Source organism: Haliotis asinina, chromosome 7 (assembly GCF_037392515.1).
Source record: "Haliotis asinina isolate JCU_RB_2024 chromosome 7, JCU_Hal_asi_v2, whole genome shotgun sequence".
Taxonomy (NCBI): Eukaryota; Metazoa; Mollusca; class Gastropoda; order Lepetellida; family Haliotidae; genus Haliotis; species Haliotis asinina.
In genome coordinates, this window is record NC_090286.1 from 9,132,666 (window position 1) to 9,241,171 (window position 108,506).

The following is a 108,506-nucleotide window of genomic DNA, read 5'->3' on the forward strand; positions in this document are numbered from 1 at the left end:
TGCCCACCCGTATCTTTACCCAAAGTCCACTATTTGGTCACTAGGGTTTTCAGTTGACTCTAGACAATGTCCAAATTCGGGTCTTGCCGTAACCTCAAGATGCTTTGTGTTTTGTACAAGACTGGACACAGGTCCCTGCCACAAATATGCAATCTGTCTAAATAAATTGCCCTGGTAATCCCGTCCTCCTTCAATAGACTTGGAACAGACTGCCGTCTTTGTTCGCTCGTTAAGGTAATTTTTTCTGTCTTTTTTGTGATGTGATAAAAATGTCTATTCTTTGCCCAGAAACAATCAAAGATGTCTCGCATATCGATCCAAGTTATTTCAGTGTTCTATTTTTGTCATTAACTAGTTTATATCGACCGGATACCGGCTGATCACCTCCGTTTGTCCTTTACGAATGAGTTCGGTACATCTCCCCGAATAGTCATCAGGTTCAGGTAGTGAGTGGATAAATGTGGTTTTACGCCGCTTTTAGCAATATTCAACGACGGGGACACAAGAAACGGGCTTCACACATTGCACACATGCGGGGACTGAAACATTTCCTTCCTTCAGCGGGACAAACTGGCACCTTAACCATTAGGGCACCCCGTCGCCCCGCAGGAAGTGAGTGAGGGCCAATGAGGGTTTATTGTTCAATTAATCCATTGCAGGGTTTCAGACTTCCTGAGACGTTGTATATATATATATATATATAAATATATATATATATATATATATATATATATATACACACACACACACACACACACACACACACACACACACACACACACACACACATACATACATACATACATACACACACACACACACACACACACACACACACACACACATATATATATATATGTGTGTGTGCGTGTGTGTGTGTGTGAGTGTGTGTGTGAGTGAGTTTAGTTTTAGGCCGCACTCTGCTATATGGCGGCGGTGTGTAGATATTCGACTCTGGACCAAACAATCCAGTGATCTACACCATGAGCATCAATCGCATCAATTGTGATAAGGAGACATGTTTCAGCCAGGTCAGCGACCCCGTTAGTCGCCTCTTACGACAAGCATGGTTCTTAAACGAGATCATCAAGAGTCCAATACTTAACCAGTTTCGATTCGATACACGAAACACTTAAACATATTGAGGAAAGTGTAAGATAAAATTGCAACCACCTGTTCAGATTTTTCTGTAGTAAATATGCGGCAAGTACAGGCCACCACTTTTAAGTCACTGCCTGTTGCAGTGAGACGCCAGAGAAACGTACCTAGGGAACCAGACGGTACTCCTGTCCTTGACCTTGCACGCCGTGATTGTTAACTTTCTAGATTGTTGGTAATTGTTCCATTCCTGTCAATGAAAGCCAAAGATTGAACGTATTGACCGCTGGACGTTGGCTTCTGACAGATGGTGATACGTCAGTGGACTGATCGTGCGTTGCAGATGTCGTATCACGAGTTCACATCGAAACAATGAATGAAATCATATATAATCTGCAGAATTTACAGCCAGAAGTTTCCAGAATTGTGAATTGATCTTCCATAAAAAGCTCAAAATGAGCTTTTAATTACATACTAGTACTAATACTCGTGTAGCCTCAATATTCAGCTCATATGCTCACAGGTGCTTTCTTTTATCCTTCGATCATTGGATGTCAGTCCCAACCGCAGCATATATTTTCAACCTCAACTCCCTGGGGAACATACTACTTACTTTTGCAGGCATAAGGCACACCACGTCAAGGTGGCTTTCCCACCCTTACAAGGTATGTTACAATTCAGGCTTACATGGATTGAACAACCCTTGTTTGTAGACAAACGTGCCTAAGGGGATTGGTTGGTCAGACACACTGAGGTGGTTCAAGCAGGGCACTTAAGATCCATGTGCGTAGTCTAATGCTTTTCGTGTCAATCACTGGATTGTGTGGTCGAGATACGATTATCTTTATACTGCAGATCTCAAACAGTCAACAGTTTTGCTGATTGTGTTAAACAACAAGAACAGCAGCAGCAACAACAAAACAAACAAACATGTGACATGCAAATGCTACAATATGCATTAATAAACTGCAGTGAGACATATAATCAAAAACAAATCGTGTATTTTTATTAGGCAAGTCAATGGACCAATGTATTGAGGCGATGATGAATATATAAACCCTTTTCACATTCGTCAGAAATCTCTGCCACAGTGAGTTATGAGTGATTATGTCATGAGCAGATGTTAGTTTCAGCGGTATTTCAACAGTATTTCAGCAGTATCACAGCAGTATTTCAGCAGTGTTTCAGCTCTACAAATCGTGCTTATTTTGTCCTTGAAGGTTGTGGCGCATTTACTTCAGATTTTCCATTTTGGGGGGTAACAATATATAAAGCCAAACAACATTGGGATCGTGAGGTTGGAACATAGCAATTTCCTTGAGGTTCACAGATAATGTGTAGAAAACGGAAGCATAAAAAGTTGCATTTATATCATTGTCATAGTCAGGCTATTGTGAAATGATCACAATATCACTTTCAAGAACATGTAAAGGCAGGGAAGGGGTATTTTACGCACGATTCCCATGATTCATGGAAAGTTGGTTGGTTGGAAACATTATATTAGCTTAGAGATGTCTTTCGATTTATAGGGACAGTTTCTTTGGTGCTTTGGTGCTGTTTCCTCTTGAAGCCAAATCAACCATCCCGTGTCAGCAGCTTGTCTTGTCAAACAATCATTTTCACTGCAATGTAAAAAAGGGCTTCAATACAGACGTATGAATAATGATGAAAATTGAATAAAATTACTGGGTTTTTTAGGTTTGTGTTTTTGAGTACTGAATGGACATTCGGACTATGCAACGGAAAGTGATTCCCTTCCACAAACTGACCAGGAGAAAATGCACCAGGGGAAAAGTATGACATCTTCACAGACTCTGCTTCTGTCAAAACCTGGAAACAAAGTTAGACCAATGGCCTCATTAATCATTATTTCATCTCATTTACTAGTTCAATATTCGACAACAATCTCTCAGGAAAATACGTTCACTCAGCGCCTGTTGAGAAATGTACCAAATGTTTTGTGGACCAATTGCTTTGCCTCTGCATGTGTTTGTGTCCTTTAAGAGCGCGGGATCACGATTTAGCCACCTTCTGCTAACAATTTGTATCAACACTATTTCTCATTGATAAACATACGCGGGCGAAGTAGAATTCTTGTGGTGAAAATGGACAGACATTATCATGCAAATGATTCAATTCGTCTTTTTTCAAGGATGGACATTGTTGACATAAAATTGAAAACAACAGCTTACCCAAATGATCAAACAATGTAAGTTACTATATATAAGGTTGAGTGTACACGTCAAAGCTGTGTAGGAGTATGGGCGTCAAGGATGACGTGATACCAGTATCTACTTTATCAGCACTCCCCCATTACAAATATCACCCGATAACAAAGAGGTCGACGAATCTACAGCATGAAGGTACGTACGCCATTCCACCGTATCCTCACAATCGTATTAAGAGAATATTTAACAGAAATATATGTTAATTCCGTGTTCAGCGTAGCATTATCGCACTACGCTTCAATCGTAAAATTATACATTTGACCATTTGCTTCATCGTGTATTGTGACAATGTATCTTACCTGATTAGGGCTGACATAATACCTATAAATACATTAATAACGTTGTTATATATGTGCACAGTTATTTAATTCATACCTAGCCATTTTGATGTAACATATCATCAGAAACTCAAGAATAATGGTGCCTGAAATACTATTTAGAAAACTCTTCGCGTAAACATGTAAACAAATATACATTTAAATGTATGTATGTATGTATGTATGTATGTATGTATGTATGTGTGTGTGTGTGTGTGCGTGCGTGCATGCGTGCGTGCGTGCGTGTGTGTGTGAATTATGAATTATGAACTATGCATTCATACACATAGCTTGTCGATACGCTTCACGGCTGAGTGTCTCATTTTTTTAAAAAAATAAGTTACCCACTGGGAAATCGAACATTGATCTTCGACGAGGGAAGCAAACACTTTAGCTTCTAGGCTAATCACCAAACCTAAAGGAAAATGTATCACTAGTGCATCACTAGTGGACAATTAAACACAGATCTGACATGAACTTATCATGTTGACGGGGGACCTTTGCCCTGACCGAGAATGTTGTCTGTGAACTCGAGTGGGAAGATTTATGTTGTCAGCACGTAATACGCAACTCACTCACTCACTCACTCTTCCAGTGATACGCTGTACGCCATTGTATAAATTCATTCATTCATTCATTCATTCATTCAATTCATTCATCATATTGTTTAATTAATAATCATTCAGTCATCTTATTTCATTTCATTATATTATATTTTGTAGTTTAGCTTGGTTGTTTTTCCCACTCATTCAGCACAATTCCAACTATTTGATGTCGTTTTCTACATAATCGTGTCACGTGAGTGACATCATCAGCATCGACTTGTGCAATAACAAGCAGCTCAGCGAGCCACCCATAGTCATCTATGGGCTACAAATATACATCAGCCACACACAATATGTACAACGAAACAAACATCTGGATATCCCTTATGTATTATGTATTTTCAATTTTGATCATGTATTCCAGTGATTTTAGGGGAACAATTGACTGGCCTTTGTGTGCGTTTATTAATGGGCACTACGGGTAGGCAAATGAATGCGTTTTACGCCACGCTCAACAATATTCCAGCTACCGGTACATGACGGTGGTTTGTGAAAATCGAGTCTAGGCCAGACAGACCTGTGATCAACAGCATGAACGTCAGTCTCCGCAACTGGAATACACTGACATGAGTCAACCATGTCAGCGAATCTGACCATCAAATCCAGTCAGTCGTCTCTTACGACAAGAATTGGTTACTGAAAATCAGTTCTAACCCGGATCTTCACGGGCACAGATAGGAAGGTCCTATAAGGTAGAGCTTATAATAGTTGCACAGGTTTATGCTATAGACTAATATAGACCATGAAAGGCCTGTGGTTTCTGTCTACTCAGTTCATTCTTGTTCTTTCGTTGGTTTTGCAGGTGATATTTCTCTGGCTATGTCTGCTGTTGGCGAACACCGGCACGGCTCAGGTGTGCCAAAACGTCTCAGGCCCAACAGTCGGCCCTAACGGTGAGCATCATACGGGTAATATATATCGGGTTGAGATATGATAACCTCATTGCTTGTTGAGGTCAGTTTTAAGATAAGATAGCACTGCGTGGGTCTATAATTTCGAATGACTGGAGCACATCTAGTAGAGCAGATAATGGAATAAGCGTCCACTTTGTGGTACAAGCAAGAAAATTTGCATACATATTCACCTAGGTAAACTGCAAAATTAACGCCGACCACTCAACATTCAAGGAAGGCCGCCATGTTTTTTTTAAAATCGTAAAAGGTTCATTAACGGGGTGGACGAGAATGGGGCATATACGTTGATGGTAATTATTACAAAAATATTTACAAATTATCGTATACGTGTACATGTGTCTAAAACATGAATAGGGACAGGTAAGATTAAGTTCTCAGTGACAGGTGTCCGCCTTGTCTAATTCGCTGCGCAGTGTTATGCCCCTTTGGCAGACTAGATACTTATCCTCACTGATTCAATTCCGGGTTCGCTCCGATTGTATTTCGGGGTTTCCAGCATGGTACCTCTGCGTGTGAGTTTCCCCTTTACAGATTGGAAAACGTCTGAGACCTATATAACGCCGGGTTTTCCGTCTCATAAAGTCAACCATGCCGTATATAACAGTATAATACTGTTCAAAGTATCGTTTGACTCACTTGGCATCACAAATCTAGATTGTATGACTGTTATATCTCTACAACATGACACCGAAACGCCACAAATTAGCATCATGACGTTGCAACATGATTTAACAATACCATTCATCTCACAGGGGCTTGTATTTCTGAAAATAACACGTCCTGGCTCCAACAAGCCTACACTAATATCCATATACATATAAAGAAGGAAAGGGATGTAACGCCAAGTTGTCAAACACCCTACTCTCGATAATGGGCGAATTCTGGGTGAAAGATTGTGGAATATATAACTGCGATTCTTACAAAAAAAGACAGATACATTCCCTTTCGAATAAATCCAAAATGATCAAAATCGGTGCACAGTGTAACTTTACTCGGGAAAAGAACACTTTTCATTTGTACGCCAAAAGCCTGCCTACGAAAATCCTCGCCCCCCCCCCCCCCCCCCGGCGAAGAAATACTATGAAGTACTATGCAGATCGGAGAAAAACATAACCTTATCGAAATCGCTAGATATTCTGTTTATTTCTAGAACCTCTCTAATGAACTAGGCTATTTTTTTATCTGCAATACACGACTATATTGGGAAATTAGCGATATCGAGTGATCGAGTCCACCATGTTTGTCCTTCACCCTAAATAGGCGAACACGATTCCACGAACACGATATATCGAGCCACGAAATAAAAATAATACCGGGGTTTTATTTTCTTTGACCAATCAGAGAGCAGCTGGTCCTTGGTTTATCTTACCTCACACATAAATGTCGTTTCCTGAATGACATTTCAATGTACCCCTCTGCCAATGGCAACTCATTCGGTACTTCATGGTGGTACTTCTTTATCTCGAATAACATTGAATTACGCATGAAGCGAGCAAATTACCGATGTTTTGCGAATGCAAATCGATGGAAGGGAGATAAGTCTAAATCATTTTTTTTCTTGTGTCGTCTGCAAAATCGAGAGATGGCTGCTAAAAGATTTGCCTCGCATTCCAATAAATAAATTTTGACAAGACGTTCAAATTTAGTTCCTGAATATTAAGAAGGGGAATTACACCGCGGGGACCTTACTCAGACAATACCTGTGAGAAAAACAGTGAGATGTAAGGTTCGAATCGTTCGATTCACACAGGTTTCGAACAGTTCAAAACATCGAGCTGTTCGGTAAGATAAATACGTTGTTGGGCTCAGGGAACATAAACAAACATCGAGGCTACATCAGCCCATGCCCACTTGTGACCAGCGCAAAACTTATATATATATAGTGACACCATGCCAATTCCACGCCCCGATACTTTAACATAACACAACGAAACAAAGCCATGACTGCAGTTGAACATTGCTGAGTGAAGAAAGAAACAAGCAAACTTCACAGAACATCACCCCAGCGATATAACATGACACCACAGCCTTACAATTTAACAAAAATATACCACTTCAACCATTTGTTGTTTTAACCTCACGGGATTTACTCGATACTGTTTCCCTGCAATCTTTATCGTAAGAATACGGACAGGAAATAAACGCACTGTGTTTGGAAATTAGATGAATGTAAGACCGAATTGATAGTGTCTAAATTTCATTTCAAGCCGAACGCAACATTAAGCAACTTTTGAGAGAAGCATCCGAGAGCAGGCTGATCTCACTTTGGAGCTTTTTCCGCTTGACCTAAGCTACTCTACGTATATATTGCCCGGTAGGTCAAGTAGTACAAACGACAGGTCGAGTTAACTTCATTAAATAGGGGAGCAGAGAATGTTAATCGGCGACATTGTCTCAGCTGTTCGTACATGTTGACGATCAACTGACAGCGGTGCACCCCTTCACAATTATAGACCCAACCAGTTGTGACATGGGCACGCAATGCATTAATATTCACTTGATCTTGTCAATTGCTTGGGGAAATCAAAGGTGCACTTCTTCACAGTAATAAACCCAACCAGTTGTAACAGGGTCATGCTATGCTTTAGTATACACTTGATCAGACCAAAACAGCGATCTTGTCAGTCGCTCGAGTAAACCAAAAATGGCGTCAGCGTTAGCGCTGGCTTCGATGTAAAATGGCTTCTGCGCATGTCCGTAGCGTAAACTTCCGGGCACGAGTAAAGTCAACACTAGCTCTGAATATCACAGTCCTCCAGGTTGTGCCCTGACCATTATGCACTTTTTCCTTTAACAGTGTCTGTAACTTCTTCCAGATCCCCGACTTCCAAAAGCGCTACCTCCATCCTTCCAAGTCACCATCGAGGGCGCTCTTATTGAAAAGAGCTCTAGCGTGGTTGCTGAGGAATATTTCGACCTGGCATCACAGCGATCCGCCATGAAGATCACACAAGACGGACAGGTCGAGTGGATCTATATAAATATGAATACCAATGAGAGCTACCATATTTCCAGTAAGCACTTGTTTTGTTTGTTGTTTAACGCCACACTCAGCACCATACCAGCTATATGGTGGCGGTCTGTAAATAATTCATTCTGGACCAGACAATCCACGGATCAACAGCACGGACATCGATTTATTGGGATATGATGACATGTGTACATTAAGCGTACATTGTATCCGCTGTTTCTTTGGAAATAACATAAAATGACCACTACTTTGCACAAGACAAATGTCGTTCTTAATTAACCACAAGTGTTTTCTGCTTTCGATGTTGCTTATTCATCGTGTACCTTGACTCATAAAAGTAAATGTGAATTTATATAATGCGCTTTTTTCCCAAGAACAAAAGGCACATGCTCAAAGCGCTATCATGAGGCTTGCATGTGTGTCTAAATCGGTTCCAAATTTTCTGAATTAGTCTTGTTTTCTTCTGTAGATGCTTCTCTTTTGGTTTACTAGATAACAACTGTACCGTCCACAACCAAGCTTTGGATAGTGATGATGCCTTCATCGGTGGTCGGATGTCAAGCAGCAAAATGCCTCATACATACTCAACAAGTTCTGTACTGAAGTTTGCTCAAAAGTACGGAGAGGTATGATCAATGACCATATTTTGGTTCTCAATTTATGCCTCTATTTTGTTTATTTGCTAGTTTGTTGTATACGTCCGTACTCATCAATGTTTCAGTTATCACTGCGGTTTGTCAGTAATCGAGTCTCAGATAGTGGTCGACGTCATGAGCTCCGAACGTGCAATGCTAGCCAGTGTTTGATTCTGAAATTCTACGGAGGTTCACTTTTTATAAAACATGTTTACATGTTATTCCAGTCAGACAGTTGGCATTGTCTTTGTCTGTGTTTATATACATTTTTAAAAAAATGAAGATGACATCTGACGTTTCTCACATCCCGGTCAGTACTAGTCTTCAGGAACGGATGTTTGTGGTAGGAGACGATTTACGGGATTGGATGTCAGTCTCGCAGACTATTTTGACACATGTCATCGTATCAGAAATGTGTAGATGTTTATGGTGTTGATCACTGGATTGACTGGTCAGAACGCCTCCAGAACTGCGGCGCTAAACAACTACCAAACAAAATCTTATAACATGAAAGGTCAACTCAATATTGACATTCCATAATAACTATGTTCAAAGTTTGGTTGTTGGTTGTTTTGATGTTGAACGCCGCAATCAGCAATATTCCAGCTATATGGCTGGATATATAATCAAGTCTGATCCAGACAATCCAGTGATTAACACAGGGTATCGATCTACGTGATCAATTCGAATACACACAAGAAAGGGACTGTATGTGAATTTGTATTCTCAAGGTTTACAAGGGGCAGACTAGGATTAGAGGTGTCCTGTGTGATCACTGGCAGTCCTGCATGTATTGGAGCTCTCTCGGCGTCAACTTCACCGTCGACTACTACTTCTCAGGTATTTACGATGTGGACAACTTCGATAAACTCGACTCTTATAGTAAAAAAACCCACTTTACCGGGAATTACTTGGTGGAGTGTCCATACACGTGCATGTGTAAAAGATATAGTAGTAGTTGAAATTTTGCAACATTACCAACTGTGGGTACTGAGTGAATGAGTGCGTGAGTGGATTTAGCAATTAAGGAATGAATTACGGAAGGACGGAAGAAATATTCAAATACCGAATGACAGACCAAATGCTGAAATCTATAGAAATAGAAATTATGACTTTCTGTTCTAGTTTTATTTTTTTTCAAAGCGGTAATTTATATCGATCATAAATATGATAGACATGACACTTTTTTGTAAAAATGCATTGACTCATGTAGCAAGAATGTTTTACTAAACTGTGCAACATATAATTATTCAATGGTATAGCTTCCAGCAAATAACAAGAAAACCAAAATACATTTAAAAGCACCCTCTAGAACATATCATTCTATACAGGTGTTCTGAATATTCGTATTTCTTCGGAAATTCAGGCTGTTAAATGTTCTCCTTCAAACAAGTGCATCCAGGTACATTGTATATAAATTGCAACTATATATATTTTAGCCATCTCTTGGACAAGTGCGGACAACACAAACCAAATTCCAGTGAGGGCTGAGGTCCAGGGTTATTCCTCCCTGCTTGGTCCAGGTCCAGGGTCAAGCTTCCATCATATATATGATTATATTGGTTTTAAAAGTCCAGTTGTGGACCCAACAAATTTGGAGGTAAACATACAAATATTCCTTTCACAAAGATTATTGTTTAATAAAACAATTTCAATCATTTTTCAGTTACATGACCGTCATTGCCATTATGCCATGGGTTTTGCCAAAGACATAGTACGTAGTGGAGGAGGTAATAGTGGAGGAGAAAATTGCAGTATTGCTGGTAGACGCAGCAGTAGTAATAGTAGCAGCAGCAGCAGCAATGGTAGTAGCAGTAGTAGGAACGGTACTAGTAGTACTAGTAGCAGCTGTAGCAGTACTAGTAGTAGCTGTAGTAGTACAAGTAGTAGCTGTGGTAGTAGTAGCGGCAGTAGCAGCACTAGTAGTAACAGTAGTAGTAGCAGCAGTAGTAGTAGCAGTAGTAGTAGTAGCAATGGTTGTATTAGTAGCAGCAGTAGTAGTAGCAGTAGTAGTAGTAGCAATGGTAGTAGTAGTGGTTGTAGTAGTAAAAGTGGTAGTAGTTGTAGCAGTAGTAGTAGTAGTAGAAGTAGTAGCAGTAGTAGTAGCAATGATGGTTGTAGTAGTAATAATGGTACTATACGTCTTATACAAAAATAAAAGAAATATGAAGACGTAGTCTCATACCCTCCTTACTTTATATATGAATGTAAATATAATAAATAAACAGGAAAAGAAACGCAAGTTTCGTGAAGATGAAGTCTCATAAAAAGTAAGGGTTCATGTTTATATCTTCTATTTCAAAACTTGACAAAAGCCGAAATTGCGTTTCTTTTGCTGTCTAGTATACTTCGATGATTATGTTTATGAGTGTGTCTGATTTAGTAGCAGGAGTGGTGGAAGTTGAAGAAACAGCAGTCCTTTTCCATTGTTCTTGGTATAGTTCTATATCACGGTAATGATTTTTATCTAGACCCAAAAAGGTATCGCATGTCCTGGTCGGAAACATACCCGAGCGATGCCGAAGCTGAAGCAACATTACCAATATAGGGAGGAGATAGTAGATCAGGATCTGGAAAGGATTGTCAATGCTGATGTGAGTAAATGTACATCCAATACTATGCAAACCGTGTAAATATAATGTCCACAAACAGAGCGGGAACATCCGAATTGTTCTTCAGCAACACATGCTTGTCGTACAGGGCGACTAACGGGATCGGGCGGTCAGGGTCGCTGACTTGGTTGACATATGTCATCGGTTCCCACTTATCGATGTACATGCTGTTGATCACTGGATTGTCTTGTCCACACCAGCATATTTACAGACCGCGGCCATATCGCTGTAATATTGCTGAGTGCGGCTCATTCAAGAGTTAATACCTTTCTTAAGTTAATCTATATTCACTCACTCATGCCGAAACCAGAAACGCAAACACAGCAAACCGGGTTACTATCGTAGGATTCTGACACACCAAAGGCGGGTAACTCTGTTTCGTCTAGATCTTGCCTTATACAAATGTGTCACCTTTGATCTCTATCACTGACTCATAATGATGCCCTATCTTACGTCATTTTCTCAGGTATGGTACGACTACAACTACAAACTCCTTCGTTTCGACCTCCGTCCCACGGCACTCACATACCCGTTCTACAGCTACGATGCCGTCACCGAGATACACGATTACAACACAGGTACAACGGTACAACGGTACAAAGAGCAGGACAGAGTTAGGTTGGGGAATATAGCAGCGTGCATACAGTTATCACAGATCCTGACACTATCACAGGACACAACTTCGATGCAGACAGGGAAATAGGAAGCAAGGCACAGGTCGAAATGAAAGACGTGACGTTGATAGGAAATAGGAAGCAAGGCACAGGTCGAAATGAAAGACGTGACGTTGATAAAACATAATTTTCATTTCAAGCCGTTTCGACTGTTTGTTTTAATGGGTTCTACGGCGGGGGTAACAATGACTCTCTTAAGGTAGTCAAATGCCTCGTCATCTAATTAGTGACGCACATGAATGGATTAACGAGATTCCCACTGTCGCTATCGGCAATATTTTATGGGTTCATAATATACCGAACAACAAAAGAAAAGCAACTGTGTTGTCAAGTTCATTTTAATTTTTTTAAAAATAGAAGACGTACACATGAACGTTAATGTCTGCAAAAACTTGACTTTCTTTTGCTGTTCCGTATATTTGCATATTTATTTTTATTTTGAAGCAGGTAGTTACATTCTTGTATTGTTTCAGGGGTTGCCTACATTATTGACAAGTCCTTCCTCAACTGTACGATGGTCCCAATTGAGAATGGGACGTGGGACGCTACCACGAATGTCTCCCGCGCACATCAAGCCCTTGGTATGAAGGGCCCAGAACAGCTCTTTGACTTCACCCCGTCATTTGCCTACTCTGGGCAGGTATGACTTCTTTTCGTGAGATTTAGAGGGTGGTAATTGTATGATGAAGAGGAACCATTTAGTTTATGGACAAACAAGTTCAAGACATTCTGTGTAGGTGCTAACGCAGTTTTCAAGCATTTGGTACACGTTGTTGACAGGACTATTATATGCATGAGGCATATTTGAGTTTTTCGACGAAAGACGTTTGTGTACAACGTGATGATATTAGTATTAGCTGTGAGCATTATATACATTGCAAAAGCAAATGCTTTCATTCATTAATCACATATTTTTATACCTTATTCTTATCTCATATCCTTGTGGTTTTTGTCACGTTTGAACAATTGGCAAGATATTGTCTTCTCTCCGCATCAAAATCGATTTTTAAGTGTAATCGTAAATATTTCTTGGAGGAGCATGAGTTATTCGTGTTATCATATGTCATAAATAAGGCGCAAGGCAAAGCCAGCTATAAACCAGTCTGCACGGAAGACTGACTCTGTTTCTCATGATGATCTGAATTGTGAGTTTTGATTCGTGTATGTTCACGTACGTCAGAGGGCGAATCGGACTAACCTTAAACACAAATGCATTATGGGTGCAAAGGAATGCCGGTAACTTTGTGACACAGATTTAATATATCTGTAATGATAACGCGAAATACTTAAACGGATACATAAACATATATAACATAACATACATCCGAGGAGCCATTTAACGACGAAAGAGAAGGTGTTCATAAAGGAGCACAAAATAATATCAAGACATCTATCTTGTATATGTGTAACAACAGAACGTAGCCATTTTGTATAACCAGTTCACTTCGAAATTCCTTCAAAGGCATGGAAATGAAATTGATTTGAAGGGCGTGAGCATGTCACGTATTTGTATGAACATCAATCAAATGTCATCCTGACAAATGTTGGGGCGATGGATCAGTTTGGGTGGGGTAGCCAGCACCGTGCTTAATATAAGCGAACCCACTGCACATTGTGCAACGACGGGTCATTGTAGACTACAGGGTGGACATACTGACAACCTATTTTGTCCCGTTTGTGTCAATGGCGTTTTGTCTGTTTTGATTTGTTCTTTTTTAATTAAATTATGTAATTAGTTCGCATATTTGTTGCATTGATAACCGACTGTGATATTTACCAGCGTACTGTTCGTGGAATTACGTGCGACGTCTTCACCAACGTACGCACGGACTTCGGCGATTACGGACTGATGGGAATGACAGTAACCTTGGAAGTATATTTCATGGCGGTAAGTAATATGACGGACATTTGGATTTGTTTGTTGTTTTCACGCCACGATCTGTAGTATTCCAGGTATATGACGGCGGCATGTAATTATTATCGAGTCTGAATCAGACATGCTAGTGATTGATACCATGAGCATCATTCTAGAATTCGATGCTAAGATTAACTTCGGTGCATTAACCAAGTCAGCAACGCTGACCACCCGAATGTTGCATACGTCAAGCATAAGATTCCGAAAATGTTCACAGGGGCATGGGGTAACGGTATAACAATTAGGAGATAAACATCATGCATTTGGAACCGACGGCGTCAAAATGAGCCGGAAGTTTCAAATGAAATATTCTCGTGCTTCAAATACTCAATAACACAAGGAAATTGGCCCACATATGATGTTTATCGACACTGTAAACAAAAAAGTAAACCAAAGGGTTCTACTGTCTGCACTCGTTTAAATTGAGTACGGGTACAGCAGTGAAATGTCATCAGCTGGCCGTTTCAGCTGGTTTCCATGATAGCTTCTGGAGTTTCTCATTTGTGACGTCATTCTAACTTTACGTCACAGTATGATTTGAATGACGTCACCACTGTTGATGACACAACAAAACAATTTTTGCGATGTTTCTACGTGTCAATACGCAATGAATAGTCTTGCAGTTTCCCGGAATCTAACACTATTTGATCATGCGTTTCAACCAATCAGATAACAGAACACAGAAACTTTTGGTTTCCAATCAGCTTTGAATCATGGTTATGATGCTTTCCGTGAATGTTTTAACAGAATGTCAATAAAGACACGGCACAGAAATTAAAAAATATATATTCTGATATTTTCGACGAGGGTTTAAGATTTAAACCGTTAACAAACCGTAAACAAAACAGAAGTCGTTATACATATTCTAACAGCACTTTCAAGAAGAATACAAACTGAGAAAAAGTGTAATTAACTATACTGGACAAGATACGTTAGGGAATTTGGTTTTTTTTATGACTGATATTTTATCAGTATGTCAGTGAATAAATACATCATTATTCATAATTTCAAAATTTACAAACATCCCTAACAATTTTCGGCCAATATATTTGATAACCAAAGGTATTTATGCCTTTGAAATGTCGCCAGAATAACTGGACCAGCGACAACACCGTGGGCAACAACCAAGACAGCGTGGACACTCCGGTTCGACTTGAAATCTCGGCGGTGGGTAAAAATGGTCTTAATTCGTAATTTTGTGCGACCTTTGCACTCATTTCATACATTGCAAAGTGTGTTGAGATAGATCAAAATACGGGCGTTGTATTCGTTTTACAGCTGCAGTAATATATAATATGACACATTGTCAAAAGGTTATTGCAACATCACCAAGCAGAGCTGCACCCCCTAGAATAGACCGCAAGGGTTTTCAAGAACGTGTTGACATCAATACAAAAACGTTTCTTATTAAGTACCCCTGTGTTTTTGCAGGGACGGGCCTCCAACAAGTGCCTAAAACATGACATTTTCTGACCTGTATGATCCTTTGACTCTTACAAAACGACAAACTGATTTAATTCCATGTTTATTCTATAATGAAAAAAGCTCATTTCCATACAAAACTGTGCCTGTACAAGTATGGCCCTGGAAAGTTTAATGTTGAATTTAATGGTGAATGTGAACATTCAAAATGTCATTTTGCCTGTCTTACACGATTCAAGTCAATACCGGGTGTAACCTCCAAATGACTATGACAGCCAGCACTCTCATCCTCATACCCCCTGTTAGCCTCCTGATCCTCTGAAGGGGTAGTCTACGTCATTCCACGTGTAAGGAGCTTCTATTTGGGCCAGGTTCTGTAAGGAGGATGCCTTCGTTTACCATGACGACCAAACATCTCCCAGATATACATCAAAGGGGTTAAGGTCGGGGGTTATTCAATGTTAAGATATTTTAGAGGGTGCTGAACAAAGTTCTTGTATATTTATGTTTTATTATCAGGCATTGTCTGTCATTTCTATTATGTTCCAAAAACTTCAAAAAGATCATGGTATTACCCTTGCTTGCAATCGGCAATTTTGGGATGAACCTAGCTTTGGCCGAATCCGAGCCTATGTTACACGTCTACAACAAGCATTCCTGTTAAATACGTCAGAGTGACTCAGTAGGCCTGCACTCGTAGAAGTAGCCACAAGTAAAGATGTGCATGACGTCGCTGTTTAAGTGCATCCATCTTCAACTCGACAATAAGCCAAGCTATTTTTCCCACCACTCGTCCATGATGGCCTTTCAACATTTATCATGCTGACACGCGGTGTAAGTCTCGTGAGGAGCTACTTCCTATACAAAGTTGATTTTCGGGCCATGGCCTACATTTCTCAAAGACCTAAAAAAAGTCGTACTTGTAGATCTATTGTCCGTCATTATCCGTCAAGAATTGTGGCAAACCAATGAAACCGCGCCTTGTAAAATGCACTTCGAACCCTGAAAATGGCGACACTGTTGAACTTTGAAACTTCGCTAAAAACTGCAAAAGCACAATTTAAACTAACGTTTGAGCTAAAGGATCAGCGGCTTCCAACACTGAAACATTTATAAAGGGAATGACGAAACTGATATTTTGCCCACAGAATATGGAATATTATAGGTACCATGTTTGGAAATTCAGAGTTATCTTTCTTGGTAACAGTACTTGATTATTTTCAAGTACATGTCCGTTTGCGCATAGACAGCGCCCAGTCGTTATATGGCCACTGGAGGGGTACGAGACGCCATCCGGGTGGCCGGAACGACACGATAAATTACGAATGGACTGCCTTTGAGCACAACAACTTGCCATATGATATGCGAGATCAGGCCCATGTTACTTCCTGTCCTAGCTTTCCCGTGACAAGCGTATATTCAAGAACCATTTCTGGTTCCGAATCTTTACTAGACCGGACCAAGTGCAAAGCCTTACGTTGTCACAGCTGTGGACAGTCGCAATGTTTGGCTAATTTGTGGATTGTTAGATTGGAAGTTTGTTAATCCTGCAAGGATTATCGGTCCTATACTGTGATTTGACAACGAGACAACATTCAAACACTGCAATTTATCTTGTTTTTCTAGCAAGGATTCTTTGCGTCGTATGATTTCTACAACTTTGATCAAGAAAATCCCGTTTTGAGCCGCTTTGATATCTCAAAATGCTACCTAGACCAAGATAAGATCAACTTCGAGATAACTTTTCCTGGTAAGTACTTTAGGTATGGGGTTGCGCAGCATAGAGAATATAACAAGTCTTCTTACATGTGAGCGAAGCGAGAATAGATTGGCAACGTACTTTCCTCGCTTCGATTCTAAACATGTTTTACATGCCAAAATGAAATATCGCCATCTTCAAAGGTACAGTTCCATTTCCTCACTTGGCTGTGTTCTCACATTTCTTACCCCATGTTTAGTAATTACTCCCGTGAAATATGTTTTATTCAACATTTCAAGCGCCACTCGTGGTATTCAGATCGTTCTTCGCCTCCATTACCCCTGCCAGCTTCCGGTTGAACGGAGTGATGGAACAAGAAGTAAGCAGAAATTAAACAGAAATACCACATTGCCTATTTTTATCATGAACCTGTTGGAGTTTATTTGTCGTATCTGTCGTCGCTATTGTTAGAATTTTCGTAACTTTTATTCTACATAAAAACACTTCAGGCGTAATGGGTGAATGAAGCAGGGGAGGTAACTGTACATATTCCGTCTAGAATAATACCCTCCTGTTCCTTCACTCCGTTGACTCGGAAGCTGGAGGGGGAAATGGAGGCGAAGAACGGTCTGGTACACCACCAGTTGCGCTTAAAATGTTGAATAAAAAATATTTCACATGAGTAATTGTTCAGCATGGTGTTTGAAACGTGAGAGTACAACCCAGTGAAGAAATGAGTGTATACCTTTGATGGTGGTAATGTTTTATTTTGACATGAAAAATATTTTTAGAATCGAAGCGAGGAACGTACGTTGCCAACCTTTGCTCGCTTCGCTCGCATGTAAGAAGCCTTGCCATTTTCTCTATGCTGCGCAACCCATTTGCGCTACAGTTAGCCTGTGCTTAAAACCACAATCAGAAACATTAAACCATCTGTAGCTTCTTGTTTTAAACAAGATGGGACAGTGCTCACGATTTCTCGACCCTGGGATATCAAACTTCGACGTTGTCTCTGTTGTTAGACATTTGGCAATGGACTGACAAATATGCGACCCTTCACATTAATAGACCCAACCAGTTGTTAAACAGTCACGCAGTGCATTCGTATTCACCTCGATCAGGTCAAAGTGAACAAGCTATAGAGAGCCATATGCACATGACACAGAAGAATAGTACTGGACTCCCATTATGCGATAACGGACAGGGTTTATACCACAATGACAGACGGTGCTGAAGTTCTTCCACCTTTTCTTCATCCACAGGTGACTATAACGACTTCCTACTGAACTATCCGTCCATTCTGGAAGAACTTGCGGTGGTGGTCCTCGCTCAGACAGGAGGTCTGTCACCTATCCGAATACAGAGCCTGTCAGTGCACTGGGACATGAAGAACGCCTACCTCGTCGGAACCATTCTCGATAAGGCCCCGGATCTGGGTAACGTCATAGGATCTGTTTTCCAAAGCGATCTTAATTCTAAGACGATCTCTTTGGAACTCTAACATTGACTCGAAGAGCCAAGGTCGCTTTGTAAATCTGGGTCCGCTTTGACAAAGCGACTGGGTGCTATTGCTGGCATAATCAAGCGTCAAGATAGTCCCAGCACTAAATCACTTTGTGAAAATGGCCCAGGTTTCCTTGCTATTCTATGATGGAACATGGGATATAATTGATGATTTGGTTTCATTTGGTTTACTTATTTGCCATATGTCGCTCTTAATGTACGAAAAGTGTTCAAATTTTCTAGCAATACCTGAACGTTACCAGACCACAGAATAATTCACTAACTCAAAATATCAGCGTAGAATAAAAGCAAAAGTTTACAAAAGCAGTGTGCGAAATTTACGCAGGTGTGTGATCTCTGGCTGGTGATCTCATGACAGTGAGCCTGATCACTCAGTCCCGTTAGTCACTTCTTGCTAGCACATGTCAACGAGGACCAGTTTTTCGGGAATGCTTAGGCATAAGAACATGATTGGTACCAAAAGAACAAGGTTTTGTTATCGGTTCTGATGGCAGTAATGCCACCGATCATGTAAAACAAACAACTCTAATATGTTGCAGGCTTTTATCATGTACATATAGCTGAAACACCGGATCCTGACACTTCTAAGGGACATCATTTTAAAATTCACTTCATGATGACTTAAAGTGTCCCTTTAATAGATCAATATTCACTTAATCACGAAGACTATGCTTGACAACGATTCCTTATACAATATTACAAGATACAAGTTGGAATTCTTGAAGTTGAAAGTTGAAGTCAACGTGCGATGTTGATTCCGAATTTTGCCAGCCAGTTCGGCTGGCAATGACTGAAAGTTACTAGCACACAAAACAACGCACTATTGAATGTACAAACTAAGCAAAATATTCATTACAAAAATAGATCAGAACAAGATATTGTCGGCACATAAGCTGGTAATATAAGGAACATTTTTATAAGACCATATTCTGACATGAAGTGAAAGTCTATTATAACTTGACAAGTGGGAGAGAGTAATATATTTCCAAAATAACACCATGGAAAGTCACCAGCTTGTTGGGCCACTGGCTGAAAATGGACTGCCCCGACAGGATTTTTATCAATCACAGGCTAGTGGGCTAGTGGCTATTTGGCACACTGATTTTAGTTGCTCACACATGGTGTCGATTGTTCAGTCAGGTACCGGCGATGGCCAAATCAGGTGGCAAACTTCAAGGACGACGCCACTGTACCAAACGTCGGCGACCCCGTCAACTGTTCTATCGTGTGCAACAACCAGCAAGCTACTTGTAACAGCTTCGACGTCTGCCCAGCGCGGAAGACATGCGCTCTGAGTTTGAATTATACCTCTGATGGAAAGGTGCTTCAAAGCAGCGACACCTGTGATCACTATTCGCGTAAGTGAAAGTATAATTTGACATGTAAATATACTGAACAGCAAAAGAAACGTAGGTTCCAAAAAAGATGAAATCTCATGAAAGCAAACGTTCGTGTTTTGTCTTCTCTTTCAAAAATTGACGAAAGGCAGCTGCGTCTCTTTTTTCTGTTCAGTATAGAAGCATTGTCTGATATTAATGTTTTAAGGTCTCCACTTGCTTATATATACTAGGGACGTAACCTGTGCAAACAAAAAATTTAAATCTAAATTTATCAAACCTGTGTAGACACATAAAGATTTAAACTCAGAGAATGGTGACATGTATCCAACATGCATGCACGTGCCACGTTCCGTAACGTCAATGGTTTCGTCCTTGAGACGTGCACTACGTTGTTGCACGTGCATTCCGGGAAAGAGAAACAGAGCAAATGAATGCCACACAATACTGCTACTTTGGAAAGCTCAACCGCTGCCCTTGCGATCGTTCAAAAAATTAAACGGCTATTGAAACGCATTGCCTGCCAAGGCTAACGTCTCCACACGGACATGAGACCATTCGGACGGTCCGTGAGGGAACGTCTCAAGTTTTGCACGTTACCAATACACAAATGACGTCATCGATCGGCCATTTTCTGGACGTCCACGTGTAACAACGCCAAGACAGGACAGATGGAAAAAGGTGAACTATCTTCCCCACAGGTTTCAGACTGCAGTGATAACTGTCCGGACCATATTCACCTCCAACACAGTTCGACAACGTTTACGTCATCACGTGATCAGACCACGACGTCCCGCCATACGACCTATCCAGACAAAACGTCATCCACACGCTCGCCATATGTGGTGCCGAAATCATGTCCTCAGACCCTTATTTTGGTGAAGAAATGTTGTTTTTACAGATGAGCTCAGGTTTACAATGTCCAATTGTGATGGACGTCAACGTGCCTACTGACGCGTGGGAGAACGTAATTCACAGACCTGTGTCTTGGAGAGGAACCACTTTGGTAGTGGCTATGGTTCCGTGATGATTTGGGGTAGCACGCCAAGGAAATCCTTTGGTGATTGTTCAGGGCAGCCTAACTGGCGTGGGCTACGGGGATCAGATTCTTTGACCTGTGGCAATTCCTTTTCAACAACGTCATGTCCCTGGGTTAACATTCCAACAGGACAATGCCCGCCCTCATAAGGCAAGGGTTGCTATAGATTTCTTGCAACACCACAACGTTGATTTACTGCCTTGACCTGCAAATTCACCGGATCTTTCCCCGAGAGAGCGTGTTTGGGACGAGATGGGTCGACGTCTACGCCGTCTTCCTTATCTGCCAGATGACATCCTTGACCTTGAAACAGAACTTGAGAGAATTTGGTGTGAATTCCACAAGCCTTTCTTGCACGTTTGATAGGCTCTATGCGTCGTCGATGCACTGCTGTTCTCGTGGTCGTTTGACACATGTCCGCTTGTGGACTCTTGACGTCTCACGACTTGTTATGGTCTCATGATCCCTCCATTGAAGTTTATATGTACTTTTGACATTGTTATCGTACTTATCAACTGGGATAATATTTTGACAATGCACAGTTTCTTTATGTGTCTAGTATAGATCAGTTTTGTTCCGGTTCGCGTGTATGGAGGGATTGAGACCAAGGCCCCGGTCCGATTCCTTGCACAATAATAACAAGTTCACTTATATAGCTTTGAAATCTTTAAACAGTTTTTAAGCACACAACATAACGGAGAGTATTACTTTTTGTTTGGGTTCAAATAAGAACGTTGAATGATTAAATTACTCGAAGTAGGGATAACTGAACAAAACGTAAATAAGATACATGGTCCTAAAACCTTTGTACCCAACTGTATCTGAATTACCACGTTTTGTGATCGATCATGGACGATCACGGAAAGAGTTGTTGAAGAAACGATCATGTGCTCTTTTCTCATTTCACACCGAGGGGTGACAAACGCCTGGTGGAACGGCGCTGACTTTATCTGCAACCAGTTGAGATGACCCTTTTAGTCAGGAAACACCCGGCACTGTTCCACCAGCCGTTTGTCATCCCTCGATCAGGAGCGATGATCGTTTTCCTGTACAAATCTTTCCGTGATCGATCATAAGACGTCAGATTTCAGATTCGGTTGTTTACAAATGTTTCAAGACCACTTGTCTCAGTTATATTTTGCAATGCAGAAAGCTGCATTGTTCTGGAGTCGACGTATTCTCTTGTAAGTTCTTTGTGAATTCGACTAGACAACGTTTCCAGGAGAAGACCCATTTCCTGTCTGAGCTGCGTGTAGAGGGGACACAGGCGCTCAGCTTATGATAAGGATTACCAACCTAGCTCTACCAGGGTCACCGGGACCATCTGCTGCATGTTTCATCTTAATTTGTAAACTATGACTACTTTTAAATAGATGGTTATTGTATTTGTGTCCAGGTGTTTTGACGGGAGCAGTGGACCATGAGACACCTTTAGCTATGGCGTACAATCTCATAGCTACCGCAGTCACTGGAGGGAAGTTTGTTATACCAGTGCAGCTTCCATCTGTTGGCATCGTGAGTACACATATACTTAAACTCATTTAACAATGTCACGTCACGTGGTTATCTAGTCCATCAGGCACTACTTTGCAGTAGTGCTGGTATTGGCATACAGCCTGCGATACAATGCATCACGATACCATACCTTTAGTCGCAACGATATTGCCTAAGTATTGTGCACTGAAGCTGAAATATGATACGAATCCCAATATAAGGGTGCTGATACAATACGTATTACTATGCTGAAAGTTTTCATTCTAAAGCTAACCATTAAACAGCTTAAAATAAAAACAGGGCCATTTTGAAATATTCCACCAGCGGTTTTCAATGTTCATTAGGAAATGAGATAATTAAGTTTATAGGTTGGTTGACTTTGCGAATGTTAATAAAATGCCAGCGCTATGTTTGACACAGTTTCTGACGCAAGATGATTCTCCGAAGCATGTCATGCTATCACAAGTATCACAATATCGATGCTCACTATCTTTGTCTTTTCCAAACCATCGTCACATAGCTGGAATATTGTTGATTGGTCGACTACTCACCCATTCACTCACTCACTCCATGCAAATGACCTCAAATCGTAGGCTTACTTTTCTTAGGGTTGTTTTAATACCTTCTTTCATGCAATCTCACTATTTATGCTCATTGAAAGGAGTAACGAGTTTGACAATTTTGTCTTTAAATTTCCAGAATAAGAAGTTTACAGCCACAAGCATACGTCAGATAAGTTACAGTGCAACAACACCGGGTGAGAATTCTTTATATCGTACAACATACATTTGTCAATAAGGAGCTCTTGCCTTATTATACTTTGTACGGAATCGTTGCATTACTGACAGGATCAAGTATGTCTCATTCTTCAGTATAGCCCCCTGATTTCTTTTTGATTGCATGCAAGGATATCTGATTCTGTATAATTCCAATTATGTTATTGATAGTATCAAGTACATCTCATTCTTTGGTATTCTAATTATGTGATTGATAGCGTCAAGCATCTCACATTCTTTAATATCTCAATTATTCTGTTTATAGTGTCAAGTATATGCAATATTATTCTATTGATAGTGTCAAGTATATCACATTCTGTGGTATTTCAATCATATCATTAATAGTATGCAAGGATCTATGATAGTATTACAGCATCAAGTATGCATCATTCTCTAGTATTTCTTGCATACTTTTTCTAAAGCTGAATTTTTGTTGTACATAAGACAAAGGGCCTACAGTGGATTTGCACCATTTGTGTCATATGTTGTTGACATGACAGTTCCAACACGTTGATGGAATGTTGCTCACGGAGAGTATTGTAAACGTTTGGTAAATTTGTCATTGTCTCTGAACTCACAGTCAAAGCTTGCTGTTTAGTGTTCTGGCGAGTTAACTCTTGTGGTTAAAGTGTTCGGTCGTCACGCCGAAGATCCGATTCCAGTTCTCCACATGGGTACAAGGCATGTCTGGTGTCCTCCGCCGTGATATTGCTGGAATGTCGTTAAAGCGGCTTAAAATAATATTCACTCACATCTGGTTTTCTAGGGGCGACGCAAAGCTCAACTCCTGGCCAGCAGACATCAAATCCTGGACAACAGACGTCCAAGCCAAACCCTGGCCAACAGACGTGCAAGCCAAATCCTGGACAACAGACGTCCACGCCAAATCCTAGTCAACAGACGCCCAAGCCAAATCCTGGACAACAGACGTCCACGCCAAATCCTAGTCAACAGACACCCAAGCCAAATCCTGGACAACAGACGTCCACGCCAAATCCTAGTCAACAGACACCCAAGCCAAATCCTGGACAACAGACGACCAAGCCAAATCCTGGACAACAGACGACCAAGTCAAACCCTGGCCAGCAGATGTCCACGCCAAATCCTAGTCAACAGACACCCAAGCCAAATCCTGGACAACAGACGTCCACGCCAAATCCTAGTCAACAGACACCCAAGCCAAATCCTGATCAACAGACGTCCACGCCAAATCCTGTACAACAGACGTCCACGCCAAATCCTGGCCAACAGACACCCAAACCAAATCCTGGCCAACAGACACCCAAGCCAAATCCTAGTCAACAGACGTCCACGACCAACAAGCCAAAGCCTGGCCAACAGACGCCCAAGCCAAACCTTGGACAACAGACACCAAAACAAGGAACAGGTAAACATGATAGCATTTGGCTTTTCAGAATGGCATGTAATTAGCCATACACATCACATATACGCATGCCCCTTACAACTAATGACGTTGGTCCATTAGTAATACATTCAGTGTTTAATAGATGACAACTGGAACATGGTACGACTCGCCACCAAAACATCTTTAATCGCCATATACAGTGGATGCTGTCTAAACCGGCACTCATCGGGTCTGGAGAAATAATTCATTTTTGACAACGTGCCGGTCTGGAGAGCCGATGATCAATGTAATAGCCACAAACGGGACTGAAAGTTTATGCCGTTGTTGACATTTTACTTGCATGGACAGATGCCGGTTTTGACAGCTTCCATTGCATTGTCATATAACCAGTATTTCGAAATATTCAGGATGGCTACAGGTATTCCTGATAGTATTATCGAAATTTACTATTTGTTGACGCAGTAATCACATTGTCGAGAATAATGTAACTTCTAGAAAAGTAAGTCAAATAGCATTTGTGTCGATATAATCAACGTCTTGAAATAGCCCAAAGGCCCAAAATAAGTTGTCAAACATTATGGAGACAACAAATAAAACAATAATGAGAGTAACTGAGTGAATATGTGTGATTAAACACCTCTTTGAACAGTGTTCCGTTATGTGATGTGCTTAATGAGGGAGGGAAACCCGAAGTGTGCTGGGGGTACTACTCTGGGGAAGCATGTGTTATGGTGCAGACAAACAAGAACCAAGAACAAGAAAGATAATCACGAAACGCGATTGAATTTGATAGTCTAAGGGACCAAAATATGCACAGCAAAACGGGCGACGCCTACGACGGCTTGACCTTCTCTGGTCCCGCCTTCATCAGAGCATTGAGGTATTTTATACTGCAGGTCTGTAAACCCAGTATTAATCAAGATGTTGTGTTTGTAAGTAGCTTCTATGTTTCTTTATCCTAAAAAACAGGAAACAACCCGACAAAAGCACCAGTCAGTTGCGGCGACGTCGCATCTCCACAGAAGTCGTCGAGCGACGCAGGTATTACATCTACAACGACGTCACTATTTGTGAAAGTTTTATAAAAAGTTAAATGGGTGGAAGAAATGGCTCGTTCTGTCAACTTGGGATCACAAGTTACATGACATAAGATCACACCACTTGAAACACTAATGGATCATAGTATAGTATATTTTGTCATATTGCGCATCCAGTAAGATCGTAACTCCAATGACATACCACACGGATCACATACACTCTTCAGAAAAGAAACGCAAAATAAAATTCGAAAATGATACTTAAACTTTTGTACACATATGTAAAGTCAAACATTTTTTAGGGTTGCACATTGTTTCTTTGAACAGTTTTATCAATCAGGATTGTCATGATGTGCGTGGATGTCATGCAGCACGAATATCAGGCACAACGCAAAGCATGATTACAGCATATAACTATAAAAGACCCAAATGAATTTCACAATTTCATCCACGATTTATGCAAATATTGTACACGAAAATGGGGCGTCTCAACGCTGCTGATCGAAATCTGGCAATTGAACGATAGTAAATCAAAGGTGGCAAGGATCTTCAACGTTCATCCAAATTCGACAAATGACCGTCCAAGATCAGAAAGACTAAGACTCACCACACCTGCCCAAGTTCGGTACATCTACGTGACCGCCATCGTACCGCCCGGGACATAGCACAAGAACCGAAGAGTGTCCGATCAGACAATCAGGAACCGTTTCCGAGAAGTAGTAATACCGTTGACTACCTGGCCTATTCCAACATCAAGACCCTCCCCTGTCCCTCAAGATCCCCTGATCTAAACCCAATCGAACACCTTTGGAATCAGGCCGATGTAACACCTGACATATCACATAGGACAACATAACACATGACACATCACATAACTTGACATCACACATGACACATCACAAAGGACGCGATCACACTTGGCACATCACAAACAATGACGTTACACATGACACATCACAAACAATGACGTTACACATGACATATCACAAACAATGACGTTACACATGACATATCACAAACAATGACGTTACACATGACATATCACAAACAATGACGTTACACATGACATATCATGTATGGATCAGATCACACATGACGCATTGCAAAGTGAGACGTCACACATATCACGTAGGACGGCATCGCACTTGAAACATTACAAACGATGACACCACACACGACACATCATATAGACTCGTATCATTAAAAGGTCACATCACGTATCGCATATAGCAAAGGATCACATCACAGGCCTTCATCTCATGTGTCCGCAACATTCGTCCTTTAAGTCAGAAATAACCACATTGCATATCCCCCTTGCATGTTTGTCATGATCACATGACACATAATGCAGGGTCACATGGCACATGGTTACTTAACACTGATCTAGATCACCAAGGATCACAACACATAGGATCACATCAGAGACTATAACACCACACCCATCGATATGATACAGTTCTACATCACACAGACAGAATCGCATGATATAGGATCACATCACACACAGGGGCACATGATCTCATCAAAAACACATTTCAAAATGTAACAGGATCATATAACAACAGAGTCACATATAACACCGGATCACATTACACAGGTCCAATAGATTCTGATGAAGATTACACAGAAACACACATCGCTCTTGAAAACACTTATACTCATTTTCAGTTTGATTGAAAAATTATGGGAGATATTTCGGAGTCAGGCAAAGTTGTTCTGATAATTATAAATGTTTTGAGAGTGCGTCACCGTTTGCCCTTCCGTATGACCTTAGCTATTTCTACAGAATTTCCCAGTCAATGTTTTGAAAGATGATAGGTGTGTGACGTGAAATCTGTACACAAAAGAACTCGGCTAGAAACAAAAGCCAACAACTGCGTGATGTAAGATTACTGTCGAAATTTATATATAGTCTACAGTAGTTTTTGATAAAAGTCAATTTATAGAATGACATCCCATGCACGTGTATGGGGTTAATGCGTTGTTCACGTCAATCAATGCGTTGTGTTTAGGGGTGGTGATATAGATCAATCGTGGTGTGTTCATAAGATTCTGTCTTGGTATTGAACAAGTTTATTAACATTTATACATATATCTCCTATCCAGATTGAGAGTTTAAGTCAATCTATATTTCAAAGACTATACAAAGAAGTGTGTGGACTTTGGCATATGGTATATTTCATTTCCAGTCATCTTATAGCGTCTTCTTTCTTGCAGGGACAATCGCTGGCGTCGCTATAGGCATGTTTGCACTCGGCGTCATCACTTGCATAGGCGTTACGATCTTTATTCAGCGACGACGGCCGAAATTGGAAAGCCTTCAAGTTTCTTTTGCCAACAAAAGCTACGAGGAGTGAAAATTGAAAGTTTTGGAGAAAGTCTAGTGCGGACATTTGTTGTTGCGTTTCTTCTTAATGTCTGTATGAATCTAAACATTGACATTGAAATGTGAGTTTTTCATCTTGTTTTGTTACAAATTATATTTTCTTGACTGTTTCCTGTAGCAATTACCAGTTGTTAATTGTTCAGATTAATGAGTTTTTTTCAAAACCCTAGATAAGACAGAGAGAACGTAAATTGTAAACCAAAAGTCACCGTGTCCTGTAGTCTGAGTGACTGGACAACATCATCGAATGGTATTCGATTCCCGGAAATTGCAAAGCTATTCGCTGTCACGTAGGAATATCGCACACAATTGTTTTGTTGCGTCACCAGCCTTTGTGACGTCATTCAAATAATATTTTAAGTAACGTCGGAATTACGTCACAAAGTGAGCAACTCCAGATGTTACGACAGGAAGCAGCTGAAGTGGCCAGCTGATGACACTTCACAGCTGTATCCGTACTCGATGTAAATGATAACTGACAGTAAAACCCATTTGGGCCTTTTGGTTTACGTTTGTGTTTATAGTGTCGATAAACATGATGTGTTGGTAGACACCGTCGGTTCCAAATGAATTCCGCTGCTTCAAGTACTCAGTAACCCCCGGAAATTGGCCAGCGTATCATGTTTACCTCCTAATTAAACTGTGCTAGTTGTTAAATGGACAAACGACGTATTTCGACAGTCGTTTACGGGTAAACGAATAATTTTGCTTGACAACCAATTTGCGATTCAAATGTTACCCTGAGGATTCAAATACACGGGTAATAAATATATGGGTTATCGTTCCACGTAACACGTGAAGGTCCCTGGGGTAGAATAGGACTTCAGCAACCCATACTTGCTATAAAAGGCAACTATGCTTGTTGTAAGAGGCGACTAAAGGGATCGAGTGGTCAGGTTCGCTGACATGGTTGCCAATTGCGCTCGATGCTGATGTTGGTGATCACTGGATTGTCTGGTCCGGGCTTGATTATTTACAGACCGCCACCATATAGCTGAAATATTGCTGAGTGCGGCGTAAACCTATACTCACTCACTCACTCATTATCGTTCCACGTGGCAACCCATTTTCTCTTGCCAGTGCTGAAAAAACCCAGATGATTCTCGTCATGTAGTAACCTCTTTTAATGTTCGCTTAACAAATAACATTTGTTCAAACTTCATAAACGGCCACGTATGGTGAAGTCAAGATTCGGGATAAAGGGAGGTAACCCTGAACTGACATAATGAATCAATCAATGACGGGACTCACAATGCTCACGAATACATATTTCATGGTGTAACCTCTGAAATTATGGAATGTTTTTCGAAATAATCTATTCTCTGTTACGAATGGAGAGATCGCACAACAATTTAAATACTATTTATATATATACATGTGTATATAATAATATATAAGCTATTCTCACTACATACTCATAACATCACACATACATGTACAAATATACATGTGCAAATTATTGGTTCAATAAAACATAATATTCTACAAGTGTGGGTTCTTATTTCGCAAATAGTACTGCATTTAATGCATGAGTACATTTGTTTTGTATAGTTTACAATCTCACAAAAGGACAGCGATAGAGACGTGAAATTGCTTTAGCACTGAACGTCATTCCTTTGTTTTGGAGGTCAATGTTATGCCAGTCGGAGATAAGTTCACACGAAGTTATAAACTTCAGTTCTAATTTTGGGAGTTAGGGTTAAGCCCATTTAGTTTCTTTTGTGAAACAAGGCGTCGACTCAAAGCTATTATTCCATCTGTGGATATTGACCAAAAAAAACACACATGCATACACACAGGTGGACGTATGTACTCATACAGGTATTGGCATTCAACATGCGATACGATACATCACGATACTAAAAGTATAGCCACGAAGATATATTGCCAAAGTATTGTGTACTGAAGCAGCGATACGATACGAATTCCGATATAACGGTACCGATACGATACGCATCATGATAATAAGAGTTTGATACACCTGCATTTTACGGATCCCTGCCTTCAGCAATTAACCTTAATCCAACCCCAACCCCAACCCCAACCCCAACCCCAACCCCAGCCCCAGCCCCAACCCCAACCCCAACCCCAAGTGCAGTCTATAGTGCAGTCGTCAAATTCCGCCAGCATTCTGCATGGTTCATTCGGAAATGAAATATTGTGTTTATACCCGGACTCTCTGAATACTAAAAAAATGAGCGATATGTTTGACACGTTCCTGACGTAAGAATTTCCGGGAAACTTATGAAGGGAAAATAAGCATTCAAATATCGTCAAACAAGAGTATTTTTTGTTCCACGGTAATGACAGATATCGCGATATTGGAAGTAAAACGTGTATTTATCATGATCCCTTTGTATTATGGTATCGGGACATACGACAATGTTAACGTATCGATTCACTGTATCGGCAACCTATGGATCGTTGCATCGATACGTATCGATGAATCGGCACGTGACTACGGTGGCCAACATCACTAGGGTATAACTACAACAACAACAACAAAACAACACACACAATAACACATACACACGTAAACATACATAATGACACACTAGTTTACACACGTTTACCTCCTCCACGTACTGTGTTGAAGGGGTATCGCCTCAGTTTCTTATCACGGAACCTATTCAAGCAACCCGTGAAGATCCGAGTTATAACTGATCTTCATTACTCCATGCTTGTCGAGTGAGGCGACGAACGACATCGGGTGGTCAGACACGCTGAGTTGGTTGACATACCATCTTATCCCATTTGCTTAGATCGATCTTCTTCTTTTTGATTACTGGATTGTCTGTTCCAGAGGCGATTATTTAAAGACCGGCACCATATTACGAGAATATTACTGAGTGCGGCGTAAAACTAAACTCACTCCCTCTCATCTAAAACAACAAATCCTTCCAATGCTTACCATACCCTTGCTACTCATTAAGTCAGAATAATTAATAAGGAAAAGCCTTATCCGGAACTCAAAAAATCCAATTATATACCATACATAGATCCATGTTTAAGGGGTGTGTGGATGGGGAACATAGTATATCAGTATTGTTCGCAAGTAGGGCGATAGAAAAGGTTTCAGATTTATCGGAAGCGCTCTTGAAATCGCCAGAATCGTCAAATGATGTTGTTTCACTTGGGGAAATATCCGAGGCACTGCGGTTCGTCATATTGCCATACCATCACAGTGTTCCGATTGCACGTTACCCATTCTGGTTGTGTCAGCCTTCAAATAGTTAACGGGTAGTATTCAGATGTTTTACATCATTCTCGATCAGCATTGCAGGTGGCTCAGACTATCAGCCACTGGTTTGCCGGGATCTGATGCTTACATTTGGATATGGTGGTGAGGCGGCGTGACAACGGGTTTATCGTCGTGTTTATGATTACTGCACTTAATTAGCAGTACGGACATCACACTCACAGGTCATACTGACGCCGTATTAACCATTGAATATCGAGCTCAGGAGCTAACCATTTTGTCTCTTGGGGCATTACGTGGCTAGATGATCGAACCACCGACCAATCGCTCTCCGAAGCATGCTGTATCCTCTATCTCTGATAATTCGTAACAATAATTAGATAATCATTCCTAAGTTAAGGCGCAAGCCTCGGGTTATTTGGAGTTACGTCCCTTGGTCGCACCAGAATCCTATTACTGATCTGAATATCTGTTTCACCATTCTTTGTTTCAAGTATTATACCTATGTGAGTTCCCTTGAAAGGGTAAACATCAAAAGCTGGTATCTCTTCTATTTACCACCCGGGGTTGGGTAGTCAAGTGGTAAAAGCATTTGTTCGTCACGCTGAAAACCCTGTTTCGATTCCCCACATGGGTGCAAAGTGTGAAGCCCATTTCGGGTGTCCCTCGTCATGATATTGCTGGAATATTGCTAAAAGCAGAGTATTCACTGGATACAGTGAAGCAGTGAATATTCAATCACTCTGTTGTCCACACAGTGTCTGGGAAACTTCAACAGAGGTGAAATTGTGTTCAGAGAGGAGTCAAACCTTAATGACTCAGTCACTTAATCCTTATGATACCAAAGTGCAGTGCCTGCAGATCGTGGTGTTTGCAACATAAAGTCATGCATACAAACTGAATAAATACATCTTAAAATCTAACGTCTCCACCAAAAGGAACTTGTATTACAAAACAGAGTAAAGTCAATGCACGAGAGAGATACAATATAACGTCACCCAGTGTATATTGATCACGGAAACATACTCCTCTCTTTCGGGACACGTGGAGATCAGGGTCATAACTGATCTTCTGTAAATCATATTCGTCCTCAGATTCGTACATTTCAATATTTGTTTTACCATTTTTTCGTTTTTAAAAATGACAACAACAAAAATAAAGCAATTGGCCCGTAGCTCAGGAGAATGCTTAATCATAAATATTTTGAAATTCCATGTCTAATGTAGGTGTATCTCTGCAGACAGACACGGTTCAAGAACTGAAACTGTCCATGAAATTGAAGCCTGATCATATTTAATAATGTACCTTTCAGGGAACATAAACAAACATTTAGGGTACCTCGAGCCACGCCCCCTCGCACCCAGGGAACAACTTGTAAGTATACATGAACAATATTTTCGAAGCTCTCTCAGCTCTAAGACAGTAGTGACTATCATGCAATAACGTTAACCTACAATTACCTTAGCTCTAGGAGAGCTTTGAAAATGTGGGCCCTGGATGGTAAAAATGGTTTGTTTGCTGTGGCGTAATTCCGCCATCACCAGTTTACACCTTTCCAAATTTGAATTGGTAACTGTCACCGTACACTGATGAATAAACCTTCAAACATTTCAACTCACGTGTTTACTGTAATTCACCAAAATTTGCAGTCAAACTGCGGCCACAATCGCTTCACCAGAATCACAATGAAGGGTGTCAAGCATATTACCACATGTGCTCCCAACGTCAATGTGGGCATATTTAGACTCATTACATCTCATGCATCCAAGGTCGATGGTAATGTATATTTTCCGGTTCCCTGTAAGGAGCTGCAATTGCCTTGTCACCAAAATATTTCCAGTGCGGTAGTGCTCCAGTTGCACATTAGATAAACTGAAATTTATCTTAATATCATGAGCAGTAAATTAATATTTTCCAAAATAAATTATTTATCAAATGTAACGATTTACTCTTCATATATAGTCAATATAAAACCATAACCGCAAAGCCACTAGACAGTACTTCCAGAAGCATTAGGGTTTCGTAAAGAAGGACCATGGTTTAATACTGAGAACAAAATATATAAACAAACTGAAACGAAAATAAAATCAATAAAATGACTTGATGGGGGTGTGGGTTTGTGGGGCAATAGTCTTGAGACATTTCCAAATTCGCGGGTCTTTAGATATTTGCTGATTTGCAAGTCCAGCAGTCTGCAGACATTTGTACGAGTAGACCTACTGGTCCAATTGGCTTCAGTTTGTTGCACATCTGCGGGTCAAGTGCATGAGGTTAATCACTGGTGACCTCACCACTCGTGACATCATGCATATACGTACATATTAATGAGTTATTGTGCATGTTTAATTATCCACCGGAAGTCTGATGACGATACGCTTCCGGTCACGTGACCTCAACCTCCTCAATGAGGCTCTGAACTTATTAAACTTACTCTACTATTCTCAACCTTCATATTTAAGGGGATACTGTGTTCTAGTTCCATGCACATTCTCGTTCTCGCAACCTTTGACAAATCAAATTGTGATCGATCTATGGTTGCTTGGTGCAGCGGGATTAAGTTCAGACAAGGTTATATGGTATTATTACGAAGGTCAAGTATCTTCACAAATTTGCATACCCGCGACTCCGATTGGCTTCAGACATTTGCACACTTTCCATAATTGTTTAGTTCTAAGGAAATGAAACACAATATGGACGGCGAATGAATATCTCCACAAATCGGGATATGACTGGTCCAGCAAATACTGTAATTTGACGTTCAGAGTAGCGCCCCTTTGCTGTACCAAAATGCGAAGTCATTGGTTGGAATCAAGCGATCCATGGATTTATAATTAGAACAAAACTCGTTACCCTTGCTTTGTGAAACATCAACTATACAACCTCAATACCCCTGTGAGCAATCTTTTCAGAGCAAACGTCAGAAGCAAACTACTGTAAATCCCAATCATCAAACTTTCATCATGAAAATCTCGTAGCAAGAAGTCCTCTGCTTTCCAGACATAGACTGACCCAGACATAGACCCATGTTTGCCATAAAAGGCCATTATGAGGCCGTAAGAGGCGACTAAAGGGATCGGGTGGTCAGGCTCGCAGATCGATGCTCATGTCGTTGATCACTGGATTTTCTGGTCCAGACTCGATTATTTTCAGACCGCCGCCGTATAACTTGAATATTGCAAAGTGAAGCGTAAAACGAAACTCATTCACTCACTCCAGACATAGACCTGTAATGTCAGTACTGGTTTCTGTGTATTAAGAAAATCCAATAAAGTAGATCATATAAATCACGGAATATTTCCAGTGCCGTTATATACTTGTCTCGGAGCGAGTCTGTATGTTGCAGAGAAATGTGCACTTCAAATACAAACTGTGTCACGTGGTGTAACGCGTTGTTTGTCATCATTTCCGGAAACACTTTCCACTCCATATCCTCAATATCAATTTTTAAAACATCGATTGTAGTCTGAAAGATGAAAAGAAAAATGATTATCTATGTGTCTTTTTGGAAAAGTATAATGATATTTTGGTAAGACGAAAAGAGTTGAATTTGGGTTAAATCGGCTTATACAGTACTGCAATTGCGCCACATCCTGTCAGCTTAATTTGGAGTGGAAGTCTAACGTGATGCCAGTTTCAGGCGTTTACCATTTTGGTGAAACCTAGAGGGAACAAAGATTCGGTGCTAACAAGGCTAGATGCAAAATTCGAACCCACGTTCATACGTTCCTTGAACCAAGGGACGTAACTATGTCATGGAATACATCTGCAATAAATCATTCTCGACATAATGTCAATGTTCATCATGTTGTTAGATTATTATTATAAGCGATGCGAAGCCTGTACCCTACACCCAACCCTCTCCCAGCTACCGACTCTCATTCAGTCACTTGGTCACACAGCGATGGGGGTAGCCTAGAGGTGGAGGCGTTCGCTCGTTCTGGTTTAATTCCCCACATGGGTACAATGTTTAAAGTCAGTTTCTGGTAAACCCGGTCGTGTCTCACTCATTCACTCCGTACTTGAAATTGATTATTTTTAGCGTGTATAATGCTGTGATCAGCGTAAAACAAACAAACAAACGGTAGAATAAGTAACATAAGACAATTTGGATACCTGTTTGTGTCGAAGAGACTCTCGTATACAGTTGAGGGTTTTCACTGCCCTTTTCCTCTCTGATCTCCCGTTATAGTCGGACATTCCCGGGGAATGAAGCATCATGCCTTTGCTGCACTGATGGTCTACTTTGCCCATATAAATATATATATATAGAGAGAGAGAGAGGGAGGGAGGGAGGGAGAGAGATGCTGTGGAGGTGCATCAGATCTGCTTCCCAAATTCCCAGTTTGTCTCTGGGAAAATATTAGAAGAAATGTCAAACGTTATCATGTAATTCATTTTTCAACCACTCATTCGTCAATGGGTATTCATAATATTTACAGCATTTGGGGTTGACATCAGAAATGTACATAAGTTTAAGTGAAGAAGGTGTGATTCCTAAATTTGCAGTTTGTTAAGAGACTTATTTGAGTTTGTTGAAATGATCAGATCGGGGAGTCAATGTCAGTAACGGGCATGTCCTCCCTGTGCATCGATGCATGCTTGAACATGACATTTAACAGAGTTAATCAATCGTCGAATAACGTTGTTTCCAATACCCTGACCCTCCACTATCAATGCATTTACCAAGTCATGACGATTTGCAGGTGGTGGATTACGTGAACGAATTTGTCTGTCTAGGTGATCCCGCAAGTGTTCAATCGGCGAGAGGTCTGGGGATCGAACTGGCCATGGCAGAACATTTACGTTGTTATGCTGGAGAAGGTCCTGTACAATCCTGGCTGTATGGGGCCTGGCGTTATCTTGCTGAAAGATGACACGCCGATGTTGCTGTAAGATGGGCAGCACAAGAGGACACAAAACTGCTAATGTAACGCTGTCTACCAGCTGTGTCGTCAAATCTCTGCATATGCCACCCCAAACCATAACAGTTCCGTCACTAAAAGGAATCGTCCCTTCAATGCAGCAGTGTGTTGTTCTCTCACATCGACAATGGTAGAGCCGAACCCGACCATCTGCACGGAATAACTGAAAACGACTTTCATCAGTAAACAGAATTCGTTGCCAATTCCGGTTCAACCAATGTTGCACAGTGCGATGTCATTGTTGATACTGGAAGTATAAAGTTTAATGCTACTCAAATTGTGATACGTAAATTTATTTATCGTTCATCCATTCGTATTTACACATTCTGAGACAAATGTGTCTTGCAATGTATTTACTGTCAGTTGGAGATGTAACGGTGTGATGAGGTCGTGACACCATACACAATCGCTCACCGTTGTCATGGAACCGAAAAAGTATCGAGTTATCGGAGGTTTGAGACATCCGGCCAGGGAATATCAACATGGGCAGTTATGCGTTTGTTGTTACGTTTTCCTTCGTGACATTTGGAGACTTTAAAGTCAGATGTTTTGTCTGCTTCTAGACGATAAAAGAGACCCGTTTCATCAACACTTTAGATATCGTCTTTGCCATACGATTGAAGCAGTACCCAGCTGCTAAGACAGTCCGCCACTCTGTCATAGCATAGAAATTTGTGTAGTCATTTTCTGCTTCTAATCAGTTTACACTGCCGCATTTCTTGAATTCAGGCCGCACTGTGTAAACCTGTTGAAACAACCGCAGTTCAGAGGGATACGTGCCCATGACAGGTAGTTGAATATGAAATTTCGTTTCAAATATCGAGTCAAAAAGGTAGTTTTACTTTTTGTTTTGTTTTCGCTCACCTATGTAAAATCTGCACAAATGTAATTTATTATTGAAAGGTGCATCCTGATATGCATGCATGCGTCAAGTGCTTGTGACAAAAGTTTGTACGACACCTTACATGCAAAAACCTTCTTTCTTTCTTTTGACTAATTCTTGTATTTACCATCCTACAACATTAATTTCTGCGTAACGTGTAATTTCCGTGACGTCATCAGATTGTGGGCACATAAATATATCGTGCACATGCCTATGTTACGTCATACAGGGAACAGTCCTTAATGCACGTGACACTGGCAAGCTGACCTTCGAACTAACCTTTGCGTTTTGTTTATGACTAATGTGCAGTTTGGTTGCAGGCTTTATCGGCATACCGAAATAGCAGTTATTCCTGTGTTAAGTTCAGTGGTATCTTATATTTTGAAAATAAATATTTCAAGCCAGTGGAATGCGACTGTGATGGGAGTCGGTGAAAATGAGCCTTGTGGGTAAAACGAGTATTCACAATTATCAGCCGATTGACTTTACTTGCCATTTTATTTTAGGAATACTGATGTTTCGAATCAAACCCGGGTCTTCGGCGTGACGAACAAAGGCTGCAGCCACTACGCTACCCCACCGCATCCATACACGTACATAATTACATAATTAAGTACTTAATTAAACACACTCATTTAAGGGGGTATTTAAATTCTTTAGCTTATATCTGAGTGTGTGCTATAAAAGTGCAAAATATTGGTCTCGTGTTTGCACACCGATTGTGCCACTATGTGTGATAAGGTGAGTATAGTTTTAGGCCGTCTTTAGCAATGTCAGGACTGGGGAAACCAGAAACTGGCTTCACACTTGCTGTCCATGTTGAGAATCGAACCCGGGTTTTCATCCCCATCCCATGCAACTATGCAATACAGAGAAGGTATCCAATACAGTCTGTCACCTATTTATGCTCACATTTAGGCAAGGGATTTCATTCTCCTGGCTAATAGCGCCGTATTAATTACTGTAACCAACAGATGTGTTTACAAAAGATCTACATCGATTGATCCTTCAGTTTTGTCTCTTTTCATGCCCATAAAACATTATTGATATCATTTCGAATATTGAAATGTTTGAAGGTCATGGATAACCAATCATTAACTGTTTTAAGGGAGTATACAACTGTTAAAAGTCTTTCATTATTATACTAGATATGTGTATAGCGCCGATATCCACTTCACCAGTTCAACTGCTCAAGGCACTATGTTTTTCTCCACAGCATCGGATGTCCATCACAACGACACATTGTATTTTCAATCTCAACTCCCTGGGGATCATACAACTCATGCAGCCAATTAGGCGCACCGAGATAATGTGGCTTTCCCATCCTTACGAGGTACCCATTTACGGCTGGGTGGTCTGGGTCACATAGTCACAGTACTTTGTTCATGTTAACTGCACGTTGCTGTACCCGCAACTAGTTGTTTGCTCGTATGACCACCATCTGCTCATCTGCCAACGGATTTGGGTTCTTTTAAGTGCACAGGGTTGTGTACTGCACACTAGGGGTTGTGGCAACACAGTAAGAGTCTGCATCTTGCCGACTTTATTGCATGGAAATATAATGTAGGAAAACGAAAACCTTATGCTTAATCGCCCAGTTTCTTGTCATAGTGCCACTTGTGGAAGTATTTAGTGTTTTTATAATCGTTTGTACAGTGTACAGTTTCCAATGCATAGCATGTCTCAACAGTATGTATCTTTGAAAATATCCATAGATCTTTATGTTATTCACAAGAATGTTACGCATTTCAACTCAGGCGTTAGACGTCATGTTTCTAACTGGACAAGACCATGTCGTTTAGTCAGTGTGCTGCTATAGGGGTATTTGTATGTCGATATTTTCCGGACGTCTCTCTGAAAGGAGACTCAAATAGTGCATATACATGTACACGTTCGTACAATCACTAAACGGCACCCTGGAAAAGACGAATCCGTAACCACACCCTTTTGAATTATGGGTTAATTATTAATGTCTTCAAGAAGTGCGCCAACAGCGAGAAGCCACAATGGCATATCACACACATACCAAGTATCTGGGGCGTCTTTCACGAAGCAACATTTACTAAGCTTAACCCAACTCCCAGTCTATAATATTGGGCGTATGTTACCTCAGTAACCCACGATCACCTTAGAGTTCTGTGAAAGGAACCCTAAACTCATGACTCTGCCCACCCGTATCTTTACCCAAAGTCCACTATTTGGTCACTAGGATGTTCAGTTGTCTCGCAATGTCCAAATTCGTGTTTTGCTGTAACTCTAAGACGTTTTGTGTTTTGTACAATACTTGTCACAGGTCCCTGCCAATCTATCTTAATATATTGCCCTGGTAATTTGTCCTGTAATACACTTGGAGCAGACTGTGGTCTTTCCTCGCTCGCCGAGGTAATTTTTTGTTATGCGATAAAAATGTCTATTCTTTGCCCAGAAACAATCAAAGATGTCTCGCATATCGTCCCAAGTTATTCTATTTTTGTCATTAACTAGTATATATCGACCGGATACCGGCTGATCACCTCAGTTTGTCCTTTATGAATGAGTTCGGTACAGCTCTTCGAATGGTCATCTGGTTCAGGTAGTGAGTGAGTAAATGTGGTTTTACGCCGCTTTTAGTAATATTCAACGACAGGGACACAAGAAACGGGCTTCACACATTGCACGCATGTGGGGTATGGAACCAGGATCTTCAGCGTGAAGCGCGGATGCTTTAACCCCGTCGCCCAGCAGGAAGTGAGGGCGGTTATAGTAACGTTTTCACGAATTGTGCGTTTTTTTCTCGTTTTTGTTTGCTGATAAATGCGAGTGAGTTTATTTTTATGCCGGAGTCCTCTATATTTCAGCTAATTGGCGGTGGTGTGTAACATTAGACTCTGCACCAAACAATCCGGTGATCACCAGTATGAGCATCATTCCCCGCAATTCTGAATCAGATACAAAGACATGTTTCGGCCAGGTCAGCGAAAGCCAAAGATTGAACGTACTGACCGCTGGACGTTGGCTTCTGCCCGATCCCCGCATGGTTATACGCCCGTGGACGGATCGTGCGTTGCAGATGTCGTATCACGAGTTCATATTGAAACTATGAATGAAATCATTTATAATCTACAGAAGTTACAGCCAGAAGTTTCCATAATTATGAATTGACCTCCCATAAAAATCAGCTATACATACTAGTACTAATGCTCGCGTAGCGTCAATATCCTGCTCAGCTTCGCAGGTGTTTTCTTTTATCCCTTTATCATTGGATGTCAATCTCAACGGTGTTTTAATAGACCCTTTAACAACCTTTGCTTGTAGATAAACGTGGCTGACGGGATTGGTTGGTCAGACACGCTGAGGTGGTTCAAGCATTCCACTTAAGATGCATCTGCGTAGTTCTAAGCTTGTCATGTCAATCACTGGATTGTATGGTCGAGATACGATTATCTATATACTGCAGATCTCAAAGTCAAAAGTATTGTTGACTGTGTTAAACAACAAGAACAACAGCAGCAACAACAAAACAAACATATAATCAAACAAATCATGTATTTTTATAAGGCAAGTCAATGGATCAATACATTGAGGCGCTGACAAATATTAACCCTTTTCACATTCATAAGAAATCTCTGCCAAAGTGACTCCGGTGTACAATTGTGATCAAATCATGAGCAGATGTTACAGTATTACAGCTCTACAAATCGTGCGTATTTTGTACTTGAAGTTTGTGACGCATTTACTGCAGATTTTCCATTTTGGGGGGTAACAAGATATAAAGTCAAACAACATTGAGATCGAGAGGCTGGAATATATGAATTTGCTTGAGGTTCACAGATAAAAAATGAAACATAAAAAGCTGCATTTATAGCATTGACATTGTGAGGCTATTCTTAAAAGTTTTGAAATGATTAGAATCTCACTTTCCAAAACACGGAAAGTGAAGTAAGAGGCATTTCACGCACGTTTCCCATGATTCATGGAAAGTTGGTTGATAGGAAACATCATATTGGCTTAGAGATGTCTTTCGATTTTGAGAGACAGTTTCTTTCGTGCTCTTTTCATCTTAAAACCAAAATGAACCACTCTGTGCCTGGAGCTTTTCATTTTGTCCATTACAATTTTTAAAAAAGAACTTCACTAAAGACGTATGAAAAATGCTGAAAATTGAGTTAAAGGCCTCATTAATCAATATTTCATCTCATTTAAGTTCAATATTCGACAGCAACAATCTCTCAGAAAAATAGGTTCACTGCGCGCCTGTTGAGAAATGTACCAAGTATTTTACAGACCATTTGCTTTGCCTCTGCATGTGTTTGTGTCCTTTACCAGCGCGGGGTCACGATTTAGCCACTTTCTGCTAACAATTTCTAGTTGATAAACATACGCGGGCGAAGTAGAAATCTTATGGTGAAAATGGACAGACATTATCTTTTTTCAGAGATGGACATTATTGACATAAAATTGGCAACAACAGTTTACCCAAATGACCAAACAATGTAATGTTACTATGTGTAAGGTTGAGTGTACACGTTGCGGGCGTCAAGGATAACATGATACACGCATCTGCTTTATCAGCACTCCGCCAGTACAGATATCACCAGATAACAAAGAGGTCGATGAATCTACAGCATGAAGGTACGTACGCCATTTCACTGTATCCTCACAATCGTATTAACATAAATAACAGAAATTTTATGTTAATACCGTGTTCATTGTAGCATTTCCGCACTACGCTTCAATCGTAAAATTATACATTTGACCATCATCATATATTGTGACAATGTATCTTACCTGATTAGGGCTGATATAATATCGATATATACATTAATAACTTTGTTATATATGTACTAAGTTATTTAATTCATACCTAGCCATTTTGATGTAACTTATCGTCAGAAACTCAAATATGATGGTGCCTGAAATATCATTTTATTATTTTATACAAATATACATTTACATGTATGTATGTATGTATGTATGTATGTATGTATGTATGTTTGTATGTATGTATGTATGTATGTATGTATGTATGTATGTATGTATGTATGTATGTATGTATGTATGTATGCGTGTGTATCTGTCTGTATGTATGTTTGTGTGCATGAATGCACACATGTGTGTATCGAGGTTGAATTATAGCTGTTAATTAACATATTTTGGGTGTGAATTATGAACTATCCATTCATACACATAGCATGTTGTTATGCTTCACGGGTCAATGTCTGAATTTTTTTAAAAAAAAGAATTACTCATTGGGGAATCGAACCCTGGTCTTCGAACCCTATAGGAAAATGTACCACTAGTGCATCACTAGTGGACAATTAAACACAGATCTGATATGAACTTATCATGTTGATAGGGGACCTTTGCTCTGACCGAGAATGTTGTCCCTGAACTCGTGTGGGAATGGGAAGACGATTTGAGGGACTCAATCACTCTTCCAATGAAATACGCTTTACGCCAGTTTATAAATATTTTTTCTTTCATTCATTCATTCATTCATCATATTGTTTATTTAATTAGTCATTCAGTCATCTTATTTCATTTCATTATATTTTAGATCTTAATTCATAGGATTTCTATATATTTCATTATATTATAGGTTTTAATTTATATGATGTATTTTATAATATATATTTCACTTTTGTGTAGTTTACCTTGGCGCAGGGGGTAGGGGTGTCTGATGTTGTTGAGTGTTTTTTCCAACGACTCATTCAGCAAATTCCAACTATATGATGCCTTTTTCTACATAATCGTATCTCGTGATTGACATTATAAGCATCGGCCTGCGCGATAGTGATCAGGCCAGCGAGCCACCTATAGTCATCTTTTACGTTAAGCATGGGTTGGTTATAGTTATTTAAATCCCGTTCTTCATGGCTTGGTATCATTGTAGGGACAGTATGATTACTGAAATAAATCCTTTATGAGTTAAATCCTTTTTCAGAGAAATCCTTTATTCTGTGAGTCCAGTTTTGAGTTTTGCTGCAAACGTACATCAACCACACACAATATGTACGACGAAACAAACATCTGTATATCTCTTATGGGGATTGTATGATGTATTTTCAATTTTGATCACGTATTCCAGTGATCATAGGGGAACAATTAGCTGGCATTTGCATGTGTTTATTAATAGGTGCTACAGGTAGACAGGTGAGTGATTGAATGAGTTTTACTCCACACTCAACAATATTCCACATATACGGTGTTCTGTAAAAAGTCGATCCTGTATTACACAGTCCTGTGATCAACAGCATGAGCATCAATCTCAGCAACTGGGATACGTTGACATGTGTCAGTCCCTGTCAGCAAGACCACCCAATGCCGTTAGTCACCTCTTACGGCGAACATGGGTTACTGGTCATCAATAACAGTCTAATATAGACTAGATGTATTATGATCATGAAAGGGCTATTATTTCTATCCACGTGAATATCAGTTCATTATTTTTGGTATTTCCAGGTGTTACTATTTCTCGGGCTATGTCTGCTGTCGGCGAACACCGGCACGGCTCAGGTGTGCCAGAATGTCTCAGGCCCAACAGTCGGCCCTAACGGTGAGCATCATACGGGTAATATATATCGGGTTGAGATATGATAACCTCATTGCTTGTTGAGGTCAATTCTAAGATAAGATAGCACTGTGTGTTTCTGTAGTTTCGAATGACTGGAGCACATCTAGTAGGACAGATAATGGAATAATCATTCACTTTGATGTACAACAAAATTTGCATACTACGTATTCACTTTGGTAAACTGTAAAATTAACGTCGACCACTCAAATTTCAAAGATGGCCGCTATTATTTTTTTCAAAATTCGTAGAAGGTTCAATAGCGGCGTGGATGAGAATGGGGCATATAAGTTGATGGTAATTATTAAAAACATGTTAACAAACTATCGTATACGTGTACATGTGTCTGAAACATGAATAGGGATAGGCGGGATTGCATTCTCAGTGACGGGTGCCCGTCTTTGTCTAAGGCGCCGCAATTCGATGCGCAGAGTTAGGCGTATTTGGCATACTAGATACCAATCCTCGTTGATTCAATTCCCGGTTCGCTCCGATTGTATTTCTGGGTGTTCAGTATGGTATCTCTGCTTGTGAGTTTCCTCTTTACAGAATGGAAAACGTCTAAGACCTTTATGACTTCGGGTTTTCCGCCTCATAAAGCCGACCATGCCGTATAGAGAGGATACTAAACTACCTTCCGTGTAATACAATTTTTATTAAATAAGGTAATGATTTGGTGTCAGACAAGCGAAAGCGAGTTTGACCTCAAGTCTTTAACGAGTTTAACGAAAATGGTATTTCACGGAAGAGAGTTTAGTATTCTGTTTATTACTTGCCAAAATAAATTGACTAAAACAGTGGCGAAATTGCCCACAGTGTGAGGACTCGCTGCTCTCCGCGAGTCAAGCAAGGTATAGTCAAAATGCGACAGCGACATTAGCGATGTGACGTCACAACTTTGAACCATTTTGACGTCATGCGTCAAGTGATGTTACACTAGTGTAATATTGCCGTAAAAATATTACACTGCAGTATCCTACACGGGTGAGTAATAAATAACAATATAACACAGTTCAAAGTAGGGTATAACTCACTTGGCATCACAAAACTAGATTATATGTCATATCTCTACAATATGACATAAGCGCCACAACATAGCTTCATAACGTTGCAACCTGATTTAACAATATATAACACCATTTATCTCACCTCACAGGTAAATATCGTTTCCTGATTGACATTTCAATGCACCATGCTGCCAATGGCAACTCACTCGGTACTTCGTGGTGGTACTTTTTTATGTCGAATGACATTGAATCATGTATGATGCACGGAAATCACCGATGTTTTCGAATGCAAATCGATGAAAGGGAGATAACTCTAAATCTTGTTTTTCTTGTGTGGAGCGATGGCTGCGAAATGATTTGCGTCGGATTCCAACTAAAAAATGTTGACAAAACGTTCAGATTTGGTCCCTGTGAATATTAAGAAGGGGAAGTACACCGCGGCGACTTTACTAAGACAACACCTCCGGAAAAAACACCAAGATGCAAGATTAGAATCTTTCGATTCACACAAGTTTCAAACAATTCAAAACATCGAGGTGCGCGGTAAGATAAATACATTGCTGGGCTCAGGGAACATTAACAAACATCGAGGCTACATCAACCCATCTCCCCGCGTGAGCAGCGCACGACTTATATACTCTTCCAAAAAGTAGGGGATATTCGTTTTTTTTTATTTACGATTAAAAATATTTAGGAGATTTACTGGAATCAATCAATGTTGATGTGATATTATTGAATGTTTTGAGAGTGCATCACGATTTGAACTTCCTAACAACCATGGTTATTTGAAATGAAGTCGGTTTTGAAAGATGATTGGTGTATGGCATGTATACGATTTTCATTTTATAACAAACGACTAGAAACACTAACAAATGTGAGATGCAAGATGTGTGTCAAAATTAATGTTCTAAGTGATTTCTCGACCTTCTTGAAAAAAAACCCGTCAAAATCAAGAATATGACACCCCTTACATGTGTATAGAGCTACTGCGTTGTGCACGTGCATATCATGCGTTGTGTTTAGGGGTGGTAATAGAGGGTAATGGTGGTGCGTTCATAAGATGTCTGTCCTTGAAACGTTTGTTAACGTTTACACTTCCTATCTAAATTGAAAGTTCATTATCCCCTACTCTTTTGAAAAAGTATATATAGTGACGCCACGCCCCGATACTTTAACATGACACAACGAGACAAATGTAAAGACATGACAGCAGCAGAAAAGTGCTGAGTGAAGAAAGAAAGAAACTTCACAGAACGTCACCTCAGCGATGTATCATAACACAACACCCTATCTAATTAACATAACGGTACGCTCATGACTTTACAAGAAAATAACATTTGTTGTTTTAATCTGACGGAATTAGTTCTATACAGTTTCCTTTCATGCTTCATGGTTTATCGTAAGAATACAATTAGGATATAAACGTACTGTGTTTGGAAATTAGATGTATGTAAGACCGAAATAATAAGTCTCTAAATTCAATCTGAAGCCGAACGCAGAGCAGTAAGCGGCAGTAAGCGACAGTAAGCGGCAGTAAGCGACAGTAAGCGGCAGTAAGCGACGCATGCAGCGCGTTTGATATTTAAGAGAAGCACCCGAGAACGGACTGATCTCACAAAGGAGCTTTTTCAGGTTGACCTGAGCAACTCTACGTATGCATTACCCAGCAGGTCAATTAGTACAAACGACATTAAATAGGGGAGCAGAGAATGTTAAACGGCGATCGGCTGTTCGGACATGTTGACATGATGCACTTTGTGCTTTAACACCGTCTGTAACTTCTTCCAGATCCCCGACTTCCAAAAGCGCTACCTCCATCCTTCCAAGTCACCATCGAGGGCGCTCTTATTGAAATGAACTCTAGCGTGGTTGCTGAGGAATATTTCGACCTGAATTCACAGCGATCCGCCATGAGGATCACACAAAACGGACAGATCGAGTGGATCTATATAAATATGAATACCAATGAGAGCTACCATATTTCCAGTAAGCATTTGGAACTATTAAACTGCGAGTGTTTTGTTTGCTTTTTGTTTAACGCCACACTCAGCACTATTTCAGCTATATGGTGGCGGTCTGTAAGTAATTCATTCTTGACAATCCACGGATCAACAGCATGGATATCGATTTTTTGGGATACGATGACATGTGTCAAAGAAGAAATTAAGCGTACTTGGTATCAGGTGTTTCCTTGGAAATATCATAAAATGACCACTACTTCGAACGCCACAAATGTCGTTCTTTATTAACCAGAAGTGTTTTCTGCTTTCGATTGCATATGATCATGTTGCTAAATCATCGTGTACCTTGACTCATGAAAATAAATATGAATGTATATAAGCATACACAAAAGTTAAGCGTCCCCAACTATTGTTGTGATCTGCTCCTTTGGATGCTCAATGGTATCTACCATAACGAGATCTATGCCTGTCATTGACATCATTGGTTTGATTATGTTTGGCATAAACGGTGATGACGCTGTGATGACGACCCATTTGCCTTGCAACGGCCCTGCATGACATGCCAGCATATTTCATGCCCGTCACCTGCCATTACTCAGCGGCAGTTAACTTTCTCCTCACTATGACTGATTTTTTTTACTCTAAAGTGGAAGGAGAATCTCACAACCGACCGGTGAAACCAAGTGTGTGAAACTTGATTTTCAAGATTCAGATGATAGGGAAATGGAGTTGGACGTACAGAACGTCTTCCTTGTCATATCTTTACAATCGTAGGTTCAAGAATCTATGGAAGGCTAAATCAGTCATAAATATTTATAGTGTGTATTTCTAATCTTCAGTGGTGAAATCACGACACTATGAAAATTGTACCGCTTAACTTTTGTGCATGTGTACATAATGTGCTTTATTCCATGTACAAGGCCCGTGCTCAAAGCACTATTATGAGGTCTGCATGTGTGTCTAAATCGGTTCTAAAGTTTCTAAATGAATCTTGTTTTCTTCTGTTGATGTTTCTCTTTTGGTTTACTAGATAACAACTGTACCGTCCACAACCAAGCTTTGGATAATGATGATGCCTTCATCGGTGGTCGAATGTCAAACAGCAAAATGCATACATACTCAACAAGTTCTGTACTGAAGTTTGCTCAAAAGTACGGAGAGGTATGATCAATGACCATATTTTGGTTCTCAATTTATGCCTTTATTTTGTTTATTTGCTAGTTTGTTGTATACGTCCGTACTCATCAATGTTTCAGCTGTCACTGCGGTCTGTCATCGAGTCTCAGATAGTGGTCGACGTCATGAGCACCGACCGTGCAATGCTAGCCAGTGTTTGATTCTGAAATTCTACGGAGGTCCACTTTTTATAAAACTTGTTTACATGTTATTCCTGTCAGACAGTTGGCATTGTCTTTGTCTATGTTGATATACATTTTTAAAAAATGAAGATGACGTCTGACGTTTCTCACATCCAGGTTAGAACTAGTCTTCAGCAACTGATGTGAGTGGTAAGAGGCGAATAACGGGATTGGATGGTCAGTCTCGCAGATTATTTTGGCACACATCATCGTATCAGAAATGCGTAGTTGTTTATGGTATTGATCACTTGATTAACTGGTCCAGGCTAGAATTTTTACAGACCGGCTCCAGACCTGCGGCGTTAAACAACTAGCAAACAAAATCTTATAATACGAAAGATCAACTCAATATTGTCCATCCATCAAATGTTCAATGTTTTGTTTATAAATCAAATAATAATCAAAGGGTTGGTTGTTGGTTGTTTTCATGTTGAACGCCGCAGTCAGCAATATTGCAGCTATATGGCAGCGGTCTGTCAATAATCAAGTCTGAACCAGACAGTCCAGTGATTAACACCATGGGTATCGATCTCTTCGATCGATTCGAATACACACAAGAAAGGGCCTGTATGTGAATTTGTTTCCGTAAGGTTTACAAGGGGCAGACTACAATTAGAGGTGTCCTGTGCGACCATTGGCAGTCCTGCATGTATTGGAGCTCTTTCGGCGTCAACTTCACCGTCGACTACTACTTTTCAGGTATCTGTGTCGCGAACAACCTCGATAAACTGGGTACTGAGTGAATGAGTGCATTTAACAGTTAAGAAATGCAGTAATGAAGAAAGGAAGAAAGGAAGAAACGTATTCATGCATATGTAAACGATATACCAGTAGTTGAAATTTTATAATAGGACCAACTGTGGGTACTGAATGAATGAGTGTGTGAGCGCATTTATCAATTCAAGAATTAATGACGGAAGGAAGGAAGAAATATTCAAATACCGAATGACAGTGCCGCTTGACCAAATGCTAAAATCTATGAAATAGAAATTGTGACTTTCTATTCTAGATTTATTTTCAAAACGATAATTTATATCTACCATAAAAAGGGATATCATTCACCGACTTCGTCCAATGAGAATTCGAAGACAAGTCAATTTAAAATGCATTTATTGATAACCAATGATACCTGGTCTACCCAGCATTAAAGTGGACTGACCCAATGACAAAGGAGTGAGTGAGCTAGGTTCCGCGCTGCTTGTAGCCATATTTCAGCCAGAGACACCAAAGATAGCCTTGACAAATTGTATCACTCTGGGGACTAGAACCCGGGTCTTCGGCGTAACGAGCGAACGCTAACAACTAAGCAAGGGCGATGAACCTTTAAATACTTTGCTTACAAGTGCTTAAATATAATATTCAGCTTGACGAAAATGAAGTACATTTACTGTTGATAGACCATTAAAGATAACTGTTGACGAATCTGAAATTATTAGCATAATTATATAATAGGATTTTTTACATTTGAATCAAACACAAACACAATTTTAAATACACACAGTGGCCTAATTTTACAAACTCACGAAACACACTATCAACAAAAGTATTTAGAAAGCAACAATGTTTTAGCAAAGATGCATTAGTACAGCTGCAAGCAAAAATAATTAAAAACACAAATACATTTGAAAAAACACCACCTAAAACAGATTATTCTATACACGTCTTCTGACCATTCATATTTCTTCGGAAATTCAGGCTGCGAAATTTTATATTTCATAGAAGTGCATCCAGGTACATTGTATACATTATGCAGCTGTATTTTGTTCTAGCCATCTCTTGGACAAGTGCGGACAACACCATGCAAATTCCAGTGAGGGCTGAGGTCCAGGGTTATGCCTCCCTGCTTGGTCCAGGTCCAGGGTCAAGCTTCCATCATATATATGATTATATTGGTTTTAAAAGTTACGTTGTGGACATGACAAATTTGGAGGTAAACACATAAAACATTCCATTTACAAAAATAATTTTTGAGCAAATCATTTTCAGTTACATGACCATTATTGCCATTATAATGCATTGCCCAGTTCCAGAGACATAGTACAGATATTTAGTGGAGGAGGTAACATTGGAGGTAAAATAGCAGTATCGGTGGTAGCAGTAATGGTAGCAGCAGTAGCAGCTGTAGTAGTTGTAGTAGTAGTAGTGGTAGCAGCAGCACTATTAGTAGTGGTGGTGATGGTAATAGTAGTAGTAGTAGTAGTAGTAGTAGCAGTAGTAGCAGTAGCAGCAACAATAGTAGTGGTAGTAGTAGTAGCAGTAGTAGCAGTAGCAGCAACAATAGTAGTGGTAGTAGTAGTGGTGGTGGTAGCAGCACTATTAGTAGTGGTGGTGATGGTAATAGTAGTAGTAGTAGTAGTAGCAGTAGTAGCAGTAGCAGCACCAATAGTAGTAGTAGCAGTAGTAGCAGTAGCAGCAACAATAGTAGTGGTAGTAGTAGTGGTGGTGGTAGCAGTAGTAGCAGTAGTAGTAGTAGTAGCAGTAGTAGTAGCAGCAGTAGTAGCAGTAGTAGTAGTAGTAGCAGTAGTAGTAGCAGCAACAGTAGTAGTAGTAGTAGTAGTAGTAGCAGTAGTAGTAGTAGTAGTAGCAGTAGCAGCAACAGTAGTAGTAGTAGCAGTAGTAGTAGTAGTAGCAGCAACAGTAGTAGCAGTAGTAGTAGTAGTAGTAGCAGCAGCAGCAGCAGCAGCAGCAGTAGTAGTAGTAGTAGTAGTAGTAGTAGTAGTAGTAGTAGTAGTAGTAGTAGTAGTAGTAGTAGTAGTAGTAGTAGTAGTAGTAGTAGCAGTAGTAGCAGTAGTAGCAGTAGCAGCAACAATAGTAGTGGTAGTAGTGGTGGTGGTAGCAGCAGCAGTAGTAGTAGCAGCAGCAGAGCATAATGTGCAGCAGAGAGCGGCTAGATGGTCCTGGCACACTCAGGCTGTTAAGGTTCATCATCAGCTCAGTTTCCTTGTCGCGCCTCTAAAAGCCCAGACATCGAATAGGACTTTTCTGAATCGAACTATACTGACATTATTTATAATATACAATGCAAAACATAAACAAATATGAAAAATATTGTCATACCTGTCTTACTTTACACATGCATGTAAATATGCTGAACAGGAAAAGAAACGCAAGTTTCGAAAAAATGTAATCTCATGAATGTAATCTCAAGAATGTAATCTCATGAATGTAATCTCATGAATGTAATCTCATGTTTATGTCTTTCATTTGAAAACTTGACGAAAACCAGAGTGGCGTTTCCTTTACTGTCCAGTATACTTAGATTTTATATGATTTGGTAGCAGGAGTAGTAGAAGCTGAAGAAGCAGAGGTTGGGTTGGCCTTTTTTTTATTGTTCTTGGTTTTGTTCTTTATCATCGTAATAAATTTATCTAGACCCCAAAAGGTGTCGCATGCCCTGGTCGGAAGCAAACACGAGCGATGCCGAAGCTGAAGCAACATTACCAATATAGGGAGGAGATAGTAGATCAGGATCTGAACGAAGTCGTCAATGCTGATGTGAGTAAATGTACATGCAATGCAATGCAAACCGTGTAAATATAATGTCAACGAACATCCCGGGAACATCTGGTACTGAACTGGCCTTCACCAAACCATGCTTGTCATACAGGGCGCCTAACAGGATCGGGTGGTCAGGCTCATGGTTGACCCATGTCATCGGTTCCTAGTTGCATGGGTCGATGTTCATGCTGTTGGCCACTGGATTGTCATGCCCACACTAGAATATTTACAGACCGCGGCCATATAGCTGTAATATTTTTGAGTGCGGCTTTAAACGACAATCAATCAATCAAGATAGCGTCAGTTCATGTTCACCTATTCATGCTGAGGAAACCAGAAACAAAAGCACAGCAAACCGGGTTACGGGACCACTATCGTTAGATTCTGGCACACCAAAGGCGGGTAACTCTGTAAGACGATTCGTCTCCCATTAGACAAATGTGTCACCTTTGATCTCTCTTACTGACTCATAATTATGCCCTGTCTTACGTCATTTTCTCAGGTGTGGTACGACTACAACTACAAACTCCTCCGTTTCGACACCCGTCCCACGGCACTCACATACCCGTACTACAGCTATGACGCCGTCACCGAGATACACGATTACAACACAGGTACAACGGTACAATGGTACAACGGTACAATCTGCAAGAGCAGGACAGAGTTAGGTTGGGGAATATCACAGGGCACATACAAATTATCACAGATCCTGACTATTTCTTATCAAAGGACACAACTTCGATGCAAACAGGGAAATAAGAAACAAGGCACAGGTCGAAATGAAAGACGTGACGTTCATAACACATAATGCATTTTAACTGGTTTTGCAATGGTTTGTACGGCGGGATTAACAATGACTCTTAGTGACAGATATGAATGGATCAACGAGATTCCAACTATCCCTGTCGGCAATATGTTATGGGTTCATAATATACTGACAACAAAAGAAGCGCAGTTCTGTTGTTGTCAAGTTCTTTTTTTCGTTTTTTTTTTTTTTTTTTTTTTGCTTTGATGCGGTTTAATGTTATCAAACCTTGACTTTTTTTGCAGTTCAGTATATTTGCAAATATATTTTGAAGCAGGCAGTTAATTAATTTTGTTATATTGTTTCAGGGGTTGCCTACATTATTGACAAGTCCTTCCTCAACTGTACGATGGTTCCAATTGAGAATGGGACGTGGGACGCTACCATGAATGTCTCCCGCTCACATCAAGCCCTTGGTATGAAGAGCCCAGAACAGCTCTTTGACTTGACCCCGGCATTTGCCTACTCAGGGCAGGTATGACTTCTTTTCGTGCGATTGAGAAGCTGGCAATGGTATGATAGAGAGGAACAATTTAGTTTATGGACAAACACGTTCAAGACAATTCTGTGTAAGTGCTAACGTCCTTTTAAGCATTTGGTACACAATGTGGACAGGACGAATATATACATGGGGCATATTTGAGTTTTTCATGGAAAGACGTTGATGTACAGCGTGATGATATTAGCATTATATACACTGCAAAAGCAAATTCTTCAATTGTTACGGTTAAGAATTTACCGGGACAAACGATGTAAGAAATCCCTTTGTGAAGCAGCAAAACAGAACAAAGACAAGTCATAAACGTTCAAATTATGCATTATTATGCAACGGGAGCAAGGTATACAAAGTCACAAGTCAGTTTCACAAAACAGATTTCAAATACAATACAAGTGAGAGAAAATCAATGGGTCACAAGATATAATTTATCAAACTCACCAAAGTCTTGGTATGAGAGAGAATCAGCTATGTAGAATATAAACACAGCGATCGGCGTGACACCAGATCATGTCAGGCGTTGATTGGTTTTGATGATCAAGCGTGACAGTGATGTATCCTCCTGTTAATATGAATGAGTGTTTGTGAGTGTCGCCCTCAACACGACAACCAGCCTTTATATATATTCTCAGTCATTTCACACTCGTAACACAATTCATTAATCACATATTCTTTTAACTTCTGGTTTTATCATGTTTGAGCAATTGGCAAGATATTTTCTTCTCTCTGCATCAATATCGATTTTAAAGTGAAATCGTAAATATTTCTTGGAGGAGCATGAGCAATTCGTGTTATCATATGTCATAAATAAGGCGCAAGGCAAAGCCAGCTATAAACCAGTCTGTACGGAAGACTGACTTTGTTTCCCATGATCATCTGAATTGTGAGTTTTAATTCGTGTATGTTCACGTACGTCAGCAGGCGAATCGGACTAACCTTAAACACAAATGCATTATGCGTACAAAGGAATGCCGGTAACTTGTGATTTAATATATCTGTAACGATAACGCAATACACTCTAACAGTTACATATATGTAACACAATATACATCTGAAGAGCCGTTTAACGGCGAAAGATAACGTGTTTATAAAGGAGTACAAATGTCAAGACATCTATCTTGTATATGTGTAACGACAACAGAGCGTCGCGATTTTTTTATTCCAACTAATTCACGTCGAAATTCCCTCAAAGACGGGAAAATGAAATTGATTTGAAGGGCGTGAGCATGTCACGTATAGAAATGAACATCAATCTATTGCCCGCCTGACAAATTGTGGGGCGATGGATCAGTTTGGGTAGGGGAGCCAACACTATGCATAAGTGAACCCACTGCACATTGTGCAACGTCGGGTCATTGTAGGCCACAGGGTGGACATACTGACAACCTATTTTGTCCCGTTTGTGTCAATCGCGTTTTGTCTGTTTTTTGTAAATAGTTCACATATTTGTTGCATTGATAACCGTCTGTGATATCTACAAGCGAACTGTTCGTGGAATCATGTGCGACGTCTTCACCAACGTACGCACGGACTTCGGCGACGACGGACTGATGGGTATGCCAGTAACCTTCGAAATATATTTCATGTCGGTAAGTAATGTGACGTACATGTGGATTTGTTTGTTGTTTTTACGCCATAATCGGCAGTATTCCAGGTATATGAAGACGGTCTGTAATTTAGTATCGTGTCTGAATCAGACACGCCAGTGATTGTTACCATGAGCATCATTCTAGGATTCGATACTAAGATTAACCTTGGTGCATTAACCAGGTCAGCAAAGCTAACCATCCGATCTTGCATACGTCAGGCTTAAGATTCTGAGAATGTTCACAGGGGTATGGGGTAACGGTATAACAATCATATTTGAATCATGGTGATAGTGATTGCATGAATATTTTACAAGAATGTCAAGAAAGACAAAGTATAGACAGTTCAGAAATATATATTCTGTTGTTTTCGACTAGGGTTGAAGATTTAAACAGTTAACAAACCGTAAACAAACAGACATCGTTGTACATATTCTAATAATAATTACAAGAAGAATACAAACTGAGAAAATGCAAAATTAGCAAAAACATTCTCGACAAAATAAGTTAGGGATATTGGTATTTTTATGACTGATATTTTATCAGTCTGTCAGTGAATAAATACATCATTATTCATAATTTGAAAATTTACAAATATCCCCAACTATTTTTGTACACTACATTTACTAACCGATGGTACTATGTCTTTGAAATGTCACCAGAATGACTGGATTAGCGACAACGACGTAGGAAACAACGAAGACAGCGTGGACACTCCGGTTCGACTTGAAATCTCGGCGGTGGGTAAAAATAGCATTAATTCGTAAGTTAGTGAGACTTTTGCACTCATTCGATGCATTCAAAGTGCGTTGAGATTTCGGGTTTGTTTTTTTTTCTCGGGGGAGGGGGGGGGGGGGGGGTTGCATTCGTTTTACAAACAGTCACAATGTTACGGCAGCAGAGTTGCACCCTCTAGAATATACCACAAGCTAATATGCTCAACTTTGTTTTCACCATGTCGGTGAACTATTAAGTTTTCAGGAATGTGTTGGAACTTTTATAATGAAGCACCCCCTATGTTTTGCAGTGATAGGTGTCCACCAAGTACCTAAAACGTGAGATTGTCTGACCGGTATGATATTTTGACTTTTGCAAAGCGACAAACTGATTTAATTCCGTTCATTTTATGATGAAAAAAGCTCATTTTCAATACAAAACTACGCCTGTACAAGTATGGATGGCCCTGGAATGTTTATTGTTTAATTTATTGGTGAATGTGAACATTCAAAATGTCAATTTGCCTGTCTTACGTCATTCAAATCAATACCGGATGTAACCTCCATATGACCATGACAGCCAGCACTCTCATCCTCATACCCCCTGTTAGCCTCCTGATCCTCTGAAGGGGGTAGTTTACGTCATGCCATTCCTCCTGTAAGGAGCTTCTATTTGGGCCAGGTTCTGTAAGGAGGATGCCTTTGTTGACCACGACGACCAAACATCTCCCAGATATACCTCAAAGGTTTTATGTCGGGGGTCATTCAATGTTAAGCGTTTAGTAAGTTTAGTTTTTACGCCGCTCTCAGCAATATACCAGCCACATGGCGGTCAGTGTTAAGATATGTTAGGGGGTGCTCAACAGTGTTCTTGCATATTTATGTTTTATTCTTACCAGGCATTTTCTGTCATTTCTATTATATTCCAAAACAATTCAAAAAGATCTTGGTATTACCCTTGCTTGCAATCGGCAATTTGGGGATGAACCTAACTTTGGCCGGATCCGAGTCTATCTTACTCGGTTACAACAAGCAGTCCTGTTGAATACGTCAGGGTGGCCCAGTAGACCTGCACTCGAAGAAGTAGCCACAAGCAAAGATGTGCATGACGTCGCTGTTTAAGTGCATCCATCTTAAACTCGACAATAAGCCAAGCTATTTTTCTCACCACTCGTCCATGATGGCCTTTCAACAATTATCATGCTGACACGTGGTGTTATAACGGACGCTTAGGACCTGTAAGCCTCGTGAGGAGCTACTTCCTATACAAAGCTGGTTTTCGGCTCTCTTTCATTCTCGCCTCTCTCCTCGACCTACAAAAAGAAGCGTACCTCTATTGTCCGTCATTATCCGTTGAGAAATGTGGCAAACCAATGAAATTGCGCGTAGTAAAACGCATTTCGAACCCTGAAAATGGCGGCACCGTTGAACTTTGAAACTTCGCTAAAAACTATGCAAAGCACAATTAAAACTTAAATTTTGATCTAAAGCATCATCAGCTTTCTACACTGAAACATTTTTACAAAGGAAATTACAAAATTAATGTTTTGCCGACAGAATATAGAATACTTAGAATATAGGTACCATGTTTGGAAATTCAGAGTTATCTTTCTTGTTAAAAATACTAGACTATTTTCATATCGATGTCCATTTGCGCTTAGACAGCGCCCAGTCGTAACATGGCCACTGTATGTTTACGAGACGTCATCCGTCTTGCACGACACGATTAGTTACGAATGGGATGCCTTTGTGCACAACAGATTGCCATATAATATGGGAGACAGGACCCAGCTTATTTCCTGTGACAAGCGCATATTCAAGAACCAGTTCTGGTTCCGAATTGCGAGACCGAAATCTTCACTAGACCGGACCAAGTGTGCAGCCTTACGGTGTCACAGCTGTCGACTCGTAATGCTTGGCTATGTTATGGATTGCGAGATCGAATGTTTGTTAATCCTGGATTATCGGTCCTATACTATCGATTGACAACTATGAGACCATTCGAAAAGGTATGAAACGTTGTTCGTCACCGATAGCAGTAAGGTCTTTCGAAGTGTCGTAACTTACTATGGGGCCCTTTACCTTGGACATGCCAAACTTCCTGACTATGATATTAAAAGAAAGCATAAGGAACCATATATCTATACAACATTCAAATATTGCATTTTATCTTGTTTCTATAGAGTGGATACACCTTGTCGTATGATTTCTACAACTTTGATCAAGAAAACCCCGTTTTGAGCCGCTTCGATATCTCAAAATGCTACTTAGATCAAGATAAGATCAACTTCGAGATAACTTTCCCTGGTAAGTACTTTAGGTATTTGCACTTAAAACATTTCCAAGAACGATTTTACCCTTGGTTTTATTTTGCAAATACAACTGCTTTGTTCTGCGTTTTTGTGCAATGTAAATGTTCTTGTTTTGTGTGTGTGAATAGAGATATCTACCTTCCTCTGTGCAGTGTAGAAGTATCTACGTAAACTAAGTTTTTGAAATATTTATGTCGTTGTTTACTCATAAACACATACATCATTTCGAAATGTCTTCATTTTTGTTCAAGATAATTCCCGAATGTAAGTGACTCTCTACGTCATGTATTAATTCAAAGATGAGTCCTTTTATTTTTTTTATTTTCAAGACTTGGCCGATAACCGGTTGAAAAAGACGTTGTATATTTCTCGTATGTTTCATGATTCATGACTGAACCTGAGTTGCAATATGATATTCTATTGATGATTTGAAAACAAGTAAGTAAAAAATGCATTGTTTGATAGATTGATTGATTGATAGATAGATTGATTGATTGATTCTCGAACACTGGACGTCGCTCACTCAGTCTCTATGTGTGGGGAATCAGTAAAGGGTCACGAGTGTGTAGACAAATAGCAGAAAGTTTGTGTTAAGGTTCTGACCCGTGAAATTCCGGCTTAAAATTGGCCTTCAGCAACCCATGCGTGTACTAAGAGGCGAATAACATCATATACAGAAATTTATACACTCAAGGCCTGCAAAGTTGTTTTTGCGCACCCACTACAGCTTGTTCAACTTGACATGATCTACTCTACATATGCATGGCGCGAACGGCAGGTCGAGTTAACCCAATCAAATAGGGGAGCAGAGAAACTTAGTAACGTTGCGTTCGTGCGAAGCATGGATACATGATGGGTTCCTTAAGAAACATGTCCCGGAAAACAACACTTCTGAAAAAAAATTCATGTTAATTGAACTGTTTGTAAAGTCATATGCTATCTATTTTGGTTTACGAACTTTTGCAACATAGAAACCTCACTCGTCATGTTACTTTCACAATCGGTTCACTTTCGCTATTACACAATCTCGGAATGCATTAGTATTCACTTGATCAGGTCAAGCTGAAGAAGTTGTAGAGATTCAGATGCACACATGGCACAAACGAATAGGACTGGACAGCCATTGTGTTACAACGGACAGGGTTTATACCACAATGACAGGCGGTTCTGAAGTTGTTCCTCGTTTAATTCATCCACAGGTAACTATAACGACTTCCTACTGAAATACCCGACCATTCTGGAAGAACTTGCGGTGGTGGTCCTCGCTCAGACAGGAGGTCTGTCACCTGTCCGAATACAGAGCCTGTCAGTGCACTGGGACACGAAGAACGCCTACCTCGTCGGAACCATTCTCAATAAGGCCCCGGATCTAGGTAACGTCATACGATCCTTTCTCCAAAACGATCTTAATGCTAAGACGATCTCTGTGGAACTCTAACATTGACTCGAAGAGCCATGGCCGCTTTGTAAATCTGGGTCCGCTTTGACAAAGAGACTGGGTGTTATGGCTGGCTTAAGTAAGCGTCACGATGGTCCCAGCACTAACTCGCTTTGTGAAAATGGCCCAGGGTTCCTTGCTGTTCTATGATGGAACATGGGATATAATTGATGATTTGGTTTCATTTGGTTTACTTGACATATTTGCCATATGTCGCACTTAATGTATGAAAAGTGATCATTGTCCACTCGCTGGTCCTTTTGTCTGGTGGGAAATTGTGAAAAGTTAACTTTCTTTCCTTTTCTTTCACTAGCCCGACATTTGAATGTACAAAGTAGGGAAATATTGTATAAACGTAAAATATCATTATTTATAAGCCATAATCTTGCATGATTAAAGGTGGATTATATCTGAACGACTCGGAATGAGTGACATATTTCAAAAATGACCCCAGGGAAATTCACTAGCCAGTCGGGCTAGTCGGGCAAGTGAAGATTTACTGTCCCAACTGGATTTTTATCAACCACACACTAGCGGGCCAGTGGCTATTTCGCATACTGGTTTTAGTTGCTCACACATGGTGTTTACTATTCAGTCAGGTACCGGAGATGGCCAAATCAGGTGGCAAACTTCAAGGACGACGCCACTGTACCAAACGTCGGCGACCCCGTCAACTGTGCTGTTGTGTGCAACAGCCAGCAAGCTACTTGTAACAGCTTCGACATCTGCCCAGCGCGGAAGACATGCGCTCTGAGTTTGAATTATACCTCTGATGGAAAGGTGCTTCAAAGCAGCGACACCTGTGATCACTATTCGCGTAAGTGAAAATATGCTTTGACATGTAAATTCACTGAACAGCAAAAGAACCGCACGTTTAAAAAATGATATCTCATGAAGGTAAGCGTTCGTGTTTATGTTTTCTACTTAAAAGGAAATGACGAAAGACAGTTGCGTTTCTTTTTTCTGTTCAGTATAGAAACATTGTCTGATAGTAATGTTTTAAGGCCTCCACTTGCTTATATATACTAGGCACATAAAGAAACTGTGCACACAAAAATTTCAAATTTATCAAACCTGTGTAGACACGTAAGAATTTAAACTCAGAGATTGGTGACATGTACCCAACATGCATGCACGTGCCGCATTCCGTGCCGTCAATGGTTTCGTCCTTGAGACGTGCACTACGTTGTTGAAAGTGCATTCCGGGAAAGAGAAACAGAGCAAATGAATACCACTCAGTACTGTCACTTTGGAAAGCTCAACCGCTGCCCTTGCGACCATTGAACGGACATTGAAACGCATAGCATGCCGAGGCTAACGTCTGCACAACGTCATGGGTCCACTGGGATGGTCCGTGGGGGAATGTCTCAACGACAAGTGGCTGCACATTTTCACTGCCACCGGAACAGCACTTCTGCACTGGTGAGACACTACCAGAACACAAATGACGTCATCGATAGGCCAGGTTCTGGACGTCCACGTGCAACAACGCCAAGGCAAGACAGATGGGTAAGGGTGACCCATCTTAGCCACAAGTTTCAGACTACAGTGATGACTGCCCGGACCATCCCAGGACTTCGCCATATTCAACCCAACACAGTTCGACAACGTTTACGTCAGCATGGGATCAGACCAAGACGTCCCGCCATACGACCCATCCTAACACAACGTCATCGACAAGCTCTCCGAATGTGGTGCTGAAATCATGTCCGCAGACCTTTGTTTTGGTGGAGAAATGTTGTTTTTACAGATGTGCCCAGGTTTAACATCTCACATAGTGATGGACGTCAACGTGCCTGTAGACGCGTGGGAGAACGTAATGCGTCTTGGAGAGGAATCGCTTTGGTGGTGGTGGTGGCGGTGGTTCCGTGATGATTTGGTGATTGTTCAGGGCAACTTAACTGGTGTGGGCTACAGGGATCAGATTCTTCGACCTATGGCAGCTCCTCTTCAACAACGACATGGCCCTGGGTTAACATTCCAACAGGACAATGCCTGCCCTCATACGGCAAGGGTTGCTATGGATTTCTTGCAACACCACAACGTTGACTTACTGCCTTGGCCTGCAAATTCACCGGATCTCTCCCAGATAGAGCGTGTTTGGGACGAGATGGGTCGACGTCTACGCCGTCTTCCTCATCCGCCCGATAACGCCCTTGACCTTGCAACAGAAGTTGAGAGAATTTGACGTGAATTCCACAAACCTTCCTTGCACGTTTGATAGGCTCTATGCGTCGTCGATGCACTGCTGTTCTCGTGGTCGTTTGACACATGTCCGCTTGTGGACTCTTGACGTCTCACGACTTGTTCTGGCCTCCATTAAAGTTTATATGTACTTTTGACATTGTTATCGTACTTATCAACTGGGATAATATTTTGACAATGCACAGTTTCTTTATGTGGCTAGTATAAATCAGTCTTGTTGCGGTTCGCTTGTATGAAGAGGGATTGAGACCAAGAGACAGGCATTTATATCTGGGCAGCCCAGTGGTTAACGCGTCGTCTCAGCACTCGAAAGGCAGGGGTTCGATTCCTTACACAATAATAACAAGTTCACTTATATAGCTTTGAAATCTTTAAACAGTTTTTAAGCACACAACATAATGGACAGTATTACTTTTCGTTTGGGTTCAAATAAGAACGATGAATGTTTAAATAACTCGAAGTAGGGATAAGTGCACAAAACATAAATAAGACGCATGGTCCTGAAACCTTTGTACCCAACAGGATCTGAATTAACACGTCTTGTGATCGATCACGGACGATCACGGAAAGAGTTGTTGAAGAAACGATCATGTCCTGTTTTCACGTTTCACACCGAGGGATGACAAACGCCTGGTGGAACGGCGCCGACCTTATCTGCAACCAGTGGAGATGACCCTTCCAGTCAGGAAACATCCGGCACTGTTCCACCAGCCGTTTGTCATCCCTCGATCAGGAGCGATGATCGTTTTCTTGAACAAATCTTTCCGTGATCGATCATAAGACGTCAGATTTCAGATTTGGTTCTCGACAAATGTTTCAAGACCACTTGTCTTAGTTATATATTGCAATGCACAAGACTGCAGTGTTGGTGAGTCGACGTGTTCTCTTGTAAGTTCTTCAACTAGATAACTAGAAGTCCCATTCGCTGTCTGAGCTGCTTGTAGAGGGTACAAAGGCGCTGAGCTTAATAATATGATGAGCATTACCAGCCTGGCTGTGCCAGGATCACCGGGACCATCTGCTGCATGTTTCATCTTAATTTGTAAACTATGAATACTTTTAAATAGATGGTTATTGTATTTGTGTCCAGGTGTTTTGACGGGAGCAGTGGACCATGAGACACCTTTAGCTATGGCGTACAATCTCATAGCTACCGCAGTCACTGGAGGGAAGTTTGTTATACCAGTGCAGCTTCCATCTGTTGGTATCGTGAGTACACATATACTTAAACTCATTTAACAATGTCACGTCACGTGGTTATCTAGTCCATCAGCCACTACTTTGCAGTAGTGCTTGTATTGGCGTACAACCTGCGATACGATACATCACGATACTAAACCTTTAGTCACAACGATATTGCCAAAGCATTATGCACTGAAGCTGAAATATGATACGAATCCAGATATAAGGGTGGCGATACAATACGTATCACGATACTGAAAGTTTTCATTCTAAAGCTAACTATTATACAGCTTAAAATAGAAACAGGAGCATTTTGAAATATTCCACCAGCGTTTTTCAATGTTCACTCGGAAATGAGATAATTAAGTTTATAGGCTGACTTTGCGAATGTTAATAAATGCGATCGCTATATTTGACACAGTTCCTGCTCCTTATGTCAATCACTTTTTCGTTTAGAAAAGACTTTGTCTTTTCCAAACCATCGTCACATAGCTGGATTATTGTTCACTCACTCACTCCTTGCAATGGCCTCAAATCATGAGCTTACTTGTTCCTAGGGTTGGTTTAATAGCTTCTTTCATGCCATCTCCCTATTTATGCACATTGAAAGGAGTAACGAGTTTGACAATTTTGTCTTTAAAATTTCAGAATAAGACGTTCACAGCCACAAGCATACGTCAGATAAGTTACAGCGCAACAACACCGGGTGAGAAATCTTTATACTATACAACATACATCTGTACTTTGTATCGAATCATTATGTTACTGACTGTATCAAGTATCTCATTCTGTAATATCCCAATAACGTTATTGATTGCATACAAGGATATCTGATTCTGTAGGATTCCAATTATGTTATTGTTAGTGTCAAGTGTATCTCATTCTTTGGTATTCCAATTATGTGATTGATAGTGTCAGGTATATACTATTATCTGGTGTTCTCATTATTCTATTGATAGTGTCAAGTATATCACATTCTGTGGTATATTTATCATATCATTAATAGTATGCAAGTACGTCCCATTCTATGATAGTATGATAGCATCACGTATGCATCATTCTCTAGTATTTCTTGCATACTTTTTATAAATCTGAAGTTTTGTTGTACTGAAGACAAAGGGCCTACGGTGGATTTGCACTATTTGTGTCATACGTTTTCGACATAACATTGCCAATACGTTGATGGAATTTTCCTAGCAGAGGGTATTGAAAACGTTTGGAAAATCTGTCATTATCTCTGTGTTCTGGCCTTATGGTTAAAGTGTTCTCTCGTCACGCCGAAGATCCGGTTTCAATGTTCCACATGCATGGGTACAAAGTTTGAAGCCCATGTCTGGTGTCCTCCGCCGTGATATAGCTGGATTATTGCTCAAACCGGCGCAAAACCATATTCACTCACATGTGGTTTTCCAGGGCCGACGCAAAACCCAAATCCTGGACAACAGACGCCCAAGCGAAACCCTGGGCAACAGACGCCCAAGCCAAACCCTGGCCAGCAAACGCCCAAGCCAAATCCTGGACAACAGACGGCCAAGCCAAATCCTGGCCAACAGACGCCCAAGCCAAATCCTGGTCAACAGACGCCCAAACCAAATCCTGGCCAACAGACACCCAAACCAAATCCCGGACAACAGACGCCAAAACAAGGAACAGGTAAACATAGGATTTAGCTTTTCCCGATGACATGTAATTAACCATACGTATGACGTATATGCATGTTCCATACAATTAATTATGCTGGTCCTTAAGTAATATATTCAGAGTTTAAAAGATGACATTTGGAACATGATAGGAAACGCCACCAAAACATATTTAATCGTGATATGCATGTATTGTCATATAACCAGTATTTCGAAATATTCAGGATGACGACAGGTATTCCTGATAGTATTTTGGAAATTTACTATTTGTTGACGCTGTATTCACGTTGTCAAAAATAATGTAAATTCTTGTCAGGTAAGTCAAATAGACATAATCAGTGTCTCGAGATAGCCCATTTGTGGGAAATAGGTTGTCGAACAAAATGGAGAATAAAGTGAGTGAATAAGTGATTGTTTAAGTGAGTAAACACCTCCTTGAAAGTTTTCCGTTTATCTGACGGTGGGAGTGCTTAATGAGGGAGGGAAACCTCAAATGTTAGGGGTAGGCATTTACTACTTTGAGGAAGACTGTTTTATGATGCAGACAAACAAGAACCAAGAACAAGAAAGATAATCACGAAAGGCGATTGAGTTTGATAGTCTAAGGGACCACAATATGTGGCTTTGCCACGTCTGGTCCCGCCTTCGTCAGAACATTCAGGTATTCAATGCTGTAGCTCTCAGACTGTAAACCCAGTATTAATCATTATGTTGTGTTTGTAAATAGCTTTCTTTATCCCCCAAAACAGGAAACAACCCGACAAAAGCACCAACCAGCTGCGGCGACGTCGCATCGCCACAGAAGTCGTCGAGCGACGCAGGTAATACGCCTACAACGACGTCAGTATTTGTGAAAGTTTTATAAAAAGTTAAATGGGTGGAAAAAGTGGCTTACCGACTCGTTCTGTTAACTTGGTATCCCAAGTTACATGACATAAGATTACACCACTTGAAACACCATGGTGTATTCTGTCATATTACACACCAAGTAAGATCGTAACACCAATGACATATCACACGGATCACATCACATACACTCGTAGAAAAAGAAACGCAAAATAAAATTCAAAATGATTCTTAAAATTTTGTACACATATGTAACCTCAAACAATTTTTTATGGTTGCACATTGTTTCTTTGAACGATTTTATAAATCAGGGTTGTCCTGATGTGCGTGGATGTGATGCAACACGAATGTCAGGCACAATGATTGTTTTTAACGTGCAAATCATGAGTACAGCATGTGACTATAAAAGACCCAAATGAATCTCACAATTTCATCCACGATCTTTGCAAATACTGTACACGAAAATGGGGCACCTCAACGCAGCCGATCGAAATCAGGCAAGTGGACGATTGGCGAATCAAAGAGTGAGGTGGCACGGATCTTCAACGTTCATCCCAGCACAATAACTCGATTGTGGGATCGATTTCGTCAAACAAATTCGACAAATGACCATCCAAGATCAGGAAGACCTAGAATCACTACACCTGCCCAAGATCGGTACATCCGGGCAACCCACCAACGTGACCACCATTGTAAAGTCCGGGACACAGCACAAGAACCATTTGGAGACCGAAAAGTGTCCAATCAGACAATCAGGAACCGTCTCCGAAAAGCAGCAATACGTGTCAAACGTCCAAACGTTGCCCCCTCCTCGACACGACTACATCGACGTCGACAAGTGAGATGATGTAACACGGTGCTACCATGGAACCTGGCAAAGTGGAAGCGCATATGTTTTAACGATAAATCCCGTTATCTCCTTAGGCGACGTGATCGCAGAGACCGTGTCCACAGACGGCGTCATGAACGTTTTGCTTCCAGCTGCACCAGACAGGTGGACAGATTCGGTGGTGGGGTGTTATGGCGTGGGTAAAGATCTCATACACCAGCAGATCGGAACTTGTGCTTGTCCAAAGCAATCTGACGGCCATTGATACACCGAAAAGAGTATCCGTCCGCACATCCTTCATCTTGTTGATCGTCAACGACCGCTCTTCCAACAGGACAACGCCAGGCATTACACAGCATGTGCCACCGTGGACTACCTGGCCAATAACAACATCAATACCCTCCCCTGGCCCTCCAGATCCCCGGAACACCCAATCGAACACCTTTGGGTTTAGATCAATGGACAGGTACGTCGACGTCGTAATCCACCCCAGAATCTTCAACAGTTGTTCCACTGGAGAAGGATTCCGGAACCACACATCCAGGTGTCGGGCAGTGGTAGCAGCTGGAGGTGGTCATACGAGGTAATGACTTCAACACCACGTGATGGACAGCACTAATGACTGTTATTCATAAAATATGGACAAGATAGCAATGCATTACTCCATAAAATTTCATTCATGTATCTTTGTTTTCCGCTGATCTACACGTCCTTGAATAGCACCAACTTGTCATTGATATTTGGGTATTGCGTTTCTTTTTGTAAGAGTGTATGATCATATCACAGCTCACATACGATGGCATCACACATCACAAAGGATGACATCACACAGGACATATCACATAGGGTGACGTAACACATGACACATTCCATATCACATAGGACGAGATCAGACATGACACATCACAAAGGACGAGATCAGACATGACACATCACAAACAATGACGTTACACATGGCACATCAGGTAGGGCGAGATCACACATGCCATGTCACACAGGATTAAACCACACATGACGCATTGACACAAGTGTGACTTCACACATATCACATAGGACGAGATCAGACATGACACATCACAAAGGACGAGATCAGACATGACACATCACAAACAATGACGTTACACATGGCACATCAGGTAGGGCGAGATCACACATGCCATGTCACACAGGATTAAACCACACATGACGCATTGACACAAGTGTGACTTCACACATATCACCTTGGACGACATCACACATGACACATTACAAAGGATGACACCACACATGACACATCATATAGACTCGCATCATTAAAACGTCACACCAGGTATCGCATATAGCAAAGGATCACATCCCAGGCCTTCATCACATATGACCACAACATTCGCCCTTTACATCAGATGGACCACATTGCATATCCTCTTTGCATGCGTGCTACGATCACATGACACATAATGCGGGGGTCACATGACACATGGTTACTTAACACTGATCTAGATCACCAAGGATCACAACACATAGGATCACATCAGAGACTATAACACCACACCCATCGATATGATACAGTTCTACATCACAGAATCGCATGACAAAGGACCACATCAAAGATCACATCACACACAGGGACACATGACTCACATCAAAACACACATTTCAAAATCTAAAGGATCACATAACAGGGTCACATAAAAACCGGATCACATTACACAGGTCCAATAAATACGGATGTAGGTCACACAGAAACACACATCACTCTTAAAAACAATTGTACTCATTTTAATTTGATTGAAAAAATATGGGAGATATTTCGGAATCAGTCAATGTTGATATGATAATTACGAATGTTTTGAGAGAGCATCACCGTTTGTCCTTCCGTATGACCTTAGCTATTTCTACAGAATTTCCCAGTCACTGTTTTGAAAGATGATTGGTGTGTGACGTGAAATCTGTACACAAAAGAACCCGGCTGGAAACAAACACCAGCGACTGAGTGATTGCGAGATGATTGTCGAAATTGATAGTCTACAGTAATTTTTGAAAATGTCAATTTATAGAATGACATCCCATGTACATGTATCAGGCTATTGCGTTGTGGACGACCATCAGTGCGTTGTGTTTAGGGAATGGTGATAAAGAGAAATGGTGGTGTGTTCATGGGATGTCTGCCTTGGTGTTGAAAAAAAAATTATTAACGATTATACCTCCTATCCAAAGTGCAGGCCCATCTATATTTCAAAGACTATACAAAGAAGTGTGTGGACTTTGGCATATCGTATATTTCGTTTCCAACCATCTTTTAGCGTCTTCTTCCTTGCAGGGACAATCGCTGGCGTCGCTTTAGCCATGTTGGCAGTCGGCGTCATCATTGGTGTCGGAGTGATGATCTTTATTCAGCGACGACGACCGACAGGGCAAAACCTTCAAGTTGCTTTTGTCAACAAAAATTACGAGGAGTGAAAACTGAAAGTTTTGCAGAAAGTCGAGCGTGGACATTTGTTCTTTCGTTTCTGTTTCAGTGTCTGTATGAATCTTAGCACTGACGTTGAAATGTGAGTTCTCCATTGTGTTTTGTTACAAATTATCTATTCTGGACTATTTCCTGTAGCAATTACAATTGTTAAGTGTTCAGTTTTATTTTTTCAAAACCGTAGATAAAACAGAGAACGTAAATTGTAAACCAAAAGTCACCATGTTCTGTAATCTGACAGGCTGAAAATCATCAAATGGTATTCGATTGCCGGAAATTGCAAAACTATTCGCTGACACGTAGGAATATCGCACACAATTGTTTTGTTGCGTCACCAGCCTTTGTGACGTCATTCAAATAATATTTTAAGTAACGTCGGAATTACGTCACAAAGTGAGCAATTCCAGATGTTACGACGGGAAGCAGCTGAAGTGGCCAGCTGATAACACTTCACAGCTGTATCCGTACTCGATGCAAATGATAACTGACGGTAAAACCCATTTGGGCCTTTTGGTTTACTTTTGTGTTTACGATGTCGATAAACATGATGTGTTGGTTGACACCGTCGGTTCCAAATGAATTCCACTGCTTCAATAACTCAATAACCCTCGGAAATTGTCCAATGTATAGTGTTTATACCTCCTAATTAAACTGTCCCAGTTGCTGAATGGACAAACGACGTATTTCGAAAGTCGGTTACGGGTAAATAAATAATGTTCTTCGACAGCCAATATGTGGTTCAAATATCAGGTCACGTGACCGGCCTTACCCGGAGGATTTAAATACACGTATATGGCTTTTAATTCGACTTCGTAATCCACTTGGCAGTGTTAAAAAAAGCCGAGATGATTCTCGTGATGTAGTAACCCCTTTCAAAATTTATGCAACAAACTTCATAAACGGCAACGTATGGTAAAGTAAAAAAAAAAAACTCATTGAGAAGAGACTTTTTAAAAGAAAATGTCTTTCTTTTCGTAATGTCGGAGAATTACTGGTTTATGTGGGGATATGGGCAGAGATTCGGGATAAAGGGAGGTAACCCTAAACTGACATAATGGATCAACCGATGACAGGGGTACTTAATGCTCACCAATTCATATATCATGATGTAACCTCACAAGTTATGAAATATTTGGTTCATATCTTTCGAAATGGCACTAATATGCATGTACTAATTATTGGTTCAGTAAAACATAATATTCTACAACTGTTGGTTGTTTTTTCGCATGAATAGTATTGCATTTAATGTAAAATGTATGTACATTTGATTTGTATATTTTTCAATGTCACAAAAGGACAGCGACAGAGGCTTGAAACTGCTTTAAAACCGATCGTCAGTTTTAAAACTTAAGAGCGACATTCCTTTGTTTTGGGGGTGAGCATTATGTCAGTTCTCAACCAATATATTTAACAGGATAGTTTGTTCTAGCTCCATGCGCTCTCTCAACCTTTGCCAGTTCAAGCTATGATCGATCTATGGTTGCTTGCTGCAGCGGGAGTAAGTTCAGACGAGGTTATAAACTTCAGTTCTAAATTTTCGGATTGGGGTTTAGCCCACCTAGGTTTTTTTTGTGTGTGAAACGATGCTCTGTGATTTTTCTATCTGCGAATATTGAAAGAATATCTTGTTTTACGTACTACGATCATGCTATTCACACAAACACACATATGCATACACACAGGTGCACGTATGTACTCATACAGGTATTGGCATTCAACATGCGATACGATACATCACGAAACTAAAAGTATAGCCACGAAGATATATTGCCAAAGTATTATGTACTGAAGCAGCGATACGATACGAATCCCGATATAACGGGACTGATACGATACGCATCATGATACTAAAAGCTTGTTACACCTGCATTTTACGGATCCCTGCCTTCAGCAATTAACCCGAACCTAATCATAACCCTAACCGTAACTTACGGGGACCCGTAATGTGCAGTCTATAGTGCAGTCGTCAAATTCCGTCAGCATTTTGCATGGTTCATTCGGAAATGAAATAGTAAGTTTATACCCAGACTCTCTGAATACAAAAATATGAGGGATATGTTTGACACGTTCCTGACGTAAGAATTTCCGAGAAACTTATGAAGGGAAAATAAGTATTCAAATATATAGATCATCAAACAAGAGTAATTTTTTCTTGACAGATATCGCGAAATCAATTCACGGTATCGGCAACCCATGGATCGTTGCATCGATACGTATCGATGAATCGGCACGTGACTACCGGTTACATCACTAGCATACAACATCAACACACGCAATAACACACGAACACATGTCACAGCTGATTAGGGCGCCAAGAATCACATGAATCGTTGTAGGGGCGTGAGGTGTGGTTTATTCAGATGTTACATATCTGTCAGTCCTGGAATGACATAACATTCTTATTAAATTTGCACAATACATAATGTTTGGCATAGGCAGCACAAGCCGTTTGTCTCAAATTCTGTAATCTAACAATCGCACGTGTAAGTTATACAACATTATAACTGAGCAAGGGAAATAATCACATGACACATTGATTGTGCTATCAAGGGAAATAATCACATGACACATTGATTGTGCTATCAAGGGAAATAATCACATGACACATTGGTTGTGCTATCAAGGGAAATAATCACATGACACATTGGTTGTGCTATCAAGGGAAATCATTCATTGTCCAGTAACACAGTTTGCTCAAAGAACTGTTAAACTTAGCGATATGTACACATACATTGACAGGCAATAAATATTTGGTAACCCTCCGTGAGTACTAGAAAGGTATACATAAAAATAGCCATATATGGACAAATGAGAATACATCTTACCCATTTGTGGAATAGAGCCTCATATTTGATCCTGATGCGCTGGACCATGTATTCACTTGAGACCTGCCAAGTGTAAACATCATTCATCATTGTGACAACAGTCACATTCATCATCACTGACGACCTCCATTCACACAATGCATGCACATACACAGGGAAAGCTGAGCACAAGGGATGCAGATAGAAACCATTCAGTAACATGAAAACGCTTTCATCAGTATCTCTGCTCTCCACTCACAAAAACAAACAATAAACCCGTTGCACACATATACATCTAGACAACTGGGAACCATGGTTGTGAAACAATGGAAAAATACTTAAAATATTATTTGATTTTACACAAGAGCTATAATACGACATGAATTTTGGACTTAAACATAAATTATCAACTTTATCTAGTTTACAACATTACCATAGGTAACAAATTTTTCCATTTAACATTTATAATGCAATTAATTAATGAAGTTATAAAAGCATCCAATACACTTGAGCTAAACATCGTTTAAAGCATTAAACTGACCTGTTTGATGTAAACTATATGCCTGGGGACCTTGTTCCTTTTTGCTATACTGTGCTATGCTGAAGTATTGTTAGATGAGTGCCCAGATTGGTGCATAAGAATTATGGGAATTTTTAAATTAGCCAATTGGGAGCTATAGATTATGATCAGGTGATAAACAATATTCCAAAGTGAGACAATACTCTTGATTCAGCAGTTTTCTGAACCACAAATGCAATAAGAACGTTTCAAATTAATGAAATGCATCTGATATACTTACCTTACTAAATGTCAATATTATTGACATATGCATAAAACCAGAGACTTTAGAACACTACCACCAACTTTCAATATTTTTAGTGACATTGTTATGAATATATATAACATTTTTATTCCTATTTTCCTTGTAAAGAATAAAACACTGTAACACCAAAAAGGCCAATTTATATAAGATAGGAATAAAATAGTTAAGAACAATCAAACCAAACTGATTTATGAAAAACGTGAAAATATCACTGCTACACATACACACATAAACATACATAATGTCACATTAGTTTGCACACGTTTACCTCCTTGACATACTGGGTGTGTTGAAGGGGTATCACCTCAGTTTCTTAACATGGAGCCTTTTCAAGCAAACCGTGAATTCATCTTCATTACCCCATGCTTGTCGAAAGAGCCGACGAACGAGATCGGGTGGTCAGACACGCTGACTTGGTGGACACGCCATCTTGTCCCATTTGCCTAGATCGATCTTCATGCTATTGATCACTGGATAGTCTGGTCCAGACACGATTATTTTTAGAGACCATATAACTATGATATTGCTGGGCGCATAGTAAAACTGAGCTCACTCCCTCTCATCTAAAACAACAAATCTTTCTCAAGCTTACCATACCCTTGCTACACATTAACTCAGAATAATAAATAAGGAAAATCCTTACCTGAAACACAAAAATTCCAATTATATACCATATATAGATCCATAATCAACCTCAGATAAGACTGATAATTCATAACAATAATAAGCATATCATTCCTAGGTTAAGGCGCATGCCTGGAGTTATAGGAGTTACGTCCCTTGGTCGCACCAGAATCCTACTACTGATCTGAATATCTGTTTCACCATTCTCTGTTTCAAGTATTATACCCATGTGTGTTCCACCGAAAGGGTAAACATCTAAACCTGGTATCTCTTCTATTTACCACCCGGGGTGGGTTAGCCAAGTGGTAAAAGCTTTTGTTCATCACGCCGAAAACCCGGTTTCGATTTCCCACATGTGTACAAAGTGTGAAGCCCATTTCGGGTGTTCCTCGCCGTGATATTGCTGGAATATTGCTAAAAGCAGAGTAAAACAATACTCACTCACTCACTCTGTTGTCCACGCAGTATCTGACAAACTTCAATAGAGGTGAAATTGTGTTCAGAGAGGAGTTACACCTTAATGACTACTCACTTAATTCTCAGGATGTCAATCAAAGTGCCTGCAGATCGTTTCGACTGCAACAAAGCCTCGAACAAACACTCACGCATACACACTGAATAAATAAATCTTAAAAACTACTTTCTCCACCAAAAGGAACTTTTATTACGAAACAAAGTTAGCGTATGAGAGCGACACTATATAACGTCACCCACTGTATATTGCTCGAGTGAAGAGATCACGGAAACATATTGCTTTATTTTGGAACCCGTGGAGATCCGGGTTAGAATTGATCTTCAGTAAATCATGTTCGTCCTGAGATTCGTAAATTTAAATGTTTGTTTTACCATTTTTATCCTTTCTAAAAATGACAAAACAATAAAGCAATTGGCCCGTACATTAGGAGCATGCTCAGTCATAAATATCTTGAAATTCCAAGTCTAATGTAGGTGTATCTCTGCAGACTGACATGGTTCAAGAACTGAAACTGTCCATGAAATTGAAGCCTGATCATATTTAATAATGTACCCTTCGGGTTAAGGGATACATACATCGAGGGTACTTCATCCCATGCCCCCTCGAGACCAGTGAACAACTTGTAGTATACATGACCAATATTTGCTAAGCTCTCTTAGGTCTAAGACAGTCGTAATTATCATGGATTGACATTAACCTACGATTACCTTAGCTCTAAGAGAGCTTTGAAAATATGGGGTTTGGTGAAAATGCTGTGATGTAATTACACCGTCACCAGTTTACACCTTTCTAAAGGTGAATTGGTAACTTTGGCGTCCACTCATTCTGCCTACAGCTTAAAACAACTCAAGTCATGGTCTGTTGGTCACAACTGTGAAGGCAGAACGAGAAAGTGATAGATACTGCTTGACCCTACCTCCCCAGAGGAAAAATTGGAATAGTCTGATTTTTTGGTGCACTCACTCACTCACTCACTCACTCACTCACTCACTCACTCACTCACTCACTCACTCACTCACTCACTCACTCACTCACTCACTCACTCACTCACTCACTCACTCACTCACTCACTGCTCCCTCTGGATCAGGTTCAGGATGCTTTGGTTGAAACCTTCGATGAAAGACCCGACATCCTCGTACGACTACGTCACGAATACCTGGGTGGACGATGATGCCTTGTTCCATGTGGAACCAACATGATAATGCCGGTCCCCGCACCAATAATTACTTGGAGGCATGGCACTCTAGATTGAGCAGGTCCCTTGGCAAGTCCCACCCATACCTATTCGAGCTTATTAGCAAGTTGAAGGACATTGAATCAACAGACAGAAGAAAATTCAACTGGATCGTGATGGTACACCGAATGGCAGAAAACGAGTTTATCGTGAACTTGATTCTCGTATGCAGAGACTACATCAAGGTCAAAGGACAAAGCTGCAGTTTTCAGATGCGCCCGCGCCATCTTTGGAATTTGAAATTGTAGACTGATGATGATGTTATTACAAGTATAATAGTGATAATAGTGACAGGCAAACATGAGAAAAATGTGTTATATCTGTTATACAAATGTCTCTATATCATATTTATCATGTTATGTACTATAAATAAAATATGAATAAAATCAGTATTGTGTTATGTTATTTTCTTTGGCAATGCAATTTCTAAGTTAGGGGTTGCCTGATTTTTCTCATTCTGCCTACGCTTTTATTATGTCTGTAGGCAAAATGAGACGTGGGCAGAATGAGTATAAACCGTAACTGTCACCGTACACTGATGAATACCTTCAAACATTCAAACATTTCAACTCACATGTTTACCATAATTTACCATAATTTACCATAATTTACCAAAATTTGCAGTCAAACTGTGGCCACAATCGCTTCACCAGAACCACAATGAAGCTTGTCAAGCATATTACCACAAAGGCCCCCAACGTAAGTGTGGCCATATTTAGACTCATTACATCCTATGCATCCAAGGTCGATGTATATTTTCCGGTTCCCTGCAAGGAGCTGCCATTGCCAAAATATTTCCAGTGCAGTATTGTTCCCATTGCACATAAGATGCGTTGAAACTTATCTGAATATCATGAGCAGTTAATTAAAATTTTACATAATAAATTAATTATTAAATTAACGATTTACTGTTCATATATGGAGTCAATATAAAACCATAACCGAAAAACCTACTAGAGAGTACATCTCTTAATGGTTTAATACTGAGAAAAAATACGTAAAAATAAACTAAAACGAAAAACATATATGAATAAAATCATTAAAATGACCGGATGGGATGTGGCTGACTAAATTCCCACACTTAACATAAGCAGCTGTGTAAGATCAAAGAATCAAACACCTACAGTAGGTGGGCGGGGGAGGAGAGGGAGGAGGAGTGTGAAAGTGTGCACGAAACGGCTTTGCGGTGTGCTGACACGGGTTTGGGGTTTTGGGTGGGGGGGGTTGCGGTAGGGTCGGGGGTTGTAGGGCAGTTGTCTGGAGACATTTCCAAATTTTAGGTCTTTAGATATTAATTGATTTGCAAGTCCAGCAGCCTCCAGACATTTGTAGACCTACTGGTCCAATTGGCTTCAGTTTGTTGCACATTCGCGGTTCAGGTATCTCCAGGTATTTGCATACCTGCGGCTCCGATTGGCTTCGGACATTTGCACACTGCAGTCGTCCGTACATAATTGTTTTGTTTTGAAGAATTGAAACACAATATGGACGGCGAATGAATATCTCCACAAATCGGGATATGACTGGCCCAGCTAACACTGCCGTTTGACGTTCAGAGTAGCGCCCCATTGCCGTACCAAAATCCGAAGTCATTGGTTGGAATCAAGTGATCCATGAATTTATAATTAGAACACAACTCGTTACCCTTGTTGGTCCTTTTCGTGAAACAATGTACAGCCGCAATACCTGAGCAATCTTGTGAGCAATCTTTTAGAAATATCACGGGGTGAGTGGGATGCAAACACAACCACAAATGAAATCAACCTATTGCTAATCACACTCAGCAAACTTTCATCATGAAAATCTCGTGGCAAGAAGTCCTCTGCTTTCCTGACATCGACTTGTAATGGCAGTACTGGTTTCTGTGTGTCAAGAAAATCCGATAACCAAGATCATATAAATCACGGAATATTTCCAGTGCCGTTATATACTTGTCTGGGGGCGAGTCTGTATGTTGCAGAGAAATGTGCACCTCAAATACAAACTGTGTCACGTTATGTAACGCGTTGTTTGTCATCATTTCCGGAAACACTTTCCACTCCATATCCTCAATATCAATTTTTAAAACATCGATTGTAGTCTGAAAAATAAAAGGAAAAATGATTATGGATGTGTCTTTTTCGTAAAGTATAATGCTATTTTGTTACGACAAAAAGGTTGAATTTGGGTTAAATCGGTTTATGCAGTATTCGAATACGCCACATCCTGTCAGCTTAATCTTTAATGGAAGTCTAACGTGGTGCAGGTTTCAGGCGTATACCATTTTGGTGAAACCTAGAAGGAACAAAGATTCGGTGCTTACAAAACCAGACCCAAAATTAGAACGGACCAAGATTCGAACCCACGTTCATATGTTCCTTCAACAAAGGGACGTAACTATGTAATGGAATACATCTGCGATAAATCATACTCGACATTGTCAATGTTCATCATATTGTTAGATTACTGTTATAAGCGATGTCATACAGCGATGGGGTAGCCTAGAGGTTAAAGTGTTCGCTCGTCCTGCCGAAGACTCAGGTTCAATTCCCCACATGGCTAAAATGTGTGAAGTCAATTTCACTCACTCACTCATTCACTATCTCACTCACACCATATTTGAAACTGATTATTTTTAGCTTGTATAATACTGGGATCGGCGTAAAACAAACACACAAACAAACAAATGGTAGAATAAGTGTCATAAGACATTTCTGATACCTGTGTGTGGCCGAGAGACTCTCGTATACAGTTGAGGGTTTTCATCGGCCATTTCCTCTCTGATCTCCCATTGTAGTCGGAAATTCCCAGAGAATGAAACATTATCCCTTTGCTACGCTGGTGATCTGTTTTGCCCATACTGAGAATAAAATTTCACGTCGTTATTAGTTATCCAAATTATAGGCATATCCGAGAGAGAGGGGGGAGAGAGACAGAAAGAGAGACACAGAGAAAGAAAGAGACAGGGAGAAAGAGAGACACAGAGAGAGAGAGAGGGAGAGAGAGAGAGAGATGCTGTGGACATGAAACAGATCCTGCTTCCCACCACCACTTCTATGGGTGCACCTGTCCACAAGTCGTACATACCATAAATCGGTATTACGCTTAAACCTTTTTCAAGGTTTCACAAACGATTGGGATAAACGTCTAAAAGCGGTGAAGGGACCTGATTAAATAAAATTTATCTTGAGCGCACGAGATAGTATGTTTAGCGCACAAGTTAATACCTTGAGCGCGCAAGTTAACACCTTGAGCGCACAAGCTAGTATCTTGAGCACACTGGTTAGTAGAGAGTTAACTTTTGAGAGTTAGTATTTTGAGAGAACCAGTTAACACCCTCAGCGCACAAGTTAAAATCTATGAGACCATGCATAGCATGCAAATTTATTACGAATATTGATAAGGTGTATGTAAATATTCATCTATTTATTGCTTAGCAATGCTATTCTTTGAAACTGATTTTACAACTTTTTTGCATTTTCAGATAAAGCAGGTCGAGCTATTTGTAGTGCCGTAATAAGAATTAAACATAAATTTGTAGTGCCGTAAAAGGAATTAAACATAAACATGATTAGGAATTCATTGCGGTCATGAATAGTAGTTTTACTTACTTCTAATATTGGTACGAATAGTTATAAACACAAGCGAAAAGATTTAATCACTTGTATTGTGCTTGGGCGTATGTATGTATGTATGTATGTATGTATGTATGTATGTATGTATGTATGTATGTATGTATGTATGTATGTATGTATGTATGTATGTATGTATGTATGCATGCATAGTGTTACATGACCATAACAATGTAAACATTGAGTGTTACACTATATAATAAAACCGATGTCTGGTTAATGGAAGTCGACCTCTTTTAGGGAACTATATTCTGTAGTCTGGGTTTCAGTAACTGTTTCCTAACGTGCATACAATGACAGTTTAACTCTGTACAATATCATGTAACACCGTCCTGATTTACTTGATCCATTAGTATGTGCACGTATAGCACACATATCGACTATATTTCTTACTAAAGTACCACTTTCAACACCATCTGGGTCTAAGACTCTTAGCAACGACCGTGCAGTATCCTGTTTCTCGTTTAAACCAGACTGGATACTTTTTTATGCATCCAAGGATGACCATGTTGTCAGCAATAAAGTCTGAGAGTAAATCTGGTATCTTGTGCGAAAGCGGGACAAGCACCTCAGAATACCATACTGACAATACTGTATTATGATTTTTGACAAGAAGATGTGTTACATCTTTGTATTGGAACCATAGGCTTGAATAAACTCGCATCTCTGCTCCTACATTGCTTCAACATGAACTGCTTATTCAGCAGGGTATCTCAAGATGGGAAGTTGAGCGCTCAACATCTTGACTTGTGCGTTCAAGATAACTAACTTGTGCGCCCAATAAAATAAGTTAACTTGAGCGCTCAGTATATTAATTTGTGCACTCGCCATACTAACTCGTGCACTCAAGATAAATTATATTTCATCAGGTCCCTTCAGCGCTTCCGTATCTTAGATCAATTGCATCTGAATATAAATAACTGTGTGTGTGTATCCACAATCATTTCTTGTTCTTTGTTTCTTTGCTGATCCATTCTCTTTACAGAATATTCATCCAGCTCAAAGTACTTTTGAAAAAGTTCATGCATAAAAATGCCAACTCGCCAAAACATCAACACAGTATGTATTTTATAAACCACTAGCTTTTACGGTAACGAATGATGACGACGAATGTGTTTCTGCTGATGACGTCACATTTTTTTTCATTAAAACTGATTTTCGCAGGAAACAGTACACTTTCACATAACTCGTGCTCAAATTGTTGTGTGTTTAGTTTTTGTGATATGTCTGTGTAATCTGGAAATAAAATTCAGTTAAAATATTCAAAACATTGGAATCCGAAATTTGGTAGTTTCTTTTGGCCGTCAGTTTATTTTACAGACCACTAGTTTATACGGTAACGAATGATGGCAAGTAAATATTACCGCCACCTGCAGCTCTTACCTCGGATCAAATGAATGAACTTGACATCCGTATTCTTGTTCCATTGCATCGTCGAAACTGAAGTCATTGTTGATGCTGGAAGTATAAAATTTAATGCTACTCAAATTGTGATACGTAAATTTGTTAATTGTTCATCCATTCGTATTTACCCATTCTGAGGCAAATGTGTGTTGCAATGTATGCACTGTCACTTGGAGGTGTAACGGTATGATGAAGTCGTGACACCATATACAGTCGAGCACCGTTGTCATGGAAACAAAAATAGATATCGAGTTATCCGAACTTTGAGACAGGGCATATGGACATAGACAGTTACGCGTTTTTTCTTACGTTTTCCTTCGTGACATTGATTTGTCTGCTCTAGACGATAAAACTTTAGATATCTTCTTTGTCATACGATTGAAGCAGTACTTGGTTGCTATGGCAGTCCGCTACTCTTTCATAGCATAAGTATTAAAATCGTCATTTTCATCTCCTAATCAGTTTACACTGCCGCATCTCTTGGATTCAGGCCGCACTGTGTAAACCTGTTGAGACAACCTCAGTTCAGAGTGATACGTGCCCATGACAGGTAGGTGAATGTCAATTTTCGTTTCAAATATCGAGTTAAAAGGATAGTTTTACTTCATGTATTGTTTTCGCTCACCTATGTAATATCTGCACAAATGTAATTTATTATTGAAAGGTGCACCCTAATATGCATGGATGCATGCGTCAAGTGCTTACGATCCCTTACATGCAAAAATCTTTTTTTTGACTAACTCGTGTATTTACCATCCTACAAATTAAATTAAATTAAATTCTGCGTAACGTGTAATTTCCCGTGGCATCATCAAATTGTGAGTACCCAAAGATATTGTGCACATGGTCCTACCACGTCATACAGGAAACAGTCCTTAATTCACGTGACACTGGCAAACTGACCCTGGTACCAATCTTTGCGTTTTGTTTACGGACCAATGTGCAGCTTGGTATTGCAATTGAATGGAGCAATTAGGTTTTAAGATGTTTTTCTTTATTCCTGTGTTAAGTTCAACGTTATCTTGGATCATGAAAATAAATGTTTCAAGCAAGTGGAATGCAACTGTAATGGGAGTCGGTGGAAATGAGCCTTGTGGTAAAATGAGTATTCACAATTATCAGCCGAGTGATTTTTTTTGCCATTTTATTTTAGGAATACTGATGGGACAGTGTTGTCTTGTTTTTTAAATTGCACTATATGATAAATCTTTTAAGAAGGCTTCAATGTTTAATCGTGGGGGTCGTCGTGGTTATGCCAGAAAACTGGGATCATGTATTAACGCCCTGTGAGTAGGTGAGTTTAGTTTTACGCAGTACTATTCCAGCTTTGTGGCGGCGGTCTGGACCAGACAATCAAGTGATGAAGAGCATAAACATCCATCTACGCAACTGGGATGCGATGACATGTGTCAGCAAAGTCAACGAACCTGACCACACGATCTTGTTAGTTACGACAAGCAAGGGCTACTGATGACCAGTTCTAACCCGGATCGTACTGATGTAAAGTAATGACTTAATTTAAAGGTCACATGCAACCAAAAAATCAAACATAATTAAAACACATTTATCACTTATTCATGACATATACTATACATTGCTGCTTTTAAAAAAACAAATAAACACAATTATAAGCGTACAATCGCGGTTCAAAAGTGCAATATTTTGTACTTGGGCTTACTTCCCCCGAAACGAAGCCCTCGGGAGACCGAACCCAGTCATAGCGGGTGGATATGCATTTAAGTGTAACGACGGCTTCCGATTGGCTGTTTCATTTGCTGATATGCTGAGGGTTCATTGTGTGTACAGAAAGATGATCTGTTTGATGGGCATTTTAGAAGTATGGCCAGTCACAAGAAAGTAAGATTCTTTATGGATAACAACTTCTTTTTGTGTACTTGATGCGTCGTTTCAGTATGGATTCATATACTGTTGTCAAACAAAATCATATACACGAAAAGAAGTCGTTATCCATGAAGAATGTATATAGAGATGTTGGGTTTGGAAAATACATGTTCTCTGAATTTGCGCTCGATCCAATAAAATTCATCTCAGTAGAGATGGTGAACTACTGGAATCTGTCATTCGTCCAAGTACAAAGCAGGACTTGAAACTGACCAGTTTCCGTCAGATCCAGTCATCCGAAAAAAAATAATGTAGTTTGTTTGCAACCCACAGACATAAAACGTCATGTGTATCACACGCGCCTAATTACATAATGTGGCAGACACGGGACTCGAGTGCACGAGTCATAAATCCACTTATTTTCTTTATGTCGTATAGTCTGATAGGTGTTAAGTTCAAATTGCACGTGGTCAATGATTGAAGCTGTGTATTGCATGTTGTCTTTAGCAGGCAGGCAGACAGACATGCAGGTGTCAATAAACCAGACATTGAGCTTTCTCTGTGACAGAGACTGCTTACCAAATTCAACAAGTTGTTTTACGTAACGAGTAGATTAATTACTTGTTTGTGTACGCAACCAAGATTAGACTACTGCTCACGACCTCAGACGCTGGGCATGCATACTGTTTCATGCTCCACGAACCTAATCACTGCGCATGCGTTATGGACGCAGCGCAGCACAGCAGTTGAAACCAGTTTTCGCGGGCTTTTTTTTCATCGCGTTTTTTTTTTCAACTTTATAGGTTGAATTGGCATTTTTTATGATTTGTTTCGGTAAGTGCATACCGAAAGGTACCAGAATCTGCAAAGTTGTGTTTTACATTGCATGTGACCTTTAACTAATTATGTGTGTAGTCTTGTAATGATTGAGTAACCAGATAACAACATTACATCGTGTCCTCACCCAAAGGAATAGACCAAGCACGGTTTCTTTGGTCTGACGAGGGGGTCGTTACAAATTTCCCAGCCGCCATCTTGTTGCAGCCCCATTCTCTTCATGTCCCCACACGCTACCTGGATGTTTTCCACGTAACTGCAAGGTGAAGGTTACGTGTGAAAAGGCATCGTGCAAAACGTATGTTCAAGATGCTCATGACGGATGTTTTCAACGTTACGACAAAAAGACCTTTTGACGTTGATAAATCCAGGTCAAGGTAATATATTATGCAACACAAACCTGAAGCTCTCCGTATGGTCAAGGTCATATCACATACACAAGGTCTTCACAAGGTCAAACACTTGCCCAAAGTCCCCATCCTAATGTTTATACCAAAATGAATAAGATCATAAATGATAAAGGTCAAGGTTACGGTAATATAAAACAGTATTCACGATCACCTTGTTTGATCCCACATGGGATTACCTTCCGCATTAAGCTGATAGGCCGCTTCAGGACAGGGATGCTGCACTCACTCACTCACTCACTCACTCACTCACTCACTCACTCACTCACTCACTCACTCACTCACTCACTCACTCACTCACTCACTCACTCACTCACTCACTCACTCACTCACTCACTGTTTCGCCTTTTAACATTTTACCTGTGGTATATTTCAGTTAGTTGACCTGGATCAAGCTTTCGTATCTCGGATCGTGCTGGTGGCACATGACCTCGCCGACACTCCGCCTCAGGGATAATTGGTTTATCCGCGAAAGCATTACCCTGTAAAGATAATCAATCGGTAGATATCAGTTCCTTACCACATCATGGCTTCTATCCCTCAAGATGAGAGATTAGTGGGAAAAGAGTAACTTTTAGTATTACGCTGCATTTCGGCAATATTCCAGCAATATCACGGCAGGGGGAACATCAGAAATGGGCTATACACATTGTATCCATATGAAGAATCAAACCCGGGTCTGTGGCGTGACGAGTGAACGTTTCAACTACTGGACAACCCCACAATCGGAAGAAAAGAAATAGGAATTTCAGATTTATATCCGCGATGCATCCCTGATAATTAATTTGGTATCATTTATAAAGCAGGATAAAATAATCATTGTTTTCAACGCATAGTATTATAATTTTAACAATGCTTGTTAATTATTGCGTAAGTAGTATTAAACAATTTATCTAAAAGTAGCAATCGATCGACGTGACTGGTCTTGTATCAGTCTTTTAATTTACATACTACTGTCTAATAGCTGTAATATTGCTTCGTAAACAAGCTGGAATAAATTCACATATTGACCTAGTGTATTATTGTATTTCTTTTTGTTTCTTGTTTAAGGCCGCACAACATTTTGACTATATAGCAGCGGCATGAGTATGGACCAAACAAACCAGTGATTGACATGGTCAAGCAAGCCAAGGAGTTTGACCACCAGATCCCGTTAATCGCCTTTTACAAAATACTGTTTCGTCATGAAGCATGATCGCTGATGCCAGTTTTAACATGAGTCAAACTTCTGTACTTAACAGGTAAGATCAACACGCACTGTCACCCACTGTACCTTTTCGAACTTGTGACTTTGACAGTTCTCTTCGTAGATAATTGGCACCAGCTGGTCGCCCTGGAACAAGATAGGTCAGTGGTTATCATTCGTGAAAAGATTTACCGCATAAAGATTTACCGCATTTTCTCATTATTAGCTTTCCCCATATTCGGGGTTATAGCTAAGACGGAACCACAGCAGAACGGCACCAAAATCGTTTGGTGAAAACGGTACCAAATTGGCGAAAACGGCTACTGATTAATGGGCTAAACCGTCACCATATATTGACTTTATTATTATGTTGACTGTATTGTTTAATTGTTTGTAGTGTTTAGGTGTATATTTCAAGTTATCAAGCATTCTTTTGGGTTGTTTGGTGGTCCTGAAAAGGACCGTTGAGATAGAGTTTTTTTTAACTCAATGGATGGGCCCATGAATTGCCGCATACAACACAGTGGTGAGACATTGTGATGAATGATGTGTATCGGGTAGACGTTATTGGATTGTGAACTTTGGATAAATATTTAGTGTTTCGTAAATAGACTTTGTGAAATAAACATAAATATTAGGTAAGTAGACGTTATTGGATTGTGAACTTTGGATGAACAATGATATGATCACTTTAGTGTTTCGTAAATAGACGTCTACTTACCTAATATATATGTTTTTATTTCACAAAGTCGAAACACTAAATGTTTATCCAAAGTTCACAATACAATAAAGTCATCATACCAATGTTCATCCTTTTTAAAAAATTGTATATGGTGACGTTTTCGCCATAACATTTGTAGCCGTTTTCGCCGAGGAAGGTTCCGTTCCGTCCAAACGGTGACGTTTTCGCCATAAGCCGTTTTGCTGTGGTGACGTTTTGGCCTGCACCCTCCATATTCTCCCGAATACAAACTTTATGGGAAACAGCTTTCCTCATGTCCTACAATGTAGAAAATAGCTTTCCACATACCGTAATGAACACAATATTTCTAGAAAACGGCTTTCCCGATATTCTCACGAACATGATGAGAATGACAACAACATTCCCCATATCCTCACGAATGCAATAGTTATGGTAATCAACATTTCAAACATTCTCAGGAATTTATTACCAACAGCTTTCCCATATGCGCACGAGCACTACATAATGTCATAAATCCAATACAAAGAGAAAGAAAATAACCACACATTTTCCAGAACACCATCTTTGTTTAACCAAACAAACGACCTACGACCTACTTTATGATGTTTTCAGGGTTGATATCCTCTGATATAACATCAACCAAACATACCAAAGAGTGCATAACACACCTAGGATCCGAAAGCCGTAGTGCCTCTGTGGCTACAAGAGTATTATCCCCAGGGAGTTGAGATTGATAATATGACACGATTGAGGGCAAAATACCACCGCCTTGAGCATGTACTAGTTGCGTGGATATGTGCACTATAAATATACTATAATAGTAGTCATATTGACCAGATGTAGGCTTTAAAACGAAACATCTGTCACATCAAGCTCGTACCTTGCATATAATACCACATGAAATCCATAACATAACATGTTTCATATATCTATGAAAAAAGGGGCTACCTTATACGCATAGTCATTCATTTCAATAAAATCAGTTATAAACCTACAAAGCAGTGCCTCAGTTATCACTAATTAATTTCGCCCGAAAATACCCACCCAACTGTCTGTCGGTCATTTCGATAAGTCGTAATAAATCAGTATTTCTTTACGCGCCGTGATGTTACACTATTCAAAGATTCAAAGCGGCGTTCAGTTCAGTCACTCTTCTTTGTTTACACGTACCGTGTGTTATCAATATTTTCGGCAAGGCAGAGAATGCAATTCGAATACATGACGACACTAAGGAATGGATAAAATGCTGTCTTTTAGCTGATTTTCTGTTTAATATGTCTCAAATGGCGGCTATATAAAATAACATTCCCGTCATACACACGTGTGGTTTCACTACGTGTGCATGTATTCGATTGTCAATTTAGCTATTTAAACATGCACGAAAATTACCACAAAAACGTACTAACATGAAGGTGTTTACTCACCTGAAAATATTCTCCAATTTCTTCATGAAATACGATAATTCCAACAAATATGAACGAGGCGATACCAAATCCAACAGCCGAACGCTTCATCGTAGACAGCGTGCTCCGTGAACACAAGGCCATAAACTGATTTGTGTCTCTGTTAATTAACACAATGCAGCTTTTGTTGCCGAGTCGACAGGATGTGCATGTCAAACCACAAGAGGCGGACAAAAGACAAGCGACTATTCCCTCCTAGGGAAGAGCTAATGACTAGCAAGATGGCGCTTGTTCAAGCACAAGGGTCTTGAACAATCCCGTTTCGCCCTGCTTGTTTTCATAATTGAAATGTCATACAATGGTGAAAAGTTTTGTTGCTGTTTCATGGCAGCCGTAATCTCTTTGTAGTTGTCATATACGCGCCAGTGAGTACAAAGGACTGTATTGATAACTGTGCAGGAAATCCATGCATTTCGTCTGCCTGTTCACAACGGTCCATCAGCCTGTCTGGTTTTATGGACGTGTGTTTGTCTCTTCTGGGGATGTCAGTTAATGCGGAGATGTTCAGTGGTGAAAAGTACCCAAACTCATCTTTAGAATGTTGTTGCTTGTTTGAGTGACTTTTTAGAAGCCGAGACGTGCAGTATAGAACCAATTTTATGGATAAAAGTTTCTTTCTCTCTTTCTTGAGAGGGACGTTTCGATAGAGAGTCGTGTACCCTTGTCAAGCAGGCGTGATACGTGAAGATTGAGGATACACTGAATGTAAATAAGGAAGTTGATATCCGTAAAATGTGTTTGATATTAAAATATTGAGCTGAAAAAAAGTTCTTGCCACACATCTAACGAACAATTCTGAAAACGTTGAAATATCGGAAACACAATTGAAACTCAAGATCCTGTGTGCTTAAGGTAATTATAAACAACTGCAATTTGCCTGTAACCCATGTTTATAAGATGCGAACAACGGGATCGGGTGGTCAGACTCGCTGATTTAGTCGACACGTCTTCGCATACCGATTGCGCCAATAGATGTTTACGTCAATCGCGTAAATCGCCCTTAGAGAGCAAATAACTACAACTAGCCACTCACAACTTCATCTGCAACAAATCATCTTTAGTTTTGGAGCCTACAGATAGGGAATCAATACTCCAAAACGCAACCTAACCTATTTAGTTGTATTATAAGGGATGACACTTCGGGAAAGTAATTAAACCGCCCTTTCAACTATGTGTATCGTCTAATAACAATGACCAGGACCAATGCCTTCGGGACACACATGTCGTGGGTGAGTAACAGCCGGCGGGCAGAGCAGATACACTGACAGCTGGCGCCCATAAAGAACCTCGAAATATCGCGATTATTGATTATGCAAATCCGTCACTAGATCACCCGATTTCATGCCCGTGCATCCAGTGAAACTGCTACAAGTCTTATTTATATAGATCCTTGGTTGGCATTTTAGATGATGCCATTTGATGAGCTTAGAGAATGCTCTGGGTTGATGAAAAAGAAGATAAAAACAGAAAAGTGCTGCAGACGTTGCCACTGTCTATCTCCTCACTTGCCGTCGACAGTGGTCCTCCCGCGTTTTTGCTCATGTCGTTCTGTCTTGAGCTGTATTCAATTATGTCGTCTGGTACATGTTTGTACATTTTGTTTTGATGTATTATGTTGTACTGGCAGACTCCGTGGACGATATTTTTAATGTGATTTCTGTCTTTTTTTGTTTCAGTTTTTGTTCTGTAACTGGGCTGATAGCTTGCTGTTTAGTATTGACATGTACTTCCTTACCAGTTCCACTGTCAACTGAACTTAGCAGCTGTCGAAATACTTCTTTCTGCTCCGAGGTTTAGGCGATAAAACTATGTCATTTTGACAAACGACAGGATGTAACGCTTACTTGTTTACGTCTGGGAATTGTGGGAAGTATTTGGGGGAATCCCCGAATATAACGAAAACAATAATATTAGGCCGATCGCCTAACGATTCAAAGTTGGTCTGTACAAGTCTGAGTATAACAATATTTCCCATAATTTCTTATTGGTTTATGTCAATAATATGTAAATGTTTCTGTACATGTGTTTCATGCGTTGTTTAACAAAACCTTCAATTCGCTCACTCTTTTTCTAAACTAAGCCATCCCGAGTTACCCCCCTTTATGGTCGTTCAGGAAAAATCACGGCGAAACGTTTGGCATCTTATCCTGCCGAAGATTGAATGTTGTTTTGTTTCAAAAGATCACGGGACACTTCAGTAGATAGAAATAAATTACCTGAACCAAAACCAGCTATCGTTTACACCTAATTTGTCTGATTTGAAGAGGTCATTATCCGACGGTGTCTCATTGGCTAAACGCACGATTATAATACTAAAAGGTGAGGGTCTTACATTTTTTATCCCTTGTGATGACAGTACCACGTTCAAACATGTCCTGTTTGATTGTGTTGATTATTGCGTCAAAATATTTCAGTGTTAAGACTCGTTTAATTACTGAGTTTAAAATGAAACTGATTAATAAATTTTGATTGACAGAATTTGTAGATAGATATTCTTTTAATAATTGGAAGTTTAAATCAGTGACTTAGATTGTTAATTACTGTACCCTCACGGAGGTAACGTATTGTAAAATGATTGTCTTCAAATTTACCAACTTTTCAAGGTAGTATGTTTTGTCATTTTCAATTATTGCTAAAACTTTACAACAAACGCCAGCGGCTGGAGGGATGATGTAAATCCAGCTATGGTCCATGCAGGTAGGAGTGAGTGAGTTTAGTTTTACGCCGCGCTTAGCAATATTCCAGCTATGTGGCGGCGGTCTGTAAATAATCGAGCCGGGACCAGACAATCCAGTGATCGACAACATGAGCACCGATCTGCGCAATTAAGTACCGATGACATGTGTCAACCAAGTCAGCGAGCCTGACTACCCGATCCCGTTAATCGCCTCTTACGACAAGCATAGTCGCCTTTTATGGCAAGCATGGGTTGCCTATTCTACCCTGAGACCTTCACGGGTCCCATGTAAGTAGGAAGGGTACCGCCATGGCCTCTAGTATGGTGATCTACGTTCAGTTGTTGGCAATCTATAGCCCGTGTCTTATATTGTATTGTCGTCTTTAATTTTACATGCTAGTTTTATTTTTCATACCTGTGATACTCTAGAATACTGCTCACAAAAAGTAGGGGATAATGAAAAGTAAAGACAAATAAAATCAAATAATCACCGCTTGGAAACTATATATGTTCCACTGTAGGTGAGTGAGTCTATGAACTGTTTTCAAGAAATGAAATTTGGTAATGATGCGTATGACCTTTGTGGACATTGTCAAGTTCATAAGGGGTGGTAACCCAAATGTCACTGTCCGCCTAACAGCAGGTAGGCACACCATTAGCAGCCAGACAAGCTTGACACCGACGTCTCTTACTCCTAATGAGTCGACCAATGTCAGGTTGGGGAATCCTGTGCCATTCTTCTTGAAGTGCCACGCCCAGTTGCGCCAAGTCTTGACATGGGGGATGACTCCTGCACTCAGTCCGAGCATATCCCACACATGCTCAATAGGGGAGAGGTCTGGGGACATTGCTGGTCGTGGAAGAGTTTGGATTTGGTGTTGCTAGAGATGACTAAGGACAACACCAGCACAGTGAGCCCTAGCGTTATCATCTTGGAACACATAACCTTGACCGTGGCGACGTGCCAACGGCAGGACGTGTGGCGTGATGATGTTGCCACGATAGTAGAGCCCAGTGACTCTCCCTTGGCAAACGTGCAGATCGGTCCTACCAGTCATCGTGATCCCACCCCACACCATCACGGATCCTCTGCCATTGGGATCATGGCAGTTGGTTAGTGGCGGTCCCCACGGCGAACGCCAGACCCGAAGACGGTCGTCATTGAAGTCCAACGTCGCTAAACATGACGTGGGACCACCGGTCATTGGTCCACCTCTGATGACCTTGACATCACACTCTGCGGGCCTGCCTGTGTCGGTCTTTTAGGGGCAAGGAAATATAAGGTCACCGTGATCGGAGGTGGGCAGCAAGGAAACGATTTAATTTACGCATCGTCTGTGTCGAGATAATTCCCGGTGGCATGTCTGTGTACTTGCATTTGGTCGACGATCCCGACGGACTCCAGTGATGATCCGTCCGTCATCACGTCTGGTTTTACATTTGAGGCGCCCACTTCGTGGTCGGTCGGCTATTCGTCCCGTTGCTTGGTAACGTGACCACAGCCGGCTGACGTCAGAGCGTGAAACTGCAAGCTGTACTGCTGTGTAGGCTTGTGTTCTTCCGGCCAGGAACATCCCTATGCCTCTCAGTCGTTCCTCTTCTCTAAGTCTTTGCATTGTGGAAAGATAGTAGGACGTGGTCGTAGAACAGCATTTATAGTCATCACTGCACATGGGCCACGTGCATTTAGTCAAATGCACGTTTGAAACATGGTGTGATTTTAGACCCACCCCTGGTACGTTTGGGCGCAACGTTACCTAACGCCAGAACACCCCGAGATCAACGTGCATCATGGGAGGGTGGCCCAATGATTGTTCTCAAACATGTCTGAAGTAATCAGGGGAATATACATTCCTACGGTGTAGCCAATGATTGCAACTTCAGTATCCCCTACTTTTGTGAGCAGTATAGTTGGCAGGTTTTACTCTTCAGACTGTTTTAACCCCTATTACATAAATTGTTTCCTCACGACATGGCTGAGATAGTGCCGATGTTACGTTAAATTGCAACTGACTCACACTGTGTTTAATTCCTTTCCGTCGTGACCGATGCATAGGCAGTTAAGGTTTATGTTGTACGTGTATCCAGATAAGGGCATAGTGTCTGACTAGCAAGAACATGTGATGGGTCTCTGCGCCACAACTACATTTATCTCTTTTTATATAAAAAAGTCTATTTCACGTAATTGTTAACCATAAGTGCAATGTAGATCTATTTGACTTGACAGATCATAATTAAGTAAGTGTGGAAAACAGGATGACATTCCTACTTTTATTGTTTTAATTGACAAATTATAGCTTGATTCTAGATAAATTGATACAACAGGATGCGCCTGTAGTTTGCCATCTTTGTACTTTTTTAAAATGTCTGTATAGTCCGAATGTCGGCAATATATATATACTACCGACATAAAATAAGGGAACCAAGAAATTGAATGTAGATGACTTTGACTGTGACAGGGTCCGTTATCGTGGCATATCTCCCAAACGCAACATCCAATGACAATGGAATTTCGCATAATGCATGCCCAGCACGACGTGCTACACGTGCATACAGAAGTTAACTCCTGTAAATGTACTGGAGAAGTCGCAATCACTAATGCAATAGAGATTGACACTTACTGACAGAAATGCCTCCGAGGCAGTATCTCGGTGAAGCAACAAAATGGAGAATTGTGGGGATGATAGACTGGGGTGGGGGTGGGGGTGGGGGGGGTGGGGGGTGGGGGGCGACATCATTATGTGAAGTTGCCCGGCAGATGGGTAAATCAAAACGCCTGTGGGATAAGTACCGTCAAACGGGTGGGGTTGCAACGAGACCTGGGCGTGGTAGACCACAATCAACGACACCACGACAGGAACGTCTCATTACGTTAATTGCTTTACGCGATAGGTTTAAATCGGCCCCTGCCATCAATAGAGAATTCCGCACACTCACTGGAAGACGCATTTCAACCTCAACCGTTAAAAACCGACTCTGTCAAGCTCGTCTGAAAGCAAGACGGCCTTTTAAAGGTGTCACCCTTTCAGCTCACCATAAGCGCCAAAGATTGGCATGGACTAGGCAGCATCAGGGACGGGCTATGCGCCACTGGCGTTACACCATGTTCTCTGATGGGTCAAGGTTTTGCCTACGATTCACAGATGGCAGAAAACGTTGTTGGCGTCGGAGCGGGGAGCGATATGCCAGAGCAGGAATTCTTGACCATGATCGATATGGAGGTGGTAGTGTCATGGTTTGGGGTGGGATTACACATGACAGACGATCAGATTTGGTCATCATTAACGGAGCCATGACTGGTCAGTGATACGTTGACCAAATATTGCGTCCTGTTTTGGCTCCATTGGCTAGAGTTATCGGCCGAAATTGTGTATTCCAAGATGATAATGCCAGACCACATCGGGCCCGAATTGTCTCCGCTTATCTCCGACAAGAAGGTATCCAGACATTGGACTGGCCCTCTAAGTCCCCAGACCTGTCCCCAATTGAACATCTCTGGGACGTTCTTGGTCGAAAGGTGTACGGCAGGGACCCAGGACCCGCCAACCTGGCCCAGCTTGGTGCAGCTCTCCAAGAGGAATGGCGGGCAATACCACGGGCACCCATCCGGAAATTGATTAACAGCATGCCATCAAGGTGCCGTGAATGTGTTGCCCAACATGGTGGACACACCAGATATTGAACTTGACGCCTAAAATTGATTTAGTGGATATTTAAAGCAGTTTCAAATTCGCTATTATTTCATTAGTTCCCTTATTTCTTGTCGGTAGTATATATGTTGAAAATCAATTGATTAGGATAATCATAGAATTACTTATTACATCTGATACTCCGAATTTTTTCAGGGTTTTTCGTCATAGTAAATACAGTAGCAGCATGTAACGACTTTCTGAATGCATTGTGCGCTGATAACATTGGGCCATGGGAGCCGTGTTAGGTTATACTTATCGGGGGGTTGCAAGAACGAAGTGATCGAGAATACGTTTTTTGTGTGTAAGAATTCAAGGATAAGTGGGTTCAATCGCTGACTGAGTTGGAGTGTGAGGGTTCGAATCCCGAGTGCGTCCCTAACAAAACCCGCTATGTTTGTCCCTTATAAATTTACTTCAACGTCGTTTGACTATTTTCCATGAAGGCATTATGCATTCGGAGGTGAGATTTATGAAGAAGGAAGCACCAAGTGATGATATTATGGCGCGTTTGCCTCTTTGGAGAAGAACTCGTCACTGGCTATGGGCTCAGAATCAGAAACGACCATTGATTTTAATGTATGCATAACGGCCGCAACGCTGCGCAGCGGCTTCCGGCGTTTCATAACAGTTCTGTATTATTACACGTGTAAAATAGTGTATGCAATTCATTGTTTTGGAAGAAATGATCTGGCTAAAAGACGTGATTTTAAAACACGAAATTTTATGTTTGAGGTTCCACAACACCACATTGGCAATCGCTGCACTTACAGGATCTTTGATGTCCACATCAGGCCGATCATGTTTGGTAGGTAGTCCACATAGTTCTAACTGCAGTGTTCTGAGTTATTAGATCATGTCAAAATAATGAATGACTAATTCGGTTTGGTTTAACTCTGAACTGTGACAGGGTGCATATTGCATACACCTTCAGTCTACACCTACATGCATATACATGGGCAGATTCATCAATTTAGACCCCATCCCATCCCGGATCCGCCAATACACAGACTTTAACACATCTTATTCACAACAATGCACATATCGGCAGTCTATGCATAAGCGCACATCCCTGCCCCTGTCATTCCTATTTTCGACCACAACTTATCGATTCCCCCGATTTCTTGCAACGATTTCTTCCAATTCCTTGTTCTGTGTCAGAAGTGTGGCTTCTCAGAAACCTATGATGGCTTCCTACACTCGCCCTTTGGCCCCTTTAGCCCCTTTAGTCCCTTTAGCAGAAAAAACACCCAAACCCATGCCTGCGGATGTTTCCAAGTTGTAATGTTGACCTTCAGACATGTCATTGCGAACCTGACGGAGCGGTCACGTTTTTGTAGAATCTAGACCGCCAATATATTTTGTTGATCATGGCAATTACTGTCAGCTGTATCCGCTGTATATACGCTATATATATTTGAGCCAGACTGGTCTTTCAAAGTAAATATGTTGTTCACGATGTATGGACGAGTCGTCTTCTTTCTGTATTTGCCAGCAATATGCTTTTCATTTGGTGAGTACTTTGTTGAGAATTTTTGAGAGTCTTGTATTCATTGTTTTCCCAGTGTATGTACCGACTAACCACAATCTGAGGTCAATAGGCTTTAGATACTACTTTCAAATAGATACGTGATCAACGACTGACTCACCCTGAAAGGTATCCCTTACACCTTGTGAACATCATGCAAAACTAAAGTTGAGAAAAGTATTGACCTGGAGCCGATTTCTCGAAACAAACTTAATTTTTTGCTGAAATTTCAAATTAAGTTGGAAAATTGGAAACAGCTGAAATTTTAAGTAAACTGCATTTTGTAAATAAATAATGCCCAACAACTTAAGCAATATCTTCACTTCAAAACTCAAACGGTCTACCATTTTTTAGTTCAGTATCAATTTCAGTACATTCTGGGAAATGTATTTTCTCAAATTTGAGTAAACACTTTAACTTAGTAACCAAAAAATCAAACATAATTAAAACACAGTTATCACTTGTTCATGATATATAAAATGCATTGGTGATAGTTAAAAACCAAATTAACAAACTTATAAGCGCATAATCGCAAATCGAAAGTGAAATATTTTGTGCTTGGGTCGATCTCCCTGAAAACGACGCAGCCGCGATACCGAACGAAGTGGCTGTGGCTGTGCACTCATGTGTAACGACGCGTTGTCATTGACCACTGGTTCATTTGCCGATACGCTGTAGCCGGTTCTTTGTTTATGGCCCCTGAGGTGTTAATTTTAAATTGCGTGTGGTCAGTGATTTAAGTTGTGATGTTTAAGTCAAAACTCAGACTTAAGTTTGTGTCGAGAAATCGGGCTCTGAAGCTTCATTATTAAGACAGGTTACAACTGCAATGCTAAAGTATATATCTATCTCTAGCTCTGTTTCCCAATGATGGACACAGGACACAGCGCCGGCAGAATAGTGAGGAGAACATGATAAACGAGACAACTGTTCAAAGAAGTGACTTTTGCTTGGAGCAGTTCATGCCCTGTATGGATAACTTCCGCCCTCTACGTGAGATACCAGGTTTGCAAGACCTCGTTGTTGATGGGAGGCTCGCTCTACCATGCGCGTAAGTATGCTGTTAGTTGGGTGACTTATCGTTGTATTAAAACGCGAATGCTTTGGAATTAGCTCGCTTGGCAAAAGGTTGACAATACCACCCCCCCACACAAAACAACACCGAAGGAGTTTATTACAAAGAACTAAGAGGATGATATCTTACATGATCAGTCAAAAGCAGAATGAGTAGGACTGATTTCACAGCATGTTCACAATACAATCAACTTTCAAAGTACATGTACATGAGCATCATGTGCAGAACCGTTACGCATTAATCACAACGAAATGAAATACAATGCATCCAATATATGCAACTATAAGCAAATACACCATTTATGCATGAATCATGAAACAGGCTATAACATGCGTACCCTATGGGTGACACGGGAGTGTTGTAAACAGGCAATCCACCCTTCGATACCACAGGATTGTGATACCTGAGCCAAGAAATTATAGCTCATGAAATATATACATATGTCACGTGACTGAGAATAGTTCAGACACAACTATAAATCCAGTACGCGTTCATAAATCCGCTGGAGACAAACAACGTAATAATTAGGGTACCCTCTGGATATTCTAAACTGACGAGCAAAAGAAAGTACACATGTTGTTTTTCTTTCAGCAAGATAAAAATAGCTGTAATGGAAAATGTACGTCGAAGCACACTGCAAATATTTATCAGCAAAGTAACAACAACCAGCGACGTAGTGATGACCATGAAGACGGTTTCTACGATGCTGGAAGGTCAAGACCATACCACGCAGTGGCCCACATGCCAGCAGCACGAAGTTTTCTTGTCACTGTGAATCGGCTCACACAATTACCCAATGATGTGGCTTATGGTGACGTCATCGCCAACATCCGGGTGCGTAAGTGAATAATCCGCAGATAGCGATCCTCTTGGGGGTGTTGTGACTTTGAGACGTCCACTTCTGGGTAGATCACATGTCTGGCCGCTCATGTTGAAACAGCTGAATTTTGATTTCGCAAGTGCAACGCTATGTCCTTGCAAAATGGCTGTTGGAAACACACCTTTTTTATCTTCCTGTGGTCAGTTCTCGTTGCGCCAACGTCAATCTTGGCATTTTCTCGAAAGATTCTTGCCAAGTACTTGTTCAGTCTTCACGACAAATTGGTTTTATGCCCTCTGTACGAAAAGTGTTCGTGCATGGGACAATAGTCACAATTTTGCGAAACTTTGTGCAAACCACGTACAAATACGTTTCGTTGCATTTTGGCAAACTAAACATGATGTTTGCGTTCCATACAATCAGTCTTATCAATAATTTTAATAATTAGAACGCAAATTTGGCTCTGCAGCTACAATTACACCTGTATACTTTCTTTTGCTCGCCAGGTTATAATATTATTATAATAGGTTATAATATAATAGTTAAACAGCGTAGTGTTAATCAGTATTAAATATACAGTCATAAACAATGATACAGAATACACATAAAAGATGCCTCCTTGCACATCAAACCGAAGGTGGTGCCAACGGTCCTACCATAGATAATCAAAGTATGATAGATTAAATTTGAGACAAAAAAGCATAACGATTTTAACAAAGCAGAAGAAAGTAAAGGGTCCTACGGGAGTGAATTCGAACTTACGTGACAGCCACCATTGGATTTTCGACTGCCATCCATAGTACATACCTATTTCAGCTTTTGCAAATGTTACGGTTAAGAATTTGCCGCGACAAACGATGCTAGAAATCCCCCGTGAACCAGCAAAACAGAACAGAGACAAGTCTAGAACATTCAAATTTTGTATTATTATTGCAAAGAGAGAGCAACTTATACAAGGTCACAAGTCAGTTTCACAATACCGATTTCAAATACAATACAAATGAGACAAAATCTAAGGCAATGGGTCACAAAATATAATATAGCAAACTGAACTAAATCTTAGTGCGAGAGAGAAACAGTTATACAGAATGTAACACAGCGAGCGGTTTGATGGCGGCTATGTAGATTCAGGCATTGACGGGTTTCTTGGAGATGATGAATGTAAATGTGTCCTTCTCCAACACGGCAACTAGCATTTATATATACTTTCAGTCATTTCCTGAAAGTTCGAGCACATACGGTCATCGCCACTAACGTAGAAAACTCTAGAAACAGCCAACAGTTGTTTTTCAAAGGGAGGTAACTCTAAAGTACTGCCTTAGAGGTGTGCCGCTTAAATTATTCTCTGTAGGAAATGTGAGCCATAATAATTAACACTAAAATCTTAAACATTGTAACCCAATTACAACTACAGTAATACTAATCAATAACAACTTATACAGAAAATACACACTCGTAACACAAGTATACTACTAAGAAAAGAAACTCATAGCTGAAAATTGTTATCAATTTATACACTTATGGTTCAGTAATACAGGGCAGTCATGAAGAAAACCTGAATGAACATCAACGGCCCAATGTTGCAAGAAACTGTACGTCACAAATGAAGTCAAGGTCGCAGAGCAGTCAGTATCTTGTGTGGCCACCTTTAGCATCAATGGTTGCTTGGCATCGGTGTCCCAGAGACTGGACCAGATTCCGGATGAAATGCCTGAGAATAAGTTAGTACTCTTCCCTCAATGCAGCAAGCAAAGCAGGTAACGTCTGTGGCTGAGGGTCACGCTGTCAGGCACGACGATCCAATTCGTCCCACAAATATTCAGTAGGGTTAAGATCCGGTGATCGTGAAGGCCAATCATGCTTGAGAACCTGAACGTTGTTCTCGGCAAGGGAATCCCTGGTTATTCTTGCTGTATGCGGCCGAGCAGTATCATTCTGAAAAAATGACGTTCTGGTGATTCACGAAAGGAAGGACATGAGGCCTGATGATTTCATCACAGTAACGTCGAGCTGTCAAATTGCCCTGGACCTCAATGAGATCGGTCTTGCCACTGTATGAGATGTTAGCCCAAACCATATCTCCACCACCAAATCTGTCCACTTCATGTACACAATTTGCAGCGTAGCGTTCGTTACGACGTCGATATGCACGCGCTCTCTCGTCGGGACGTCGTAGCATGTAACGTGACTCACCACTGAAGATAACAGTTCTCCACCTACAATGCCCATGGGAGATGTTGACGACACGCCTGTCTGCGTTGTTGCGAATGTTGACGTATAAGGACAGGCCCTCGCAAGGTCTTCTGGAACGAAATGTTGAAGCCGAGTAAACCAGTCCTGGTGCGACCACGTGTTGACCCTTGCTGCTGGTAGCGATGCTATGGTACTTTGTGACACATCCAGTTGCCTTGCAGTCTGAGACTTCCCAGCCTCCACATGACCATCGCATTGTTGCGCTGAGCCTCAGTAAGTCTAGGCATGACTTAAACACCAAATTTATTACTGTGAACTGTCGTGAAAGCACTGAACCTCCCTCCCAGCCGTAACGTCAGTGGCACTTTTGTGAATGATGTTATTAAAGTAAGTAACCTTTTGCTATAAGTTGCAATGAATCACAATACAGATTTCTAGCACAATGCATTTGAGTCACAAGTCCAATGGGGAAAAAATATCAATACAGAATCTTGGTATTACAGACACACATGATATACTATATGAAACTTGTTTCCAAGGAGAGAGCGGTCAGTGTCAATCTTGAAAGTAGATGATGTTCTTGACAGACAGACTTTGATACGCAGAGGCACACAACTCCAGTATATTTCCAAATGTAAGTTCATGTTTGTGTTTGTCAACTCAACAACCAACCCTCACGTATACTGTCACAGTTTCGGGAACATTCGAGCCAGCGTGGCTGTGTCGCCATTCACTTAGAACTTTCTCGATAGCCGGAAGTCACCAAGATATACCACAAATCAAGGGATGCAACTCTGGAACGCTATCTCAAAAACGCGTTCCGCTAAAATACTGTTGGAATTGAACATGTATGATACGAGATGTGGCCCATAATAGCTCTCACCTAATCAATGATTATAAAAATGAGAGAAAAGACAGAGTCTCATAACATATTTACCGACGATGTTCTGTTCTTAGCTGATTGTGAAACATTATGACGTTAAATTTTAACTCACTCACTCACTCTTAGCAGTTAGTGTATGAGACCCACAAAGACAAGATCGTTGACCTTAGGACCATTTTGTCAATGTGATTGGAAATGAATCTGGATAGAAAGTACGTATTGCTATTTGGAATCTCATAAAAAAGCTTAGTAATGGTATTATATATCAAAAAAGACATGTGTCACTTCACATTATAGATTATTAGAAGATTATTAGATGTCTTTTTAAACAGTTGCCAGGTGCTTTATGCTATTGCTTTTCAAAGATTCAAGTAGATAGGTGAATGATGTACTCCAGTTATTCCAAGAGTAGTCCGTGTGTGTGTCATCCAGCCTTATCTATCAACAGTCACTGATTCTTGAGCATTCCAGCGAAGTATCCAAGCTTCACGATCGGCCTATGTTTGCCAACAGTCAAAAACACATATTCATATGCTGAACAGCGCCAGAGGGGAGGCAACTCTTAAGCTCCACCTTAAAAGGCGTGCCGCTGAAATACTATTACCGTGATACGAAATTTGACTCTAAACATTGTGACCCAATAATAACTATCACTTAATCAATAACAATACAAATTACAGAAAATACACTCTCGTAACAAAAGGAAAGCTAAGAATGTTCCACGTGTACAAATATGTAACACCTATGACCACTTTTATCTTAGCTTTTCCAAAATACAGCATCAGTAGAGTTAAATCTGTTAAGAAATGTTACGTCTGACACCCCAGATGTAATTAACTGCACCCACGCTGATATGTTTCCACTAAAAGTCGTGCTTTGTATATCAAACGAAAAAGCCCAAAGTGAAAAAGAATGGAAGTATCGTAAATTAACAACAAGTACAATTGTTTTGTATATATGTTTAAAATTCCGTGTGTGCATTCTACCCAAGCAAACAGTTTGTAGGCTAACATAATTGTAATCAGGATAATGTGGCCTCCAATACATAATAAAGAAATATATCTTCATATTTATAGTACTTCATCTTAAACTGCATTAAGTAACTCGACTCCGAGTGGTTCCTAGTAAGTCTTTCACTTGATATAAATATCAAACATTGAAACTGCACAATTTTGCAACGTTGTGCGGTTTGTGTGGTAATTTGTCTATAAAGTATATCTGATATTATCCAACAACAATACATTTTACACCGGTGAGGGAAGTTTGTTTTAGTAAGAGTTTAGCAACATATTTAATAGCAGCGGACGTTGGAATCGAACCCGTGCTTTGGTATGACGTGTTTCCCATTCGGTTGTTCAACTCCCGTTACACATGTACAGAAACACAGTAAATAGTGAATAGAGACATTCGGGTGAAGGATTTCACCTCCTGTGTAATACAAGGGGTTACTTCCCATATGTTGAAACATAACCACTGTCAGACATATCATATGTGCACTGCATGATATCACGTTTCTCTAGCAACCTTTCTTCCATCATTTCATTGTGACATGAAAAAACGGAACACGTGCCTCGCTGTCGCTAGGGCAACGCACAATTTCGCATTCGTTTCTTACAAGTTCTTTGGTACTGTTGTTTGTTTAATAATCTCTATGAGGTATGAGTTATGTGTTATGATATAATATGGTTAGGTAAATAAAATACTATTTTCTTTAATGTGTTATCCTGTGTCATGGAATAACGCTCACTCACTCACTCACTCACTCACTCTCTATTGTGTAAGGTCAAACATCCGTGAGGAGAACATGAACTGCATTGTCTCTGTCAGTCAGTGTAGGGACGACGTCAGATACACCTACCTACTACGCGCTGAGGAGATGTGGGATTTCATTTGCCAGAACAGCCTAGGTATGGCACATGAAATTTGAATAACATCGTAAAACTTATAACGTATTAACTTCTCTTTAGCAAAAGAAAACTCTTGTCTTATAACGTGATTATGCAGCTATTGTTCTATAAATTTTATACATTGTCAGTCCTCGTAAAAGTAATTCATTGGCTTAATCACTGGTACTTTTCCTTACCGTATGCTGATGCGGGGATCTCAGCAGATGATACGCTCAATAGGTATTTTCACGGGTTGTTGTGTGTGCGTTTAGTGTGCTAATTACAGCCGAATCCCGTTTACTCGGACCTCACATATCCGGAAACCCCGCCTTCTGGACGATTTTTGATGATGATTCACTGTTATTACCATTGACTGTTGATTTATTGATATACGTACATGAAATGTTTTTGCTTTCACTTGATTTTCACATTTGGCTTGTTTGATCCAGTTAACCTGACGTCTCGCTATCCGGGCGATTTTCGAGTGAAACCAAAACGTCCGGATAGACGGGGTTCAGCTGTATATTAAAGGGTTGTAAGACTATCATACAGTTCGTCGATAATTTGTCCAATTATTTCATTTTCGTCACTTTCAGCATTTGTAGCAGGACAGGGTTGCTGGGGGGAGCTCAGGGTTTGAGCCAGCCGTCCTTCAGTGCGTTTCTTCGAATTTTGAATGGTAAATCATTTGTGTTATCTCGTACTATTTACCTGCATGTATTGTATGGATGATATTGATATTACCATGCCATTATGTCGTCACACTATTTGACTGCATGTATTGTATGGATGATATTGATATTACCATGATATTATGTTGTAACACTATTTGACTGCATGTATTGTATGGATGATGTTGATATTACCATGCCATTATGTCGTCATACTATTTGACTGCATGTATTGTATGGATGATATTGATATTACCATGATATTATGTTGTAACACTATTTGACTGCATGTATTGTATGGATGATGTTGATATTACCATGCCATTATGTCGTCATACTATTTGACTGCATGTATTTTATGGATGATATTGATATTACCATGATATTATGTTGTAACACTATTTGACTGCATGTATTGCATGGATGATATTGATATTACCATGCCATTATGTCGTCATACTATTTGACTGCATGTATTGTATGGATGATATTGATATTACCATGCCATTATGTCGTCATACTATTTGACTGCATGTATTGTATGGATGATATTGATATTACCATGATATTATGTTGTAACACTATTTGACTGCATGTATTGTATGGATGATGTTGATATTACCATGCCATTATGTCGTCATACTATTTGACTGCATGTATTTTATGGATGATATTGATATTACCATGCCATTATGTCGTCATACTATTTGACTGCATGTATTTTATGGATGATATTGATATTACCATGATATTATGTCGTAACACTATTTGACTGCATGTATTGCATGGATGATATTGATATTACCATGCCATTATGTCGTCATACTATTTGACTGCATGTATTGTATGGATGATATTGATATTACCATGCCATTATGTCATCATACTATTTGACTGCATGTATTTTATGGATGATATTGATATTACCATGATATTATGCTGTAACACTATTTGACTGCATGTATTGTATGGATGATATTGATATTACCATGCCATTATGTCGTCATACTATTTGACTGCATGTATTGTATGGATGATATTGATATTACCATGCCATTATGTCGTCATACTATTTGACTGCATGTATTGTATGGATGATATTGATATTACCATGCTATTATGTCGTCATACTATTTGACTGCATGTATTGTATGGATGATATTGATATTACCATGCCATTATGTCGTCATACTATTTGACTGCATGTATTGTATGGATGATATTGATATTACCATGCCATTATGTCGTCATACTATTTGACTGCATGTATTGTATGGATGATATTGATATTACCATGCTATTATGTTGTAACACTATTTGACTGCATGTATTGTATGGATGATATTGATATTACCATGCCATTATGTCGTCATACTATTTGACTGCATGTATTGTATGGATGATATTGATATTACCATGCCATTATGTCGTCATACTATTTGACTGCATGTATTGTATGGATGATATTGATATTACCATGCCATTATGTCGTCATACTATTTGACTGCATGTATTGTATGGATGATATAGATATTATCATGCCATTATGTCGTCATACTATTTGATGGTCTTCATCCCTGAACAGCTCGTCAATACGTACCCAATACATTTCGGTTGTACACAAAACGCGTGATTGTTTCGAGGTTTAGGATGAGGGAAACGATAAAATGACACATTCTGCGTTAGAATAGCACTGGATATATAGCATATGAATAGGACTTAGACATTATTAACATGTCACAATTAGTTATTTAGTGACAAGCCACCTGACTTTTGGCACTCGTGAGTATTTGATGATTATCAGATATAAACTATTTGAATAGTTAATAAATTGCCGTGACAAAAGGTGTAAGATATCCCCTTTGAACCAGCAAAATATACCACAGACAAGTGTGGAATATTCAGTAATATATTGAGCAAACAAAAGCGTGCCTGTGTCGTCATTCACTTAGAACTTTTTCTATAGCCGGAAGTCAAGGAAGGCAACTCAAAGAAAGCGTGCCGCTGAAATATTCTTGCCATTGGACATACATGATGCGAAAAGTGACCTATAATAACAGTCACCTAATCAATAATTGTACAAATACGAAAAACACAAACTCGTAACAGAATCCTTTTACTAAACTAGAAAGAACAGTCATCGTTTAAGTTTGCTGCCAAAGTTATGTATTTCTTTGTCAAGCACCATGTACGTTCATGACACATTAACAGATCGAGAGATCATGAAAGTTCATTAGAGCTGATTCAAATATTACACAGGCGAATGAAATCACTAAACACGGGGTGCCAAAAGTATTCTTCACGGACACGGTAACATACAGTCCTGTGACTATAACCTTGTAGCACCTAAGAGGCTGCTTGGGTTATCCCTGGTAATGATAATCAGATTCTGATTATAGCGTCCAGTCAGCAACTAGTCAGATGAGTAATAGGCGCTATATAAGTGAATTATTATCATTATCATCATTATCATCACACAAGAATCATCCTTACGATGATATTGGCATTGATCTGGTTTGAAGGCATTGTTTACATTTTCTTAAGATCTACCGTTCTGTACCGTCCACTGATTGCAGACGTTTCCTATCTAACCTTTATGTTTATTAGCATACCTACCTGTCTCCAAGAAAATCCCCGACTGCTCTCTTGAAGAATAATTCCGCGTGCTGCACCTGACAGCTATTGTTACAGGGGGAATACAGCCATCATGCTCAAATTCATTTCTCGCTCCTTCCTGAGCAAGGGGGAGGACATGGAATTTTCACGTTCACAGGGAAACGGCCAGGAAATCAACACTCCGCGAAACGCGTGCACGAGACTGCGCATGCCACGATCTGACTTTCATTATTACAAGATTACAATACGACTGTATTTTACTGTAATTACAATGCACTTACACCCTGCTGTTCTTGGTGGTGTTAAACTCTGTTTAATAACGGCACTATAGCATCCTTTTGATGTCAAATCTAGCTTTGTAGTCGTAACGCTTCAGCTTTAGCTTAGCTGACGTGGCTAGTCAGGTGAGTTAACGACGTAGCAGTCACTGAGAAGATGTCAAGAGAGATGCGAGTGAGTTTGGTAAAGTAACTACCACGTGGGGACCGCGATGACGAAAGCTTGAAGTAATGCAGGTCTTGCGGATTTATCCTAGATTTTGGAAATTCGCATTTGTGAGTGAGTGAGTGAATATTTGCTCTGCTTGAATCAGACGATGTTCTCGATATTATACATGTACACTAAGTGGAACCTCGCTTATCCGGTGAGACGGATATTCTCGATATCTGAATCCCTTGTCCCTTGAGTTGAGTTACTCTGCTTGTGCACATACTACTGATAAAAAATAAAAACGGCATTTGGTGCATAAGGTTTAGAATAAGAAATGAAATAACTGCTTTACGCCCTAACAACCGTTGTAATTATTTTCATAATTCATTATTTCATTTTCCTGCAAATATTCTGTGGGAAAGGGCTTGAAATGCATTTAGAAGTTGAGTGAGTAAATGAGTGAGTTTAGTTTTACACCGCACTTAGCAATATCCAAGTTATATGGCGGGGGTCAGTAAATAATCGAGTCGGGACCAGACAATCCAGTGATCAACAACCTGAGCATCGATCTGCGCAATTGGGAACCGATACGTGTGTCAGCGAGCCTGTCCACCGGATCCCGTTAGTCGCCTCTTACAAGCATAATTCCCTTTAATGGCAAGCATGGGTTGCTGGAGGCCTATTCTACCATGGGACCTTCATGGGTCATATAGTTCATGACACATTTTATGGATAACAACGTCTGTTTATTCTTTATACCCGATGAAGGAGCTCTGAAAAGTTGTATAAAAGAGAAATCGTTATCCGTAAAACATGTGTCATGTCTCATGTGTCATGTATTCACATTCTTGGTCAGACTAAGTGTAAAGGCTCCTTCTACTTTGAATAGTCAAAATCAAATCCAGAGGAAATCGCGTCTTTTATAGTGTGGTTTGGACAGCAGTCATATGTGGATGTCATTAGGCGTTGGTTATGGTCGGATCCCGTTTATCCGTCTATGAATAATTGGCAAACAAGAAGAAATTATTGAAAATCTGTAGTGCGTTGCGTTCACGAATGTGTAGAATTAGTTGTTCACAGCACTCGACGCGTCATCCAGGCAGAACAATACATTTAGCAAGAGAGCAAGTTGGGAAGTCCATTTACCCTCAATTTTGACAGTATATCATTTATAGGCAAATGATTTTGAGCCTGGCTCTCTATTTTGACCAAATGTATCATTATGCTTGTACAAGTACCTGTGCATCTGTTCGGAGCCCTCAGTCGTTGGTTTCTGACTGAAGAAAGGGCACATCTCAGCACAGAGGCAGTTTGTAACCGTCAGTGCAAGGGACTCAGACGAAAACAACCATGGCAAAGTTATGTCGATGGCAGACATATATGGGAACTCATGCTTTTGTTACATATGCTGAACCGATGACAAAAGCTCACTTTCTGATCTGCTTATTCAATGACAATAATACAAACAATACCCGATCTACCCTTTGAAAGTTGCAAATATGAGTCAAATGTCATATTAGATTTTTTTATGATTTACTGTATCAAAAAGGTAGAGCAAAACACCGACTGCAGTTGACGCTTGATGGGGGATGAACTGAGGGATAAAAAATACATTCATCTCATCTGATCATGAGTGACTGAGTGAAATAAACTTTTCAGTCACATTGACAATATTTCAGCCATATCGTGACTAGAAAAAGTTTAGAATTCACAATAAATACATGTAAATTATGAAAACCTGTCATCGGCAGTGAAACCGACTAGAATATCACACTGTCAAGAAATAAAACTAGAATTGCTCCCTAAAAGTGAATTTTAGATTAGGACAATACAGTATGAAAAATGTGAAAAGGTTCGTCAACAACTGAAGGCAGACCAATATACTTGTTTGATCCCCTAACCAGTTAGAATTTGAAAACGACTGTCGGTAGGCTCAGTGCCTTCAGGCATATATTTTTCAGAAATTTAACACGCGGAGGAAAAGTTAAACGAGATCGAACATCAGACCCAAGAACATGGTCTCATTGACAGCTTTGATGGGAGCACCATTCAAAACAATTCTCCGTCTTTGTGTGGTGTAAATTTTTGACAGAAATGTATGCAATTAGTTTTTGATTTAGAAAATCAAGACACCATTTATATATTTTGTTTAAACATAAGGACAGTTGTCTTTCTGTAGCATGCATATTTTTTCTTCGACAAGAAATATTGAAGTTACCCACAAAAAAGTGGCCCATCGATTGAATCGTTTATAACCTTTGATAAGATGTTTATCTTAATACTAAACAATGTAACACACAAAACACTGACATATGGGACACCCTGAACTTGATTATAATGATCAGACAGGGCTGAACCCACTAGGATTTGAAATTGCCTGTCCGTTGAAAGCTGGTATACGGAAACAGATAAATGATTCATTAAATCAAAATCGTGTAAATTCTTTTAATATGCAATGCTTCGAGGTAGCTATGGTATCGTAGGCTTTCACGGGATCATAGAATATCGATACTGCATGTTATATATTTGTTATAGTATTTTTACAAAGTATTCTAAACGTTCAAAGTGATCAATAGTGCTACGTCTTCTATTTTTTTCCCGAAACCTCACAGAATATTTGTTATACGGTTGTTGTTTTCATGATAACCAGTTAATCTATTGTTTGATATAACATTCATTCCATGTTTTTGCAGACACAACTCGTTAAAGACACTGATCTGTAATTAGACGAATCAATATGATCCCGACCAAGTTTTGGAATGGGGACTACAATGGCATTACGCAAGGAAGTTGGGATATTCCATGCAGCCCATATTATATAAAGCTATTTTCAGACATGATTCGGGCAAATGTTTCAGGACCTGATAATGAACATCATCAATTCCAGTTGCTGTATCATGAGCTTGCTAATGGGCGGTACATACAGTCCGTTTGGCTCAAAAGCGGACCGGTGATTTGCAGTCTAGTTCGAAACCCAATAAATATAACATGTTTAATGAAACGCTCATCATAATCAGAACATCATGCCAACTTTGAGAGGTTTTGCAGAATATTTTTCCTTAAATTAAAAACAAACGTTGTTTAACAATCATTAAAATATTGACACAGTTCACTGTTTGTTACGAGGGAGGAGTGCAGAAAAAAGGTACAGCCAGGTGTTTGAAAGCACGTGCACAAGTGAAAGTTATGCATTCGTGAACCTGTGCTCTCTCCATGCTATCTGGCACACCTGGCTGTCCCTTTCTCTGCACACCTGCCTTGTAGCAACTCCCAACCTATAGCCGGTTTTTAGATTATTTTGATAAAGAAATATCATTTTTGGGTTACATGCATGTTTTAAGTGTGAATTTGTGATGCCCTAATTATTTTACTGTCCTTTAGGTTAATAAATACTGTTTGTTTAAAGGTGCAACGTAAAACACAACTTTGCAGATTCTGATACCTTTTGGTATATACATACCAAAGCAAATCATCGAAAATGCCAATTCAACCTATAAAGTTGACAAAAAAGCGATGAAAAACAAAGCCCGCGAAATCGGAGTTCAAACGATTCACTAAATTTCCCCCAGCGCTGGGGAGGGAAAGTGGTTTAAACAGCTGTGCTGCGCTGCACCCATTTAACACATGCGCAGTGAATAGGTTTCTCGGAGCTTGAAACAGAATGCATGCCCGGAGTAGGAGGTCGTGAGCAGTTGTCTAATCTTGGTTGTGTACACAAACAAGTAAATAATCTACTTGTTACATAAAAACTTGTTAATTGCGGTAAGCAGCCTTTGTCAGAGAGAAAGCTCAATGTCTGGTTTATTGACACCTATATGTCTGCCTGCCTGTCTGAAGACAACATGCAATACGCAGCTTCAATCATTAACCACATGCAGTTTGAACTTAACACCTATCAGGCTATACGCCATAAACAAAATAAATTGATTTATGACTCGTGCACCCAAGTCCTGTCTCTGCCACATTATGTAATTCGGCAAACATGCATACACATGTACACACGACATGTTTTTTTGTCTGTGGGCTGCAAACAAACTACATCCATTTTTCTCGGATGACTGGACCTGACGGAAACTGGTGCAAACTCTTGTCAGTTTCAAGTCCTGCTTTGTACTTGACGAATGACAGTTTCCAGAGACGCAGTAGTTCACCATCTCTACTGAGATAATTTTTTATTGGATCGAACGCAAATTCAGAGAACATGTATTACCTTCTTTTAGTGTATATGATTTTGTTTGACAACGGTATATGAACCCATGCTGAAAAGGCTCATTAAGTACGACAAGAGAAGTTATTATCTGTAAAGAATCCCGCTTTCCTGTGACTCGACATACTTCTAAAATTCACATGAAACAGATCATATTTCTGTACACACGACGAGCCAATCGGAAGCCGTCGTTACACTTGAGTGCATGCCCATGCGCTATGACTGGGTTCGGTCTCCCGAGAGCTTCGTTTCGAGGGAAGTAAGCCCAAGTACAAAATACTGCACTTTTGAATTGCGATTGCACGCTCATAATGATGTTTATTTGGGTTTTTTTTTTACAAGCAGCAATGTATATTATATGTCATGAATAAGTGATAAATGTGTTTTAATTATGTTTGATTTTGGTTGAACGTGACCTTGAAATACAGCTATCTCTGTCACAAGATGGCGGCGTATGTATCAAATTCGGATAAACTGACTCATGCA

The 108,506-nt window shown here is 40.2% G+C and overlaps 3 protein-coding genes across 3 annotated transcripts; 2 read left to right on the forward strand and 1 right to left on the reverse strand.

Annotated features, from left to right (window-relative positions):
* Window positions 1–3,417: 3,417 nt before the first annotated feature.
* LOC137290954 (uncharacterized) lies at window positions 3,418–28,123 on the forward strand. Its single transcript, XM_067822178.1, has 19 exons — window positions 3,418–3,461; window positions 5,051–5,141; window positions 7,979–8,176; window positions 8,626–8,759; window positions 9,500–9,608; window positions 10,208–10,368; window positions 11,240–11,362; window positions 11,847–11,958; window positions 12,528–12,694; window positions 13,835–13,942; window positions 15,059–15,136; window positions 17,018–17,141; window positions 18,353–18,526; window positions 19,751–19,972; window positions 22,387–22,505; window positions 23,184–23,241; window positions 24,027–24,647; window positions 25,596–25,667; window positions 27,881–28,123. The coding sequence occupies exons 1-19, from the start codon at window positions 3,456–3,458 to the stop codon at window positions 28,018–28,020; spliced, it is 2,817 nt and encodes a 938-aa protein (XP_067678279.1). The 5' UTR covers window positions 3,418–3,455; the 3' UTR covers window positions 28,021–28,123.
* Window positions 28,124–41,612: 13,489 nt separating this feature from the next.
* Window positions 41,613–69,135, forward strand: LOC137290298 (uncharacterized). Its single transcript, XM_067821104.1, has 19 exons — window positions 41,613–41,664; window positions 43,495–43,588; window positions 46,399–46,596; window positions 47,602–47,732; window positions 48,520–48,628; window positions 49,699–49,859; window positions 51,302–51,424; window positions 51,930–52,041; window positions 52,541–52,707; window positions 54,210–54,317; window positions 54,977–55,054; window positions 57,214–57,337; window positions 58,542–58,715; window positions 59,376–59,597; window positions 62,076–62,194; window positions 62,816–62,873; window positions 63,581–63,820; window positions 64,557–64,628; window positions 67,782–69,135. The coding sequence occupies exons 1-19, from the start codon at window positions 41,659–41,661 to the stop codon at window positions 67,919–67,921; spliced, it is 2,436 nt and encodes an 811-aa protein (XP_067677205.1). The 5' UTR covers window positions 41,613–41,658; the 3' UTR covers window positions 67,922–69,135.
* A 5,712-nt stretch (window positions 69,136–74,847) lies between these two features.
* Window positions 74,848–85,397, reverse strand: LOC137291244 (probable methyltransferase-like protein 24). Its single transcript, XM_067822541.1, has 7 exons — window positions 85,308–85,397; window positions 83,268–83,327; window positions 82,355–82,476; window positions 81,715–81,843; window positions 78,888–78,962; window positions 76,594–76,732; window positions 74,848–75,973 (listed from the first exon to the last, which is right to left on the reverse strand). Exons 1-7 carry the CDS (start codon window positions 85,395–85,397, stop codon window positions 75,674–75,676), a joined length of 915 nt encoding a protein of 304 aa, XP_067678642.1. The 3' UTR covers window positions 74,848–75,673.
* Between the last annotated feature and the right edge of the window lie 23,109 nt (window positions 85,398–108,506).

What these genes read in the sequence shown, in the direction of transcription:
- LOC137290954 (XM_067822178.1), top strand. An exon ending in TTCGACTTGAAATCTCGGCG is followed by an intron (nt 15,137 to 17,017) that starts GTGGGTAAAAAT and finishes TTGTTTTTCTAG; the next exon opens with CAAGGATTCTTTGCGTCGTA. An exon ending in GAAGTCGTCGAGCGACGCAG is followed by an intron (nt 25,668 to 27,880) that starts GTATTACATCTA and finishes TCTTTCTTGCAG; the next exon opens with GGACAATCGCTGGCGTCGCT.
- LOC137291244 (XM_067822541.1), bottom strand. Translation starts at nt 85,397, where the DNA reads ATGAAGCGTTCGGCTGTTGGATTTGGTATCGCCTCGTTCATATTTGTT. An exon ending in AAATTGGAGAATATTTTCAG is followed by an intron (nt 83,328 to 85,307) that starts GTGAGTAAACAC and finishes ATCTTGTTCCAG; the next exon opens with GGCGACCAGCTGGTGCCAAT. An exon ending in TGCTTGGTCTATTCCTTTGG is followed by an intron (nt 78,963 to 81,714) that starts GTGAGGACACGA and finishes TTATACTTCCAG; the next exon opens with CATCAACAATGACTTCAGTT.
- LOC137290298 (XM_067821104.1), top strand. An exon ending in ACGAAGTCGTCAATGCTGAT is followed by an intron (nt 51,425 to 51,929) that starts GTGAGTAAATGT and finishes TCATTTTCTCAG; the next exon opens with GTGTGGTACGACTACAACTA. An exon ending in GAAGTCGTCGAGCGACGCAG is followed by an intron (nt 64,629 to 67,781) that starts GTAATACGCCTA and finishes TCTTCCTTGCAG; the next exon opens with GGACAATCGCTGGCGTCGCT.